This window comes from Taudactylus pleione, unplaced genomic scaffold, assembly GCF_031769625.1.
Source record: "Taudactylus pleione unplaced genomic scaffold, aTauple2 ptg000455l, whole genome shotgun sequence".
Classification (NCBI taxonomy): domain Eukaryota; kingdom Metazoa; phylum Chordata; class Amphibia; order Anura; family Myobatrachidae; genus Taudactylus; species Taudactylus pleione.
In genome coordinates, this window is record NW_028284857.1 from 1220160 (window position 1) to 1349644 (window position 129485).

Below are 129485 nucleotides of genomic sequence, written 5' to 3' on the forward strand. Positions count from 1 at the left end.
TACTTGGTGCATCAAGGAAGATACAATTACATCATCCTCACTTGTCCACGTTTCTTTCCCTCCCTATGTGTCATACATGTATGTCTGTTCATTGCATTATTATTTATTGATATACTGCATATTGTCATATTAGGATCAGTTCCACTAGACTAGTGGATTGCATAAGTTCAATTCATTTTAGGTGATTTTACCTTTATTATGTATTCACTGTAGATACTATAATTTTTATTTATATTTATTCTGTGCAGCTCAATCATTTATTTTAGTGTACATTTGGATTGCTCTGACTAAATATTTTACAATTAAAATGTCATTTTATGTTCGTGAATGATCAGTTATCTTCAATTCTTATATTTCATCTACTAATGATTTTCCACTGGCTGATGTGAGGAATTGTGACATACACATAGTCTAAGTGTGTACAGTGGCATACACATAGTCTAAGTGTGTACAGTGACATACACATAGTCTAAGTGTGTACAGTGACATACACATAGTCTAAGTGTGTACAGTGACATACACATAGTCTAAGTGTGTACAGTGACATACACATAGTCTAAGTGTGTACAGTGACATACACATAGTCTAAGTGTGTACAGTGACATACACATAGTCTAAGTGTGTACAGTGACATACACATAGTCTAAGTGTGTACAGTGACATACACATAGTCTAAGTGTGTACTGTGACATACACATAGTCTAAGTGTGTACAGTGACATACACATAGTCTAAGTGTGTACAGTGACATACACATAGTCTAAGTGTGTACAGTGGCATACACATAGTCTAAGTGTGTACAGTGGCATACACATAGTCTAAGTGTGTACAGTGACATACACATAGTCTAAGTGTGTACAGTGACATACACAGTCTAAGTGTGTACAGTGGCATACACATAGTCTAAGTGTGTACAGTGACATACACATAGTCTAAGTGTGTACAGTGACATACACATAGTCTAAGTGTGTACAGTGACATACACATAGTCTAAGTGTGTACAGTGACATACACATAGTCTAAGTGTGTACAGTGACATACACATAGTCTAACTGTGTACAGTGACATACACAGTCTAAGTGTGTACAGTGGCATACACATAGTCTAAGTGTGTACAGTGACATACACATAGTCTAAGTGTGTACAGTGACATACACAGTCTAAGTGTGTACAGTGGCATACACATAGTCTAAGTGTGTACAGTGACATACACATAGTCTAAGTGTGTACAGTGACATACACATAGTCTAAGTGTGTACAGTGACATACACATAGTCTAAGTGTGTACAGTGACATACACATAGTCTAAGTGTGTACAGTGACATACACATAGTCTAAGTGTGTACAGTGACATACACATAGTCTAAGTGTGTACAGTGACATACACATAGTCTAAGTGTGTACAGTGACATACACATAGTCTAAGTGTGTACAGTGACATACACATAGACTAAGTGTGTACAGTGACATACACAGTCTAAGTGTGTACAGTGGCATACACATAGTCTAAGTGTGTACAGTGACATACACATAGTCTAAGTGTGTACAGTGACATACACATAGTCTAAGTGTGTACAGTGACATACACATAGTCTAAGTGTGTACAGTGACATACACATAGTCTAAGTGTGTACAGTGACATACACATAGTCTAACTGTGTACAGTGACATACACATAGTCTAAGTGTGTACAGTGACATACACATAGTCTAAGTGTGTACAGTGACATACACATAGTCTAACTGTGTACAGTGACATACACATAGTCTAAGTGTGTACAGTGACATACACATAGACTAAGTGTGTACAGTGACATACACATAGTCTAAGTGTGTACAGTGACATACACATAGTCTAACTGTGTACAGTGACATACACATAGTCTAACTGTGTACAGTGACATACACATAGTCTAAGTGTGTACAGTGACATACACATAGTCTAAGTGTGTACAGTGACATACACATAGTCTAAGTGTGTACAGTGACATACACATAGTCTAAGTGTGTACAGTGACATACACATAGTCTAAGTGTGTACAGTGACATACACATAGTCTAACTGTGTACAGTGACATACACATAGTCTAACTGTGTACAGTGACATACACATAGTCTAACTGTGTACAGTGACATACACATAGTCTAACTGTGTACAGTGACATACACATAGTCTAAGTGTGTACAGTGACACACAGTGGATTATTGGTGAGCGCTTGCTGGTCTAAAGCTTTATGCTTGTTTATTTTTATACATCTATTCTCCCTGTCTGCAGGGCTTGGGGGCTGCCCGGCGTGTCCGTAAGTGCCGGGCACGCACCCAAGAGTGACGAAAAGGGGACGCGTCTTATAGACACGCCCCCTTTTCAATGACCACGCCCCCTTCTCGGGCGCGCGCACGGGCATGCCCTCTCTAGCTCTGGCGCCGTGCCTCACGCCAGAGCTAGAGGGAACACTATATAACCCACACCCCTGTATGTATAACCAACCCCCCTGAATGTATGTATAACCAGCCCCCCTGTATCTATGTATGCATGTATAACCCAGCACCCCTGTATGTATGTATAACCCACACCCCTGTATGTATGTATAACCAGCCCCCCTGTATGAATGTATGCATAACCATCACCCCTGTATGTATGTATGTATGTATGTATAACCCATCCCCCCTGTATGAATGTATGCATAACCAGCCCCCCTGTATGTATGTATAACCCATCCCCCCTGTATGAATGTATGCATAACCAGCCCCCCTGTATGTATGTATGTATAACCATCACCCCTGTATGTATAACCATCAGCCCTGTATGTATGTATGTATAACCATCACCCCTGTATGTATGTATGTCCGTCACCCCTGTATGTATGTATGTATGACCATCACCCCTGTATGTATGTATGTATATGTATAACCGTCACCCCTGTATGTATATCCATCAGCCCTGTATGTATATGTATAACCCACACCCCTGTATGTATATCCATCACCCCTGTATGTATAACCATCACCCCTGTATGTATGTATGTATAACCATCACCCCTGTATGTATGTATGTTTCTACTTCAGGGTCCATAGGGTTGACCTTGGGGTATAGGTTGGGAACCAAATCCGGGCACCACGCAGTTAAAGCTTTTAGCTCCCAGGATGCACTTGGGTCCACTCTCCCTATAACCCCACCCCCCAGCCAGAGGCACCTCAGTTTAAGTTGGTGCCCGGCCGGAGTTGGGTCACCGTTACTGCAGGGGGACTGCTTAGCAGCCCCTAAGCTTAAAAGAGTTTTATTTTATTATTTTTTACTACTCTTCAGAGCGGCAGCATCAGACTGTCCAATGGACGTCTGAGCTGCCGCTCCTACACCCCGCCGGCGCTGCGACGCCAGTACAGATCTGGGGATCGCAGCGGGACCCCAGAGTCTGTACTAGCCGGGCTCTGGAGGAATCCCTGGGCTGCTGCCGGATCGACGGGGACAGGTAAGTCGCGTGGTCACCGCTTGCGGTGATCCACGTGTGAATATGCAGCCTTATGCCTCCGGTCTCTGGGGACAGACCAGAGGCGCTAGCGGTGGCGGCGGGCTCCCCCTCCATGGAGGCATACCCCACGTGTCCACAGCCCACCAGGGATTATAGCGGCAGCGGGAGCCGGCATCCCGGGGGGTTAATTGCTAGCCAGGGGAGGAAGCCTTCCCTGTCTAGCGGCTCCTCCCCTCAGCTCAGCGCGCCTTTCAATACTACCGTCTGGCGTCGCTGAGCTGCTTCCTCCGCGGGCCACGCTTCTTCTGAGGTCTCCAGCGGCCATTTTCTCTCTGTGGTGCTGCAGAACTCTTAGGATGTCAGTGAGCCCAGTCCCCCTGCGTACCTGGCCATTTTGGGTCAGTGTACACAGCGCTGTAGCCTTCCCAGACACTGAATCTGGGCAGTTGAATGTAGCGACATTGTGCAGTATATTATATGTCATGCTTATGTATGTATATATATTTTTCTGCATTGTATGTGACTTATGCTAGTGCTGACTGTCTGCTTTTTCTCTCACCTGTCAGTGTATATCTATCCCTTTTCTTTATCTGCCCTAATACAGGTGTACCTGGGGTGGTTCTGAGACCTCACATATATATATTTGTTAATATTTGTGAGGTTTGTCACATACTGTTGCGTGCTGCACGTTGCCATATTTTAGATGGAACTGTGAGTTGCATACGCGGATAATGGGTCCCTGCAGCTAATCTTAGCGTCAGTCAGGACCGGTATGGCGCTGCTTAATATTTCCGTCAAGATAGTCAGATATATCTGACCAGGAGATTGCACACGATACTGCACCCATTATTGCTATCCTGCAAGTCATAGCCTGCAGGAATTAGTGCGGAGGATTTTAACTCAGAAAGGTTTATGTATGCGGCACCATCTGGTGCGGGGCCCCTTGCACGACCCCCTTAAAGGGCGGTTTGTTTCTCAGGATCCTCTCCTTTGAGGATCGCCGGGCGGGCCCCATTGTCGTCACTCGCTTGGAGTTACTTCACCATACTGCCCTTTTGAACTCGGGGTATCTCGCAATTTCTTGCAATTTACCCCTGTGCAACAGACTATCGCTCCCTGCCGGGGTTTTTCACAGTACATGAATTACCTCCGATACCACATCGGTCTGTCATTCCCCTTGCAGGGATTACCACAACGGCCACCCTGGTGGATGTCGTTTTATACGAAATACTAATTGGCGTGATATACGCCCTGTGGTTACTGACCAGTGGCTCTGCCGTGAACTGGACAGTGTATTCGGCTCTTTCCCTCTCACATGGGGGGAGCGGATTTCAAGTATTATTATCCCTACTTTGGGGCTGGTAGCCAGGTTCATTCTGGATATAGAGAATGTCGATCCTGCACCTGTATCATAAATCTCCCGTTTTCTGCCCAGCAGGTGGATCTCATAGCGGGAGTCTGGCTGTCGCCAGATACGAGGAGTCACAAAGGCCTCCTGTTTCCCATTCCCTGAGGGTCCTCACAAGTAATGGAAATCCCCTTCTGGGGTGGATTTGTATGTTCATCATCGGATTACAGGCATTAATACGCCTCCCATCCCAGCCTGGACGGATTTTACGGATCCGTATGTGGTAACTTTGCCTGAAATCAATGTACTCGTTTTCAGGGCCTGTTGCCCGTCCTACCATGGCCATCGCATGGTGATGCTTTTGTGACGTTTTTCCCCTCCAACACATCTGAGGTTCAAATATCTTTTGCCGCTCACATAAAATATGCAGTGGTCATATGTGGGATTACCTCATGGGATGCCGGTCTTCTAACTTTCAGGGTTTCGGCGGCGTCTGTATCTGCCTCAGTACCCTATGGCTGCGTTATGGGAAAGCAGAGGTGCACACTCCTTCCATGGGGAAGATCTTGTTTGGTCCTGACCTTGACAAGATCGTTGCATCATTGGCAGTATCACTAATGGGGAGATACCGTCTTTAGCTACTCCCACTACATTCGGACTAACTCTGTTAAGTCTTTTTGTCCTCAGGGTCAGCCTAAAGGCCTGTTTTTTCCTAGGCTGTCGGCCTCCATGGGGGCCACCATATCCAGTACCGAGCAGTCCTGGACTTCCGGACGACCCTGTTTCTACACCTGAGGATATACCCTCAGCATGACGGGACAGGTCTACATCTGGGGAATTTCCAGAGTGAGGTACTGATTCTCAACGGCCTCTCATTGCTCAGGCAGCCTCCTCACAGGCATTGTTACACGGGCCCTTCTTCAGACCTGATCAGGGCCTTACAATCCCAGAAAGCTATACAGTCTTTGTGGTAAGCAGAGCTATTTCGGCCAACCTCACTATCTCAGTGAGGGACTGGTTGTTCTACTTTCTTTCTGGGGCGGTGACCGACTGGTCCTCATTTGCCTATACTATGTCTCAAATCCCTGAATCAGATTCCAACGGTGCCTGGACTCAGGTGGAATCGTCCATGCTCCATCATCCGACGTTTGGAACCTGGGGATTTTAGGGTATATCTGAGTATTCAGGATACGTACCTACGGGTACGTACAGAGCCCTCTCATCAGCATGGGTTCAGGTTTGCTGTGCCACAGCAACACTTGTAAGTTTCGGGCTCTGCCTTTTGGGACTGTCCTCAACTCCACCGGGGTTTACCAGCCTTATGGTTTTTCTGACAGTTCACCTGTTCAGGGTATCCGAATGCTCCTTTCTCTGGCCGGTCTCCTGCTTTTAGCAGGATCACCAAGGTACTTTACCGCCAGGTCAGGATAACCGTGGCTTCTTCTCGGCACAGATAATTAGTCAACGGAGAAAAAGTCCTCCCTACATCCCTCACAGGGTTTTCTTCATCTGGGAGCACTGCTGGATTCTCAGACTCTGAGAATTTTTCTGGCGTAAGACAAGATCTCCACTCTTCAACTTGGAGTGTGAGGATATCTACGCATTCGACATATGTCATTACTCTTTGTGATGCGCGGTCTACCAGAGTGTCTACCTTTTGGTAGGGTGGAATGTGCTCAGTTCCATTCCAGGCCTTGCCATAATTGACTCCCCTCCAGATGGATCGAGTTTTTCCCATCGGATCGCTGTTCGAACGATGATACTTTCTCCGAAGGCGAGTTGGTCTCTGTCCGGGTGGCTATGGCCATCTCGTCCAGGGTGTTCTTTGCTACAGACAGTAGCCGCATTCGTTTCGGGGCAGTTGGACGTCTGTCGTTTCTGCCCTGCCACTTAACTTGTTGATACTTTAGGCTGTCTTGGACCTTCACTCTGGCCTAACCCATATGTCACGGTAAACCTGAATAGGTTCAGTCCAACAGTGTCACAACAGTGACTTCCATCTAGGCAACACTGGTAGTTGGGTGGCAATGTCAGGTATGTCATCCATTCTGACATAGTCCAAGGGTCTTCTCCTGGCCAACTCTGCAGTGTTTATTCCCGGAGCTCTCCATTGGGAAGCGGGCTTCCTCAGCCGTCACGACGTGCATCCCGGGGACTAGTCTCTTCTCCAAGAGAGGTTTCAACTCCTGGTGAGCAGAGGGGGCCTCCCTGAGGGGATTGATCCTCATGGCCTTCTGACTTGATCACACATTACCGGTGTTACAGTCCAGCTCCAGGAGTACTGAAGCTACCTTCAGTGACTCTTTCAGTGAAGTGGTCCTTCCACTTTGTGTACCTGTGTCCTCCGGTCTCCCTTCTTCCTCGAGGTCTTCGGAAGTTTAATTCGAGACAGAGGGGCTTTCCTTCTGGGGCTCCAGTTCGTCCCAGACATCACTGGTACTAAGATTTTCGGAGTCTCCTCATCGATACTCCGTTCCTACTGCTTCACTATCTGGACCTGTTGTCTCAGGGTCCTTGTTTTTCCCTGGACCTGGATCGTTTGTCTTTGACTGCGCCCCTACTGTGGTCCTAGGGCTTCCCAGGCTCTGTCTTCATTGAGATGTTTAGAGCAGATAGGCCAGACTTTGCTGGGATCTGCCACGGACTGTGGCATACATAATTCTTATGGTATCGTACCTGTCGATACGATCCTCCGGTGTCCAGGATTTTCAGATATTCTGGCATTCCTTCCGGCTGGCTTGGGTTTCACCCTTGGCCTGGCCTTCCTGACAGTGCGGATCTCTACACTGTCGGTATGGTTAAGATATGGAATTGCTCCGCTCTGGTATCCAGTTCACCCTTTGGAGTGTTTTCTGGATTATGCCTCCACTTGTCCTCCCTAGGGACTCCTGGGGAGTTAGTAGTGGTTCTTTGTTCCCTCCGGGGACAGTCAATGGAACCGCTCGTTGTGATAGCCATTACATGGTCTATTGTTTAAGCTCTCTCTCTCTCAGGGTGTTTAAATCAACCAGGAGAGTGTCTGAATTGGGAGCGTTCTCATGTGGCTCCCTCTTCTGGAGGGCTTCATGTCAGGGTGTGAGTGGCTCTCGCCCTGTATTTCTTCTTAGAGTGGTTTTTAGGTTCCATATTATTCTGGAACTTATGGTACGGCCATTCAGTCCCCAGTCTTCTCGGCTGGTGTGGCCTCCTTGACTGTGGTCCGGCCTCTTTGGCTTTATATGATCCGTTCAAGCTCCTTATGGTAATCGGACTCCTTATTGGTGGTCTGCGGTTTCTGGTTTTCACAGGAAACGATGGCCGGCCTATAATGAAATGTTGGCTGGATGGCCTCGTATGTCTTCCTCAGGGGCCTACCCATGGGTGGGCATTTCTGTCGTTGAGGCTTATTTTTTTCTCGGGCCATGTAACCCTCGTGGGCGGCTCGTTGTGGCGCCTCGACTGTTTTGCCTTACTAGGTGTCCACGTGGTCTTCTGTCCATACCTTTTTAAGGTTCTAGGCATTGGTTTCCTTTGCCTCTCAGGATGCTTCCTTTTTGGCGACGGATTCTCCTCTCAGCACAGGAGCGTCCCCACCCTTGGTTGAACTGCTTTGGGACACCCCCAAGGTCAACCCTGTGGACCCCCTATGGACCCTGAAGTAGAAAACAAGAGATATGGTAAGAACTTACCTTTGTTATCTCTGTTTCTACGAAGTCCATAGGGTCCACAGGGCGCCCACCCTGACGCACCTGGCTTCATATGGGCTGTGTTACTGGTCACCGGTTTCCCGTCTCCTTTTCTGTGAGTATGGTTCTAGAGTGTTCCAGTTTTCTCTCTCTTTTTCTCTCCTCCTCCGGCCTTTGGCTACTTACAAACTGAGGTGCCTCTGGCTGGGGGGTGGGGTTATAGGGAGAGTGGACCCAAGTGCATCCTGGGAGCTAAAAGCTTTAACTGCGTGGTGCCCGGATTTGGTTCCCTACCTATACCCCAAGATCAACCCTGTGGACTTCGTAGAAACAGAGATAACAAAGGTAAGTTCTTACCATATCTCTTGTTATGTATGTATAACCATAACCACTGTATGTATAACTATCAGCCCTGTATGTATGTATGTATAACCATCACCCCTGTATGTATGTATAACCATCACCCCTGTATGTATGTATGTATGTATATATAACCATCAGCCCTGTATGTATATGTATAACCCACACCCCTGTATGTATAACCATCACCCCTGTATGTATGTATGTATAACCATCAGCCCTGTATGTATGTATGTATAACCATCAGCCCTGTATGTATAACCATCAGCCCTGTATGTATGTATGTATAACCCATCCCCCCTGTATGAATATATGCATAACCAGCCCCCCTGTATGTATGTATAACCATCACCCATGTATGTATGTATAACCATCAGCCATGTATGTATAACCCACACCCCTGTATGTATATCCATCACCCCTGTATGTATAACCATCACCCATGTATGTATGTATGTATAACCATCACCCCTGTATGTATGCATGTATGTATAACCGTCACCCCTGTATGTATGTATGTATAACCGTCACCCCTGTATGTATGTATGTATGCATGTATAACCGTCACCCATGTATGTATGTATGTATAACCATCACCCCTGTATGTATGTATGTATAACCATCACCCCTGTATGTATGTATGTATGTATAACAGTCACCCCTGTATGTATGTATAACCATCACCCCTGTATGTATGTATGTATGTATGTATGACCATCACCCCTGTATGTATATGTATAACCGTCACCCCTGTATGTATATCCATCAGCCCTGTATGTATGTATGTATAACCATCAGCTCTCTATGTATATGTATAACCGTCACCCCTGTATGTATATCCATCCCCCCTGTATGTATGTATGTATAGCCATCAGCCCTGTATGTATAACCATGTATGTATAACCATCACCCCTGTATGTATGTATGTATAACCATCAGCCCTGTATGTATGTATGTATAACCCATCCCCCCTGTATGAATGTATGCATAACCAGCCCCCCTGTATGTATGTATGTATGTATAACCATCACCCCTGTAGGTAAGTATGTATAACCATCCACCCTGTATGTATAACCATCAGCCATGTATGTATGTATAACCGTCACCCCTGTATGTATATCCATCACCCCTGTATGTATGTATGTATGTATGTATAACCATCACTCCTATATGTATGTATGTATAACCATCAGTCCTGTATGTATAACCATCACCCCTGTATGTATGTATGTATAACCATCACCTCTGTATGTATGTATGACCATCACCCCTGTATGTATGTATAACTGTCACCCCTGTATGTATATCCATCACCCCTGTATGTATGTATGTATGTATGTATAACCATCACTCCTATATGTATGTATGTATAACCATCAGTCCTGTATGTATAACCATCACCCCTGTATGTATGTATGTATAACCATCACCTCTGTATGTATGTATAACCATCACCCCTGTATGTATGTATGTATGACCATCAGCCATGTATGTATGTATAACCGTCACCCCTGTATGTATATCCATCACCCCTGTATGTATGTATGTATGTATAACCATCACTCCTATATGTATGTATGTATAACCATCAGTCCTGTATGTATAACCATCACCCCTGTATGTATGTATAACCATCACCTCTGTATGTATGTATGACCATCACCCCTGTATGTATGTATAACCGTCACCCCTGTATGTATGTATAACCATCACCCCTGTATGTATGTATGTATGTATAACCGTCACCCCTGTATGTATGTATAACCGTCACCCCTGTATGTATGTATGTATGTATAACCGTCACCCCTGTATGTATGTATGTATAACCGTCACCCCTGTATGTATGTATAACCGTCACCCCTGTATGTATGTATGTATAACCATCACCCCTGTATGTATGTATGTATAACCATCACCCCTGTATGTATGTATAACAGTCACCCCTGTATGTATGTATAACCATCACCCCTGTATGTATGTATGTATGTATGTATGACCATCACCCCTGTATGTATATGTATAACCGTCACCCCTGTATGTATATCCATCAGCCCTGTATGTATGTATGTATAACCATCAGCTCTCTATGTATATGTATAACCGTCACCCCTGTATGTATATCCATCCCCCCTGTATGTATGTATGTATAGCCATCAGCCCTGTATGTATAACCATGTATGTATAACCATCACCCCTGTATGTATAACCATCAGCCCTGTATGTATGTATGTATAACCCATCCCCCCTGTATGAATGTATGCATAACCAGCCCCCCCTGTATGTATGTATGTATGTATAACCATCACCCCTGTAGGTAAGTATGTATAACCATCCACCCTGTATGTATAACCATCAGCCATGTATGTATGTATAACCGTCACCCCTGTATGTATATCCATCACCCCTGTATGTATGTATGTATAACCATCACTCCTATATGTATGTATGTATAACCATCAGTCCTGTATGTATAACCATCACCCCTGTATGTATGTATGTATAACCATCACCTCTGTATGTATGTATGACCATCACCCCTGTATGTATGTATAACCATCACCCCTGTATGTATGTATGTATAACCGTCACCCCTGTATGTATGTATGTATAACCGTCACCCCTGTATGTATGTATGTATAACCGTCACCCCTGTATGTATGTATGTATAACCGTCACCCCTGTATGTATGTATGTATAACCATCACCCCTGTATGTATGTATGTATGTATAACCGTCACCCCTGTATGTATGTATGTATGTATAACCGTCACCCCTGTATGTATGTATGTATAACCGTCACCCCTGTATGTATGTATGTATGTATAACCATCACCCCTGTATGTATGTATGTATAACCGTCACCCCTGTATGTATGTATGTATGACCATCACCCCTGTATGTATGTATGTATGACCATCACCCCTGTATGTATATGTATAACCGTCACCCCTGTATGTATATCCATCAGCCCTGTATGTATGTATAACCATCAGCTCTCTATGTATATGTATAACCGTCACCCCTGTATGTATATCCATCCCCCCTGTATCTATGTATAACCATGTATGTATGTATAACCATCAGCCATGTATGTATGTATGTATAACCGTCACCCCTGTATGTATATCCATCAGCCTTGTATGTATATCCATCACCCCTGTATGTATGTATAACCATCACTCCTATATGTATGTATGTATAACCATCAGTCCTATATGTATGTATGTATAACCATCACCCCTGTATGTATGTATGTATGTATGTATAACCATCACCCCTGTATGTATGTATGTATGTATAACCCATCCCCCCTGTATGAATGTATGCATAACCAGCCCCCCTGTATGTATGTATGTCCATCACCCCTGTATGTATGTATGTATGTATATCCATCAGCCCTGTATGTATAACCATCCCCCCTGTATGTATGTATGTATAACCATGACCCCTGTAGGTAAGTATGTATAACCATCCACCCTGTATGTATGTATGTATGTATGTATGTATAACCATCAGCCATGTATGTATAACCGTCACCCCTGTATGTATATCCATCAGCCTTGTATGTATATCCATCACCCCTGTATGTATGTATGTATGTATAACCATCACTCCTATATGTATGTATGTATGCATGCATAACCAGCCCCCCTGTATGCATGCATGCATAACCAGCCCCCCTGTATGCATGCATGCATAACCAGCCCCCCTGTATGCATGCATGCATAACCAGCCCCCCTGTATGCATGCATGCATAACCAGCCCCCCTGTATGCATGCATGCATAACCAGCCCCCCTGTATGCATGCATGCATAACCAGCCCCCCTGTATGCATGCATGCATAACCAGCCCCCCTGTATGCATGCATGCATAACCAGCCCCCCTGTATGCATGCATAACCAGCCCCCCTGTATGCATGCATGCATAACCAGCCCCCCTGTATGCATGCATGACCAGCCCCCCTGTATGCATGCATGCATAACCAGCCCCCCTGTATGCATGCATGCATAACCAGCCCCCCTGTATGCATGCATAACCAGCCCCCCTGCATGCATGCATGCATAACCAGCCCCCCTGTATGCATGCATGCATAACCAGCCCCCCTGTATGCATGCATGCATAACCAGCCCCCCTGTATGCATGCATGCATAACCAGCCCCCCTGTATGTATAAACTTGTAGTAAAAGAATAGAAAAACCTTTTTTTTTTACGTTTCCAAAATGTATTAAAAGTTATTATTTTGAACATATGCAGCAGTGATTATTAAGTGAAGTGTATATATATATATATATATATACACACACACACACACACATATATATACACACACATACATATATACACACACACACATACATACATACATACATACATACTAGGGGTGAGCGGGTTCGGTTCTACTCGGTTCCGTTCGTTTTTAAAAACCAAATCTTATTGGCTATCCAAAACTCGCGACAGCTGATAGCCAATAAGATTCGGTTTTTAAATCCAAACGGAACCGAGTAGAACCGAACCCGCTCACCCCTAATATACATACACACACAACACCCCCCAATATACTATACACTATATATGTACTGCAAACGAACAGAAGCATGTTTTCGGCAAACACTGGAAGAGATGATGGTCTGATGGCAGAGTCCGCACATCACACCCTAGGGCCCCTGGATGGGCTCAGGAGTCACATGTAGACGGGCCCGATGTCTGGCCAATGCCTCAATGTTCTCCATCCAGGAACACTGTCAGGGAGAGGGAAGAAGTCATGTAAGTGTTCCTCACTGAGCCACAGGTGCCGGCTCCACAGCTTGCCTCTTACCAGCACTTTGGTGACCTGGAAGACCTGGGCCTGGTACTTGGTGACGTCCTGGATGTTGTGCGCCAGTCTGTCCAGCTCCGAACGGAGCTCCTCCACAGCCTCCCCGAAGCCTAGCGGAAGGGAAGAGAACACCATGACTCATCCGCCACACACATTTCCCAGCACGCCGCACGTACAAAGGGGTATAGTCACATGAGACAAGCTCGCCAAGGGTATACGGCAGTGCTTCTCACACTCAGTCCTAACAGGCCAGGTTTTAAGGCTTTCCTTGCTTTAGCACAGGTGACTTAATTAGTACCTCAATCAGTTTGATTATACCATCTGTGCTCATGCAGGACATACTTAAAACCTGGGCTCTTGAGAACAGAGTTTGGGAAACCCTGATACACAGCATACTATAACAACCCCACCGCCAATGTATCAATCACCACCATATAACACAGCGCTGTACACATCACATAAATGGCACCCACAGTATCAGTTACCCCCACTTCCCCAGGGTCCCCCAAATCAACACACACCATCCTCCCAGAATACCCTGCACCATCCCCCCACACACACACACCATCCTCCCAGAATAACCTGCACCATCCCCCCCCCCCACACACCATCCTCCCACAATACCCTGCACCATCCCCCCCCACACACACACCATCCTCCCACAATACCCTGCACCATCCCCCCCCCACACACACACCATCCTCCCACAATACCCTGCACCATCCCCCCCCCCACACACACCATCCTCCCACAATACCCTGCACCATCCCCCCACACACACACACCATCCTCCCACAATACCCTGCACCATCCCCCCCCCCACACACACCATCCTCCCACAATACCCTGCACCATCCCCCCCCCCACACACACACACCATCCTCCCACAATACCCTGCACCATCCCCCCCCCCCACACACACACCATCCTCCCACAATACCCTGCACCATCCCCCCCCCCACACACACCATCCTCCCACAATACCCTGCACCATCCCCCCCCCACACACACACACCATCCTCCCACAATACCCTGCACCATCCCCCCCCCCCACACACACACCATCCTCCCACAATACCCTGCACCATCCCCCCCCCCACAATACCCTGCACCATCCCCCCCCCCCACACACACCATCCTCCCACAATACCCTGCACCATCCCCCCCCCCCACACACACCATCCTCCCACAATACCCTGCACCATCCCCCCCCACACACACACACCATCCTCCCACAATACCCTGCACCATCCCCCCCCCCCCACACACCATCCTCCCACAATACCCTGCACCATCCCCCCCCCCCCACACACACACACACCATCCTCCCAGAATAACCTGCACCATCCCCCCCCCCCACACACCATCCTCCCACAATACCCTGCACCATCCCCCCCCACACACACACCATCCTCCCACAATACCCTGCACCATCCCCCCCCCCCACACACACACACACACCATCCTCCCACAATACCCTGCACCATCCCCCCCCCACACACACACCATCCTCCCACAATACCCTGCACCATCCCCCCCCCCACACACACCATCCTCCCACAATACCCTGCACCATCCCCCCCCCACACACACACCATCCTCCCACAATACCCTGCACCATCCCCCCCCCCCACACACACACCATCCTCCCACAATACCCTGCACCATCCCCCCCCCACACACCATCCTCCCACAATACCCTGCACCATCCCCCCCCCCCACACACACCATCCTCCCACAATACCCTGCACCATCCCCCCCCCCACACACCATCCTCCCACAATACCCTGCACCATCCCCCCCCCCCACACACACACACCATCCTCCCACAATACCCTGCACCATCCCCCCCCCACACACACACCATCCTCCCACAATACCCTGCACCATCCCCCCCCCCACACACCATCCTCCCACAATACCTTGCACCATCCCCCCCCCCCACACACCATCCTCCCACAATACCCTGCACCATCCCCCCCCCCCCACACACACCATCCTCCCACAATACCCTGCACCATCCCCCCCCCCCCACACACACCATCCTCCCACAATACCCTGCACCATCCCCCCCCCACACACACACACCATCCTCCCACAATACCCTGCACCATCCCCCCCCACACACACCATCCTCCCACAATACCCTGCACCATCCCCCCCCCCACACACACACCATCCCCCCCCCCCACACACACACACACCATCCCCCCCCCCACACACACCATCCCCCCACAATACCCTGCACCATCCCCCCCCACACACACACCATCCTCCCACAATACCCTGCACCATCCCCCCCCCACACACACACACACACACCATCCTCCCACAATACCCTGCACCATCCCCCCCCACACACACCATCCTCCCACAATACCCTGCACCATCCCCCCCCCCCCACACACACCATCCTCCCACAATACCCTGCACCATCCCCCCCCCCCCCACACACCATCCTCCCACAATACCCTGCACCATCCCCCCCCCCCACACACCATCCTCCCACAATACCCTGCACCATCCCCCCCCACACACACACCATCCTCCCACAATACCCTGCACCATCCCCCCCCCCCACACACACACACACACACACCATCCCCCCCCCACACACACCATCCCCACACACACACCATCCTCCCAGCATCCCGGCGCCGTCCCCTCCTCTGACCTCGGAGCTGCGCTGCTCTGTGAGATTCCTCCATAGTTTTTTATCTCAGTCACACAGGAGATTTCCCGCCAACTTCAACGAACTAATCAGAGGACAGGGGGCGTATCTATAGCGTATATGGGCGTGTCTGTAGCGTGCATGGGCGTGTCTGTAGCGTGCATGGGCGTGGTTACTCGGAGATGGCGCCGACGCTGCTTCTGATGTATCCACTGTCTGTAACCGGGTTATTTATTATTGTGTGCAGGCAGCCTACCCGTGTAACCCCTTATTATATCCTACCTCAGTATTACAGCATGGGGGCCACCCTGACATCTGTGTACCTCAGTGTTACATCATAGGGGCCACCCTGACATCCCTGTACCTCAGTATTACATCATAGGGGCCACCCTGTCATCCCTGTACCTCAGTGTTACATCATAGGGGCCACCCTGACCTCCCTGTACCTCAGTGTTACATCATAGGGGCCATCCTGACCTCCCTGTACCTCAGTGTTACATCATAGGGGCCACCCTGACATCCCTGTACCTCAGTGTTACATCATAGGGGCCACCCTGACATCCCTGTACCTCAGTGTTACATCATAGGGGCCACCCTGACATCTTTGTACCTCAGTGTTACATCATAGGGGCCACCCTGACCTCCCTGTACCTCAGTGTTACATCATAGGGGCCACCCTGACATCCCTGTACCTCAGTGTTACATCATAGGGGCCACCCTGACATCCCTGTACCTCAGTGTTACATCATAGGGGCCACCCTGACATCTTTGTACCTCAGTGTTACATCATAGGGGCCACCCTGACCTCCCTGTACCTCAGTGTTACATCATAGGGGCCACCCTGACATCCCTGTACCTCAGTGTTACATCATAGGGGCCACCCTGACATCCCTGTACCTCAGTGTTACATCATAGGGGCCACCCTGACATACCTATACCTCAGTGTTACATCATAGGGGCCACCCTGACATCCCTGTACCTCAGTGTTACATCATAGGGGCCACCCTGACATACCTATACCTCAGTGTTACATCATGGTGGCCACCCTGACATCCCTGTACCTCAGTGTTACATCATAGGGGCCACCCTGTCATCCCTGTACCTCAGTGTTACATCATAGGGGCCACCCTGACATCCCTGTACCTCAGTGTTACATCATAGGGGCCACCCTGACATCCCTGTACCTCAGTGTTACATCATAGGGGCCACCCTGACATCTTTGTACCTCAGTGTTACATCATAGGGGCCACCCTGTCATCCCTGTACCTCAGTGTTACATCATAGGGGCCACCCTGACATCCCTGTACCTCAGTATTACATCTTAGGGGCCACTCTGACATCCCTGTACCTCAGTATTACATCATAGGAGCCACCCTGACATCCCTGTACCTCAGTGTTACATCATAGGGGCCACCCTGACCTCCCTGTACCTCAGTGTTACATCATAGGGGCCACCCTGACCTCCCTGTACCTCAGTGTTACATCATAGGGGCCACCCTGACCTCCCTGTACCTCAGTGTTACATCATAGGGGCCACCCTGACCTCCCTGTACCTCAGTGTTACATCATAGGGGGCCACCCTGACATCCCTGTACCTCAGTGTTATATCATAGGGGCCACCCTGACATCCCTGTACCTCAGTGTTACATCATAGGGGCCACCCTGACCTCCCTGTACCTCAGTATTACATCATGGTGGCCACCCTGACCTCCCTGTACCTCAGTATTACATCATAGGGGCCACCCTGACATCCCTGTACCTCAGTATTACATCATAGGGGCCACCCTGACATCCGTGTACCTCAGTATTACATCATAGGGGCCACCCTGACACGGATGACATCCCTGTACCTCAGTATTACATCATAGGGGCCACCCTGACATCCCTGTACCTCAGTATTACATCATAGGGGCCACCCTGACATCCCTGTACCTCAGTGTTACATCATAGGGGCCACCCTGACATCCCTGTACCTCAGTGTTACATCATAGGGGCCACCCTGACATCCCTGTACCTCAGTGTTACATCATAGGGGCCACCCTGACATACCTGTACCTCAGTGTTACATCATAGGGGCCACCCTGACATCCCTGTACCTCAGTGTTACAGCATAGGGGCCACCCTGACATCCCTGTACCTCAGTATCACATCATAGGGGCCACCCTGACATCCGTGTACCTCAGTATTACATCATAGGGGCCACTCTGACATCTGTGTACCTCAGTGTCCCATCATAGGGGCCACCCTGACATCCGTGTACCTCAGTGTCCCATCATAGGGACCACCCTGTCATCCCTGTACCTCAGTGTTACATCATAGGGGCCACCCTGACATCCCTGTACCTCAGTGTTACATCATAGGGGACACCCTGACATCCGTGTACCTCAGTGTCACATCATAGGGACCACCCTGACATCCCTGTACCTCAGTATTACATCATAGGGGCCACTCTGACATCCCTGTACCTCAGTATTACATCATAGGGGCCACCCTGACATCCCTGTACCTCAGTGTTACATCATAGGGGCCACCCTGACATCCCTGTACCTCAGTGTTACATCATAGGGGCCACCCTGACATCCCTGTACCTCAGTATTACATCATAGGGGCCACCCTGACATCCCTGTACCTCAGTGTTACATCATAGGGGCCACCCTGACATCTGTGTACCTCAGTGTTACATCATAGGGGCCACCCTGACATCCCTGTACCTCAGTGTTACATCATAGGGGCCACCCTGACATCCCTGTACCTCAGTGTTACATCTTAGGGGCCACTCTGACATCCCTGTACCTCAGTATTACATCATAGGAGCCACCCTGACATCCCTGTACCTCAGTGTTACATCATAGGGGCCACCCTGACCTCCCTGTACCTCAGTGTTACATCATAGGGGCCACCCTGACCTCCCTGTACCTCAGTGTTACATCATAGGGGCCACCCTGACATCCCTGTACCTCAGTGTTACATCATAGGGGCCACCCTGACCTCCCTGTACCTCAGTGTTACATCATAGGGGGCCACCCTGACATCCCTGTACCTCAGTGTTATATCATAGGGGCCACCCTGACCTCCCTGTACCTCAGTGTTACATCATAGGGGCCACCCTGACCTCCCTGTACCTCAGTATTACATCATGGTGGCCACCCTGACCTCCCTGTACCTCAGTATTACATCATAGGGGCCACCCTGACATCCCTGTACCTCAGTATTACATCATAGGGGCCACCCTGACATCCGTGTACCTCAGTATTACATCATAGGGGCCACCCTGACACGGATGACATCCCTGTACCTCAGTATTACATCATAGGGGCCACCCTGACATCCCTGTACCTCAGTGTTACATCATAGGTGCCACCCTGACATCCCTGTACCTCAGTGTTACATCATAGGGGCCACCCTGACATCCATGTACCTCAGTGTTACATCATAGGGGCCACTCTGACATCCATGTACCTCAGTGTTACATCATAGGGGCCACCCTGACATCCCTGTACCTCAGTGTTACATCATAGGGGCCACCCTGACATCCGTGTACCTCAGTGTTACATCATAGGGGCCACCCTGACATCCCTGTACCTCAGTGTTACATCATAGGGGCCACCCTGACATCCGTGTACCTCAGTGTTACATCATAGGGGCCACCCTGACATCTTTGTACCTCAGTGTTACATCATAGGGGCCACCCTGACATCTTTGTACCTCAGTGTTACAGCATAGGGGCCACCCTGACATCCCTGTACCTCAGTGTTACATCATAGGGGCCACCCTGACATCCCTGTACCTCAGTGTTACATCATAGGGGCCACCCTGACATCCCTGTACCTCAGTGTTACATCATAGGGGCCACCCTGACATCCCTGTACCTCAGTGTTACATCATAGGGGCCACCCTGACATCTGTGTACCTCAGTGTTACATCATAAGGGCCACCCTGACATACCTGTACCTCAGTGTTACATCATAGGGGCCACCCTGACATCCCTGTACCTCAGTATTACATCATAGGGGCCACTCTGACATCTGTGTACCTCAGTGTTACATCATAGGGGCCACTCTGACATCCCTGTACCTCAGTGTTACATCATAGGGGCCACCCTGACATCCCTGTACCTCAGTGTTACATCATAGGGGCCACTCTGACATCTGTGTACCTCAGTGTTACATCATAGGGGCCACCCTGACATCCTATACCTCAGTGTTACATCATAGGGGCCACCCTGACATCCCTGTACCTCAGTGTTACATCATAGGGGCCACCCTGACATCCCTGTACCTCAGTGTTACATCATAGGGGCCACCCTGACATCCCTGTACCTCAGTGTTACATCATAGGGGCCACCCTGACATCCCTGTACCTCAGTGTTACATCATAGGGGCCACCCTGACATCTTTGTACCTCAGTGTTACATCATAGGGGCCACCCTGACATCTTTGTACCTCAGTGTTACATCATAGGGGCCACCCTGACATCTTTGTACCTCAGTGTTACAGCATAGGGGCCACCCTGACATCCCTGTACCTCAGTGTTACATCATAGGGGCCACCCTGACATCCCTGTACCTCAGTGTTACATCATAGGGGCCACCCTGACATCCCTGTACCTCAGTGTTACATCATAGGGGCCACCCTGACATCCCTGTACCTCAGTGTTACATCATAGGGGCCACCCTGACATCTGTGTACCTCAGTGTTACATCATAGGGGCCACCCTGACATACCTGTACCTCAGTGTTACATCATAGGGGCCACCCTGACATCCCTGTACCTCAGTGTTACAGCATAGGGGCCACCCTGACATCCCTGTACCTCAGTATCACATCATAGGGGCCACCCTGACATCCGTGTACCTCAGTATTACATCATAGGGGCCACTCTGACATCTGTGTACCTCAGTGTCACATCATAGGGGCCACCCTGACATCCGTGTACCTCAGTGTCCCATCATAGGGACCACCCTGTCATCCCTGTACCTCAGTGTTACATCATAGGGGCCACCCTGACATCCCTGTACCTCAGTATCACATCATAGGGGCCACCCTGACATCCGTGTACCTCAGTATTACATCATAGGGGCCACTCTGACATCTGTGTACCTCAGTGTCACATCATAGGGGCCACCCTGACATCTGTGTACCTCAGTGTCACATCATAGGGACCACCCTGTCATCCCTGTACCTCAGTATTACATCATAGGGGCCACTCTGACATCCCTGTACCTCAGTATTACATCATAGGGGCCACTCTGACATCCCTGTACCTCAGTATTACATCATAGGGGCCACCCTGACATCCCTGTACCTCAGTGTTACATCATAGGGGCCACCCTGACATCCCTGTACATCAGTGTTACATCATAGGGGCCACCCTGACATCCCTGTACCTCAGTATTACATCATAGGGGCCACCCTGACATCCCTGTACCTCAGTGTTACATCATAGGGGCCACCCTGACATCCGTGTACCTCAGTGTTACATCATAGGGGCCACCCTGACATCCCTGTACCTCAGTATTACATCTTAGGGGCCACTCTGACATCCCTGTACCTCAGTATTACATCATAGGAGCCACCCTGACATCCCTGTACCTCAGTGTTACATCATAGGGGCCACCCTGACCTCCCTGTACCTCAGTGTTACATCATAGGGGCCACCCTGACCTCCCTGTACCTCAGTGTTACATCATAGGGGCCACCCTGATCTCCCTGTACCTCAGTGTTACATCATAGGGGCCACCCTGACCTCCCTGTACCTCAGTGTTACATCATAGGGGGCCACCCTGACATCCCTGTACCTCAGTGTTATATCATAGGGGCCACCCTGACATCCCTGTACCTCAGTGTTACATCATAGGGGCCACCCTGACCTCCCTGTACCTCAGTATTACATCATGGTGGCCACCCTGACCTCCCTGTACCTCAGTATTACATCATAGGGGCCACCCTGACATCCCTGTACCTCAGTATTACATCATAGGGGCCACCCTGACATCCGTGTACCTCAGTATTACATCATAGGGGCCACCCTGACACGGATGACATCCCTGTACCTCAGTATTACATCATAGGGGCCACCCTGACATCCCTGTACCTCAGTGTTACATCATAGGTGCCACCCTGACATCCCTGTACCTCAGTGTTACATCATAGGGGCCACCCTGACATCCATGTACCTCAGTGTTACATCATAGGGGCCACTCTGACATCCATGTACCTCAGTGTTACATCATAGGGGCCACCCTGACATCCCTGTACCTCAGTGTTACATCATAGGGGCCACCCTGACATCCCTGTACCTCAGTGTTACATCATTTGGGCCACCCTGACATCCCTGTACCTCAGTGTTACATCATAGGGGCCACCCTGACATCCCTGTACCTCAGTGTTACATCATAGGGGCCACTCTGACATCCCTGTACCTCAGTATTACATCATAGGGGCCACCCTGACATCCGTGTACCTCAGTGTTACATCATAGGGGCCACCCTGACATCCCTGTACCTCAGTATTACATCATAGGGGCCACTCTGACATCCGTGTACCTCAGTGTTACATCATAGGGGCCACCCTGACATCCCTGTACCTCAGTGTTACATCATAGGGGCCACCCTGACATCCGTGTACCTCAGTGTTACATCATAGGGGCCACCCTGACATCCCTGTACCTCAGTATTACATCATAGGGGCTACCCTGACATCCCTGTACCTCAGTGTTACATCATAGGGGCCACCCTGACATCCGTGTACCTCAGTGTTACATCATAGGGGCCACCCTGACATACCTATACCTCAGTGTTACATCATAGGGGCCACCCTGACATCCCTGTACCTCAGTATTACATCATAGGGGCCACTCTGACATCTGTGTACCTCAGTGTTACATCATCGGGGCCACCCTGACATCCCTGTACCTCAGTATTACATCATAGGGGCCACCCTGACATCCGTGTACCTCAGTGTTACATCATAGGGACCACCCTGTCATCCCTGTACCTCAGTGTTACATCATAGGGGCCACCCTGACATCCCTGTACCTCAGTATTACATCATAGGGGCTACCCTGACATCCCTGTACCTCAGTATTACATCATAGGGGCCACTCTGACATCTGTGTACCTCAGTGTTACATCATAGGGGCCACCCTGACATCCTATACCTCAGTGTTACATCATAGGGGCCACCCTGACATCCCTTTACCTCAGTGTTACATCATATGGGCCACCCTGACATCCCTGTACCTCAGTGTTACATCATAGGGACCACTCTGACATCCCTGTACCTCAGTGTTACATCATAGGGACCACCCTGTCATCCCTGTACCTCAGTGTTACATCATAGGGGCCACCCTGACATCCCTGTACCTCAGTGTTACATCATAGGGGCCACCCTGACATTTTGTACCTCAGTGTTACATCATAGGGGCCACCCTGACATCTTTGTACCTCAGTGTTACAGCATAGGGGCCACCCTGACATCCCTGTACCTCAGTGTTACAGCATAGGGGCCACCCTGACATCTTTGTACCTCAGTGTTACATCATAGGGGCCACCCTGACATCCCTGTACCTCAGTATTACATCATAGGGGACACCCTGACATCCCTGTACCTCAGTGTTACATCATAGGGGCCACCCTGACATCCCTGTACCTCAGTATTACATCATAGGGGCCACCCTGACATCCCTGTACCATAGTATTACATCATAGGGGCCACCCTGACATCCCTGTACCTCAGTGTTACATCATAGGGGCCACCCTGACATCTGTGTACCTCAGTGTTACATCATAGGGGCCACCCTGACATACCTGTACCTCAGTGTTACATCATAGGGGCCACCCTGACATCCCTGTATCTCAGTGTTACAGCATAGGGGCCACCCTGACATCCCTGTACCTCAGTATTACATCATAGGGGCCACCCTGACATCCCTGTACCTCAGTATTACATCATAGGGGCCACTCTGACATCTGTGTACCTCAGTGTTACATCATAGGGGCCACCCTGACATCCGTGTACCTCAGTGTCACATCATAGGGACCACCCTGTCATCCCTGTACCTCAGTGTTACATCATAGGGGCCACCCTGACATCCCTATACCTCAGTATTACATCATAGGGGCCACCCTGTCATCCCTGTACCTCAGTATTACATCATAGGGGACACCCTGACATCTGTGTACCTCAGTGTCACATCATAGGGACCACCCTGTCATCCCTGTACCTCAGTATTACATCATAGGGGCCACTCTGACATCCCTGTACCTCAGTATTACATCATAGGGGCCACTCTGACATCCCTGTACCTTAGTATTACATCATAGGGGCCACCCTGACATCCCTGTACCTCAGTGTTACATCATAGGGGCCACCCTGACATCCCTGTACCTCAGTGTTACATCATAGGGGCCACCCTGACATCTGTGTACCTCAGTATTACATCATAGGGGCCACCCTGACATCTGTGTACCTCAGTATTACAGCATAGGGGCCACCCTCACATCCCTGTACCTCAGTATTACATCATAGGGGCCACCCTGACATCCCTGTACCTCAGTATTACATCATAGGGGCCACCCTGACATCCCTGTACCTCAGTGTTACATCATGGTGGCCACCCTGACATCCCTGTACCTCAGTGTTACATCATAGGGGCCACCCTGTCATCCCTGTACCTCAGTATTACATCATAGGGGCCACCCTGACATCCCTGTACCTCAGTGTTACATTATGGGGACCACCCTGTCATCCCTGTACCTCAGTATTACAGCATGGGGGCCACCCTGACATCTGTGTACCTCAGTATTACAGCATGGGGGCCACCCTGACATCCCTGTACCTCAGTGTTACATCATAGGGGCCACCCTGACATCCCTGTACCTCAGTGTCACATCATAGGGGCCACACTGACATCTGTGTACCTCAGTGTTACATCATAGGGACCACCCTGACATCCCTACCTATACCTCAGTATTACAGCATAGGGGACACCCTGACATCCCTGTACCTCAGTGTTACATCATAGGGGCCACCCTGACATCTGTGTACCTCAGTGTTACATCATAGGGGCCACCCTGACATCCCTGTACCTCAGCGTTACATCATAGGTACCACCCTGACATCCCTGTACCTCAGTGTTACATCATAGGGGCCACCCTGACATCCCTGTACCTCAGTATTACATCATAGGGGCCACTCTGACATCCCTGTACCTCAGTGTTACATCATAGGTACCACCCTGACATCCCTGTACCTCAGTATTACATCATAGGGGCCACCCTGACATACCTACCTATACCTCAGTATTACATCATGGGGCCACCCTGACATCCCTGTACCTCAGTATTACATCATAGGGGCCACCCTGACATCTGTGTACCTCAGTATTACATCATAGGATCCACCCTGACATCCCTGTACCTCAGTGTTACATCATAGGTACCACCCTGACATCCCTGTACCTCAGTATTACATCATAGGGGCCACCCTGACATACCTACCTATACCTCAGTATTACATCATGGGGCCACCCTGACATCCCTGTACCTCATTATTACATCATAGGGGCCACCCTGACATCTGTGTACCTCAGTATTACATCATAGGGGGCACCTTGACATCCCTGTACCTCAGTGTTACATCATAGGGGGCACCCTGACATCCCTGTACCTCAGTGTTACAGCATAGGGGCCACCCTGACATCCCTGGACCACCCTGACATCCCTGTACCTCAGTGTTACAGCATAGGGGCCACCCTGACATCTCTGTACCTCAGTATTACATCATAGGGGCCATCCTGACATCCCTGTACCTCAGTATTACATCATAGGGGCCACCCTGACATCCCTGTACCTCAGTGTTACATCATAGGGGCCACCCTGACATCCCTGTACCTCATTATTACATCATAGGGGCCACCCTGACATCCCTGTACCTCAGTGTTACATCATAGGGGCCACCCTGACATCCCTGTACCTCAGTGTTACATCATAGGGGCCACCCTGACATCCCTGTACCTCAGTGTTACATCATAGGGGCCACCCTGACATCCCTGTACCTCAGTATTACATCATAGGGACCTCCCTGACATCCTTGTACCTCAGTATTACATCATAGGGGCCACCCTGACCTCCCTGTACCTCGGTATTACATCAAAGGGGCCACCCTGACATACCTGTACCTCAGTATTACAGCATGGGGACCACCCTGATATACCTGTACCTCAGTGTTTCATCATGGGGGCACCCTGACTTCAACGATCGCGAGTACCTATAGTAAACAGGCTAACCTGGTCGATATCCAAGGTCTCCCTGTGGACCCTATGGACTTCGTAGAAACAGAGTTAACAAAGGTAAGTTGTTACCATAACTCTCATTTTCATTATCGGATAACCCTGATTTAGATGGACAGAGGTGTTATATTATAGGATGACCCTGACATCGCTGGACAGAGGTGTTTTATTATCGGATGACCCTGACATCGCTGGACAGAGGTGCTTTATTATCGGATGACCCTGTCATCACTGGACAGAGGTGTTTTATTATCGGATGACCCTGACATCGCAGGACAGAGGGGTTTTATCATCGGATGACTCTGACATCGCTGGACAGAGGGGTTTTATCATCGGATGACCCTGACATCGCTGGACAGAGGTTTTTTATTATCGGATAACTCTGACATCGCTGTACAGAGGTGTTATATTATAGGATGACCCTGACATCGCTGGATAGAGGTGTTTTATTATCGGATGACCCTGACATCGCTGGACAGAGGTGTTATTTTATCGGCTGACCCTGACATCGCTGGACAGAGGTGTTTTATTATCGGATGACCCTGACATCACTGGACAGAGGTGTTTTATTATCGGATGACCCTGACATCGCAGGACAGAGGGGTTTTATCATCGGATGACTTTGACATCGCTGGACAGAGGGGTTTTATCATCGTATGACCCTGACATCGCTGGACAGAGGTGTTTTATTATCGGATGACCCTGACATCGCTGGACAGAGGTGTTTTATTATCGGATGACCCTGACATCGCTGGACAGGGGGGTTTTATCATCGGATGACCCTGACATCGCTGGACAGAGGTGTTTTATTATCGGATGACCCTGACATCGCTGGACAGAGGAGTTTTATTATCGGATGACCCTGACATCGCTGGACAGAGGGGTTTTGTCATCGGATGACCCTGACATCGCTGTACAGAGGTGTTTTATTATCGGATGACTCTGACATCGCTGGACAGAGGAGTTTTATTATCGGATGACCCTGACATCGCTGGACAGAGGAGTTTTATTATCGGATGACCCTGACATCGCTGGACAGAGGGGTTTTATCATCGTATGACCCTGACATCGCTGGACAGAGGTGTTTTATCATCGGATGACCCTGACATCGCTGGACAGAGGTGTTTTATTATCGGATGACCCTGACATCGCTGGACAGAGGAGTTTTATTATCGGATGACCCTGACATCGCTGGACAGAGGTGTTTTATCATCGTATGACCCTGACATCGCTGGACAGAGGTGTTTTATTATCGGATGACCCTGACATCGCTGGACAGAGGAGTTTTATTATCGGATGACCCTGACTTCGCTGGACAGAGGAGTTTTATTATCGGATGACCCTGACATCGCTGGACAGAGGTGTTTTATTATCGGATAACTCTGACATCGCTGTACAGAGGTTTTTTCATTATTGGATAACTCTGACATCGCTGTACAGAGGTGTTATATTATAGGATGACCCTGACATCGCTGGACAGAGGTGTTTTATTATCGGATGACCCTGACATCGCTGGGCAGAGGTGTTATTTTATCGGATGACCCTGACATCGCTGGACAGAGGTGTTTTATTATCGGATGACCCTGACATCACTGGACAGAGGTGTTTTATTATCGGATGACCCTGACATTGCAGGACAGAGGGGTTTTATCATCGGATGACTCTGACATCGCTGGACAGAGGGGTTTTATCATTGGATGACCCTGACATCGCTGGACAGAGGTGTTTTATTATCGGATGACCCTGACATCGCTGGACAGAGCTGTTTTATTATCGGATGACCCTGACATCGCTGGACAGAGGAGTTTTATTATCGGATGACCCTGACATCGCTGGACAGAGGTGTTTTATTATCGGATAACTGACATCGCTGGACAGAGGTGTTATATTATAGGATGACCCTGACATCGCTGGACAGAGGTGTTTTGTTATCGGATGACCCTGACATCGCTGTACAGAGCTGTTTTATTATCAGATGACCCTGACATCGCTGGACAGAGGTATTTTATTATCGGATGACCCTGACATCGCTGGATGAAGGCATTTTTCATTATCACACACCCTTGCATCGCTGAACGAGGTTATTATAATCAGGTTACATGGACATCGCTGTGCACCTATTAGGGATTGCCCCATTTCCCATTACCGTAGGGCCTAGTCTTAGTGTTGAATGTACTAAGTGGCGGCATTTGCGGACATCCGATTCTCAGCAGTTTTTACCCTAAAGATTAAAACACCAATAATATTAAATGCAAAACATGCCTGATCTTGCAAATTTCGTGGTCAAGCCCCTGAAGTCACCTATCGTGTAAATGGTGAGATTCTGGGGCCGCTGAGGGAGCTATAGGTTAAGTTGCGGCTGTTCCTCTATCCTGCCTGTCAGCACTGCCATTCAGAGAAGCAGCAGTGTCAGTGTCACCTGCCCAGACAGGTATTAATTACATTCCCCCCATTAATCTCTGTCTTACATGCCTGTGTCCTCCTCTGCTTCCTGTCATATGTCTGTGTTTTTACCCTACACCCCTCCCGTTCTTCATCTCTGCAGTTCTCTGCATTATCACTGGCTGTATCCTCATCCCTGTATCTTGTAGCATCCCTGCCTCCGTTATAATTTTCTCCCTCCTCCCTCCCAGTCATCGCTCGCCTCTCTGCACCCTCCCTCCTCCCTTTCATGAAGCCTCTTTCTGTTGTCTACCTACTATCAGTCTCCCATTCTCCTCCCTCCTCCTCCTCCTCCTCTGTCTCCTCACCTGGGTGTGTGCACAGGATCCCTCAGCTCCTGCTACAGGATGTCATGGAGATAATGAGCTTATTTGGTCCTGTTCATTTTGGAGGGCAGAGGAGGCTTGTAAAGGAAGACAGGCCAGGACCCTGCCAGCCATCAAAATATGGGTACCTGGGGAAGGACATCTGACTGAGCATCATGGAGCCTCGGAATGGGCAGTACTCCCCAGTCAACCATATGACAGCGGACGGAGAGGCTGGCATGGCCAGAGAGGAGGTGGCAGAGCTGTCAAGTGTCAAACTTAAACCGAACCAGCACATTCCTGTGTCTGGAGGCAGCCAGAAGAAGCACTCTCCTGGGGGCAGTCACTATACTCCTGTGGACGGACTCAGCCAGTGCCCACACAGTGCCGGACGTCCTGCTCCTGGACTTGCACTTCCACAGCTCTCAAGATTAGGACACACTCAGAATTTTTCTACCCCGGGGATAACTCCACCACAACGCCATGCTGTTCCAGGAGCCCTACAAATCTCTGCTCTAGAACCAAACCAGATGCCACTTCTAGGATGTAATCAACAAGCTGGTGCCTCGGTATCCATCAAGACCCCATCCATTACTGCTAATGTGACTGCTATACCTATACCCAGCAACCTTCCTGCCATGGGATCTGTGCAGCCTTCTGCCCCTGGACCCGTGCAGCCCCTTGTACCTTGTCCTATGCAGCCTTCTGCCCCTGGACCCATGCAGCCCCTTGTACCTTGTCCTATGCAGTCTTCTGCCCCTGGACCCGTGCAGCCCCTTGTACCTTGTCCTATGCAGCCTTCTGCCCCTGGACCCGTGCAGCCCCTTGTACCTTGTCCTATGCAGCCTTCTGCCCCAGGATCTGTGCAGCCTTCTGCCCCTGGACCTGTGCAGCCCGTTGTACCTTGTCCTATGCAGGCTACAGCCCCTAGATATGTGCAGCCTTCTGCCCCTGGACCTGTGCAGCCCCTGGTACCTTGTACTATGCAGGCTTCAGCCACTGGATCTTTGCAGCCTTATTCGCCTGGCTCAGCACCAACCTTTACCCCAAGATCCATGCAGCCTCCAGGAGTTGGGTACACACTTGCTACTGACTGTACCCAGCCTCCTGCCCCCGGAACCACATCATCTTTTGTCCCAAAACCCATGCAGCCTTCAGCCTTAGGAACTACACAGCCTCCTGCACAAGGTACCACTCCTCCATCATCCCTTGTTCCCATGCAGCCTCCTGTCACAGAAACAATGCAGGTACTTGCATCAGTGTCTGTGCAGGGTACTAGACAGACTGCAACCTCAAGGCCAAATCATGTTACAGGCTCTAAAAAACCTACCCAAGGTACTAATCAGCCATCTGCATTAAGACCCAATCAGCCTCTTAACCATGGACCCAACCAGCCACCTGTATTCAGACCTAAACAAACTCCTAACCGTGGACTCAACCAGCCTCCTCTGCCCACATCCATTCTGCCTCTCATAATAGGATCCAACCAGCCTCTTACCACATGTTCCCACCCCAACTGGCCTCCTGTTCCAGGCTCCAACCAGACTCCCATCCCTGTATCCAAACAACCTCCTTCCTTATTACCCAAGCAAACTGCTGAAACTGCACCTAACCAACCAGCAGCACCCATCCAATCTACTACAGGACCGAACCAAACATCTGCCCCTGCATCAAGCACACTACCTTCTACAGGGTCCAATCAAACATCTGTACCCAGCATGCAACCTTCTACAGAAACCAACCAAACGTCTGCCCCTGCACCCAGCACGCTACCTTCTACAGGGTCCAATCAAACATCTGTACCCAGCATGCAACCTTCTACAGGAACCAACCAAACGTCTGCCCCTGCACACAGCACGCTACCTTCTACAGGGTCCAATCAAACATCTGTACCCAGCATGCAACCTTCTACAGGAACCAACCAAACATCTGCCCCTGCACCCAGCACGCTACCTTCAACAGGGTCCAATCAAACATCTGCACCCAGCCCGATAGCTTCTACAGAAACCAACCAAACGTCTGCCCCTGCACCCAGCCTATCTTCTACAGGAACCAACCAAACATCTGCCCCTGCACACAGCATGCTACCTTCTACAGGAACCAACCAAACATCTGCCCCTGCACCTAGCATGCTACCTTCTACAGGAACCAACCAAACATCTGCCCCTGCATCCAGCCCACTACCTTCTACAGGAACCAACCAAACGTTTACCCCTGCACCCAGCCCACTACCTTCTACAGGGTCCAACCAACCATCTACACCCAGCATGCTACCTTCTACAGGATCCAACCAAACGTCTACCCCTGCACCCAGCATGCTACCTTCTACAGGATCCAACCAAACGTCTACCCCTGCACCCAGCCCACTACCTTCTAAGGGAACCAAACAAACGTTTACCCCTGCACCCAGCCCGCTACCTTGTACAGGAACCAACCAAACGTCTGCCCCTGCACCCAACCAAAATCCTTTATCTGAACCCAGCCAAACTTCTGCCCCTGAACTCAAGCAACCGGCAGTACCCGACCAAATTTCTGTCCCTGCACTAAGCCAACCTTCTACAGTACCCGACCAAACTTCTGCAGGACACAACCAGACCAGTGCCCCTGCACCCAGCCAACCTACAGGACCCAACCAGCCTCACACCCCAGGAGCAGTTCAGCACCCTGGCTCCTTTCAGTCTTTTGTTCCTGGAACCAGCCAGATCCCAGGTCCTGGATCTAGACAGCCTTCAGTCACAGGCCTCAGTCAGACGTCTTCTGGGCTATATCAAACTCCAGCCCTTGGACAAAGCCAGTCTCCAGACTCTGGCCAAAGTCAGTCATCAGCACCTGGGCTAGATTCCCTGCTCCCGAAAACAGAAGCTTCGGAGCAACTTGATGGAGAGCAGCCCGGCACCTTCATGCAGCGTCAGTTTGGGGCCCTCCTGCAGCCTGCTGTCAATAAGTTCTCCCTGCGGATGTTTGGGAGTCACAAGGCGGTGGAGATCGAGCAGCAAAGAGTTAAATCTGCTGGGTTTTGGATCATCCATCCATACAGTGACTTCAGGTTAGTATACAGGGACAGTCACGGATTACATAGATATGATGCATGGCTATACATACGAACGTCACCTTACTAATGCTTCTGATTTCTACCATTATTATTCACACTTTTATTTGCTTCTGTACAATTCACTTCTTAGGACCTTCTACAGCATTTATCCCCAAGGATTCCCGGGTTTCCCAGGTCTCACAGGTGTAATTGTGACTGAGGTAGTGATAAATATAAACACATGGAAACTTACTGACGTCATGTCATACACACGCTAGTTGCATGTTATACAAATACTCACTGGTGACATGTCATATGCACACTAATTACATGTTATACAAATACTCACTGGTGACATGTCATATGCACACTAATTACATGTTCTACAAATACTCTCTGGTGACATGTCATATGCACACTAATTACATGTTATACATGTACTCACTGGTGACATGTCATATGCACACTAATTACATGTTATACAAATACTCACTGGTGACATGTCATATGCACACTAATTACATGTTATACAAATACTCTCTGGTGACATGTCATATGCACACTAATTACATGTTATACAAATACTCACTGGTGACATCTCACACATACTAATTACATGTTATACAAATACTCACTGGTGACATGTCATATGCACACTAATTACATGTTATACAAATACTGGTGACATGTCATATGCACACTAATTACATGTTATACAAATACTCACTGGCGACATGTCATATGCACACTAATTACATGTTATACATGTACTCACTGGCGACATCATATGCACACTAATTACATGTTATACAAATACTCACGGGTGACATGTCATATACACACTAATTACATGTTATACAAATAATCACGGGTGACATGTCGTATGCACACGAATGACATATTATACAAATACTGGCGACATGTCATATACACACTAATTACATGTTATACAAATACTCCCTGGTGACATGTCATATGCACACTAATTACATGTTATACAAATACTCACTGGCGACATGTCATATGCACACTAATGACATGTTATACAAATACTGGCGACATGTCATATACACACTAATGACATGTTATACTTGTACTCACTGGCGACATCATATGCACACTAATTACATGTTATACAAATACTAACTGGTGACATGTCATATGCACACTAATGACATGTTATACAAATACTCACTGATGACATGTCATATGCACACTAATGACATGTTATACAAATACTGGCGACATGTCATATACACACTAATTACATGTTATACAAATACTCACTGGTGACATGTCATGCACGCTAATGACATGTTATACAAATACTAACTGGTGACATGTCATATGCACACTAATGATGTGTTATACAAATACTGGTGACATGTCATATGCACACTAATTACATGTTATACAAATACTCACTGGTGACATGTCATATGCACACTAATTACATGTTATACAAATACTCACTGGCGATATGTCATATGCACACTAATTACATGTTATACAAATACTCACTGGTGACATGTCATATGCACACTAATTACATGTTATACAAATACTCACTGACGACATGTCATATGCACACTAATTACATGTTATACAAATACTCACTGGCGACATGTCATATGCACACTAATGACATGTTATACAAATACTGGCGACATGTCATATACACACTAATTACATGTTATACAAATACTCACTGGTGACATGTCAAATGCACACTAATTACATGTTATACAAATACTCACTGGTGACATGTCATATGCACACTAACTACATGTTATACAAATACTCACTGGTGACATGTCATATGCACACTAATTACATGTTATACAAATACTGGCGACATGTCATATGCACACTAATTACATGTTATACAAATACTCACTGTTGACATGTCGTATGCACACTAATGACATGTTATACAAATACTGGCGACATGTCATATACACACTAATTACATGTTATACAAATACTCACTGGTGACATGTCATATGCACACTAATGACATGTTATACAAATACTAACTGGTGACATGTCATATGCACACTAATGATGTGTTATACAAATACTGGTGACATGTCATATGCACACTAATGATGTTATACAAATACTCACTGGCGATATGTCATATGCACACTAATAACATGTTATACATGTACTCACTGGCGACATGTCATATGCACACTAATTACATTTTATACATGTACTCACTGGCGACATGTCATATGCACACTAATAACATGTTATACATGTATTCACTGGTGACATGTCATATGCACACTAATGATGTGTTATACAAATACTGGTGACATGTCATATGCACACTAATGACGTTATACAAATACTCACTGGCGACATGTCATATGCACACTAATAACATGTTATACATGTACTCACTGGTGACATGTCATATGCACACTAATTACATCTTATACAAATACTCACTGGTGACATGTCATATGCACACTAATTACATGTTATACAAATACTGGTGACATGTCATATGCACACTAATTACATGTTATACAAATACTCACTGGCGACATGTCATATGCACACTAATTAAATGTTATACATGTACTCACTGGCGACATCATATGCACACTAATTACATGTTATACAAATACTCACGGGTGACATGTCATATGCACACTAATGACATGTTATACAAATACTGGCGACATGTCGTATACACACTAATTACATGTTATACAAATACTCTCTGGTGACATGTCGTACGCACACTAATTACATGTTATACAAATACTCACTGGTGACATGTCATATGCACACTAATGACATGTTATACAAATACTGGCGACATGTCATATACACACTAATTACATGTTATACAAATACTCACTGGTGACATGTCGTATGCACACTAATGACATCTTATACAAATACTGGCGACATGTCATATACACACTAATTACATGTTATACAAATACTCACTGGTGACATGTCATATGCACACTAATGACATGTTATACAAATACTAACTGGTGACATGTCATATGCACACTAATTACATGTTATACAAATACTCACTGATGACATGTCATATGCACACTAATGACATGTTATGCAAATACTAACTGGTGACATGTCATATGCACACTAATTACATGTTATACAAATACTCACTGGTGACATGTCATATGCACACTAATGATGTTATACAAATACTCACTGGCGACTTGTCATATGCACACTAATAACATGTTATACATGTACTCACTGGTGACATGTCATATGCACACTAATTGCATGTTATACATGTACTCACTGGCGACATGTCATATGCACACTAATAACATGTTATACATGTACTCACTGGTGACATGTCATATGCACACTAAAGATGTGTTATACAAATACTGGTGATATGTCATATGCACACTAATGACGTTATACAAATACTCACTGGCGACATGTCATATGCACACTAATAACATGTTATACATGTACTCACTGGTGACATGTCATATGCACACTAATTACATCTTATACAAATACTCACTGGCGACATGTCATATGTACACTAATTACATCTTATACATATACTAACTGGTGACATGTCATATGCACAGTAATTACATGTTATACAAATACTCACTGGTGACATGTCATATGCACAATAATTACATCTTATACAAATACTCACTGGTGACATGTCATATGCACACTAATAACATGTTATACATGTACTCACTGGCGACATGTCATATGCACACTAATTACATGTTATAAAAATACTCACTGGCGACATGTCATATGCACACTAATTACATGTTATACTTGTACTCACTGGCGACATCATATGCAAACTAATTACATGTTATACAAATACTCACTGGTGACATGTCATATGCACACTAATTACATGTTATACAAATACTCACTGGCGACATGTCATATGCACACTAATTACATGTTATACTTGTACTCACTGGCGACATCATGTGCACACTAATTACATGTTTTACAAATACTCACTGGTGACATGTCATATGCACACTAATGACATGTTATACAAATTCTAACTGGTGACATGTCATATGCACACTAATTACATGTTATACAAATACTCACTGGTGACATGTCATATGCACACTAATTACATGTTATACAAATACTCACTGGTGACATGTCGTATGCACACTAATGACATGTTATACAAATACTGGCGACATGTCATATACACACTAATGACATGTTATACTTGTACTCACTGGCGACATCATGTGCACACTAATTACATGTTATACAAATACTCACTGGCGACATGTCATATGCACACTAATTACATGTTATACTTGTACTCACTGGCGACATCATATGCACACTAATGACATGTTATACAAATACTAACTGGTGACATGTCATATGCACACTAATTACATGTTATACAAATACTAACTGGTGACATGTCATATGCACACTAATTACATGTTATACAAATACTCACTGATGACATGTCATATGCACACTAATGACATGTTATACAAATACTAACTGGTGACATGTCATATGCACACTAATTACATGTTATACAAATACTCACTGGTGACATGTCATATGCACACTAATGATGTTATACAAATACTCACTGGCGACTTGTCATATGCACACTAATAACATGTTATACATGTACTCACTGGTGACATGTCATATGCACACTACTTACATGTTATACATGTACTCACTGGCGACATGTCATATGCACACTAATAACATGTTATACATGTACTCACTGGTGACATGTCATATGCACACTAAAGATGTGTTATACAAATACTGGTGATATGTCATATGCACACTAATAACATGTTATACATGTACTCACTGGTGACATGTCATATGCACACTAAAGATGTATTATACAAATACTGGTGATATGTCATATGCACACTAATAACATGTTATACATGTACTCACTGGTGACATGTCATATGCACACTAATGACGTTATACAAATACTCACTGGCGACATGTCATATGCACACTAATAACATGTTATACATGTACTCACTGGTGACATGTCATATGTACACTAATTACATCTTATACATATACTAACTGGTGACATGTCATATGCACAGTAATTACATGTTATACAAATACTCACTGGTGACATGTCATATGCACACTAATAACATGTTATACATGTACTCACTGGTGACATGTCATATGCACACTAATTACATGTTATACAAATACTCACTGGCGACATGTCATATGCACAGTAATTACATGTTATACAAATACTCTCTGGTGACATGTCATATGCACACTAATTACATGTTATACAAATACTCACTGGTGACATGTCATATGCACACTAATTACATGTTATACAAATACTCACTGGTGACATGTCATATGCACACTAATTACATCTTATACAAATACTCACTGGTGACATGTCATATGCACACTAATAACATGTTATACATGTACTCACTGGTGACATGTCATATGCACACTAATAACATGTTATACATATACTAACTGGTGACATGTCATATGCACAGTAATTACATGTTATACAAATACTCACTGGTGACATGTCAGATGCACACTAATAACATGTTATACATGTACTCACTGGTGACATGTCATATGCACACTAATTACATGTTATACAAATACTCACTGGCGACATGTCATGTGCACACTAATTACATGTTATACAAATACTCACTGGTGACATGTCATATGCACACTAATGACATGTTATACAAATACTCACTGGTGACATGTCATATGCACACTAATTACATGTTATACATGTACTCACTGGTGACATGTCATATGCACACTAATAATATGTTATACATGTACTCACTGATGACATGTCATATGCACACTAATGACATGTTATACAAATACTCACTGGTGACATGTCATATGCACACTAATTACATGTTATACATGTACTCACTGGTGACATGTCATATGCACACTAATAACATGTTATACATGTACTCACTGATGACATGTCATATGCACACTAATTACATCTTATACAAATACTCACTGGCGACATGTCATATGCACACTAAAGATGTGTTATACAAATACTGGTGATATGTCATATGTACACTAATTACATGTTATACATGTACTCACTGGTGACATGTCATATGCACACTAATTACATCTTATACATATACTAACTGGTGACATGTCATATGCACAGTAATTACATGTTATACAAATACTCACTGGTGACATGTCATATGCACACTAATTACATGTTATACAAATACTCACTGGCGACATGTCATATGCACAGTAATTACATGTTATACAAATACTCTCTGGTGACATGTCATATGCACACTAATTACATGTTATACAAATACTCACTGGTGACATGTCATATGCACACTAATAACATGTTATACATGTACTCACTGATGACATGTCATATGCACAGTAATTACATGTTATACAAATACTCACTGGTGACATGTCATATGCACAATAATTACATCTTATACATGTACTCACTGGCGACATGTCATATGCACACTAATTACATGTTATACAAATACTCACTGGTGACATGTCATATGCACACTAATTACATGTTATACATGTACTCACTGGCGACATGTCATATGCACACTAATTACATGTTATACAAATACTAACTGGTGACATGTCATATGCACAATAATTACATGTTATACAAATACTCACTGGTGACATGTCATATGCACAATAATTACATCTTATACATGTACTCACTGGTGACATGTCATATGCACACTAATTACATGTTATACAAATACTCACTGGTGACATGTCATATGCACACTAATTACATGTTATACATGTACTCACTGGCGACATGTCATATGCACACTAATTACATGTTATACAAATACTAACTGGTGACATGTCATATGCACACTAATTACATGTTATACAAATACTCACTGATGACATGTCATATGCACACTAGTGACATGTTATACAAATACTAACTGGTGACATGTCATATGCACACTAATTACATGTTATACAAATACTAACTGGTGACATGTCATATGCACACTAATTACATGTTATATAAAAATACTAACTGGTGACATGTCATATGCACACTAATTACACGTTATACAAATACTCACTGATGACATGTCATATGCACACTAATGACATGTTATACAAATACTCACTGGTGACATGTCATATGCACACTAATAACATGTTATACAAATACTAACTGGTGACATGTCATATGCACACTAATTACATGTTATACAAATACTGGCGACATGTCATATACACACTAATTACATGTTATACAAATACTAACTGGTGACATGTCATATGCACACTAATTACATGTTATACAAATACTCACTGGTGACATGTCATATGCACACTAATTACATGTTATACAAATACTCACTGGTGACATGTCGTATGCACACTAATGACATGTTATACAAATACTGGCGACATGTCATATACACACTAATGACATGTTATACTTGTACTCACTGGCGACATCATGTGCACACTAATTACATGTTATACAAATACTCACTGGCGACATGTCATATGCACACTAATTACATGTTATACTTGTACTCACTGGCGACATCATATGCACACTAATGACATGTTATACAAATACTAACTGGTGACATGTCATATGCACACTAATTACATGTTATACAAATACTAACTGGTGACATGTCATATGCACACTAATTACATGTTATACAAATACTCACTGATGACATGTCATATGCACACTAATGACATGTTATACAAATACTAACTGGTGACATGTCATATGCACACTAATTACATGTTATACAAATACTCACTGGTGACATGTCATATGCACACTAATGATGTTATACAAATACTCACTGGCGACTTGTCATATGCACACTAATAACATGTTATACATGTACTCACTGGTGACATGTCATATGCACACTACTTACATGTTATACATGTACTCACTGGCGACATGTCATATGCACACTAATAACATGTTATACATGTACTCACTGGTGACATGTCATATGCACACTAAAGATGTGTTATACAAATACTGGTGATATGTCATATGCACACTAATAACATGTTATACATGTACTCACTGGTGACATGTCATATGCACACTAAAGATGTATTATACAAATACTGGTGATATGTCATATGCACACTAATAACATGTTATACATGTACTCACTGGTGACATGTCATATGCACACTAATGACGTTATACAAATACTCACTGGCGACATGTCATATGCACACTAATAACATGTTATACATGTACTCACTGGTGACATGTCATATGTACACTAATTACATCTTATACATATACTAACTGGTGACATGTCATATGCACAGTAATTACATGTTATACAAATACTCACTGGTGACATGTCATATGCACACTAATAACATGTTATACATGTACTCACTGGTGACATGTCATATGCACACTAATTACATGTTATACAAATACTCACTGGCGACATGTCATATGCACAGTAATTACATGTTATACAAATACTCTCTGGTGACATGTCATATGCACACTAATTACATGTTATACAAATACTCACTGGTGACATGTCATATGCACACTAATTACATGTTATACAAATACTCACTGGTGACATGTCATATGCACACTAATTACATCTTATACAAATACTCACTGGTGACATGTCATATGCACACTAATAACATGTTATACATGTACTCACTGGTGACATGTCATATGCACACTAATAACATGTTATACATATACTAACTGGTGACATGTCATATGCACAGTAATTACATGTTATACAAATACTCACTGGTGACATGTCAGATGCACACTAATAACATGTTATACATGTACTCACTGGTGACATGTCATATGCACACTAATTACATGTTATACAAATACTCACTGGCGACATGTCATGTGCACACTAATTACATGTTATACAAATACTCACTGGTGACATGTCATATGCACACTAATGACATGTTATACAAATACTCACTGGTGACATGTCATATGCACACTAATTACATGTTATACATGTACTCACTGGTGACATGTCATATGCACACTAATAATATGTTATACATGTACTCACTGATGACATGTCATATGCACACTAATGACATGTTATACAAATACTCACTGGTGACATGTCATATGCACACTAATTACATGTTATACATGTACTCACTGGTGACATGTCATATGCACACTAATAACATGTTATACATGTACTCACTGATGACATGTCATATGCACACTAATTACATCTTATACAAATACTCACTGGCGACATGTCATATGCACACTAAAGATGTGTTATACAAATACTGGTGATATGTCATATGTACACTAATTACATGTTATACATGTACTCACTGGTGACATGTCATATGCACACTAATTACATCTTATACATATACTAACTGGTGACATGTCATATGCACAGTAATTACATGTTATACAAATACTCACTGGTGACATGTCATATGCACACTAATTACATGTTATACAAATACTCACTGGCGACATGTCATATGCACAGTAATTACATGTTATACAAATACTCTCTGGTGACATGTCATATGCACACTAATTACATGTTATACAAATACTCACTGGTGACATGTCATATGCACACTAATAACATGTTATACATGTACTCACTGATGACATGTCATATGCACAGTAATTACATGTTATACAAATACTCACTGGTGACATGTCATATGCACAATAATTACATCTTATACATGTACTCACTGGCGACATGTCATATGCACACTAATTACATGTTATACAAATACTCACTGGTGACATGTCATATGCACACTAATTACATGTTATACATGTACTCACTGGCGACATGTCATATGCACACTAATTACATGTTATACAAATACTAACTGGTGACATGTCATATGCACAATAATTACATGTTATACAAATACTCACTGGTGACATGTCATATGCACAATAATTACATCTTATACATGTACTCACTGGTGACATGTCATATGCACACTAATTACATGTTATACAAATACTCACTGGTGACATGTCATATGCACACTAATTACATGTTATACATGTACTCACTGGCGACATGTCATATGCACACTAATTACATGTTATACAAATACTAACTGGTGACATGTCATATGCACACTAATTACATGTTATACAAATACTCACTGATGACATGTCATATGCACACTAGTGACATGTTATACAAATACTAACTGGTGACATGTCATATGCACACTAATTACATGTTATACAAATACTAACTGGTGACATGTCATATGCACACTAATTACATGTTATATAAAAATACTAACTGGTGACATGTCATATGCACACTAATTACACGTTATACAAATACTCACTGATGACATGTCATATGCACACTAATGACATGTTATACAAATACTCACTGGTGACATGTCATATGCACACTAATAACATGTTATACAAATACTAACTGGTGACATGTCATATGCACACTAATTACATGTTATACAAATACTGGCGACATGTCATATACACACTAATTACATGTTATACAAATACTAACTGGTGACATGTCATATGCACACTAATTACATGTTATACAAATACTCACTGGTGACATGTCATATGCACACTAATGATGTTATACAAATACTCACTGGTGACATGTCATATGCACACTAATAACATGTTATACAAATACTCACTGGTGACATGTCATATGCACACTAATTACATGTTATACAAATACTGGTGACATGTCATATGCACAATAATTACATGTTATACAAATACTCACTGGTGACATGTCATATGCACACTAATTACATGTTATACATGTACTCACTGGTGACATGTCATATGCACACTAATTACATTTTATACATGTACTCACTGGCGACATGTCATATGCACACTAATAACATGTTATACATGTACTCACTGGTGACATGTCATATGCACACTAAAGATGTGTTATACAAATACTGGTGATATGTCATATGCACACTAATAACATGTTATACATGTACTCACTGGTGACATGTCATATGCACACTAATTACATGTTATACAAATACTCACTGGCGACATGTCATATGCACACTAATTACATGTTATACAAATACTCACTGGTGACATGTCATATGCACACTAATTACATGTTATACAAATACTCACTGGTGACATGTCATATGCACACTAATTACATGTTATACAAATACTCACTGGTCACATGTCATATGCACACTAATGATGTGTTATACAAATACTGGTGACATGTCATATGCACACTAATTACATGTTATACAAATACTGGCGACATGTCATATGCACACTAATTACATGTTATACAAATACTCACTGGTGACATGTCATATGCACACTAATTACATGTTATACAAATACTGGCGACATGTCATATGCACACTAATTACATGTTATACATGTACTCACTGGCGACATGTCATATGCACACTAATAACATGTTATACATGTACTCACTGGTGACATGTCATATGCACACTAAAGATGTGTTATACAAATACTGGTGATATGTCATATGCACACTAATAACATGTTATACATGTACTCACTGGTGACATGTCATATGCACACTAATTACATGTTATACAAATACTCACTGGCGACATGTCATATGCACACTAATTACATGTTATACAAATACTCACTGGTGACATGTCATATGCACACTAATTACATGTTATACAAATACTCACTGGTGACATGTCATATGCACACTAATTACATGTTATACAAATACTGGCGACATGTCATATGCACACTAATTACATGTTATACAAATACTCACTGGTGACATGTCATATGCACACTAATGATGTGTTATACAAATACTGGTGACATGTCATATGCACACTAATTACATGTTATACAAATACTGGCGACATGTCATATGCACACTAATTACATGTTATACAAATACTCACTGGTGACATGTCATATGTACACTAATTACATGTTATACAAATACTGGCGACATGTCATATGCACACTAATTACATGTTATACAAATACTCACTGGTGACATGTCATATGCACACTAATGATGTGTTATACAAATACTGGTGACATGTCATATGCACAATAATTACATCTTATACAAATACTCACTGGTGACATGTCATATGCACACTAATTACATGTTGTACAAATACTGGCGACATGTCATATGCACAATAATTACATCTTATACAAATACTCACTGGTGACATGTCATATGCACACTAATTACATGTTATACATGTACTCACTGGCGACATGTCATATGCACACTAATTACATGTTATACAAATACTCACTGGTTACATGTCATATGCACACTAATTACATGTTATACAAATACTCACTGGCGACATGTCATATGCACAATAATTACATGTTATACATGTACTCACTGGTGACATGTCATATGCACAATAATTACATCTTATACAAATACTCACTGGTGACATGTCATATGCACACTAATGACATGTTATACAAATACTCACTGATGACATGTCATATGCACACTAATGACATGTTATACAAATACTGGCGACATGTCATATACACACTAATTACATGTTATACAAATACTCACTGGTGACATGTCATGCACGCTAATGACATGTTATACAAATACTAACTGGTGACATGTCATATGCACACTAACGATGTGTTATACAAATACTGGTGACATGTCGTATGCACACTAATTACATGTTATACAAATACTCACTGGTGACATGTCATATGCACACTAATTACATGTTATACAAATACTCACTGGCGATATGTCATATGCACACTAATTACATGTTATACAAATACTCACTGGTGACATGTCATATGCACACTAATTACATGTTATACAAATACTCACTGACGACATGTCATATGCACACTAATTACATGTTATACAAATACTCACTGGCGACATGTCATATGCACACTAATGACATGTTATACAAATACTGGCGACATGTCATATACACACTAATTACATGTTATACAAATACTCACTGGTGACATGTCAAATGCACACTAATTACATGTTATACAAATACTCACTGGTGACATGTCATATGCACACTAACTACATGTTATACAAATACTCACTGGTGACATGTCATATGCACACTTATTACATGTTATACAAATACTGGCGACATGTCATATGCACACTAATTACATGTTATACAAATACTCACTGTTGACATGTCGTATGCACACTAATGACATGTTATACAAATACTGGCGACATGTCATATACACACTAATTACATGTTATACAAATACTCACTGGTGACATGTCATATGCACACTAATGACATGTTATACAAATACTAACTGGTGACATGTCATATGCACACTAATGATGTGTTATACAAATACTGGTGACATGTCATATGCACACTAATGATGTTATACAAATACTCACTGGCGACATGTCATATGCACACTAATAACATGTTATACATGTACTCACTGGCGACATGTCATATGCACACTAATTACATTTTATACATGTACTCACTGGCGACATGTCATATGCACACTAATAACATGTTATACATGTATTCACTGGTGACATGTCATATGCACACTAATGATGTGTTATACAAATACTGGTGACATGTCATATGCACACTAATGACGTTATACAAATACTCACTGGCGACACGTCATATGCACACTAATAACATGTTATACATGTACTCACTGGTGACATGTCATATGCACACTAATTACATCTTATACAAATACTCACTGGTGACATGTCATATGCACACTAATTACATGTTATACAAATACTGGTGACATGTCATATGCACACTAATTACATGTTATACAAATACTCACTGGCGACATGTCATATGCACACTAATTAAATGTTATACATGTACTCACTGGCGACATCATATGCACACTAATTACATGTTATACAAATACTCACGGGTGACATGTCATATGCACACTAATGACATGTTATACAAATACTGGCGACATGTCGTATACACACTAATTACATGTTATACAAATACTCTATGGTGACATGTCGTACGCACACTAATTACATGTTATACAAATACTCACTGGTGACATGTCATATGCACACTAATGACATGTTATACAAATACTGGCGACATGTCATATACACACTAATTACATGTTATACAAATACTCACTGGTGACATGTCGTATGCACACTAATGACATCTTATACAAATACTGGCGACATGTCATATACACACTAATGACATGTTATACAAATACTCACTGGTGACATGTCATATGCACACTAATGACATGTTATACAAATACTAACTGGTGACATGTCATATGCACACTAATTACATGTTATACAAATACTCACTGATGACATGTCATATGCACACTAATGACATGTTATGCAAATACTAACTGGTGACATGTCATATGCACACTAATTACATGTTATACAAATACTCACTGGTGACATGTCATATGCACACTAATTATGTTATACAAATACTCACTGGCGACTTGTCATATGCACACTAATAACATGTTATACATGTACTCACTGGTGACATGTCATATGCACACTAATTACATGTTATACATGTACTCACTGGCGACATGTCATATGCACACTAATAACATGTTATACATGTACTCACTGGTGACATGTCATATGCACACTAAAGATGTGTTATACAAATACTGGTGATATGTCATATGCACACTAATGACGTTATACAAATACTCACTGGCGACATGTCATATGCACACTAATAACATGTTATACATGTACTCACTGGTGACATGTCATATGCACACTAATTACATCTTATACAAATACTCACTGGCGACATGTCATATGTACACTAATTACATCTTATACATATACTAACTGGTGACATGTCATATGCACAGTAATTACATGTTATACAAATACTCACTGGTGACATGTCATATGCACAATAATTACATCTTATACAAATACTCACTGGTGACATGTCATATGCACACTAATAACATGTTATACATGTACTCACTGGCGACATGTCATATGCACACTAATTACATGTTATAAAAATACTCACTGGCGACATGTCATATGCACACTAATTACATGTTATACTTGTACTCACTGGCGACATCATATGCAAACTAATTACATGTTATACAAATACTCACTGGTGACATGTCATATGCACACTAATTACATGTTATACAAATACTCACTGGCGACATGTCATATGCACACTAATTACATGTTATACTTGTACTCACTGGCGACATCATGTGCACACTAATTACATGTTTTACAAATACTCACTGGTGACATGTCATATGCACACTAATGACATGTTATACAAATTCTAACTGGTGACATGTCATATGCACACTAATTACATGTTATACAAATACTCACTGGTGACATGTCATATGCACACTAATTACATGTTATACAAATACTCACTGGTGACATGTCGTATGCACACTAATGACATGTTATACAAATACTTGCGACATGTCATATACACACTAATGACATGTTATACTTGTACTCACTGGCGACATCATGTGCACACTAATTACATGTTATACAAATACTCACTGGCGACATGTCATATGCACACTAATTACATGTTATACTTGTACTCACTGGCGACATCATATGCACACTAATGACATGTTATACAAATACTAACTGGTGACATGTCATATGCACACTAATTACATGTTATACAAATACTAACTGGTGACATGTCATATGCACACTAATTACATGTTATACAAATACTCACTGATGACATGTCATATGCACACTAATGACATGTTATACAAATACTAACTGGTGACATGTCATATGCACACTAATTACATGTTATACAAATACTCACTGGTGACATGTCATATGCACACTAATGATGTTATACAAATACTCACTGGCGACTTGTCATATGCACACTAATAACATGTTATACATGTACTCACTGGTGACATGTCATATGCACACTACTTACATGTTATACATGTACTCACTGGCGACATGTCATATGCACACTAATAACATGTTATACATGTACTCACTGGTGACATGTCATATGCACACTAAAGATGTGTTATACAAATACTGGTGATATGTCATATGCACACTAATAACATGTTATACATGTACTCACTGGTGACATGTCATATGCACACTAAAGATGTGTTATACAAATACTGGTGATATGTCATATGCACACTAATAACATGTTATACATGTACTCACTGGTGACATGTCATATGCACACTAATGACGTTATACAAACACTCACTGGCGACATGTCATATGCACACTAATAACATGTTATACATGTACTCACTGGTGACATGTCATATGTACACTAATTACATCTTATACATACACTAACTGGTGACATGTCATATGCACAGTAATTACATGTTATACAAATACTCACTGGTGACATGTCATATGCACACTAATAACATGTTATACATGTACTCACTGGTGACATGTCATATGCACACTAATTACATGTTATACAAATACTCACTGGCGACATGTCATATGCACAGTAATTACATGTTATACAAATACTCTCTGGTGACATGTCATATGCACACTAATTACATGTTATACAAATACTCACTGGTGACATGTCATATGCACACTAATTACATGTTATACAAATACTCACTGGTGACATGTCATATGCACACTAATTACATCTTATACAAATACTCACTGGTGACATGTCATATGCACACTAATAACATGTTATACATGTACTCACTGGTGACATGTCATATGCACACTAATAACATGTTATACATATACTAACTGGTGACATGTCATATGCACAGTAATTACATGTTATACAAATACTCACTGGTGACATGTCAGATGCACACTAATAACATGTTATACATGTACTCACTGGTGACATGTCATATGCACACTAATAACATGTTATACATGTACTCACTGATGACATGTCATATGCACACTAATTACATCTTATACAAATACTCACTGGCGACATGTCATATGCACACTAAAGATGTGTTATACAAATACTGGTGATATGTCATATGTACACTAATTACATGTTATACATGTACTCACTGGTGACATGTCATATGCACACTAATTACATCTTATACATATACTAACTGGTGACATGTCATATGCACAGTAATTACATGTTATACAAATACTCACTGGTGACATGTCATATGCACACTAATTACATGTTATACAAATACTCACTGGCGACATGTCATATGCACAGTAATTACATGTTATACAAATACTCTCTGGTGACATGTCATATGCACACTAATTACATGTTATACAAATACTCACTGGTGACATGTCATATGCACACTAATAACATGTTATACATGTACTCACTGATGACATGTCATATGCACAGTAATTACATGTTATACAAATACTCACTGGTGACATGTCATATGCACAATAATTACATCTTATACATGTACTCACTGGCGACATGTCATATGCACACTAATTACATGTTATACAAATACTCACTGGTGACATGTCATATGCACACTAATTACATGTTATACATGTACTCACTGGCGACATGTCATATGCACACTAATTACATGTTATACAAATACTAACTGGTGACATGTCATATGCACAGTAATTACATGTTATACAAATACTCACTGGTGACATGTCATATGCACAATAATTACATCTTATACATGTACTCACTGGTGACATGTCATATGCACACTAATTACATGTTATACAAATACTCACTGGTGACATGTCATATGCACACTAATTACATGTTATACATGTACTCACTGGCGACATGTCATATGCACACTAATTACATGTTATACAAATACTAACTGGTGACATGTCATATGCACACTAATTACATGTTATACAAATACTCACTGATGACATGTCATATGCACACTAATGACATGTTATACAAATACTAACTGGTGACATGTCATATGCACACTAATGACATGTTATACAAATACTAACTGGTGACATGTCATATGCACACTAATTACATGTTATATAAAAATACTAACTGGTGACATGTCATATGCACACTAATTACATGTTATACAAATACTCACTGATGACATGTCATATGCACACTAATGACATGTTATACAAATACTCACTGGTGACATGTCATATGCACACTAATAACATGTTATACAAATACTAACTGGTGACATGTCATATGCACACTAATTACATGTTATACAAATACTGGCGACATGTCATATACACACTAATTACATGTTATACAAATACTAACTGGTGACATGTCATATGCACACTAATTACATGTTATACAAATACTCACTGGTGACATGTCATATGCACACTAATGATGTTATACAAATACTCACTGGTGACATGTCATATGCACACTAATAACATGTTATACAAATACTCACTGGTGACATGTCATATGCACACTAATTACATGTTATACAAATACTGGTGACATGTCATATGCACAATAATTACATGTTATACAAATACTCACTGGTGACATGTCATATGCACACTAATTACATGTTATACATGTACTCACTGGTGACATGTCATATGCACACTAATTACATTTTATACATGTACTCACTGGCGACATGTCATATGCACACTAATAACATGTTATACATGTACTCACTGGTGACATGTCATATGCACACTAAAGATGTGTTATACAAATACTGGTGATATGTCATATGCACACTAATAACATGTTATACATGTACTCACTGGTGACATGTCATATGCACACTAATTACATGTTATACAAATACTCACTGGCGACATGTCATATGCACACTAATTACATGTTATACAAATACTCACTGGTGACATGTCATATGCACACTAATTACATGTTATACAAATACTCACTGGTGACATGTCATATGCACACTAATTACATGTTATACAAATACTGGCGACATGTCATATGCACACTAATTACATGTTATACAAATACTCACTGGTGACATGTCATATGCACACTAATGATGTGTTATACAAATACTGGTGACATGTCATATGCACACTAATTACATGTTATACAAATACTGGCGACATGTCATATGCACACTAATTACATGTTATACAAATACTCACTGGTGACATGTCATATGCACACTAATTACATGTTATACAAATACTGGCGACATGTCATATGCACACTAATTACATGTTATACAAATACTCACTGGTGACATGTCATATGCACACTAATGATGTGTTATACAAATACTGGTGACATGTCATATGCACAATAATTACATCTTATACAAATACTCACTGGTGACATGTCATATGCACACTAATTACATGTTGTACAAATACTGGCGACATGTCATATGCACAATAATTACATCTTATACAAATACTCACTGGTGACATGTCATATGCACACTAATTACATGTTATACATGTACTCACTGGCGACATGTCATATGCACACTAATTACATGTTATACAAATACTCACTGGTTACATGTCATATGCACACTAATTACATGTTATACAAATACTCACTGGCGACATGTCATATGCACAATAATTACATGTTATACATGTACTCACTGGTGACATGTCATATGCACAATAATTACATCTTATACAAATACTCACTGGTGACATGTCATATGCACACTAATTACATCTTATACAAATACTCACTGGCGACATGTCATATGCACACTAATTACATGTTATACAAATACTCACTGGCGACATGTCATATGCACACTAATTACATGTTATACATGTACTCACTGGCGACATCATATGCACACTAATTACATGTTATACAAATACTCACTGGTGACATGTCATATGCACACTAATTACATGTTATACAAATACTCACGGGTGACATGTCATATGCACACTAATTACATGTTATACAAATACTCACTGGTGACATGTCATATACACACTAATTACATGTTATACAAATACTCACGGGTGACATGTCATATGCACACTAATTACATGTTATACAAATACTCACGGGTGACATGTCATATACACACTAATTACATGTTTTACAAATACTCACTGGTGACATGTTATATGTACACTAATGACATGTTATACAAATACTGTAACATGGGCAGGCAGCACATTGGGGTACAGGCTTGTGATAGGGGTAATACTCTGCGTGAGTATAACATGGGCAGGCAGCACATTGGGGTACAGGCAGGTGACAGTGGTAATACTCTGTGTAAGTATAACATGGACAGGCAGTACATTGGGGTACAAGCAGGTGATAGGGGTAATACTCTGTGTAAGTATAACATGGGCAGGCAGCACATTGGGGTACAGGCAGGTGACAGGGGTAATACTCTGTGTGAGTATAACATGGGCAGGCAGCACATTGGGGTACAAGCAGGTGATAGGGGTAATACTCTGTGTAAGTATAACATGGGCAGGCAGCACATTGGGGTACAGGCAGGTGATAGGGGTAATGCTCTGTGTGAGTATAACATGGGCAGGCAGTACATTTGGGTACAGGCAGGTGATAAGGGTAATACTCTGTGTGACTATAACATGGGCAGGCAGTACATTGGGAAACAGGCTGGTGATAGGTGTAATACTCTGTGTAAGTATAACATGGGCAGGCAGTACATTGGGGTACAGGCTGGTGATAGGAGTAATACTCTGTGTGAGTATAACATGGGCAGGCAGCACATTGGGGTACAGGCTGGTGATAGGGGTAATACTCTGTGTGAGTATAACATGGGCAGGCAGCACATTGGGGTACAGGCAGGTGACAGGGGTAATACTCTGTGTAAGTATAACATGGGCAGGCAGTACATTGGGGTACAAGCAGGTGATAGGGGTAATACTCTGTGTGAGTATAACATGGGCAGGCAGCACATTGGGGTACAGGCAGGTGACAGGGGTAATACTCTGTGTGAGTATAACATTGGCAGGCAGCACATTGGGGTACAAGCAGGTGATAGGGGTAATACTCTGTGTATGTATAACATGGGCAGGCAGTACATTGGGGTACAGGCAGGTGTTAGGGGTAATACTCTGTGTGACTATAACATGGGCAGGCAGTACATTGGGGTACAGGCAGGTGATAGGGGTAATACTCTGTGTGACTATAACATGGGCAGGCAGTACATTGGGAAACAGACTGGTGATAGGGGTAATGCTCTGTGTGAGTATAAAATGGGCAGGCAGTACATTGGGGTACAGGCAGGTGATAGGTGTAGTACTCTGTGTGACTATAACATGGGCAGGCAGTACATTGGGAAACAGGCTGGTGATAGGGGTAATACTCTATGTGAGTATAACATGGGCAGGCAGCACATTGGGGTACAGGCATGTGATAGGGGTAATACTCTGTGTGACTATAACATGGGCAGGCAGTACATTGGGGTAGAGGCAGGTGATAGGGGTAATACTATGTGTGAGTATAACATGGGCAGGCAGCACATTGGGAAACAGGCTGGTGATAGGGGTAATACTCTATGTGACTATAACATGGGCAGGCAGCACATTGGGGTACAGGCAGGTGACAGGGGTAATACTCTGTGAGTATAACATGGGCAGGCAGCACATTAGGGTACAGGCAGGTGGCAGTGGTAATACTCTGTGTGAGTATAACATGGGCAGGCAGCACATTGGGGTACAGGCAGGTGACACGGGTAATACTCTGTGAGTATAACATGGGCAGGCAGCACATTAGGGTACAGGCAGGTGGCAGTGGTAATACTCTGTGTGAGTATAACATGGGCAGGCAGCACATTGGGGTACAGGCAGGTGACAGGGGTAATACTCTGTGGGACTATAACATGGGCAGGCAGCACATTGGGGTACAGGCAGGTGACAGGGGTAATACTCTGTGTAAGTATAACATGGGCAGGCAGCACATTGGGGTACAGGCAGGTGACAGGGGTAATACTCTGTGTGACTATAACATGGGCAGGCAGCACTTTGGGGTACAGGCAGGTGACAGGGGTAACACTCTGTGTGAGTATAACATGGGCAGGCAGCACAATGAAGTATATATACAAATGTATATATATATATATATATATATATGTATATATATATATATATATATATACACACACATATCTTTCTATTACTTTATTATTTTATATAGGTAGCATGCTATAAATGTAATAGTTTATGTTGGTGGTATGCTACAAGTTTATAAGTATATTAGTGTATATAGGTGGTATGCTGCCTTCAAGTATATTAGTGTATATAGGTGGTATGCTACAAGTATATTAGTTTATATAGGAAGCATGCTATATATATATAAATTTATTTCTGTGTCATCTCAATGTCTGTTCTCCACTAAGATCCACCTCTACCTATCGTATTATTTATCTCTGTGTGCACAATATCTATTTAATTTATTTATTACCAGTTATTTATATAGCGCACACATATTCTGCAGTATCTACAGAGAATATTTGGCCATTCACATCAGTCCCTGCCCCAGTAGAGATTACAATCTATAAATCTGATATATTTTCATGTTCTCTATCGATATCCAACCTTATGTTTTCATTTATCTATATCTATGCTTCACATTATCTCTATATCCTCTCAGTGTCTGCTATCTTCTGTCCTCCACTAAGATAAAACTCTACCTATGCTTCACATTATCTCTATATCCTCTGTGTCTGCTATCTTCTGTCCTCCACCAAGATCCAACTCTACCTATGCTTCACATTATCTCTGAATCCTCTCAGTGTCTGCTATCTTCTGTCCTCCACTAAGATAAAACTCTACCTATGCTTCACATTATCTCTATATCCTCTGTGTCTGCTATCTTCTGTCCTCCACCAAGATCCAACTCTACCTATGCTTCACATTGTCTCTGTATCCTCTCAGTGTCTGCTATCTTCTGTCCTCCACCAAGATCCAACTCTACCTATGCTTCACATTGTCTCTGTATCCTCTCAGTGTCTGCTATCTTCTGTCTTCCACTAAGATAAAACTCTACCTATGCTTCACCTTATCTCTGTATCCTCTCAGTGTCTGCTATCTTCTGTCCTCCACCAAGATCCAACTCTACCTATGCTTCACATTATCTCTATATCCTCTCAGTGTCTGCTATCTTCTGTCCTCCACCAAGATCCAACTCTATCTATGCTTCACATTATCTCTGTATCCTCTCAGTGTCTGCTATCTTCTGTCCTCCACCAAGATCCAACTCTACCTATGCTTCACATTATCTCTGTATCCTCTCAGTGTTTCCTATCTTCTGTCCTCCACCAAGATCCATCTCTACCTATGTTTCACATTATCTCTATATCCTCTCAGTGTCTGCTATCTTCTGACCTCCATCAAGATCCAACTCTACCTATGTTTCACATTATCTCTGTATCCTCTCAGTGTCTGCTGTCTTCTATCCTCCACCAAGATCCAACCCTACCTATGTTTCACATTATCTCTGTATCCTCTCAGTGTCTGCTATCTTCTGTCCTCAACATAGATACAACTCTATCTATGCTTCACATTATCTCTATATCCTCTCAGTGTCTGCTATCTTCTGTCCTCCACCAAGATCCAACTCTACCTATGCTTCACATTATCTCTATATCCTCTGTGTCTGCTATCTTCTGTCCTCCACCAAGATCCAACTCTATCTATGCTTCACATTATCTCTGTATCCTCTCAGTGTTTCCTATCTTCTGTCCTCCACCAAGATCCATCTCTACCTATGTTTCACATTATCTCTATATCCTCTCAGTGTCTGCTATCTTCTGACCTCCACCAAGATCCAACTCTACCTATGTTTCACATTATCTCTGTATCCTCTCAGTGTCTGCTGTCTTCTATTCTCCACCAAGATCCAACCCTACCTATGTTTCACATTATCTCTGTATCCTCTCAGTGTCTGCTATCTTCTGTCCTCAACATAGATCCAACTCTATCTATGCTTCACATTATCTCTATATCCTCTCAGTGTCTGCTATCTTCTGTCCGCCATCAAGATCCAACTCTACCTATGTTTTTTTTTTTTTAATTCAATAAATTTTTATTGATTTTTATAAGCAGTTACAAGCATAAAAAATATACTAACAGTGCTGAAACATTGTAAAAACAGTATATTGACAATTGTTGATTCACAATAAATTGTATTTCACAGAGAAACCTGGACGTGGCCTCAATTTGTTATAGACAAACATCAACATATAGTATATAGAAAAAGCATCTTCTGAGAGGATCTAACATAGGGGGTCATTCAGACCCACTCCCGAGCGGCAGTACGCTCGCAAGTGGGTCGATGGTCCCCACTGCGCATGCGCACGACGGAGGGAGCTCCGTCGTGCGCATGCGCGAGACCCGGCGAGCGAAGGACTTTCCATCGCTCCGGGTCCCGCACCAAAGGGGGCGTGCTGTCGATGTTGATTGACAGCACGCCCCCTTTGGTGGGCGTGCCGGGGGCGTGCCTGCCAGACGGAGGCGTTCCCATGGGAACGCCTACTGTCTGAAGCTGGCCCCACTGACATCACTAGTGATGTCAGTGGGAGTGATTTTGGCTCTGATAGAGCCAAAATCACTCCTGGGCTTGTGGTTGAGAAACCCGACCACAGGGTTTCACTCGCAAGTCCGATGGTCGCGATGGTCAAGACCATCACGACCATCTTGTTGGACGCTCGTATATGCTGTGGGTGGTGACCCACAGCTATACGAGCGTCCAGGAGGACGCTCCATTTTAATGGAGGAGGGCCCTGATTCAGAGCGATCGCTCTGGTCAGAGCGTCCGGCTCTGAATCAGGGCCATAGTCGTTTAGAGTTACTTTCGGCCAGCCAATTTGAATCACAGCTAAACATCATACAAATGTAGAGCTATTATATCAGGCATTTGATATTTATCATCAAGATTCAGTAAGCAATCATTAATCACCAACAGATCCCGAGTTGGCATGACCAGCATGTGTCGATTCATGCCACCTAGACCATATCTTAAGAAATTTCTTTTCTGACTTCCTGGCTACAAACACATATTTTTCATGTGAAGCTACTTTATTTACCAGTGATATCCATGCGTTAATGCTCGGGGCGCAAGGCGCCATCCACTCCCTCGCTATGCACACTTTAGCAAGCATGCACATATTATTTACAAATAGTTTAGAGTATTTATCAATGGACTCATCTTCAATGTTAGCTAGAACACAGGACACTGGAGTGAGAATATCTTGTGGTATACCTGTGTCTGATATAATACGACATATCTCTTGCCAGAAAGTATTTATCTTTGGACATTGCCATATAAGATGCCAAAAATCTCCCTCTGTTGAGTTACATTTGGGACATTGTGAGTTTGCCCTACCCCCAATTGCGTATAATCAACTCTACCTATGTTTCACATTATCTCTGTATCCTATGTGTCTGCTATCTTCTGTCCTCCGCCAAGATCCAACTCTATCTATGCTTCACTTTATCTCTATCCTCTCAGTGTCTGCTATCTTCTGTTCTCCACCAAGATCCAACCTCATGTTTTCATTTATCTCTGTTCTCTTAATGTCTCCTATCTCCTCCTGTTCTCCACCAAGATCCAACTCAACCTATGTTTCACATTATCGCTGTATCCTCTCAGTGTCTGCTATCTTCTGTCCTCCAGCAAGATCCAACTCTATCTATGATTCACATTATCTCTGTATCCTCTCAGTGTCTGCTATCTTCTGTCCTCCACCAAGATCCAACTCTACCTATGTTTTACATTGTCTCTGTATCCTCTCAGTGTCTGCTATCTTCTGTCCTCCACCAAGATCCAACTCTATCTATGCTTCACATTATCTCTATCCTCTCAGTGTCAGCTATCTTCTGTCCTCCAAGGTCCAACTCTATCTATGCTTCACATTATCTCTGTATCCTCTCAGTGTCTGCTATCTTCTGTCCTCCACCAAGATCCAACTCTATCTATGCTTCACTTTATCTCTATCCTCTCAGTGTCTGCTATCTTCTGTTCTCCACCAAGATCCAACCTCATGTTTTCATTTATCTCTGTTCTCTTAATGTCTCCTATCTCCTCCTGTTCTCCACCAAGATCCAACTCAACCTATGTTTCACATTATCGCTGTATCCTCTCAGTGTCTGCTATCTTCTGTCCTCCAGCAAGATCCAACTCTATCTATGCTTCACATTATCTCTGTATCCTCTCAGTGTCTGCTATCGTCTGTCCTCCACCGGATTTCCAACTCTCCCAATATTTTCCTCTACCTTTGTGTCATCTCAGTTTCTCATATCTTCTTCTGTTCTCCATATGTTTTCATTTATCTCAGTGTCATCCGAAATGTCAGATATATATCATAGTCTCCACCGAAAGTTCGCTCTACCTATCGTATCACTTATCTCGGTGTGCTCAACGTCTCATATCATCTCCTGTCCTTCACCGAGACCCAACTCTAACACATTTCTGTGTTCTATCAATGTCTGATATATTCTCTTATTCTCCACTGAGATCCAATATTTTTTTATATTACTTTTCCTCTTTAGGTCTGACATATCACCGCTATCCATTGCTCTCTTCACCTGTTCTCATCCCTAATCTAGTTCCCTGTGCTCTTTTGATGTCTCAGATATTGTCTACATTATTTTTTATAGAAAATGGAATCCCAATCTTTCTGTTTTCTTTTAATATCTCCATCTTTGTCCTCTGAATCTATGTTTGTCCATGTATCTTTCCTCAGTGACTTCACTATTGCTTCACTTTTCTTCTCTTTCCATCTCTACCTTCTCACCTTCCTTCAGGTTTTATTGGGATCTAATTATGCTTCTCCTCATGGTTGGGAACCTGATAATACTTCCAGTGGGAATCACATTCTTCAAGGATGAAAATACCCCACCCTGGATTGTGTTTAATGTTCTCTCGGACACTTTCTTCTTGGCTGACCTGGTCCTGAATTTCCGAACGGGCATCCTAGTTGAGGACAACACAGAAATAATTCTGGACCCACACACCATCAAGATGAAATATTTAAAGAGCTGGTTTCTGGTGGATTTTGTGTCTTCCATCCCAGTGGATTATATATTCCTCATTGTGGACCTGGAGACTCGTGTGGACTCTGAGGTTTACAAGACGGCCCGGGCCCTTCGAATTGTCAGGTTTACTAAAATTCTCAGTCTTCTCCGGCTGCTCCGACTTTCCCGGCTCATCCGATATATACACCAATGGGAGGAGGTGAGACAGTAATGTATGGATCATATATCCTAGACAGATGTGATCATTTATAGAGTACCTGTGTGCTGGGTGGGTTGGGTTTGATATCCCTGCGACTGAATAGCTGCTGGGTGAAATACTGACGCCGGAAGCCCGATCATGAGAGATTGCGACAGGGGCACGTAAGTATACTACCCCTCCCCCTCTCCCCCCCTAACCCTCCCTTGGTGGTGCCTAACCCTAACCTCCTTTTGGTGGTGCCTAACCCCCCTCCCCGCAGCTGAACCCTAACCCTCCCCGGGGGTGCTTAATCCTAACCTACCCCCGGGGGTGCCTAAACCTAACCCTCCCCCTAAGAGCTAACCTTTGTTCGGGAAGCTGTCTGTCGATATTCCGGCGTCTGGATCTAGAGGGCGTCGGGATTTCAACGCCTATCTTTAGTCCCGAGTCGGAATTAAGACACAGGGATTTAGACAGACGACTTCCCGGCTGTCAGGTTGAAGGTGTCTCAGCCTTCAGGTGTGCAAAAAGTGTATAGGGAAAGGTCCTAGACTGCACACCCTGAATATATATAATGTGAGGTGCTACCTGTTGAGACTATTATTGCAGGCACAGAAACAGACAAATCACAGGTGCACAACTCCAAATTACTGATTAAATAGTGTGCTTTTTTGCACACCTGAAGGCTGAGACACCTTCAGCCTGGACTAGCACCCTCCCTTATTGGTATAAAGCATGGAGTCTGGTATTGTGAATGCACACTAGTAATAGGCAAAATTTAGGCAAGTCCTACAAATTATATACTTTAGTGCAACTTTGGGTTGATTTTTGGGGCGTGGGTCCCCTGGATTGCTATGGTTGGTCTGCTTCAGGGCATCGCATTATAACACATTTTTCCTTTTTTGCACATTTTTAACACTTTTACTGTTTGTTTTTTTATTATATTTGTATTTTCACCTCTCTATCCTATATATGCAGCCACAGCTGCTCTTACCTATCTTACTTTACACTTCACCTTTCTCATTAGAGCGATGCCCTGGGGTAGCTCAGCTGAGATGGTTTGGGGGTGTCCTGCGCTCTGGATTTGAACCCAAGTATGTTAGGGACCTACCCTACAGAGGTTACCTGGATATGGTGAGTAGGCCCATAACCTTGGCCATCATTATGCTAAAAACCTCTATTTATTTATTGCAAAATTTTATTGCATAATGTATTTATATATAATCAGTAATTTGGAGTTGTGCACCTGTGATCTGTCTGTTTCCTTTCCTGTGGTACATGCAACCCTTGTCCTAGGCATGTTCCTATATAGTAAACATAGCCCTGGTACTAGACTGTGCTTAGGTTGCAAATAGATCCCCAACCCTATGCATGTACCTAAGTTGCCTGTATATTATAGACCTGGGACTAGGAATGTGCTTTAGGTTGCCTGGATATTATAGTCCTGGGACTAGGAATGTGCTTAAGTTGGCTGGATATTATAGTCCTGGGACTAGGCATGTTCTTAGGTTGCCTGGATATTATATTCCTGGGACTAGGAATGTGCTTAGGTTGCCTGGATATTATAGTCCTGGAACTAGGCATGTTCTTAGGTTGCCTGGATATTATAGTCCTGGGACTAGGAATGTGCTTAGGTTGCCTGGATATTATAGTTCTGGGACGAGGCATGTTCTTAGGTTGCCTGGATACTATAGTCCTGGGACCCCAGGTATTGGCTTAGGTTGCCTGGATATTATAGTCCTGGGACTAGGCATGTTCTTAGGTTGCCTGGATATTATAGTCCTGGGACTAGGAATGTGATTAGGTTGCCTGGATATTTAGTCCTGGGACTAGGAATGTGCTTAGGTTGCCTGGATATTATAGTCCTGGGACTAGGAATGTGCTTAGGTTGCCTGGATATTATAGTCCTGGGACTAGGAATGTGCTTAGGTTGCCTGGATATTATAGTCCTGGGACTAGGAATGTGCTTAAATTGCCTGGATATTATAGTCCTGGGACTAGGAATGTGCTTAGGTTGCCTGGATATTATAGTGCTGGGACTAGGAATGTGCTTAGGTTGCCTGGATATTATAGTTCTGGGACTAGGCATGTTCTTAGGTTGCCTGGATATTATAGTCCTGGGACTAGGCATGTTCTTAGGTTGCCTGGATATTATAGTCCTGGAACTAGGCATGTTCTTAGGTTGCCTGGATATTATAGTCCTGGGACTAGGCATGTTCTTAGGTTGCCTGGATATTATAGTCCTGGGACTAGGCATGTTCTTAGGTTGCCTGGATATTATAGTCGTGGGACTCCAGGTACGGGCTTAGGTTACCTATATAGTAATTACAGCCAGGACCCCAGGTACGGGCTTAGGTTACCTATATAGTCATTACAGCCAGGACACCAGGTATGGGCTTAGGTTACCTATATAGTCATTACAGCCAGGACCCCAGGTATGGGCTTAGGTTACCTATATAGTCATTACAGCCAGGACACCAGGTACGGGCTTAGGTTACCTATATAGTCATTACAGCCAGGACACCAGGTATGGGCTTAGGTTACCTATATAGTCATTACAGCCAGGACCTCAGGTATGGGCTTAGGTTACCTATATAGTCATTACAGCCAGGACACCAGGTACGGGCTTAGGTTACCTATATAGTCATTACAGCCAGGACACCAGGTATGGGCTTAGGTTACCTATATAGTCATTACAGCCAGGACCCCAGGTATGGGCTTAGGTTACCTATATAGTCATTACAGCCAGGACACCAGGTACGGGCTTAGGTTACCTATATAGTCATTACAGCCAGGACACCAGGTATGGGCTTAGGTTACCTATATAGTAATTACAGCCAGGACCCCAGGTATGGGCTTAGGTTACCTATATAGTCATTACAGCCAGGACACCAGGTACGGGCTTAGGTTACCTATATAGTAATAACAGCCAGGACACCAGGTACGGGCTTAGGTTACCTATATAGTAATAACAGCCAGGACACCAGGTATGGGCTTAGGTTACATATATAGTCATTACAGCCAGGACCCCAGGTATGGGCTTAGGTTACCTATATAGTCATTACAGCCAGGACACCAGGTATGGGCTTAGGTTACCTATATAGTCATTACAGCCAGGACACCAGGTACGGGCTTAGGTTACCTATATAGACATTACAGCCAGGACCCCAGGTATGGGCTTAGGTTACCTATATAGACATTACAGCCAGGACCCCAGGTATGGGCTTAGGTTACCTATATAGTAATTACAGCCAGGACCCCAGGTATGGGCTTAGGTTACATATATAGTCATTACAGCCAGGACCCCAGGTATGGGCTTAGGTTACCTATATAGTCATTACAGCCAGGACCCCAGGTATGGGCTTAGGCTACCTATATAGTCATTACAGCCAGGACCCCAGGTATGGGCTTAGGTTACATATATAGTCATTACAGCCAGGACACTAGGTACGGGCTTAGGTTACCTATATAGTAATAACAGCCAGGACACCAGGTATGGGCTTAGGTTACCTATATAGTAATTACAGCCAGGACACCAGGTATGGGCTTAGGTTACCTATATAGTAATTACAGCCAGGACCCCAGGTATGGGCTTAGGTTACCTATATAGTAATTACAGCCAGGACCCCAGGTATGGGCTTAGGTTACATATATAGTAATTACAGCCAGGACCCCAGGTATGGGCTTAGGTTACCTATATAGTCATTACAGCCAGGACCTCAGGTATGGGCTTAGGTTACCTATATAGTCATTACAGCCAGGACCTCAGGTATGGGCTTAGGTTACCTATATAGTCATTACAGCCAGGACACCAGGTATGGGCTTAGGTTACCTATATAGTAATAACAGCCAGGACCTCAGGTATGGGCTTAGGTTACCTATATAGACATTACAGCCAGGACCCCAGGTATGGGCTTAGGTTACCTATATAGACATTACAGCCAGGACCCCAGGTATGGGCTTAGGTTACCTATATAGTAATTACAGCCAGGACCCCAGGTATGGGCTTAGGTTACCTATATAGTCATTACAGCCAGGACCCCAGGTATGGGCTTAGGTTACCTATATAGTCATTACAGCCAGGACCCCAGGTATGGGCTTAGGTTACCTATATAGTCATTACAGCCAGGACCCCAGGTATGGGCTTAGGTTACATATATAGTCATTACAGCCAGGACCCCAGGTATGGGCTTAGGTTACATATATAGTCATTACAGCCAGGACCTCAGGTACGGGCTTAGGTTACCTATATAGTAATAACAGCCAGGACACCAGGTATGGGCTTAGGTTACCTATATAGTAATTACAGCCAGGACACCAGGTATGGGCTTAGGTTACCTATATAGTAATTACAGCCAGGACCCCAGGTATGGGCTTAGGTTACCTATATAGTAATTACAGCCAGGACCCCAGGTATGGGCTTAGGTTACATATATAGTAATTACAGCCAGGACCCCAGGTATGGGCTTAGGTTACCTATATAGTCATTACAGCCAGGACCTCAGGTATGGGCTTAGGTTACCTATATAGTCATTACAGCCAGACCCCAGGTATGGGCTTAGGTTACCTATATAGTAATTACAGCCAGGACACCAGGTATGGGCTTAGGTTACCTATATAGTCATTACAGCCAGGACACCAGGTATGGGCTTAGGTTACCTATATAGTCATTACAGCCAAGACCCCAGGTATGGGCTTAGGTTACCTATATAGTAATTACAGCCAGGACCTCAGGTACGGGCTTAGGTTACCTATATAGTAATTACAGCCAGGACCCCAGGTATGGGCTTAGGTTACCTATATAGTAATTACAGCCAGGACCCCAGGTACGGGCTTAGGTTACCTATATAGTAATTACAGCCAGGACACCAGGTATGGGCTTAGGTTACCTATATAGTCATTACAGCCAAGACCCCAGGTATGGGCTTAGGTTACCTATATAGTCATTACAGCCAGGACCTCAGGTATGGGCTTAGGTTACCTATATAGTCATTACAGCCAGGACACCAGGTACGGGCTTAGGTTACCTATATAGTAATAACAGCCAGGACACCAGGTACGGGCTTAGGTTACCTATATAGTAATAACAGCCAGGACACCAGGTATGGGCTTAGGTTACATATATAGTCATTACAGCCAGGACCCCAGGTATGGGCTTAGGTTACCTATATAGTCATTACAGCCAGGACACCAGGTATGGGCTTAGGTTACCTATATAGTCATTACAGCCAGGACACCAGGTACGGGCTTAGGTTACCTATATAGACATTACAGCCAGGACCCCAGATATGGGCTTAGGTTACCTATATAGACATTACAGCCAGGACCCCAGGTATGGGCTTAGGTTACCTATATAGTAATTACAGCCAGGACCCCAGGTATGGGCTTAGGTTACATATATAGTCATTACAGCCAGGACCCCAGGTATGGGCTTAGGTTACCTATATAGTCATTACAGCCAGGACCCCAGGTATGGGCTTAGGCTACCTATATAGTCATTACAGCCAGGACCCCAGGTATGGGCTTAGGTTACATATATAGTCATTACAGCCAGGACACTAGGTACGGGCTTAGGTTACCTATATAGTAATAACAGCCAGGACACCAGGTATGGGCTTAGGTTACCTATATAGTAATTACAGCCAGGACACCAGGTATGGGCTTAGGTTACCTATATAGTAATTACAGCCAGGACCCCAGGTATGGGCTTAGGTTACCTATATAGTCATTACAGCCAGGACCCCAGGTATGGGCTTAGGTTACCTATATAGTCATTACAGCCAGGACCCCAGGTATGGGCTTAGGCTACCTATATAGTCATTACAGCCAGGACCCCAGGTATGGGCTTAGGTTACATATATAGTCATTACAGCCAGGACACTAGGTACGGGCTTAGGTTACCTATATAGTAATAACAGCCAGGACACCAGGTATGGGCTTAGGTTACCTATATAGTAATTACAGCCAGGACACCAGGTATGGGCTTAGGTTACCTATATAATAATTACAGCCAGGACCCCAGGTATGGGCTTAGGTTACCTATATAGTAATTACAGCCAGGACCCCAGGTATGGGCTTAGGTTACATATATAGTAATTACAGCCAGGACCCCAGGTATGGGCTTAGGTTACCTATATAGTCATTACAGCCAGGACCTCAGGTATGGGCTTAGGTTACCTATATAGTCATTACAGCCAGGACCTCAGGTATGGGCTTAGGTTACCTATATAGTCATTACAGCCAGGACACCAGGTATGGGCTTAGGTTACCTATATAGTAATAACAGCCAGGACCTCAGGTATGGGCTTAGGTTACCTATATAGACATTACAGCCAGGACCCCAGGTATGGGCTTAGGTTACCTATATAGACATTACAGCCAGGACCCCAGGTATGGGCTTAGGTTACCTATATAGTAATTACAGCCAGGACCCCAGGTATGGGCTTAGGTTACCTATATAGTCATTACAGCCAGGACCCCAGGTATGGGCTTAGGTTACCTATATAGTCATTACAGCCAGGACCCCAGGTATGGGCTTAGGTTACCTATATAGTCATTACAGCCAGGACCCCAGGTATGGGCTTAGGTTACATATATAGTCATTACAGCCAGGACCCCAGGTATGGGCTTAGGTTACATATATAGTCATTACAGCCAGGACCTCAGGTACGGGCTTAGGTTACCTATATAGTAATAACAGCCAGGACACCAGGTATGGGCTTAGGTTACCTATATAGTAATTACAGCCAGGACACCAGGTATGGGCTTAGGTTACCTATATAGTAATTACAGCCAGGACCCCAGGTATGGGCTTAGGTTACCTATATAGTAATTACAGCCAGGACCCCAGGTATGGGCTTAGGTTACATATATAGTAATTACAGCCAGGACCCCAGGTATGGGCTTAGGTTACCTATATAGTCATTACAGCCAGGACCTCAGGTATGGGCTTAGGTTACCTATATAGTCATTACAGCCAGACCCCAGGTATGGGCTTAGGTTACCTATATAGTAATTACAGCCAGGACACCAGGTATGGGCTTAGGTTACCTATATAGTCATTACAGCCAGGACACCAGGTATGGGCTTAGGTTACCTATATAGTCATTACAGCCAAGACCCCAGGTATGGGCTTAGGTTACCTATATAGTAATTACAGCCAGGACCTCAGGTACGGGCTTAGGTTACCTATATAGTAATTACAGCCAGGACCCCAGGTATGGGCTTAGGTTACCTATATAGTAATTACAGCCAGGACCCCAGGTACGGGCTTAGGTTACCTATATAGTAATTACAGCCAGGACACCAGGTATGGGCTTAGGTTACCTATATAGTCATTACAGCCAAGACCCCAGGTATGGGCTTAGGTTACCTATATAGTAATTACAGCCAGGACCTCAGGTATGGGCTTAGGTTACCTATATAGTAATTACAGCCAGGACCCCAGGTATGGGCTTAGGTTACCTATATAGTAATTACAGCCAGGACCCCAGGTATGGGCTTAGGTTACCTATATAGTCATTACAGCCAGGACCCCAGGTATGGGCTTAGGTTACCTATATAGTAATTACAGCCAGGACCCCAGGTATGGGCTTAGGTTACCTATATAGTCATTACAGCCAGGACACCAGGTATGGGCTTAGGTTACCTATATAGTAATTACAGCCAGGACCTCAGGTACGGGCTTAGGTTACCTATATAGTCATTACAGCCAGGACCCCAGGTATGGGCTTAGGTTACCTATATAGTAATTACAGCCAGACCCCAGGTATGGGCTTAGGTTACCTATATAGTCATTACAGCCAGGACCCCAGGTATGGGCTTAGGTTACCTATATAGTCATTACAGCCAGGACCCCAGGTATGGGCTTAGGTTACCTATATAGTCATTACAGCCAGGACCCCAGGTATGGGCTTAGGTTACCTATATAGTCATTACAGCCAGGACCCCAGGTATGGGCTTAGGTTACATATATAGACATTACAGCCAAGACCCCAGGTATGGGCTTAGGTTACCTATATAGTCATTACAGCCAAGACCCCAGGTATGGGCTTAGGTTACCTATATAGTCATTACAGCCAGGACTCCAGGTATGGGCTTAGGTTACCTATATAGTCATTACAGCCAGGACCCCAGGTATGGGCTTAGGTTACATATATAGTAATTACAGCCAGGACCCCAGGTATGGGCTTAGGTTACCTATATAGTAATTACAGCCAGGACACCAGGTATGGGCTTAGGTTACCTATGTAGTAATTACAGCCAGGACCCCAGGTATGGGCTTAGGTTACCTATAGAGTCATTACAGCCAGGACCCCAGGTATGGGCTTAGGTTACCTATATAGTAATAACAGCCAGGACACTAGGTATGGGCTTAGGTTACCTATATAGTAATTACAGCCAGGACACCAGGTACGGGCTTAGGTTACCTATATAGTCATTACAGCCAGGACACCAGGTATGGGCTTAGGTTACCTATGTAGTAATTACAGCCAGGACACCAGGTATGGGCTTAGGTTACCTATATAGTAATTACAGCCAGGACACCAGGTATGGGCTTAGGTTACCTATATAGTAATTACAGCCAGGACACCAGGTACGGGCGTAGGTTACCTATGTAGTAATTACAGCCAGGACCCCAGGTATGGGCTTAGGTTACCTATAGAGTCATTACAGCCAGGACCCCAGGTACGGGCTTAGGTTACCTATATAGTAATAACAGCCAGGACACTAGGTATGGGCTTAGGTTACCTATATAGTAATTATAGCCCTGCAGGGGTGGGTACGTGGGTGTGACCCGGCAGGGGGGTGTACGTGGGTGTGACCCCGCAGGGGGTTGTACGTGGGTGTGACCCCGCAGGGGGTTGTACATGGGTGTGACTGCGCAGGGGGTTGTACATGGGTGTGACTGCGCAGGGGGGTGTACATGGGTGTGACTCCGCAGGGGGGTGTACGTGGGCATGACCCTGCAGGGGTGGGTACGTGGGTGCGACCCAGCAGGGGGGTGTACGTGGGTGTGACCCCGCAGGGGGGTGTACGTGGGTGTGACCGCGCAGGGGGGTGTACATGGGTGTGACTCCGCAGGGGGGTGTACATGGGTGTGACCATGCAGGGGTGGGTACTTGGGCATGACCCTGCAGGGGTGGGTACGTGGGTGTGACCCTGCAGGGATATGCATGATAGAAGCACCCCTGGCTCTATCAGAGTGCCTCCTGCTGGCTATATGACGTGATGCTGAGAGATACACATGAGGGTAGGACACTGTGTAACTCTGCCTGTTTCTCTTGCTGGCTATATGACATGAGGACAGGACACCGTGTAACTCTGCCTGTTTCTCTTGCTGGCTATATGACATGAGAATAGGACACTGTGTAACTCTGCCTGTTTCTCTTGCTGGCTATATGACATGAGGGTAAGACACCGTGTAACTCTGCCTGTTTCTCTTGCTGGCTATATGACATGAGGGTAGGACACTGTGTAACTCTGCCTGTTTCTCTTGCTGGCTATATGACATGAGGGTAGGACACCGTGTAACTCTGCCTGTTTCTCTTGCTGGCTATATGACATGAGGACAGGACACTGTGTAACTCTGCCTGTTTCTCTTGCTGGCTATATGACATGAGGGTAGGACACTGTGTAACTCTGCCTGTTTCTCTTGCTGGCTATATGACATGAGGGTAAGACACTGTGTAACTCTGCCTGTTTCTCTTGCTGGCTATATGACATGAGGGCAGGACACTGTGTAACTCTGCCTGTTTCTCTTGCTGGCTATATGACATGAGGGTAGGACACTGTGTAACTCTGCCTGTTTCTCTTGCTGGCTATATGACATGAGGGCAGGACTCCGTGTAACTCTGCCTGTTTCTCTTGCTGGCTATATGACATGAGGGTAGGACACTGTGTAACTCTGCCTGTTTCTCTTGCTGGCTATATGACATGAGGGCAGGACACTGTGTAACTCTGCCTGTTTCTCTTGCTGGCTATATGACATGAGGGCAGGACACCGTGTAACTCTGCCTGTTTCTCTTGCTGGCTATATGACATGAGAGTAAGACACCGTGTAACTCTGCCTGTTTCTCTTGCTGGCTATATGACATGAGGGCAGGACTCCGTGTAACTCTGCCTGTTTCTCTTGCTGGCTATATGACATGAGGGCAGGACTCCGTGTAACTCTGCCTGTTTCTCTTGCTGGCTATATGACATGAGAATAGGACACTGTGTAACTCTGCCTGTTTCTCTTGCTGGCTATATGACATGAGGACAGGACACTGTGTAACTCTGCCTGTTTCTCTTGCTGGCTATATGACATGAGGGTAGGACACCGTGTAACTCTGCCTGTTTCTCTTGTTGGCTATATGACATGAGGGTAGGACACCGTGTAACTCTGCCTGTTTCTCTTGCTGGCTATATGACATGAGGGTAGGACTCCGTGTAACTCTGCCTGTTTCTCTTGCTGGCTATATGACATGAGGACAGGACACTGTGTAACTCTGCCTGTTTCTCTTGCTGGCTATATGACATGAGAGTAAGACACCGTGTAACTCTGCCTGTTTCTCTTGCTGGCTATATGACATGAGGGCAGGACTCCGTGTAACTCTGCCTGTTTCTCTTGCTGGCTATATGACATGAGGGCAGGACACTGTGTAACTCTGCCTGTTTCTCTTGCTGGCTATATGACATGAGGGTAGGACACTGTGTAACTCTGCCTGTTTCTCTTGCTGGCTATATGACATGAGGGTAAGACACTGTGTAACTCTGCCTGTTTCTCTTGCTGGCTATATGACATGAGGGCAGGACACTGTGTAACTCTGCCTGTTTCTCTTGCTGGCTATATGACATGAGGGTAGGACACTGTGTAACTCTGCCTGTTTCTCTTGCTGGCTATATGACATGAGGGCAGGACTCCGTGTAACTCTGCCTGTTTCTCTTGCTGGCTATATGACATGAGGGCAGGACACTGTGTAACTCTGCCTGTTTCTCTTGCTGGCTATATGACATGAGGGCAGGACACCGTGTAACTCTGCCTGTTTCTCTTGCTGGCTATATGACATGAGGGCAGGACACCGTGTAACTCTGCCTGTTTCTCTTGCTGGCTATATGACATGAGGGCAGGACACTGTGTAACTCTGCCTGTTTCTCTTGCTGGCTATATGACATGAGGGCAGGACACCGTGTAACTCTGCCTGTTTCTCTTGCTGGCTATATGACATGAGGGCAGGACACCGTGTAACTCTGCCTGTTTCTCTTGTTGGCTATATGACATGAGGGTAGGACACTGTGTAACTCTGCCTGTTTCTCTTGCTGGCTATATGACATGAGAATAGGACACCGTGTAACTCTGCCTGTTTCTCTTGCTGGCTATATGACATGAGGGCAGGACACCGTGTAACTCTGCCTGTTTCTCTTGCTGGCTATATGACATGAGGGCAGGACTCCGTGTAACTCTGCCTGTTTCTCTTGCTGGCTATATGACATGAGGGCAGGACTCCGTGTAACTCTGCCTGTTTCTCTTGCTGGCTATATGACATGAGGGCAGGACACTGTGTAACTCTGCCTGTTTCTCTTGCTGGCTATATGACATGAGGGCAGGACACCGTGTAACTCTGCCTGTTTCTCTTGCTGGCTATATGACATGAGGGCAGGACACCGTGTAACTCTGCCTGTTTCTCTTGCTGGCTATATGACATGAGGGCAGGACACTGTGTAACTCTGCCTGTTTCTCTTGCTGGCTATATGACATGAGGGCAGGACACTGTGTAACTCTGCCTGTTTCTCTTGCTGGCTATATGACATGAGAATAGGACACCGTGTAACTCTGCCTGTTTCTCTTGCTGGCTATATGACATGAGGGCAGGACACTGTGTAACTCTGCCTGTTTCTCTTGCTGGCTATATGACATGAGGGTAGGACACTGTGTAACTCTGCCTGTTTCTCTTGCTGGCTATATGACATGAGGGCAGGACTCCGTGTAACTCTGCCTGTTTCTCTTGCTGGCTATATGACATGAGGGTAGGACACTGTGTAACTCTGCCTGTTTCTCTTGCTGGCTATATGACATGAGGGCAGGACACTGTGTAACTCTGCCTGTTTCTCTTGCTGGCTATATGACATGAGGGCAGGACACCGTGTAACTCTGCCTGTTTCTCTTGCTGGCTATATGACATGAGAGTAAGACACCGTGTAACTCTGCCTGTTTCTCTTGCTGGCTATATGACATGAGAATAAGACACTGTGTAACTCTGCCTGTTTCTCTTGCTGGCTATATGACATGAGGGCAGGACACCGTGTAACTCTGCCTGTTTCTCTTGCTGGCTATATGACATGAGGGCAGGACTCCGTGTAACTCTGCCTGTTTCTCTTGCTGGCTATATGACATGAGGGCAGGACTCCGTGTAACTCTGCCTGTTTCTCTTGCTGGCTATATGACATGAGAATAGGACACTGTGTAACTCTGCCTGTTTCTCTTGCTGGCTATATGACATGAGGACAGGACACTGTGTAACTCTGCCTGTTTCTCTTGCTGGCTATATGACATGAGGGTAGGACACCGTGTAACTCTGCCTGTTTCTCTTGTTGGCTATATGACATGAGGGTAGGACACCGTGTAACTCTGCCTGTTTCTCTTGCTGGCTATATGACATGAGGGTAGGACTCCGTGTAACTCTGCCTGTTTCTCTTGCTGGCTATATGACATGAGGACAGGACACTGTGTAACTCTGCCTGTTTCTCTTGCTGGCTATATGACATGAGAGTAAGACACCGTGTAACTCTGCCTGTTTCTCTTGCTGGCTATATGACATGAGGGCAGGACTCCGTGTAACTCTGCCTGTTTCTCTTGCTGGCTATATGACATGAGGGCAGGACACTGTGTAACTCTGCCTGTTTCTCTTGCTGGCTATATGACATGAGGGTAGGACACTGTGTAACTCTGCCTGTTTCTCTTGCTGGCTATATGACATGAGGGTAAGACACTGTGTAACTCTGCCTGTTTCTCTTGCTGGCTATATGACATGAGGGCAGGACACTGTGTAACTCTGCCTGTTTCTCTTGCTGGCTATATGACATGAGGGTAGGACACTGTGTAACTCTGCCTGTTTCTCTTGCTGGCTATATGACATGAGGGCAGGACTCCGTGTAACTCTGCCTGTTTCTCTTGCTGGCTATATGACATGAGGGCAGGACACTGTGTAACTCTGCCTGTTTCTCTTGCTGGCTATATGACATGAGGGCAGGACACCGTGTAACTCTGCCTGTTTCTCTTGTTGGCTATATGACATGAGGGCAGGACACTGTGTAACTCTGCCTGTTTCTCTTGCTGGCTATATGACATGAGGGCAGGACACCGTGTAACTCTGCCTGTTTCTCTTGCTGGCTATATGACATGAGGGCAGGACACTGTGTAACTCTGCCTGTTTCTCTTGCTGGCTATATGACATGAGGGCAGGACACCGTGTAACTCTGCCTGTTTCTCTTGCTGGCTATATGACATGAGGGCAGGACACTGTGTAACTCTGCCTGTTTCTCTTGCTGGCTATATGACATGAGGGCAGGACACCGTGTAACTCTGCCTGTTTCTCTTGTTGGCTATATGACATGAGGGTAGGACACTGTGTAACTCTGCCTGTTTCTCTTGCTGGCTATATGACATGAGAATAGGACACCGTGTAACTCTGCCTGTTTCTCTTGCTGGCTATATGACATGAGGGCAGGACACCGTGTAACTCTGCCTGTTTCTCTTGCTGGCTATATGACATGAGGGCAGGACTCCGTGTAACTCTGCCTGTTTCTCTTGCTGGCTATATGACATGAGGGCAGGACACCGTGTAACTCTGCCTGTTTCTCTTGCTGGCTATATGACATGAGGGCAGGACTCCGTGTAACTCTGCCTGTTTCTCTTGCTGGCTATATGACATGAGGGCAGGACACCGTGTAACTCTGCCTGTTTCTCTTGCTGGCTATATGACATGAGGACAGGACACTGTGTAACTCTGCCTGTTTCTCTTGCTGGCTATATGACATGAGGGCAGGACACCGTGTAACTCTGCCTGTTTCTCTTGCTGGCTATATGACATGAGGGTAAGACACTGTGTAACTCTGCCTGTTTCTCTTGCTGGCTATATGACATGAGAGTAAGACACCGTGTAACTCTGCCTGTTTCTCTTGCTGGCTATATGACATGAGGGTAGGACACTGTGTAACTCTGCCTGTTTCTCTTGCTGGCTATATGACATGAGGGTAGGACACCGTGTAACTCTGCCTGTTTCTCTTGCTGGCTATATGACATGAGAATAGGACACTGTGTAACTCTGCCTGTTTCTCTTGCTGGCTATATGACATGAGGACAGGACACTGTGTAACTCTGCCTGTTTCTCTTGCTGGCTATATGACATGAGGGCAGGACACTGTGTAACTCTGCCTGTTTCTCTTGCTGGCTATATGACATGAGGGCAGGACACTGTGTAACTCTGCCTGTTTCTCTTGCTGGCTATATGACATGAGGGTAAGACACTGTGTAACTCTGCCTGTTTCTCTTGCTGGCTATATGACATGAGGGTAGGACACTGTGTAACTCTGCCTGTTTCTCTTGCCGGTCAGATCTTCCACATGACCTACGACCTGGCCAGCGCAGTTGTGCGGATCTTTAATCTCATCGGGATGATGTTGTTGCTCTGTCACTGGGACGGGTGTCTGCAGTTCCTGGTGCCGATGCTGCAGGATTTCCCGGAGGATTGCTGGGTCTACATCAGCAAGATGGTGGTGAGTGATCTCCCTGCTCCTTCTTTGTAGTGTCACCCCGGGGGGAGAGGGGAGACTCACTGATCAGGGCACATGTCTCCCTCTCATTACACACAGGCTGGCGTACATCTGCCCGCTGCTATCCCCCTGTGCTGTTCTGTGTCTCACCAATCTGCCCGCTGCTATGCCCCTGTGCTGTTCTGTGTCTCACCAGTCTGCCCGCTGCTATGCCCCTGTGCTGTTCTGTGTCTCACCAGTCTGCCCGCTGCTATCCCCCTGTGCTGTTCTGTAGCTCACCAGTCTGCCCGCTGCTATCCCCCTGTGCTGTTCTGTAGCTCACCAGTCTGCCCGCTGCTATCCCCCTGTGCTGTTCTGTGTCTCACCAGTCTGCCCGCTGCTATCCCCCTGTGCTGTTCTGTGTCTCACCAGTCTGCCCGCTGCTATGCCCCTGTGCTGTTCTGTGTCTCACCAGTCTGCCCGCCGCTATCCCCCTGTGCTGTTCTGTGTCTCACCAGTCTGCCCGCCGCTATGCCCCTGTGCTGTTCTGTGTCTCATCAGTCTGCCCGCCGCTATGCCCCTGTGCTGTTCTGTGTCTCACCAGTCTCCCCGCCGCTATGCCCCTGTGCTGTTCTGTCTCACCTGTTTGCCCGCTGCTATGCCCCTGTGCTTTTCTGTGTCTCACCAGTCTGCTCGCTGCTATGCCCCTGTGCTGTTCTGTCTCACCTGTCTGCCCGCTGCTATCCCCCTGTGCTTTTCTGTGTCTCACCAGTCTGCCCGCTGCTATGCCCCTGTGCTGTTCTGTGTCTCACCAGTCTGCCCGCTGCTATGCCCCTGTGCTGTTCTGTGTCTCACCAGTCTGCCCGCTGCTATGCCCCTGTGCTGTGCTGTGTCTCACCAGTCTGCCCGCTGCTATGCCCCTGTGCTGTTCTGTGTCTCACCAGTCTGCCCGCTGCTATGCCCCTGTGCTGTTCTGTGTCTCACCAGTCTGCCCGCTGCTATGCCCCTGTTCTGTTCTGTGTCTCACCATTCTGCCCGCTGCTATGCCCCTGTGCTGTTCTGTGTCTCACCAGTCTGCCCGCTGCTATGCCCCTGTGCTGTTCTGTGTCTCACCAGTCTCCCCGCCGCTATGCCCCTGTGCTGTTCTGTCTCACCTGTCTGCCCGCTGCTATGCCCCTGTGCTTTTCTGTGTCTCACCAGTCTGCCCGCTGCTATACCCCTGTGCTTTTCTGTGTCTCACCAGTCTGCCCGCTGCTATGCCCCTGTGCTGTTCTGTGTCTCACCAGTCTGCCCGCCGCTATCCCCCTGTGCTGTTCTGTGTCTCACCAGTCTGCCCGCCGCTATGCCCCTGTGCTGTTCTGTGTCTCACCAGTCTGCCCGCCGCTATGCCCCTGTGCTGTTCTGTGTCTCACCAGTCTCCCCGCCGCTATGCCCCTGTGCTGTTCTGTCTCACCTGTCTGCCCGCTGCTATGCCCCTGTGCTTTTCTGTGTCTCACCAGTCTGCCCGCTGCTATACCCCTGTGCTTTTCTGTGTCTCACCAGTCTGCCCGCTGCTATGCCCCTGTGCTGTTCTGTGTCTCACCAGTCTGCCAGCTGCTATGCCCCTGTGCTGTTCTGTGTCTCACCAGTCTGCCCGCTGCTATGCCCCTGTGCTGTCCTGTGTCTCACCAGTCTGCCCGCTGCTATGCCCCTGTGCTGTTCTGTGTCTCACCGGGATTCTTCCCACAACGCCCCATATAGATGTCACTGTGACATGTACGGGATACAGACGTGTATTGTGGGTGCTATCATCTGTAAGTGTAATGACAGACAGGTGCACAGGTAACAAGGTGCTGTAACCCATAGCAACAAGTATGGCAGTGTCTATGGTGGGGCTGCAGGGGTTATACGGCAGGGGGCCTGTTATGTACTATGGTGTATATATACGGCAGGGGGCCTTTGATGTTCTTTGGTATATATATATACGGCAGGGGGCCTGTGATGTACTATGGTGTGTATATATACGGCAGGGGGCCTGTGATGTACTATGGTGTATATATACGGCAGGGGGCCTGTGGTACTATGGTATATATATACGGCAGGGGGCCTTTGATGTTCTACGGTATATATATATACGGCAGGGGGCCTGTGATGTACTATGGTGTATATATACGGCAGGGGGCCTGTGATGTACTATGGTATATATATACGGCAGGGGGCCTTTGATGTTCTATGGTATATATATATATATATATATATACGGCAGGGGGCCTGTGATGTACTATGGTGTATATATACGGCAGGGGGACTGTGATGTACTATGGTGTATATATACGGCAGGGGGCCTGTTATGTACTATGGTATATATATACGGCAGGGGGCCTTTGATGTTCTATGGTATATATATATACGGCAGGGAGCCTGTGATGTGCTATGGTGTATATATACGGCAGGGGGCCTGTGATGTACTATGGTGTATATATACGGCAGGGGGACTGTGATGTACTATGGTGTATATATACGGCAGGGGGCCTGTTATGTACTATGGTATATATATACGGCAGGGGGCCTTTGATGTTCTATGGTATATATATATACGGCAGGGAGCCTGTGATGTGCTATGGTGTATATATACGGCAGGGGGCCTGTGATGTACTATGGTGTATATATACGGCAGGGGGCCTGTGATGTTCTATGGTATATATATATGGCAGGGGGCCTTTGATGTACTATGGTGTATATATACGGCAGGGGGCCTGTGATGTACTATGGTGTATATATACGGCAGGGGGCCTGTGATGTACTATGGTGTATATATACGGCAGGGGGCCTGTTATGTACTATGGTATATATATACGGCAGGGGGCCTGTTATGTACTATGGTATATATATACGGCAGGGGGCCTTTGATGTACTATGGTGTATATATACGGCAGGGGGCCTGTGATGTACTATGGTGTATATATACGGCAGGGGGCCTGTGATGTACTATGGTGTATATATACGGCAGGGGGCCTGTGATGTACTATGGTGTATATATACGGCAGGAGGCCTGTGATGTACTATGGTGTATATATACGGCAGGGGGCCTGTGATGTACTATGGTGTATATATACGGCAGGGGGCCTGTGATGTACTATGGTATATATATACGGCAGGGGGCCTTTGATGTACTATGGTGTATATATATACGGCAGGGTGCCTGTGATGTACTATGGTGTATATATACGGCAGGGGGCCTGTGATGTACTATGGTGTATATATACGGCAGGGGGCCTGTGATGTACTATGGTGTATATATATACGGCAGGAGGCCTGTGATGTACTATGGTGTATATACGGCAGGAAGCCTGTGATGTACTATGGTGTATATATACGGCAGGGGGCCTGTGATGTACTATGGTATATATATACGGCAGGGGGCCTGTGATGTACTATGGTATATATACGGCAGGGGGCCTGTGATGTACTATGGTATATAATATATATACGGCAGGGGTCCCAGCAGGGTATACAGGCACCTGTCACCATTACGCCCCCGCCGGTGTCATTACCAGCAGGGTATACAGGCACCTGTCACCATTACTCCCCCGCCGGTGTCATTACCAGCAGGGTATACAGGCACCTGTCATGTGGTCACGCCTATTATTATTAAGAGAGATGAGGCGTCACGTAATCACACCTATTACACTGGATAGGAGGCATGAGGCATCACGTGATCACACCTATTATAGTGGATAGGAGGCATGAGGCGTCACGTGATCACACCTATTATAGTGGATAGGAGGCATGAGGCGTCACGTGATCCCACCTATTATAGAAGATAGGAGGCATGAGGCGTCACATGATCCCACCTATTATAGTGGATAGGAGGCATGAGGCGTCACGTGATCACGCCTATTAGGGGAGACCTGTTGCCTTGTTTCATCTTTACAATTTGTGTATGAGAATCTTTGATGTGGCCCCTCCGACCGGCAACTGGATGTCGGTGAGGCCACGTCATAGTATGTATAGCAGCACTTACACAGCAGTACTCGTTACACACACATGATTTGTATTAGACTCTCACATATGATTGCCATGCAGACAATTAACAGATGCGTTTTTCAGCTGCCATGAGGTTTTTGCCATTTCATGTCGCTGTAGGTATGGAGATCTGCAAGAGCACGCCTACTGTGTATACATGCTAGACTGTATGATGGAGCACGCCTACTGTATATACATGCTAGACTGTATGATGGAGCACGCCTACTGTGTATACATGCTAGACTGTATGATGGAGCACGCCTACTGTATATACATGCTAGACTGTATGATGGAGCACGCCTACTGTGTATACATGCTAGACTGTATGATGGAGCACGCCTACTGTATATACATGCTAGACTGTATGATGGAGCATACCTACTGTGTATACATGCTAGACTGTATGATGGAGCACGCCTACTGTTTATACATGCTATAGACTGTATGATGGAGCATGCCAGCTGTTTATACATGCTAGACTGTATGATGGAGCATGCCTGCTGTATATACATGCTAGACTGTATGATGGAGCATGCCTGCTGTATATACATGCTAGACTGTATGATGGCGCATGTCTGCGGTACATACATGCTAGACTGTATGATGGAGCACGCCTACTGTTTATACATGCTAGACTGTATGATGGAGCACGCCTACTGTATATACATGCTAGACTGTATGATGGAGCACGCCTACTGTATATACATGCTAGACTGTATGATGGAGCACGCCTACTGTTTATACATGCTAGACTGTATGATGGAGCATGCCTACTGTATATACATGCTAGACTGTATGATGGAGCACGCCTGCTGTGTATATATGCTAGACTGTATGATGGAGCACGCCTACTGTTTATACATGCTAGACTGTATGATGAAGCACGCCTACTGTTTATACATGCTAGACTGTATGATGGAGCACGTCTACTGTGTATACATGCTAGACTGTATGATGGAGCACGCCTACTGTGTATACATGCTAGACTGTATGATGGAGCACGTCTGCGGTACATACATGCTAAACTGATGGAGCATGCCTACTGTTTATACATGCTAGACTGTATGATGGAGCATGCCTTCTGTGTATACATGCTAGACTGTATGATGGAGCACGCCTACTGTATATACATGCTAGACTGTATGATGGAGCACGCCTACTGTATATACATACTAGACTGTATGATGGAGCACGCCTACTATATATACATGCTAGACTGTATGATGGAGCACGCCTACTGTGTATACATGCTAGACTGTATAATATAGCACGCCTTCTGTATAAACATGCTAGACTGTATGATGGAGCACGCCTACTGTATATACATGCTAGACTGTATGATGGAGCACGCCTACTGTGTATACATGCTAGACTGTATGATGGAGCACGCCTACTGTGTATACATGCTAGACTGTATGATGGAGCATGCCTGCTGTATATACATGCTAGACTGTATGATGGAGCACACCTACTGTGTATACATGCTAGACTGTATGATGGAGCATGCCTGCTGTATATACATGCTAGACTGTATGATGGAGCACGCCTACTGTGTATACATGCTAGACTGTATGATGGAGCACGCCTACTGTGTATACATGCTAGACTGTATGATGGAGCATGCCTGCTGTATATACATGCTAGACTGTATGATGGAGCACACCTACTGTGTATACATGCTAGACTGTATGATGGAGCACACCTACTGTGTATACATGCTATAGACTGTATGATGGAGCACGCCTACTGTGTATACATGCTAGACTGTATGATGGAGCACGCCTACAGTGTATACATGCTAGACTGTATGATGGAGCACGCCTACTGTGTATACATGCTAGACTGTATGATGGAGCATGTCTGCATTAATTGCATGTTATATGTATGTAATGAATGCATGCTTACGGCATGTAACATATGACAAGCACATGCTTACTACATAGAAAGGATAAAGCTAGGCATTATGATGGAGCACGCCTACTGTGTATACATGCTAGACTGTATGATGGAGCACGCCTACTGTGTATACATGCTAGACTGTATGATGAAGCATGCCTACTATGTATACATGTTAGACTGTATGATGGAGCACACCTACTGTGTATACATGCTAGACTGTATGATGGAGCATGCCTGCTGTATATACATGCTAGACTGTATGATGGAGCACACCTAATGTGTATACATGCTAGACTGTATGATGGAGCACACCTACTGTGTATACATGCTATAGACTGTATGATGGAGCATGCCTTCTGTGTATACATGCTATAGACTGTATGATGGAGCATGTCTGCATTAATTGCATGTTATATGTATGTAATGAATGCATGCTTACGGCATGTAACATATGACAAGCACATGCTTACTTCATAGAAGGGATAAGGCTAGGCATTTTGTGCTAATGCTGTTTGTATAAAAAAATATTTTCTAAGTCATGCTTAACATATGACAATGGTATGTTGCTGTACATGCTAATGCAAAAGGGGTATTTAAAAAAAATAAAACATGCTAATTACTGGTGATAGGTTTGTTAATCGCATGACACGTGTACAATAGCATGCAGTCAGCTCATGTCACACCAGTTATAAGCATGACTGGGATGTTACATATATAATAATATGGGATAAACATGCCCATTCTGACTCTTTGTTTGGACCTCCATTGACCATGCTCAGTGTCACCTGTAGCCCTGCGATGCTGCAGAGCTGACACTCCATCTCCGATGCTCCTGGTAGGTGCACAATGAGCTGAGATGCAGCATCCAGCATGTCTCTGTCCTGTCACTGACGCAGTGTCTATCCCTCACCAGAACGCGTCCTGGGGCAAGCAGTACTCGCACGCCATCTTTAAGGCTATGAGCCACATGCTCTGCATTGGCTATGGACAGCAGGCGCCAGAAGGAATGACCGATGTGTGGCTTACCATGCTCAGTATGATCGTAGGGGCCACATGTTATGCCATGTTTATCGGCCATGCCACGGCTCTCATCCAGTCTCTGGACTCCTCTCGCCGCCAGTACCAGGAGAAGGTGAGCAGAGCATAGACCGAACTAGAGGTGGGGAGAAGTGAGGAGAGTACTAACTGTACATTTACTCTGTGTATCCCACAGTACAAACAGGTGGAGCAGTACATGTCCTTTCACAAGCTGCCTCCAGATACACGACAAAGAATTCATGAGTATTATGAGCATCGTTACCAGGGCAAAATGTTTGATGAGGAAAACATTCTAGGAGAACTTAGTGAGCCACTTAAAGAAGTAAGTGTTTTCCTGTTGTTAGCCACTACTCTACTATTACCCAGTCACTATTTCTTTAGTGATTCCTCCATTATTACCTCCCATTACCTTCCCTAAAATGTGATTCCTCCATTATTACCTCTCATCACCATCCCTGAAGTGTAATTCCTCCATTATTACCTCCCGTCACCATCCCTGAAGTGTGATTCCTCCATTATTACCTCCTGTCACTATCCCTGAAGTGTGATTCCTCCATTACTACCTCTCATCACCATCACTGAAGTGTGATTCCTCCATTATTACCTCCCATTACCTTCCCTGCAATGTGATTCCTCCATTATTACGTCCTATTACCATCCCTGAAGTGTGATTCCTCCATTATTACCTCCTGTTACTATGCCTGAAGTGTGATTCCTCCATTATTACCTCCCATTACCTTCCCTGCAATGTGATTCCTCCATTATTACGTCCTATTACCATCCCTGAAGTGTGATTCCTCCATTATTACCTCCCGTAACTATGCCTGCAGTGTGATTCCTCCATTATTACCTCCCGTCACCGTACCTGAAGTGTGATTCCTCCATTACCTCCCGTCTCCATCCCTGAAGTGTGATTCCTCCATTATTACTTCCCGTTACTATGCCTGAAGTGTGATTCCGCCACTACCTCCCGTCACCATCCCTGAAGTGTGATTCCTCCATTACCTCCCGTCACCATCCCTGAAGTGTGATTCCTCCATTATTACCTTTCATCACCATCCCTGAAGTGTGATTCCTCCATTACCTCCCGTCTCCATCCCTGAAGTGTGATTCCTCCATTATTACCTCCTAGTACCATTCCTGAAGTGTGATTCCTCCATTATTACCTCTCATCGCCATCCCTTAAGTGTGATTCCTCCATTATTACCTCTCATCACCTTCCCTGAAGTGTGATCCATCCATTATTACCTCCTGTCACTATCCTTGAAGTGTGATTCCTCCATTATTACCTCTCATCACCTTCCCTGAAGTGTGATCCATCCATTATTACCTCCTGTCACTATCCTTGAAGTGTGATTCCTCCATTATTACCTCTCATCACCATCACTGAAGTGTGATTCCTCCATTATTACCTCCCATTACCTTCCCTGAAATGTGATTCCTCCATTATTACATCCTATTACCATCCCTGAAGTGTGATTCCTCCATTATTACCTCCCGTTACTATGCCTGAAGTGTGATTCCTCCATTATTTCCTCCTAGTACCATCCCTGAAGTGTGATTCCTCCATTATTACCTTTCATCACCATCCCTGAAGTGTGATTCCTCCATTATTACCTCCCGTTACTATGCATGAAGTGTGATTCCTCCATTATTACCTCTCATCACCATCCCTGAAGTGTGATCCATCCATTATTACCTCCTGTCACTATCCCTGAAGTGATTCCTCCATTATTACCTCTCATCACCATCCCTGAAGTGTGATTCCTCCATTATTACCTCCTAGTACCATTCCTGAAGTGTGATTCCTCCATTATTACCTCCCGTTACTATGCCTGACGTGTGATTCCTCCATTATTACCTCTCATCGCCATCCCTGAAGTCTGATTCCTCCATTATTACCTCCCATCACCATCCCTGAAGTGATTTCTCCATTATTACCTCCTATCACCATCCCTGAAGTGTGATTCCTCCATTATTACCTCCTTTCACTATCCCTGAAGTGTGATTCCTTCAGTATTACCTCCCATCACCATCCCTGAAGTGATTTCTCCATTATTACCTCCTATCACCATCCCTGATGTGTGATTCCTCCATTATTACCTCCTATCACCATACCTGAAGTGTGACTCCTCCATTATTACCTCCCATCACCTTCCCTGAAGTGTGATTCCTCCATTATTACCTCCTATCACAATCCCTGAAGTGTGATTCCTCCATTATTACCTCCCATCACCTTCCCTGAAGTGTGATTCCTCCATTATTACCTCCTAGTACCATCCCTGAAGTGATTTCTCCATTATTACCTCCCACTACCTTCCCTGAAGTGATTTCTCCATTATTACCTCCTATTACCATCCCTGAAGTGTGATTCCTCCATTATTACCTCTCATCGCCATCCCTGAAGTGTGATTCCTCCATTATTACCTCTCATCGCCATCCCTGATGTGTGATTCCTTCATTATTACCTCTCATCGCCATTTCTGAAGTGTGATTCCTCCATTATTACCTCCTATCACCATCCCTGAAGTGTGACTCCTCCATTATTACCTCCTATCACCATCCCTGAAGTGATTTCTCCATTATTACCTCCCATTACCTTCCCTGAAGTGATTTCTCCATTATTACGTCCTATTACCTTCCCTGAAATGTGATTCCTCCATTATTACGTCCTATTACCATCCCTGAAGTGTGATTCCTCCATTATTACCTCCCGTTACTATGCCTGAAGTGTGATTCCTCCATTATTACCTCCCGTCACCATGCCTGAAGTGTGATTCCTCCATTATTACCTTTCACCATCCCTAAAGTGTGATTCCTCCATTATTACCTCCCGTTACTATGCCTGAAGTGATTCCTCCATTATTACCTCCCGTCACCATGCCTGAAGTGATTCCTCCATTATTACCTCTCATCACCATCCCTGAAGTGTGATCCATCCATTATTACCTCCTGTCACTATCCCTGAAGTGTGATCCATCCATTATTACCTCCCGTCTCCATCCCTGAAGTGTGATTCCTCCATTATTACCTCCCATCACCTTCCCTGAAGTGTGATTCCTCCATTATTACCTCCCATCACCTTCCCTGAAGTGTGATTCCTCCATTATTACCTCCCATCACCATTCCTGAAGTGTGATTCCTCCATTATTACCTCTCATCGCCATCCCTGAAGTGTGATTCCTCCATTATTACCTCCCGTCACCATCCCTGAAGTGTGATTCCTCCATTATTACCTCTCATCACCATCCCTGAAGTGTGATCCATCCATTATTACCTCCTGTCACTATCCCTGAAGTGTGATTCTTCCATTATTACCTCCTGTCACTATCCCTGAAGTGTGATTCTTCCATTATTACCTCTCATCACCGTCACTGAAGTGTGATTCCTCCATTATTTCCTCCTTGTACCATCCCTGAAGTATCATTCCTCTATTATTACCTCTCAACGCCATCCCTGAAGTGTGATTCCTCCACTATAACCACCCGTCACCATCCCTGAAGTGTGAATCTTCCATTATTACATCTCGTCACTATGCCTGAAGTGGGATTCCTCCATTATTCCCTCCCGTCACCATCCCTGAAGTGTGATTCCTCCATTATTACCTCCTAGTACCATTCCTGAAGTGTGGTTCCTGCATTGTTACCTCCCGTCACCATCCCTGAAGTGTGATGCCTCCATTATTACCTCCCTTCACCATCCCTGAAGTCTGATTCCTCCATTATTACCTCCCATCACCATCCCTGAAGTGATTTATCCATTATTACCTCCTATCACCATCCCTGAAGTGTGATTCCTCCATTATTACCTCCTGTCACTATACCTGAAGTGTGATTCCTCCATTATTACCTCCCATCACCATCCCTGAAGTGATTTCTCCATTATTACCTCCTGTCACTATCCCTGAAGTGTGATTCCTTCATTATTACCTCCCATCACCATCCCTGAAGTGATTTCTCCATTATTACCTCCTATTACCATCCCTGAAGTGTGATTACACCATTATTACCTCCCGTTACTATGCCTGAAGTGTGATTTCTCCACTATTACCTCATCGTCATCCCTGAAGTGTGATTCCTCCATTATTACCTCCTGTCACTATCCCTGAAGCGTGATTCCTCCATTATTACCTCCCATCACCATCCCTAAAGTGATTTCTCCATTATTACCCCCTATCACCATCCCTGAAGTGTGATTCCTCCATTATTACCCCCTATCACCATCCCTGATGTGTGATTCTTCCATTATTACCTCCCATCACCTTCCCTGAAGTGTGATTCCTCCATTATTACCTCCTGTCACTATCCCTGAAGTGATTTCTCCATTATTACCTCCCATCACCTTCCCTGAAGTATGATTCCTCCATTATTACCTCTTAGTTCCATCCCTGAAGTGACTTCTCCATTATTACCTCCCATTACCTTCCCTGAAGTGATTTCTCCATTATTACCTCCTATTACCATCCCTGAAGTGATTCCTCCATTATTACCTCCCGTTACTATGCCTGAAGTGTGATTCCTCCATTATTACCTCCCATCACTATCCCTGAAGTGTGATTCCTCCATTATTACCTCTCATCGCCATCCCTGAAGTGTGATTCCTCCATTACCTCTCATCACCATCCCTGAAGTGTGATTCCTCCATTATTACCTCCTATTCCCATCCATGAAGTGTGATTCCTCCATTACGTCCCGTTACTATGCCTGAATTGTGATTTCTCCATTATTACCTCCTATTACCATCCCTGAAGTTGATTCCTCCATTATTACCTCCCGTTACTATGCCTCAAGTGTGATTTCTCCATTATTGCCTCTCATCGCCATCCCTGAAGTGTGATTCCTCCATTATTACCTCTCATCGCCATCCCTGAGGTGATTCCTCCATTATTATCTCCTATCACCATCCCTGAAGTGTGATTCCTCCACTATTACCTCCTATCACCATCCCTGAAGTGATTTCTCCATTATTACCTCCCATTACCTTCCCTGAAGTGATTTCTCCATTATTACCTCCCAGTACCTTCCCTGAAGTGTGATTCCTCCATTATTACCTCCCGTTACTATGCCTGAAGTGTGATTCCTCCATTATTACCTCCTAGTACCATTCCTGAAGTGTGATTCCTCCATTATTACCTCCCGTTACTATGCCTGAAATGTGATTCCTCCATTATTACCTCCCGTCACCATCCCTGAAGTGTGATTCCTCCATTATTACCTCCCTTCACCATCCCTGAAGTGTGATTCTTCCATTATTACCTCTCGTCACCATCCCTGAAGTGTGATTCCTCCATTATTACCTCCCATCACCATCCCTGAAGTGATTTCTCCATTATTACCTCCTATCACCATCCCTGAAGTGTGATTCCTCCATTATTACCTCCTATCACCATCCCTGAAGTGTGATTCCTCCATTATTACCTCCCATCACCTTCCCTGAAGTGTGATTCCTCCATTATTACCTCCTGTCACTATCCCTGAAGTGATTTCTCCGTTATTACCTCCCATCACCTTCCCTGTAGTGATTTCTCCATTATTACCTCCTATTACCATCCCAGAAGTGATTCCTCCATTATTACCTCCCGTTACTATGCCTGAAGTGTGATTCCTCCATTATTACCTCCCGTTACTATGCCTGAAGTGTGATTCCTCCATTATTACCTCCTATTCCCATCCAGGAAGTGTGAATCCTCCATTACCTCCCGTTACTATGCCTGAAGTGTGATTTCTCCATTATTACCTCCTATTACCATCCCTGAAGTTGATTCCCCCATTATTACCTCCCGTTACTATGCCTCAAGTGTGATTTCTCCATTATTGCCTCTCATCGCCATCCCTTAAGTGTGATTCCTCCATTATTACCTCCTATCACCATCCCTGAAGTGTGATTCCTCCATTATTACCTCCTATCACCATCCCTGAAGTGATTTCTCCATTATTACCTCCCATTACCTTCCCTGAAGTAATTTCTCCATTATTACCTCCCATTACCTTCCCTGAAGTGTGATTCCTCCATTATTACCTTCCGTTACTATGCCTGAAGTGTGATTCCTCCATTATTACCTCTCATCGTCATCCCTGAAGTGTGATTCCTCCATTATTACCTCCCGTTACTATGCCTGAAGTGTGATTCCTCCAATATTACCTCCTAGTACCATTCCTGAAGTGTGATTCCTCCATTATTACCTCTCATCGCCATCCCTGAAGTGTGATTCCTCCATTATTACCTCCCGTCACCATCCCTGAAGTGTGATTTTTCCATTATTACCTCTCGTCACCATCCCTGAAGTCTGATTCCTCCATTATTACCTCCCATCACCATCCCTGAAGTGATTTCTCCATTATTACCTCCCATCACCTTCCCTGAAGTGTGATTCCTCCATTATTACCTCCTATCACCATCCCTGAAGTGTGATTCCTCCATTATTACCTCCCATCACCTTCCCTGAAGTGTGATTCCTCCATTATTACCTCCTAGTACCATCCCTGAAGTGATTTCTCCATTATTACCTCCCAGTACCTTCCCTTAAGTGATTTCTCCATTATTACCTCCTATTACCATCCCTGAAGTGAGATTCCTCCATTATTACCTGTCAACACCATCCCTGAAGTGTGATTCCTCCATTATTACCTCCTATTCCCATCCATGAAGTGTGATTCCTCCATTATTACCTCCCGTTGCTATGCCTGAAGTGTGATTTCTCCATTATTACCTCCTATTACCATCCCTGAAGTTGTTTCCTCCATTATTACCTCTCATCACCATCCCTGAAGTGTGATTCCTTCATTATTACCTCTCATCGCCATCTCTGAAGTGTGATTCCTCCATTATTACCTCCCATCACCATCCCTGAAGTGATTTCTCCATTATTACCTCCCATTACCTTCCCTGAAATGATTTCTCCATTATTACCTCCTATTCCCATCCATGAAGTGTGATTCCTCCATTATTACCTCCCGTTACTATGCCTGAAGTGTGATTTCTCCATTATTACCTCCTATTACCATCCCTGAAGTTGATTTCTCCATTATTACCTCCCATCACTATCCCTGAAGTGTGATTCCTCCATTATTACCTCTCATCGCCATCCCTGAAGTGATTTCTCCATTATTACCTCCTATCACCATCCCTGAAGTGTGATTCCTCCATTATTACCTCCTATCACCATCCCTGAAGTGTGATTCCTCCATTATTACCTCCCATCACCTTCCCTGAAGTGTGATTCCTCCATTATTACCTCCTAGTACCATCCCTGAAGTGATTTCTCCATTATTACCTCCCAGTACCTTCCCTTAAGTGATTTCTCCATTATTACCTCCTATTCCCATCCATGAAGTGTGATTCCTCCATTATTACCTCCTATCACCATCCCTGAAGTGTTATTGCTCCATTATTACCTCCCATCACCATCCCTGAAGTGATTTTTCCATTATTACCTCCCATTACCTTCCCTGAAATGATTTCTCCATTATTACCTCCTATTCCCATCCATGAAGTGTGATTCCTCCATTATTACCTCCCGTTACTATGCCTGAAGTGTGATTCCTCCATTATTACCTCCCATCACCTTCCCTGAAGTGTGATTCCTCCATTATTACCTCCCATCACCTTCCCTGAAGTGTGATTCCTCCATTATTACCTCCCATCACCTTCCCTGAAGTGTGATTCCTCCATTATTACCTCCCATCACCATTCCTGAAGTGTGATTCCTCCATTATTACCTCTCATCGCCATCCCTGAAGTGTGATTCCTCCATTATTACCTCCCGTCACCATCCCTGAAGTGTGATTCCTCCATTATTACCTCCCATCACCATTCCTGAAGTGTGATTCCTCCATTATTACCTCTCATCGCTATCCCTGAAGTGTGATTCCTCCATTATTACCTCCCGTCACCATCCATGAAGTGTGATTCCTCCATTATTACCTCCCGTTACTATGCCTGAAGTGTGATCCATCCATTATTACCTCCTGTCACTATCCCTGAAGTGTGATTCCTCCATTATTACCTCTCGTCACCATCCGTGAAATGTGATTCCTCCATTATTATTTTTGTACCCCCTGTAAAATATTAGTCCTGTTTGTAATACGCAAATACTTTCCTGCTAGGTGAATCGTCACCACTCATTCCATCATTTCATTTTCCCAATAACCTTTTTCTTTTCTTACTTAAGGAGATTGTCAACTTTAATTGCCGGAACCTTGTTGCCAATATGCCACTTTTCGCCAATGCTGACCCCAATTTTGTGACTGCCATGTTGACCAAGCTTCGTTTTGAGGTCTTCCAGCCAACTGATTACATCATTCGTGAAGGCACTGTGGGTAAAAAGATGTATTTCATCCAGCATGGGATAGTAAGCATCCTGACTCGGGGCAGCAAGGAGACTAAACTTTCCGATGGGTCATACTTTGGAGGTGAGTGACCAATATTTTTGTACCTGACAAAAAGTTTACAGCAACTGAGGTCCATTTTCTATATTCTTAATGGTGTAATCCTCCTAATAAATGTCCAGCAATTCTGGTGTAGGGGCATCGCCTGTCATGTCCCTCCTGTACAGAGAGTAAAGTGCGGGTGTGGGGAGGGCATCGCCTGTCATGTCCCTCCTGCACAGAGAGTGAAGTGCGGGTGTGGGGAGGGCATCGCCTGTCATGTCCCTCCTGCACAGAGAGTGAAGTGCGGGTGTGATGGGGGCATCGCCTGTCATGTCCCTCCTGTACAGAGAGTGAAGTGCGGATGTGGGGAGGGCATTGCCTGTCATGTCCCTCCTGCACAGAGAGTGAAGTGCGGATGTGGGGAGGGCATCGCCTGTCATGTCCCTCCTGCACAGAGAGTGAAGTGCGGGTGTGGGGAGGGCATCGCCTGTCATGTCCCTCCTGCACAGAGAGTGAAGTGCGGGTGTGGGGAGGACATCGCCTGTCATGTCCCTCCTGTACAGAGAGTGAAGTGCGGGGCATCGCCTGTCATGTCCCTCCTGCCTCCTGCACAGAGATTGAAATGCATGTGTGGGGAGGGCATCGCCTGTCATGTCCCTCCTGCACAGAGAGTGAAGTGCGGGTGTGATGGGGGCATCGCCTGTCATGTCCCTCCTGTACAGAGAGTGAAGTGCGGATGTGGGGAGGGCATTGCCTGTCATGTCCCTCCTGCACAGAGAGTGAAGTGCGGGTGTGGGGAGGGCATCGCCTGTCATGTCCCTCCTGCACAGAGAGTGAAGTGCGGATGTGGGGAGGGCATCGCCTGTCATGTCCCCCCTGCACAGAGAGGTGAAGTGCGGGGCGGGTGTGGGGAGGGCATTGCCTGTCATGTCCCTCCTGTACAGAGAGTGAAGTGCGGGTGTGGGGAGGGCATCGCCTGTCATGTCCCTCCTGCACAGAGAGTGAAGTGCGGATGTGATGGGGGCATCGCCTGTCATGTCCCTCCTGCACAGAGAGTGAAGTGCGGATGTGATGGGGGCATCGCCTGTCATGTCCCTCCTGCACAGAGAGTGAAGTGCGGATGTGATGAGGGGATCGCTTGTCATGTCCCTCCTGCACAGAGAGTGAAGTGCGGGTGTGGGGAGGGCATCGCCTGTCATGTCCCTCCTGCACAGAGAGTGAAGTGCGGGTGTGGGGAGGGCATCGCCTGTCATGTACCCCTGTACAGAGAGTAAAGTGCGGATGTGATGGGGGCATCGCCTGTCATGTCCCTCCTGCACAGAGCGTGAAGTGCGGGTGTGATGGGGCATCGCCTGTCATGTCCCTCCTGCACAGAGAGTGAAGTGCGGGTGTGATGAGGGCATCGCCTGTCATGTCCCTCCTGCACAGAGAGTGAAATGCAGGTGTGATGGGGGCATTGCCTGTCATGTCCCTCCTGCACAGAGAGTGAAGTGCGGGTGTGATGGGGCATCGCCTGTCATGTCCCTCCTGCACAGAGAGTGAAGTGCGGGTGTGGGGAGGGCATCACCTGTCATGTCCCTCCTGCACAGAGAGTGAAGTGCGGGTGTGGGGAGGGCATCGCCTGTCATGTCCCTCCTGCACAGAGAGTGAAGTGCGGGTGTGATGGGGGCATCGCCTGTCATGTCCCTGCTGCACAGAGAGTGAAGTGCGGGTGTGATGGGGGCATCGCCTGTCATGTCCCTCCTGCACAGAGAGTGAAGTGCGGATGCGGGGAGGGCATCGCCTGTCATGTCCCTCCTGTACAGAGAGTGAAGTGCGGGGCATCGCCTGTCATGTCCCTCCTGCACAGAGAGTGAAGTGCGGGTGTGGGGAGGGCATCGCCTGTCATGTCCCTCCTGCACAGAGAGTGAAGTGCGGGTGTGGGGAGGGCATCTCCTGTCATGTCCCTCCTGCACAGAGAGTGAAGTGCGGGTGTGGGGAGGGCATCGCCTGTCATGTACCCCTGTACAGAGAGTGAAGTGCGGATGTGATGGGGGCATCGCCTGTCATGTACCCCTGTACAGAGAGTGAAGTGCGGGTGTGGGGAGGGCATCGCCTGTCATGTACCCCTGTACAGAGAGTGAAGTGCGGATGTGATGGGGGCATTGCCTGTCATGTCCCTCCTGCACAGAGCGTGAAGTGCGGGTGTGATGGGGCATCGCCTGTCATGTCCCTCCTGCACAGAGAGTGAAGTGCGGGTGTGATGAGGGCATCGCCTGTCATGTCCCTCCTGCACAGAGAGTGGAATGCAGGTGTGATGGGGGCATTGCCTGTCATGTCCCTCCTGCACAGAGAGTGAAGTGCGGGTGTGATGGGGCATCGCCTGTCATGTCCCTCCTGCACAGAGAGTGAAGTGCGGGTGTGGGGAGGGCATCACCTGTCATGTCCCTCCTGCACAGAGAGTGAAGTGCGGGTGTGGGGAGGGCATCGCCTGTCATGTCCCTCCTGCACAGAGAGTGAAGTGCGGGTGTGATGGGGGCATCGCCTGTCATGTCCCTGCTGCACAGAGAGTGAAGTGCGGGTGTGATGGGGGCATCGCCTGTCATGTCCCTCCTGTACAGAGAGTGAAGTGCGGGGCATCGCCTGTCATGTCCCTCCTGCACAGAGAGTGAAGTGCGGGTGTGGGGAGGGCATCTCCTGTCATGTCCCTCCTGCACAGAGAGTGAAGTGCGGGGCATCGCCTGTCATGTCCCTCCTGCACAGAGAGTGAAGTGCGGGTGTGGGGAGGGCATCGCCTGTCATGTCCCTCCTGCACAGAGAGTGAAGTGCGGGTGTGGGGAGGGTATCGCCTGTCATGTACCCCCTGTACAGAGAGTGAAGTGTGTGTTTGGGGGGGCATCGCCTGTCATGTCCCTCCTGCACAGAGAGTGAAGTTGATTGGATATCACAATAGACAATGGGGTCTGTACGATTAAAGCTTATCACACACATTTGTTTACGTCCTGTAGAGATCTGCCTACTGACCCGAGGACGCCGGACAGCCAGTGTGCGCGCTGACACCTACTGCCGCCTCTACTCTCTGTCCGTGGACAACTTTAATGAGGTCCTGGAGGAATATCCAATGATGCGTCGGGCGTTTGAGTCTGTGGCCATGGACCGACTGGACAGGATTGGTGGGTACAGAGAAACAAGCGGGTTTTAGTTAATGATTCGAGGACACAGCAATGCATAGCACACACATAATGTGTATATAACATGTACATGTACAAATACAGGGCCTGATTCAGAGCGTCTCGTAAGCAGCCGCTCGTTCGCTCCGAGCGATGTTCGCACAACTGCGCATGCGTATGGGTTGTAATACGCATGCGCAAACCAGTCATTGCGGTCGGAAATTGTGTGCTCGCAAAATAGCGAGTGCCTGATAATTTGAGTGACAGAATGAGGCGTTTGTGGGTGGTAACAGGGGAAGGTGCTTGAAAACGGGGGAATGGAGATCCGAACGCAGGCGTGCTTAAAGGTCAAAATGGGCGTTTTAAGGGTGTGCATAATTAACAAAGCAGCGTCATCGGCAACGTCACTTGGTTGTCTTTTAGCCTGAACTGCTCGCATGATTGCGGTAGGAATATCCTACCACAAGCACTGCGAGCAGTTCATATGCCTTTCGATGTACTCGATTAATCTAATAAATAGCGAAGATGACGTAGGATGCGAGCAGCCAGGGGGCGGTTTTTAAAAAATAGCGAGCACATGTTTCGTTTGCTCGTTCAGGCATAGAGGCGTCAACAGACCGCAAAGAGCGAGCCCTCTATTTAAATATCCGGCCCCTTTTTCTGAACGAGCGAGCGCAAATAGCGTCCGGCTCTGAATCAGGCCCACAGTCCCAATCCTTCCTTACATTCCTGTTGCACATTGAAGTCCTCAGAGTGTGATGACACCACAAGTCTCATTTCTAACCATATCCTACAGTTTGTGCCGAGCTGTCCCACCACGTCAGCATAATCTTCTAGAGTCCTTTCCCTACATCACCCTGCTCCCTCCTCCTCCTCCTATGTATCTTCCTCTTCCGCTGTCCATCTCCAGCAGCCTCTGATCTGTACATCACCCTGCTCCCTCCTCCTATGTATCTTCCTCTTCTGCTGTCCATCTCCAGCAGCCTCTGATCTGTACATCACCCTGCTCCCTCCTCCTCCTCCTATGTATCTTCCTCTTCCGCTGTCCATCTCCAGCAGCCTCTGATCTGTACATCACCCTGCTCCCTCCTCCTCCTCCTATATATCTTCCTCTTCCGTTGTCCATCTCCAGCAGCCTCTGATCTGTACATCACCCTGCTCCCTCCTCCTCCTATGTATCTTCCTCTTCTGCTGTCCATCTCCAGCAGCCTCTGATCTGTACATCACCCTGTTCCCTCCTCCTCCTCCTATGCATCTTCCTCTTCTGCTGTCCATCTCCAGCAGCCTCTGATCTGTACATCACCCTGCTCCCTCCTCCTCCTATGTATCTTCCTCTTCTGCTGTCCATCTCCAGCAGCCTCTGATCTGTACATCACCCTGCTCCCTCCTCCTCCTCCTATGTATCTTCCTCTTCCGCTGTCCATCTCCAGCAGCCTCTGATCTGTACATCACCCTGCTCCCTCCTCCTCCTATGTATCTTCCTCTTCTGCTGTCCATCTCCAGCAGCCTCTGATCTGTACATCACCCTGCTCCCTCCTCCTCCTATGTATCTTCCTCTTCCGCTGTCCATCTCCAGCAGCCTCTGATCTGTACATCACCCTGCTCCCTCCTCCTCCTCCTCCTATGTATCTTCCTCTTCCGCTGTCCATCTCCAGCAGCCTCTGATCTGTACATCACCCTGCTCCCTCCTCCTCCTATGTATCTTCCTCTTCCGCTGTCCATCTCCAGCAGCCTCTGATCTGTACATCACCCTGTTCCCTCCTCCTCCTATGTATCTTCCTCTTCCGCTGTCCATCTCCAGCAGCCTCTGATCTGTACATCACCCTGCTCCCTCCTCCTCCTCCTATGTATCTTCCTCTTCCGCTGTCCATCTCCAGCAGCCTCTGATCTGTACATCACCCTGCTCCCTCCTCCTCCTCCTATGTATCTTCCTCTTCCGCTGTCCATCTCCAGCAGCCTCTGATCTGTACATCACCCTGTTCCCTCCTCCTCCTATGTATCTTCCTCTTCCGCTGTCCATCTCCAGCAGCCTCTGATCTGTACATCACCCTGTTCCCTCCTCCTCCTCCTCCTATGTATCTTCCTCTTCCGCTGTCCATCTCCAGCAGCCTCTGATCTGTACATCACCTCCCATAACAAACCTCCTGCAATTACTGGATCACCCACCTCTCCCTGACCAGCCATCTCCTGTATCAGCCATATTCTATGGGGAGGATTATGAGTCGGACGCTGTCCCACCTAAATACGGCCTGGTGCATCTTTAGAGGCAGCCATTGGTCACACCATGGAAACCCCCGCCAGCCCCATGCTTGCTGCAGATTCTCCGTCTGAGTGTGAGCGATTAAGCTACTTTCTACGCACCCTCTTTCAGTGACACACCCATAAGCTACCCCCCCCCTTTCCACACCCATAAACGCCCAATACAATTCTCATACATTTCAGATGACGTGTGTCTGTTAGTACATAGGGTCGCAGTACTGACCCAATCGGGACGCATGTGCAGTAGAAAAACATTGCCCCACTGCGTGCGACATCAGCAGCCGCTACATCTCCTCTATCCCTACATTTTCTACATCACCCGTCCCCCTACCTGTTATATGACTCACCTGTCATATGCTTCTCTTTTTTATATCAGCCACCACTTGTATTCCCCAAATTTCCTAGACGACCCTAGTCCCATTTTCTGCATCAACCGTCTTTGTTGCCTCGATCTCTGCATGATACCGCCATACACCTGTCAGGGCTCTGTTACCGCCTCTGTAGCATAATTCTTCTCTATGTTCATTTCCTGTCTTGGGTGCACGTTTCCTGTAACACCCCCCCCCCCCCCCACATTTCTATATCATTCTACTCCGCCTGCCACCTTGTTCCCTGTCCTCCTCTGTATCACGCTTGTGAGCTTTGTATCAGCGGTCTCCTCGGTCATCCCCTGGCATCACATTCTTTTCCTTGTGTCTGTCTCCTCCTCAGGTAAGAAGAACTCCATCCTTCTGCGTAAGCGCGCAGAAAACAGCAGTGGTTCGGTGAACAATGAGATTATTCAGCAGATCGTGAAGCACGACCAAGACATGGCGCACAACATCCAGGATCTTCAAGCCCTGGGTACAATGAGGGATCCTGGCCACAACAAGACGCTCATCTGGGAACCCTTGGTTCATGCTCCCCTACAAACTGCTGCAGCCACCACAAATGTGGCCATTGCACTCACCCACCAGCAAAACCTTCAGGCACATGTATTCCTGCCACCGTCCTCCTTACCGGAGACTGCATATGCCAGCCGCCAAGCAAGAAGGTCCCAGCCCAATGTTGGAGTGTCCCGGCTGCCTTCTGTCAGCTCTCCATCTGGTGCCCAGTCTCACTTGCAGACACCAGTAGGCATCACTCCCACTTCTCCACGTGGCGTCCAGAAGCCAGGAGTTGCTGTACCATTTTCACAGCTTTGCCAAATGCAGCGAGTGGACCATCCTGCCCTGGCAAAATCACTTATGACTTCACAAGTGCAACTATCCCGATCTCGGGGAACCTCTGCATCAACCTCCGTCTTGCAGCAATCAACAGGACCTACCAGCTCTCAAGTAGTCTTGGGGCAACTTTCAGGGAGGACTTTGCACTATAGCCTGTCCAGAGCTACTGGCTCTCATCTCTCTCTTCTCATGCAGCAAGCAGCAAGCTCCCCCCAGTATCTTGTCAAACACCGAAGCATACAAGGACTTCCGATTGGGAGACTGTCACAGGATGTGCGTCTCCTCTCAGCATCTCAGCCTTCACTACCCAACAAAGCAGCCCAACAGCAGGACAGTGCAGTATCTCCCCATGCTGCAGACTCCCCGAGGGCTGTTACTCAGAAATCCTCTCCTTCTGTATCTGCACTGATGGTTAAACCATCTCTGCCCTTCTCTTCTCATGCACAGCAGGTGCCTTCAGGGTCTCTCGTCTTGTCCGGATCTTCAGTTAGTGGCTCAGCTACTCCACAGTCTCCTGTTTCTGCACCTCGACAGCTGGCACCGTCGCGCAAGGGATCAGTAGCTTTCAGTCCTGAGGTGGACATTAGCAAACCGAAGCTCTCACCAAATATGTGAAGAGCGGCAGAATACATTGCTGCCTCGCCCAAAAGAGAACCCAACCAGATTTGAATTCATGCAGGGACCAAACACGGAATGAACGCATAGCCGAATCCCAGATGGACAACACCACAATGGTCAGGTCCAACATTATATCTAAACATTCCCTGAGCCAAGCCAAAGCTCAACATGTGACTAAGGCGGGTCCGGTAACCTACCAGCATCTTACATACCCTGGCCCTGGCTCATGCACATGTATCCCCGAGTCAGCAACACCCACCCTTGTTGAAGGACAAGACGACATCAGAGAAGCTTGAGTGTAATTATGCCTTACGCACCATTCGTAGCTTTATAATCAAGGGATAAAGCAATTTACATATAATTCTTTTGACTGTCTTCTGGTGGAGGGATTAAACTACTACTGTATGAAGAGAAGCGGATTCCCCTTAGTTCTGCTAAGAGCTGGTTGCAGGCAGCCCCACAACTGAGGACCACTGTCAAGGAGAAAGTGGCTTACAGACCCTACCTGTGAGGTGTGTTCTGGGTTTCCCTCTTGTTTATATGTCCAATTAATTAAGGAAAGCGTAGTCCTATCAGTTCTATTGCAGTACAAATGTGTCTCTGAGAGGCTGAGGTGTGTGCCAAGATGGATGCCCATGGCCAGGAGAACAAACAAGATGGAGTAAATGTAGAATCTCCAACACATACCACCACTGTATGTTACATTTAGGCCTAGGATCCCTACGTCCCTGCATCTTGCTTCAATCCCTGATTCTCCTGTGTGTCTCCTGGCATCTCCAGTTCTAGGGTTCCCCATCTGCCCCGATCATATGACTCTGGAGTTTGCCATCCACCTCCAACTTGTAGTACTACTAATGCAGACAGTTGGCACTTTGAACATTACTTCCGCTATCTGCCTGTTTAGATAGAGAAAACCCCAGCCACCCTTCCTAGCATGGCCGCCTGCTGTAGAAGAGGACATGCTATGGATTAATGCAGGCACTCCAATCACTCACTCCTTACACACCAGGTTGGCACATTCCCCGTTTGGTCCTTCTGCCCACGGTATTGAGCCAGGCTGCACGCACGCTAGAGACAGCTACTGACCAGTCTGATGCACTTGATCTTCTATGCACCATTTTCACGCACTGGCTGTAATGGCTACAGCAGGTGCAATTATTTCACAATTGGGAAACTGTGTGTTGGCCATGTCAGTACATCTTGCTGACCTCCTTCCCTATCTCGCGCCTGAGAAGGACATCAATCAGCTCCGTTTGCCATGCTGAAATGGCAGCAAAGTGGTGGTGGGAGAGGGAGAGCTAGTCGCAAGCTGTCGGCTAGGAGCCAGTGCCTGATTCAGACCCGGACGCAAGTAAAACACCGGGTCCTCATGCAAGACACACAGCGAATGTGTTACAGTGGTCACTACCGGCGGACGCAGATTGGAACTACATGGAGATCTAGGTGTTCCTGGGTGGCGCCGGGACGTGCTCCTCTTATTCCAATGGACATTCTGAGCGCCTATAGGGTTGCTCAGAAGTCCGATGGTGCGGCCTATGTCCGCTCTATGGTGCGCCTTTCTGCGCACCACTACGGATTACAGCCGCAGCCGGTAGACGTCTCTATAGACAGCCCAACCGGCTGCAGCATTAGCATACCCTCGCAGCAGTGGCTGCATTTCAGTCCACCTCCGAATCAGGCCCTCAGAAGAAAAGCAGAGGAGCCTGGACAAAGACGGAGCAAAGCCCCGGGTCTCAGGCACGGAGGAGGTCAGCAGAATGGATCATGTATGAGCAATGTCTGGTAAAGCATTAAGCTGATTAGGCTGCAACCTAGGGCGCAAGGACTTGGAGGCACCACTAATATAGGTTACACTGAACCAGCAGCCAATGTGGTTGGGCACTGCTGACATTCTCCCCTCTTCTCCATGGCAATATATATCTATTATACATCCATTCTACTAAGTGTAGACTATTTAGCACCATCCCAATGTGCCCTCACATCGTAGACTGCTCTCATCTGGCTTGTGCAAATAATCATTACTCACTGACACATTTCCCAGGTCACCCAGTAGGTGTAGTCATTACTCACTGACACATTTCCCAGGTCACCCAGCAGGTGTACAGGTGTAATCATTACTCACTGACACATTTCCCAGGTCACCCAGCAGGTGCACAGGTGTAATCATTACTCACTGACACATTTCCCAGGTCACCCGGCAGGTGCACAGGTGTAATCATTACTCACTGACACATTTCCCAGGTCACCCAGCAGGTGCACAGGTGTAGTCATTACTCACTGACACATTTCCAGGTCACCCAGCAGGAGCACAGGTGTAGTCATTACTCACTGACACATATCCCAGGTCACCCAGCAGGTGCACAGGTGTAGTCATTACTCACTGACACATTTCCAGGTCACCCAGCAGGTGCACAGGTGTATTCATTACTCACTGACACATATCCCAGGTCACCCAGCAGGTGCACAGGTGTAATCATTACTCACTGACACATATCCCAGGTCACCCAGCAGGTGCACAGGTGTAATCATTACTCACTGACACATTTCCCAGGTCACCCAGCAGGTGCACAGGTGTAGTCATTACTCACTGACACATTTCCAGGTCACCCAGCAGGTGCACAGGTGTATTCATTACTCACTGACACATCCCAGGTCACCCAGCAGGTGCACAGGTGTAATCATTACTCACTGACACATATCCCAGGTCACCCAGCAGGTGCACAGGTGTAGTCATTACTCACTGACACATTTCCAGGACACCCAGCAGGTGCACAGGTGTAGTCATTACTCACTGACACATTTCCCAGATCACCCAGCAGGTGCACAGGTGTAATCATTACTCACTGACACATATCCCAGGTCACCCAGCAGGTGCACAGGTGTAGTCATTACTCACTGGCACATGTCCCAGGTCACCCAGCAGGTGCACAGGTGTATTCATTACTCACTAACACATTTCCCAGGTCACCCAGCAGGTGCACAGGTGTAATCATTACTCACTAACACATTTCCCAGGTCACCCAGCAGGTGCACAGGTGTAATCATTACTCACTGACACATTTCCCAGGTCACCCCGCAGGTGCACAGGTGTAATAATTACTCACTGACACATTTTAAAAGATCTACATGTGGAGATAATTATTTCACTTGTGATTCTGTGAGGAGACCTGGAAAACATGCACTGTTTGGGGTCCTGAGGACAGAGTTTGAGAACCTGTGTTCTGTTTGATCTTTCTACCGTGTCCCTTTTATTTAACACAGCGATCCTATCCCTTATGTAGCATCGTTCTCTATGCAGAGTCTTCTACCCCATAAGATCAGCTTTTCTGGCCAATCTTGTAATGCCCGACTCCACACTAGTGCGCCACCACATATTGTAATGCCATACCTAGATTTCTTCTCCACCGTACTCCATTTTATACTACATATTAAGATCTCTAATGCTGGGAACACACTAAACGATGTCGTCCGATCCCGCGGATCAGGCCGACATACCGGCACATCGTCTAGTGAGTACCCACTATGCGTGCCCCTGCTGTCCGACATCAGGGTCATTCCGTCTTCTGTGACTCAGCTGCCTATGCCGGCAAGTTCAATGGTGCCGGTGAATGACATATTGGGGCGGGGGGAGGTCACTGGATCATGCAGTGTGCGCCTCCGCAACTAGTTCTCCACAGCCAGTTCTCTTGTGTAGCAAGACCTCACCTCCGCAGCTAGTTCTCCGCAGCTACAGTAGTTCTCCGCAGCCAGACCTCTCCTCTGCCGCCAGGCTGCTCCTCCACAGCTAGTTCTCCGCAGCCAGACTGCTCCTTCGCAGCTAGTTCTCCGCAGCCAGACCGCTTCTCTGCCGCCAGGCTGCTCCTCCACAGCTAGTTCTCCGCAGCCAGACTTCTCCTCCACAGCTAGTTCTCCGCAGCCAGACTACTCCTCCGCAGCTAGTTCTCCGCAGCCAGACCGCTCCTCTGCAGCCAGACTGCTCCTCTGCAGCTAGTTCTTCTCTGCAGCTATTTCTCCACAGCCAGACCTCTCCTCCGCAGCCAGTTCTCCGCAGCCAAACCTCACCTCCGCAGCCAGACCTCTCCTCTGCAGCTTTTACTTCTCCGCAACCTGACCCCTCCTCCGCAGCCAGTTCTCTGCAGTTAGTTCTCCGTAGCCAGACCTCTCCTTCGCAGCTATTACTTCTCCACAGCCAGGCCACTTCTCCGCAGCCAGACCGCTCCTCCGCAGCCACACCTCTCCTCCGCAGCTATTACTCCTCCGAAGCCAGACTGTTCCTCCGCAGTTCTCCTCTGTAGCAAGTTCTCCGCAGCCAGTTCTCTGCAGTTAGTTCGCCGTAGCCAGACCTCTCCTCCGCAGCTATTACTCCTCCACAGCCAGACCGCTCCTCCGTAGCTATTACTCCTCCTCAGCCAGACCGCTCCTCCGCAGCCAGACCTCTCCTCCGCAGCTATTACTCCTCCGCAGCCAGACTGTTCCTCCGCAGTTAGTTCTCCTCTGTAGCAAGTTCTCCGCAGCCAGTTCTCTGCAGTTAGTTCTCCGTAGCCAGACCTCTCCTCCGCAGCTATTACTCCTCCACAGCCAGACCGCTCCTCCGCAGCTATTACTCCTCCGCAGCCAGATTGTTCCTCCGCAGTTAGTTCTCCTCTGTAGCAAGTTCTCCGCAGCCAGTTCTCCGCAGCTAGTTCTCTGCAGCTAGTTCTCCACAGCCCGACCTCTCCTCCACAGCCAGGCCTCTCCTCCGCAGCCAGGCCGCTCCTCCACAGCCAGTTCTCCGTAGGCTAGTTGTCTTTCACAACCAGTTCTCTGCAGCCAGTTCTCCGCAGCTAGTTGTCCTCAGTAGCCAGTTCTTCTGCGCAGCCAGAGCACTCCTTCACCATCAGACCTCTTTCCTTCCAGCCTCCTCATGCCTATTCCCCAACCTCTCCATCCAGCCTCCTCATGCCTATTCCCCAACCTCTCCAGCCTTCTCATACCTATTCCCCAACCTCTCCCTCCAGCCTTCTCATGCCTATTCCCCAACCTCTCCCTCCAGCCTTCTCATGCCTATTCCCCAACCTCTCCCTCCAGCTTTCTCATGCCTATTCCCCAACCTCTCCCTTTAGCCTTCACATGCCGATTCCCCAACCTCTCCCTCCAGCCTTCTCATGCCTATTCCCCAACCTCACCCTCCAGCCGTCTCATGCCTATTCCCCACCCTCTTTCTCATGCCTATTCTTCACCCTCTCCCTCTAGCCTTCTCATGCCTATTCCCCACCCTCTCCCTCTAGCCTTCTCATGCCTATTCCCCACCCTCTCCCTCCAGCCTTCTCATGCCTATTCCCCAACCTCTCCAGCCTTCTCATACCTATTCCCCAACCTCTCCCTCCAGCCTTCTCATGCCTATTCCCCAAACTCTCCCTTTAGCCTTCACATGCCGATTCCCCAACCTCTCCCTCCAGCCTTCTCATGCCTATTCCCCAACCTCACCCTCCAGCCGTCTCATGTCTATTCCCCACCCTCTTTCTCATGCCTATTCTTCACCCTCTCCCTCCAGCCTTCTCATGCCTATTCCCCACCCTCTCCCTCTAGCCTTCTCATGCCTATTCCCCACCCTCTCCCTCTAGCCTTCTCATGCCTATTCCCCACCCTCTCCCTCTAGCCTTCTCATGCCTATTCCCCACCCTCTCCCTCCAGCCTTCTCATGCCTATTCCCCACCCTCTCCCTCCAGCCTTTTCATGCCTATTCCCCACCCTCTCCCTCCAGCCTTCTCATACCTATTCCCCACCCTCTCTCCCTCCAGCTTTCTCATACCTATTCCCCAACCTCTCCCTCCAGCCTTCTAATGCTATTACCCAACCTCTCCCTCCAGCCTTCTCATGCCTATTCCCCACCCTCTTTATCATGCCTATTCCCCAACCTCTCCCTCCAGCCTCCTCATGCCTATTCCCAAACCTCTCCCTCCAGCCTTCTTATGCCTATTCCCTACCCTCTCCCTCCAGCCTTCTCATGCCTATTCCCCAACCTCTCCCTCCAGCCTTCTCATGCCTATTCCTAAACCTCTCCCTCCAGCCTTCTCAGGCCTATTCCCCACCCTCTCTCCCTCCAGCCTCCTCAGGCCTATTCCCCAACCTCTCCATCCAGCCTCCTCATGCCTATTCCCCAACCTCTCCAGCCTTCTCATACCTATTCCCCAACCTCTCCCTCCAGCCTTCTCATGCCTATTCCCCAACCTCTCCCTCCAGCCTTCTCATGCCTATTCCCCAACCTCACCATCCAGCCGTCTCATGCCTATTCCCCACCCTCTTTCTCATGCCTATTCTTCACCCTCTCCCTCTAGCCTTCTCATGCCTATTCCCCACCCTCTCCCTCTAGCCTTCTCATGCCTATTCCCCACCCTCTCCCTCCAGCCTTCTCATGCCTATTCCCCAACCTCTCCAGCCTTCTCATACCTATTCCCCAACCTCTCCCTCCAGCCTTCTCATGCCTATTCCCCAACCTCTCCCTCCAGCCTTCTCATGCCTATTCCCCAACCTCACCATCCAGCCGTCTCATGCCTATTCCCCACCCTCTTTCTCATGCCTATTCTTCACCCTCTCCCTCTAGCCTTCTCATGCCTATTCCCCACCCTCTCCCTCTAGCCTTCTCATGCCTATTCCCCACCCTCTCCCTCCAGCCTTCTCATGCCTATTCCCCAACCTCTCCAGCCTTCTCATACCTATTCCCCAACCTCTCCCTCCAGCCTTCTCATGCCTATTCCCCAATCTCTCCCTTTAGCCTTCACATGCCGATTCCCCACCCTCTCCCTCCAGCCTTCTCATGCCTATTCCCCAACCTCACCCTCCAGCCTTCTAATGCTATTACCCAACCTCTTCCTCCAGCCTTCTCATACCTATTCCCCAACCTCTCCCTCCAGCCTTCTAATGCTATTACCCAACCTCTTCCTCCAGCCTTCTCATGCCTATTCCCCACCCTCTTTCTCATGCCTATTCCCCAACCTCTCCCTACAGCCTTCTCATGCCTCCCTCCAGCCTACTCATGCCTATTCCCCAACCTCTCCCTCCAGCCTTCTCATGGCTATTCCCCAACCTCTCCCTCCAGCCTTTTCATGCCTATTCCCCAACCTCTCTCCCTCCAGCCTTCTCATGGCTATTCCCCAACCTCTCCCTCCAGACTTCTCATGGCTATTCCCCAACCTCTCCCTCCAGCCTTTTCATGCCTATTCCCCAACCTCTCTCCCTCCAGCCTTCTCATGCTTATTCCGCAACCTCTCTCCCTCCAGCCTTCTCATGCTTATTCCGCAACCTCTCTCCCTCCAGCCTTCTCATGCTAATTCCCCAACCTCTCCCTCCAGCCTTCTCATGCTAATTCCCCAACCTCTCCCTCCAGCCTTCTCATGCTAATTCCCAACCTCACCCTCCAGCCGTCTCATGTCTATTCCCCACCCTCTTTCTCATGCCTATTCTTCACCCTCTCCCTCCAGCCTTCTCATGCCTATTCCCCACCCTCTCCCTCTAGCCTTCTCATGCCTATTCCCCACCCTCTCCCACTAGCCTTCTCATGCCTATTCCCCACCCTCTCCCTCCAGCCTTCTCAGGCCTATTCCCCACCCTCTCCCTCCAGCCTTCTCATGCCTATTCCCCTACCTCTCCCTCCAGCCTTCTCATGCCTATTCCCCAACCTCTCCCTCCAGCCTTCTCATGGCTATTCCCCAACCTCTCCCTCCAGCCTTTTCATGCCTATTCCCCAACCTCTCTCCCTCCAGCCTTCTCATGGCTATTCCCCAACCTCTCCCTCCAGACTTCTCATGGCTATTCCCCAACCTCTCCCTCCAGCCTTTTCATGCCTATTCCCCAACCTCACCATCCAGCCGTCTCATGCCTATTCCCCACCCTCTTTCTCATGCCTATTCTTCACCCTCTCCCTCTAGCCTTCTCATGCCTATTCCCCACCCTCTCCCTCTAGCCTTCTCATGCCTATTCCCCACCCTCTCCCTCCAGCCTTCTCATGCCTATTCCCCAACCTCTCCAGCCTTCTCATACCTATTCCCCAACCTCTCCCTCCAGCCTTCTCATGCCTATTCCCCAATCTCTCCCTTTAGCCTTCACATGCCGATTCCCCACCCTCTCCCTCCAGCCTTCTCATGCCTATTCCCCACCCTCTCCCTCCAGCCTTCTCATGCCTATTCCCCAACCTCTCCAGCCTTCTCATACCTATTCCCCAACCTCTCCCTCCAGCCTTCTCATGCCTATTCCCCAACCTCTCCCTTTAGCCTTCACATGCCGATTCCCCAACCTCTCCCTCCAGCCTTCTCATGCCTATTCCCCAACCTCACCCTCCAGCCGTCTCATGTCTATTCCCCACCCTCTTTCTCATGCCTATTCTTCACCCTCTCCCTCCAGCCTTCTCATACCTATTCCCCACCCTCTCCCTCTAGCCTTCTCATGCCTATTCCCCACCCTCTCCCTCTAGCCTTCTCATGCCTATTCCCCACCCTCTCCCTCTAGCCTTCTCATGCCTATTCCCCACCCTCTCCCTCCAGCCTTTTCATGCCTATTCCCCACCCTCTCCCTCCAGCCTTCTCATACCTATTCCCCACCCTCTCTCCCTCCAGCTTTCTCATACCTATTCCCCAACCTCTCCCTCCAGCCTTCTAATGCTATTACCCAACCTCTCCCTCCAGCCTTCTCATGCCTATTCCCCACCCTCTTTATCATGCCTATTCCCCATCCTCTCCCTCCAGCCTCCTCATGCCTATTCCCAAACCTCTCCCTCCAGCCTTCTTATGCCTATTCCCTACCCTCTCCCTCCAGCCTTCTCATGCCTATTCCCCAACCTCTCCCTCCAGCCTTCTCATGCCTATTCCTAAACCTCTCCCTCCAGCCTTCTCAGGCCTATTCCCCACCCTCTCTCCCTCCAGCCTCCTCAGGCCTATTCCCCAACCTCTCCATCCAGCCTCCTCATGCCTATTCCCCAACCTCTCCAGCCTTCTCATACCTATTCCCCAACCTCTCCCTCCAGCCTTCTCATGCCTATTCCCCTACCTCTCCCTCCAGCCTTCTCATGCCTATTCCCCAACCTCTCCCTCCAGCCTTCTCATGCCTATTCCCCAACCTCTCCCTCCAGCCTTCTCATGCCTATTCCCCAACCTCTCCCTTTAGCCTTCACATGCCGATTCCCCAACCTCTCCCTCAAGCCTTCTCATGCCTATTCCCCAACCTCTCCATCCAGCCGTCTCATGCCTATTCCCCACCCTCTTTCTCATGCCTATTCTTCACCCTCTCCCTCTAGCCTTCTCATGCCTATTCCCCACCCTCTCCCTCTAGCCTTCTCATGCCTATTCCCCACCCTCTCCCTCTAGCCTTCTCATGCCTATTCCCCAACCTCTCCAGCCTTCTCATACCTATTCCCCAACCTCTCCCTCCAGCCTTCTCATGCCTATTCCCCAATCTCTCCCTTTAGCCTTCACATGCCGATTCCCCACCCTCTCCCTCCAGCCTTCTCATACCTATTCCCCAACCTCTCCCTCCAGCCTTCTAATGCTATTACCCAACCTCTTCCTCCAGCCTTCTCATGCCTATTCCCCACCCTCTTTCTCATGCCTATTCCCCAACCTCTCCCTACAGCCTTCTCATGCCTCCCTCCAGCCTACTCATGCCTATTCCCCGACCTCTCCCTCCAGCCTTCTCATGGCTATTCCCCAACCTCTCCCTCCAGCCTTTTCATGCCTATTCCCCAACCTCTCTCCCTCCAGCCTTCTCATGGCTATTCCCCAACCTCTCCCTCCAGACTTCTCATGGCTATTCCCCAACCTCTCCCTCCAGCCTTTTCATGCCTATTCCCCAACCTCTCTCCCTCCAGCCTTCTCATGCTTATTCCGCAACCTCTCTCCCTCCAGCCTTCTCATGCTTATTCCGCAACCTCTCTCCCTCCAGCCTTCTCATGCTAATTCCCTAACCTCTCCCTCCAGCCTTCTCATGCTAATTCCCCAACCTCTCCCTCCAGTCTTCTCATGCTAATTCCCAACCTCACCCTCCAGCCGTCTCATGTCTATTCCCCACCCTCTTTCTCATGCCTATTCTTCACCCTCTCCCTCCAGCCTTCTCATGCCTATTCCCCACCCTCTCCCTCTAGCCTTCTCATGCCTATTCCCCACCCTCTCCCACTAGCCTTCTCATGCCTATTCCCCACCCTCTCCCTCCAGCCTTCTCATGCCTATTCCCCACCCTCTCCCTCCAGCCTTCTCATGCCTATTCCCCACCCTCTCCCTCCAGCCTTCTCATGCCTATTCCCCAACCTCTCCCTCCAGCTTTCTCATGCCGATTCCCCAACCTCTCCCTCCAGCCTTCTCATGCCTATTCCCCACCCTCTCCCACTAGCCTTCTCATGCCTATTCCCCACCCTCTCCCTCCAGCCTTCTCATGCCTATTCCCCAACCTCTCCAGCCTTCTCATACCTATTCCCCAACCTCTCCCTCCAGCTTTCTCATGCCTATTCCCCAAACTCTCCCTTTAGCCTTCACATGCCGATTCCCCAACCTCTCCCTCCAGCCTTCTCATGCCTATTCCCCAACCTCACCCTCCAGCCGTCTCATGTCTATTCCCCACCCTCTCCCACTAGCCTTCTCATGCCTATTCCCCACCCTCTCCCTCCAGCCTTCTCATGCCTATTCCCCAACCTCTCCAGCCTTCTCATACCTATTCCCCAACCTCTCCCTCCAGCTTTCTCATGCCTATTCCCCAAACTCTCCCTTTAGCCTTCACATGCCGATTCCCCAACCTCTCCCTCCAGCCTTCTCATGCCTATTCCCCAACCTCACCCTCCAGCCGTCTCATGTCTATTCCCCACCCTCTCCCTCCAGCCTTCTCATGCCTATTCCCCAACCTTCTCATACCTATTCCCCAACCTCTCCCTCCAGCCTTCTCATGCCTATTCCCCACCCTCTCCCTCTAGCCTTCTCATGCCTATTCCCCACCCTCTCCCTCCAGCCTTCTCATGCCTATTCCCCAACCTTCTCATACCTATTCCCCAACCTCTCCCTCCAGCCTTCTCATGCCTATTCCCCACCCTCTCCCTCTAGCCTTCTCATGCCTATTCCCCACCCTCTCCCTCTAGCCTTCTCATGCCTATTCCCCACCCTCTCCCTCCAGCCTTCTCATACCTATTCCCCACCCTCTCTCCCTCCAGCTTTCTCATACCTATTCCCCAACCTCTCCCTCCAGCCTTCTAATGCTATTACCCAACCTCTCCCTCCAGCCTTCTCATGCCTATTCCCCACCCTCTTTATCATGCCTATTCCCCAACCTCTCCCTCCAGCCTCCTCATGCCTATTCCCAAACCTCTCCCTCCAGCCTTCTCATGCCTATTCCCCAACCTCTCCCTCCAGCCTTCTCATGCCTATTGCCTACCCTCTCCCTCCAGCCTTCTCATGCCTATTCCCCTACCTCTCCCTCCAGTCTTCTCATGCCTATTCCCAAACCTCTCCTTCCAGCCTTCTCATGCCTATTCCCCAACCTCTCCCTCCAGCCTTCTCATGCCTATTGCCTACCCTCTCCCTCCAGCCTTCTCATGCCTATTCCCCTACCTCTCCCTCCAGCCTTCTCATGCCTATTCCCAAACCTCTCCCTCCAGCCTTCTCAAGCCTATTCCCCACCCTCTCTCCCTCCAGCCTTCTAATGCTATTACCCAACCTCTTCCTCCAGCCTTCTCATACCTATTCCCCAACCTCTCCCTCCAGCCTTCTAATGCTATTACCCAACCTCTCCCTCCAGCCTTCTCATGCCTATTCCCCAACCTCTCCCTCCAGCCTTCTCATACCTATTCCCCAACCTCTCCCTCCAGCCTTCTAATGCTATTACCCAACCTCTTCCTCCAGCCTTCTCATACCTATTCCCCAACCTCTCCCTCCAGCCTTCTAATGCTATTACCCAACCTCTTCCTCCAGCCTTCTCATGCCTATTCCCCACCCTCTTTCTCATGCCTATTCCCCAACCTCTCCCTACAGCCTTCTCATGCCTCCCTCCAGCCTACTAATGCCTATTCCCCAACCTCTCCCTCCAGCCTTCTCATGGCTATTCCCCAACCTCTCCCTCCAGCCTTTTCATGCCTATTCCCCAACCTCTCTCCCTCCAGCCTTCTCATGGCTATTCCCCAACCTCTCTCCCTCCAGACTTCTCATGGCTATTCCCCAACCTCTCCCTCCAGCCTTCTCATGCTTATTCCGCAACCTCTCTCCCTCCAGCCTTCTCATGCTTATTCCGCAACCTCTCTCCCTCCAGCCTTCTCATGCTTATTCCGCAACCTCTCTCCCTCCAGCCTTCTCATGCTTATTCCCCAACCTCTCCCTCCAGCCTTCTCATGCTAATTCCCCAACCTCTCCCTCCAGCCTTCTCATGCTAATTCCCCAACCTCTCCCTCCAGCCTTCTCATCCTAATTCCCAACCTCTCCCTCCAGCCTTCTCATGCCTATTCCCCAACCTCTCTCCCTCCAGCCTTCTCATACCTATTCCCCAACCTCTCTCCCTCCAGCCTTCTCATGCCTATTCCCCAACCTCTCTCCCTCCAGCCTTCTCATGCCTATTCCCCACCCTCTCCCTCCAGCCTTCTTATGCCTATTCTATTAAACTTGATGAAGAATTAACAGAACAAACAGAAGTCATCCAAATTTTAGTCCCCAAATGTCCTTTAGCACAAAACCGAGATCCCCGTAGTGTCCTTACCCCATAGTAGTGCTCCATACGTTAATAACTGGAGGCCCACTGTAATTCCTGTGCTCGTCTCCACACCACAGGTTACACTACCTGGCTCGTCTCCTCCTTTCCCTTTATTTCTCCTTAGTCTTCACCCTGTCACCCTTTTGCACATACCCCTAGGAGTAATCACCCCGCTCTCCTGTATGAAGGAACATGTTACCAGGACATAACTGATGGCTGACTTTGGTGTAGGCAGGCACAGAACATACTTACAATGCTGTGCATTCTTATTCTTGCAGATACCTCCCTCTCTGGAGCCACAAGTCAACAGGAGAAGCCGTAAATATATAGTGCTCCCGTCCGCCCTATGCTCACCATGTAACGTTACACCTTACGTCAAAGCAGAGGTTCTACTGGCTGTGACAGACGTAGAGATGATCCTTTCTCTGCCATGTTGTGCGCCTTATTCACTTAAATAGGCAGCTGAACCCTACAAAGGAAATAGCGGAGCTCAATCACGTAAGAACAGCAAGACCGCTGTGTCCTCTGTCAGTACATAGCCCAACCACCGAAATCAGACCAGACTCGGGGGGGGGGAAGCTCCCTGCCATCACAGGAAAAGCTGCGGACATGACCATCTCCAAGGCCTCATCCTGCCATCACAGATCCGTTACACGCAGAGGGCGCCATTCTTCACGCACGGTTTTGGATCCTTTCATTGGTAAAGGTTGTGAGAAAACTATGTTGGTCATGTCTAGTAACTATAATGTATTTGACAGAAATCAGTTTACATTTGCATAAATCATTGAAAACATCAATTCTTACGCTCAATAACACCTCATAATTTACTTGTATCCTGCACATACCATCCCCTTAGCCCAGAGATTCCCAAACTCCGCTATTACAGTCCAGGTTTTAAGGATATCTATGCTTAAGTCCAGATCAGAGGTACCCAAACACAGTGCTCAAGGCTCCCCAGCAGGTCAGGTGTTAGCGATATCCATGGTAGAGCACAAGTGGTTAAATCAAATTAACTGATGTACTAATTAAGTCACCTGGGATCAAGCATGGATAGCCTTAAAACCTGGACTGTAATGGCAGCATTTGGGAACCTCTGCCTTAGCCATTCACTAGCACTTTATAAATGTGGGCAAGAATGGGATCTGGGGATAATGATTGCGAGAATGCCAGCTATCTACGAGGGCTGAATGAAAGGTAATGAGGCTGCCAGTGTTCTGTCCCATAGGTAGAGGTGGTAACGCTATGCTGGTTATTGTGCAGCTCGTACATCCATGTGTCTGACCCTGCGGTGGGACTGCTGTTGTCTTTGTTTGGTCACGATAACCAGCATAGCGCTACCACATCTACCTATGAGACAGAGACAGTCTCATTACTCTTCAGTCAGCGCTCGTAGCTATAGTAAATGCTTAGTGTAACAGTGTCTGGTGTAGAAGACCTTATGAAGCCTAAAGAATAATAATGTATTATTGTAATTAAGAGACATCTTATTACTGGAACAGGTATAATCCAAATGCTAGTTGGCTGAATTCGGCGTTGAGTAGAGATGTAGGAGACATCCGGTTACTGTGACACGGCTGGGGACGCTGCACAGATTACTGTTCATGGAGTCTGAGAAAGGGGAAACCTCCTATTAGCGAGTGTGAGGTAAGGATGTGCTACAGACAGAAATCGAGGTGGAGGCATATTGTTCCTTGGAGGGAGGTGGTATTAGGACGGAGGCATCTCATTTTGGGGCAGGAGGTGGTGTGTTCTACGGATGTATGGAAGCTGAGAATCAGTTTATTTTGTACTGTACATAGAAAAGTTTTGTGTGAAACATGTTCTGTAAATAAAAGTATAAAATACTTGGACACTTCCAACTTTCTTATCACCCCACAATGACCGCAGATTCCCACAGGAGCCGGACGTCACGAAAGCTAGAATGACATGGGTACACTAGGGGGTGGCCGCTGGCCATGCTCCTCTGTCCTTAGTGATATATCTGTATATTCCTACCACAGCTTTACAAAGAAGCTAGAAGACAAAGGTCCGAATACAAACCATTACACCCCCATCCCCAAGTGCCCTCAGACAGTCGCCATTTCTTACAGATGGCTGTTCTGTATTTTACAAGTAGAAACTACTGACCGGATTTTACATCCTACCACTTTCTTATATCAGGACCTGATCAGTAACACAATGTACGTCCAGCTGTTACTGGCTGGTTGTGTTACAGGAGAGCATTGGGAGCTGCTGATATACACACTCAGGATAAGTCAGTCTCCCCCCCCCCCCCCCATATCTTATATCATAATCTACTAAATATCCCCATCCTGTAACATGCAGTCACCAGAGGCAAGGCCACTTATTTACCATCTTACATAACCACAGGGCATAATGGGGCAGGCGGTTGCCTATGTATTGGCATAAGCAGTTAGCACCAAGGGGGCACAGTTGCTCACAGGTCACCATCTCACACCTGTACGAGGGTATATTACCAGCGTGCCCATGTACCGTTATATGGAGATATTAATGCAGACAGCTGTGGCAGATTACCCATAATCCCTGCTGCTGAGTGCCATAGTCACAGCTGTCTCTAGCTGCAGCCTGCTCTAAAAAGATTACACAGGGTCACCCTGCTCCGAATAAGGCAGTCCCCCTCCCTGCCTCTCCAGGGCATATGGTGCAGAGATTTAAGCCAATCAGGTAGCAGCTCACTGTCCCCTCCATAATATAAGTTATTGGCCATTAATCCTCCATCTGATTAATCATCCAGCCGCTGCTAAGCTGATGAGGAGGAATAGGGAGGCCTGACCCAGAACAGAACGAGACACACGAGAACATTGTTGGAATGTTTATTGAGAGGTTTCCCTCAGATTGTACATGGGCAGTGCCAGCTGGGGGATTGTCACATCATGGCCATTCCTCTACTAAACTTTCACCACCTGCATGATATTGGTATAACCAGACCCTGGTCTCCATCCAGTCAGGATAATGACTATGTCGTCCTTGTGCAGAAATCCTCGAACCTTCCCTGCAAGACAGTGAGCAGATTAATGTGGCACGGGGGGGGGGGGGGGGGGGGGGGGGGGGGGGTTTGTATATAATCTTACAGTCCTCTACAGAAACCAGGTCTGATCTACTCCATCGTCTTCTGAAGGAGGCCCAGGAAAATCCCAACTCCTCCCCTACAAACATACCTGGCGGAATCCTCCCATAAACCCGGAAGGAGGAGTGACGAGCCAACTCCTGCCCTACAGACATACCTGGCGCAATCCTCCCATACACCGGGGAAGGAGGAGTGACGAGACAACTGCTGCCCTACAGACATACCTGGCGCAATCCTCCCATACACCGGGGAAGGAGGAGTGACGAGACAACTGCTGCCCTACAGACATAGCTGGCGGAATCCTGCTATACATCGGGGAAGGAGGAGTGACGAGCCAACTCCTGCCCTACAGACATACCTGGCAGAATCCTCCCATACACCGGGAAGGAGGAGTGACGAGCCAACTCCTGCCCTACAGACATACCTGGCGGAATCCTCCCATACACCGGGGAAGGAGGAGTGACGAGACAACTGCTGCCCTACAGACATAGCTGGCGGAATCCTCCCATACACCGGGGAAGGAGGAGTGACGAGACAACTGCTGCCCTACAGACATAGCTGGCGGAATCCTCCCATACACCGGGGAAGGAGGAGTGACAAGCCAACTCCTGCCCTACAGACATAGCTGGCGGAATCCTCCCATACACCGGGGAAGGAGGAGTGACAAGCCAACTCCTGCCCTACAGACATAGCTGGCGGAATCCTGCTATACACCGGGGAAGGAGGAGTGACGAGACAACTGCTGCCCTACAGACATAGCTGGCGGAATCCTCCCATACACCGGGGAAGGAGGAGTGACAAGCCAACTCCTGCCCTACAGACATAGCTGGCGGAATCCTGCTATACACCGGGGAAGGAGGAGTGACGAGACAACTGCTGCCCTACAGACATAGCTGGCGGAATCCTCCCATACACCGGGAAGGAGGAGATTAGAGAAGATCCAGCTCCTCCCAGACAGACCATAATGAAGACCCTTCTCCACCTAAAACTCTTGGCAGGGCCCCAGCCACACCTCTCTATATTACATGCACTCAGTACTGATTATCTACTAAGGTTGGGCCAGTCTCACCAATTTCAACACCAAACTGCACTCTTCGGTCAACGTCATCAGCCCAGGCATCCTGCTGTGGCTCCCGGTATAAGACTGGAAACACGCCGCGGTTCAGGTGAGCCTGCCGTGCTACCTGCTCGTTCCGTGTGACAGCAATTATGGGAGCACGAGGACGGTACCGAGACAGAAGTTGAGCAGACCTAGGAAGGGAATGAACAATTAGGAGAGTGTAGAGTGGATAACAGGCGATCAAACAGTAAAAAAAAAAAAAAAAAAAAAATGGACAGAACAATGGTAGCGCATCCCTCCATGCAAAGAACAGGAACAGAGCAGCGGTAAAGCATCCTGCAGATGGAGCGTTCCTCTCCCGGCACTAGGGACAGAGCAGCGGTAAAGCATCCTGCAGATGGAGCGTTCCTCCCCCGGCACTAGGGACAGAGCAGCGGTAAAGCATCCTGCAGATGGAGCAAGGAGACACCTTACCTGCCGGAAGTAGTGAGAACAATGATTGCTCCAGCGCAGCACTTAAACGATGCCTCCACCGCACCGATGGCGGTCACCTCTGTTGGGTCTTGAGTCAGAGGGGTCAGTCTGCGCAGCTCTTCAAACAACTGCTGATTATAGATGGCGGCTTCAGCCTCGCGAGCAATCTAGACAAAGACGACATCTGCATCAGGGTTATGCCTAAAGCCTGCCTGCCATACATTCCTAGCACAGAGCAGGAACACACAGTATGTACTAACATTTACTTCTTCCCAGGGGGGAATAAACAACGGCATCACTATATTGTAATTATATTTCACAAACATTAGACATTTAAAATGAGCAACTTTATGAAGTGACCGTAGCGCTCGGACCCAGAGAAGCTTTATCATCATCATTCAGGAGGCGCTGTGTGAGTATTACGTGAGACACAGAACACGACACACACAGGACAGCAGAAGGGCCACCTACCCCCCCGATGCTGGTGAATGGATCCGGCACCTGTCACCCCAACAGCTGACGTGGGGACAACAGACATCTGTGCAGAGAGACTTCTGGCGTTTCTCTAACATAGAACGCCAGCATGCTAGCAGCAACATGTAATGTGCTCAGGAACACGCTACCAGTCACCTCACACTGGACAGACAGGTACCCCGGAATATAACAGGTGCTGGACATAACTTACCGCGTGTTGCATGTGAACAGACTCCACAGGATACAGGCCCTTGGCGGTTTCTCCAGATAACATGATACAGTCGGCACCGTCCAGAACCGCGTTGGCCACGTCGCTACTCTCTGCGCGGGTGGGACGAGGCTTCTTGATCATGCTCTCCAGCATCTGTAAGGTGGGAGCGTAGGGCTCAGTATACACACCATGAGAGAAGGACAAGCAGCTGGTACCACCTTACTGCGCAAGGGGCGGGAAGATCACCCCTCTAAGCCTACAGTAGTCTCACCTGCGTAGCACAGATGACTGGTTTCCCTGCCCGATTGCATCGTCCAATCATCATCTTCTGGGCAAGAAACACCTTTTCTGCTGGGATCTCAATACCAAGATCTCCACGGGCCACCATTATACCATCGCTGGCCTCCAGTATCTCATCAAACCTTCAGCGAGAAGACAGAAAACAAGAGCTCAGAAGCAGGTACTAAGTACAGAAGAGCAGAGTCTAAATGCCTAGAACACACCGGAGAACAGTCACCTTTCCACCCCCTCATGGTTCTCGATCTTACTGATGATACGGATTTTGCACCCTTTCTCCCCCAGCTCTTGGCGGATGGCTGCAACGTCCTGCGCTTTGCGAATGAAGGAGGCAAACACCATGTCTACGCCTTGCTCAATCCCGAACTTTAGATCCAAGCGATCCCTTTCAGATAATGCTGGGAGATCCACTTCAGCTCCTGGCAGGTTCACTCCCTTTCTGCTGCACAGGTTACCCCCATTCTCCACCTCTGCCAGACAGTAATCCGGACCTTGCAGGAGAGAAAGACAGGCTCACCCACCAAGCCCTTCAGAACATAACTCAGATCTGGGCTTTACAAGAGCCAGAATAAAATGCTGTGCCCATAACCAGGTGCCAACAGTGTTATTGCTGCCAGTCAGAGGCATTTTATTCAGCGTAACCTCCTGCTGCAGCAACAGACTCACCTATGATCTCCTATTCACACCCCCCTTCCTCTGACCCAGCAACTCACCCATAATCACACCACCGCAAAATGCCTTCTCCAACCCCCGTGACTCACCAATTTCTCTGACCAGCAGGGAGATAAGCCCATCATCCACAAATATCCGGCCCCCGACCTTGACCACTTTACAGATGTTCTTGTAGTCCACCCACAGGGTCTTCTCATCACACTTGTCTGAGAGCAAGTCATCTGTTACCACTTTAATGACTGAACCTTTTACCAGCTCCACCTCAGCATTCTCCCCCTGAGATAAACCACACGCAGTGTTAGTACTGGAGCCATGTTTCCAGGACAGAGCTGTAATCCTAGATCTGGTGGAAGACTACAGCCAGCATGGTGGGGCAGCTCAGATGCCATAGAACACACAATGTATGGTTTATATGGGGTGTAGAGGTGTGACCCCATGTATACTGATCAGTCAGTAGATACCCGAGCGGGCGATATGAAGACTGTTGGGCTACAGAGGGTAATTAGAAGAATTGACTGCAATTGAAGCCACAGATTGGTACAATGTTTCCTGGTCTGTATATTGTGCATGGACATAATGTACTTCGTATTGGTAGTCCTTTCTGTGATAAGAACAGATCTAACCAGAGCATAATCTCTGCTACATGTAACATTAAACCCTTTAAATAAACCATCTGCTCTCACACTCACCGTCTTGATGACCCCAGTGCGAATCTCTGGCCCCTTTGTGTCCAAGGCAATGGCCACTGGTCGGTAGAACATGGGGTTGACAGCAAAGCTTTCAGTGGCCTCTCGCACGTTCTTAATGGAGCCGGCGTGGTACTGGGGAAAGGTAGGATGTTAGGGCAAATCTCATAACATGCATCAGATGTCATCTCTGACGTAGGCCCCCACCGGCTCACCTCATGGGTCCCATGGGAAAAGTTCAATCGGGCGACATTCATTCCAGCTTTTATCATTTCCTTCAGCATTTCCACTGACCGGGAGGCCGGACCTGAGAGAGGTGAGGCCAACATTAGGTCCCTATACTGTCCAGGAGCCCAAACTCACACGGGCCCTGAGAACAAGGTAAGGCCGATACAAGGTCCCTCTACTGCCCAGGAGCCCATATCCACATGGGACAGAGCGGTGAGGCCAACATTAGGTCCCTCTACAGCCCAAACCCCCACAGGGGACTTGAGAGAAGAGTGAGGCCGGTACTAGGTCCCTCTACTGCCCGGAGCCCAAACCCACATCGGACCGATAGCGCGGTTAGTCCCTCTACTGCCCAGGAGCCCAAAACTCCACAGGGGACCTGAGAGAGCGGTGAGGCCACAACCAGGTCCCTTTACTGCCCAGGAGCCCATACCCACACGGGACCGAGAGAGTGGTGAGACCAGTACTAGGTCTCTCTTCTGCCCAGGACTCCAAACCCCCACAGGGGAGCGGAGAAAAGTGAGACCGCGACCAGCATTAGGTCCCTCTACAGCCCATGGGTGGCATTAGACAGATGTCAGCCTGGGAGATTATAAAACACCCAACAGATTCAGGGCTTTGACTAGAAGGACACAGATTGGGGGGCCCCTACGGAGAACCCTCACCTAGAAGGCAGTGTCTGTTATTAAGGTGACCGTTCTCGCTGGCTCACTGTACACATTTAGCGGCCCCAGAGTGCGCTCAGGGAGTGTGACGCTACATGAACAGCGACACTTTACCTATAGTACAGATGATGCTGGTGTTCCGGGCAGTGATGGGCTCCGAGTCTATGTCCAGCAAGCACAGATGTTCCAGGAAAGTGTCTGCCATGGAAGCGGTCAGCTGCTGCTTCTGGAAGAATGCCGTGCCGAGATCTTGAGCCAGGTGTGCCATGTTCTGAGAGAGACGTCTTGCTGGAGACAGACACACAGCATCAGGGTGAGACAGTCAGAGCATTAGAGACAGTACGGCAGAGGCCCACATGTAGTAGCACAGGATTTGCAGGCACTATTCCAGAGAGCTAACTGCTAGACTCAAAGCTGCAATTCCTTTTAAAGTCAAAACTCCCCTGTAATTGCCTGAACACTGTACACACAGCTATAACACTATCAGCTATTCTGCAAGACTCCAGCTTTTACATTTCTCAAACTCAAGAGTGTTTGGGAGAGTCAGCAAGCGCGAGACGGGGAGAGCCAGTGGCGGTGCCAGTCATACCGTCCAAAGTGGCTGATCAGAGTTACACAACTGAGCACAGTCTGGTTATACAGTGACCAGGAGCGAGCCAGAGGCAGCTGACAAGGCCTCCGGGATCATCAACACCACTACAGGCCCACTGGTGACATAACAGCCAACAAACCTTAGGAGCTAACAATTTAACCAACCTAGGGGTCAATCCAATTATACGCGATGCAGCCGCAGGTGCAAGTCAACGCGACAACGGTCGCACTTGACGGCAGCCTGAATTCGCTCAAGACAGTTGGCAGCCCCATAGGGCCATGTACAAAATTGTGCGAAATCAGCCTACAAGATGCGGTGCCGTTAGCTGCGTTTGAACACCGTGGCAGCGGCAAAACGCATCCCATTCGCACCCCTCCCGCCACCACAGACAGGGCGGCAGCCATTACTGCGACTAGAAAGAGGATGGGAGTTAGTATCGGGCACAGAGGAGGTGGGACGGGGGTTAGTATCGGGCACAGAGGAGGTGGGACGGGGGTTAGTATCGGGCACAGAGGAGGTGGGACGGGGGTTAGTATCGGGCACAGAGGAGGTGGGACGGGGGTTAGTATCGGGCACAGAGGAGGTGGGACGGGGGTTAGTATCGGGCACAGAGGAGGTGGGACGGGGGTTAGTATCGGGCACAGAGGAGGTGGGACGGGGGTTAGTATCGGGCACAGAGGAGGTGGGACGGGGGTTAGTATCGGGCACAGAGGAGGTGGGACGGGGGTTAGTATCGGGCACAGAGGAGGTGGGACGGGGGTTAGTATCGGGCACAGAGGAGGTGGGACGGGGGTTAGTATCGGGCACAGAGGAGGTGGGACGGGGGTTAGTATCGGGCACAGAGGAGGTGGGACGGGGGTTAGTATCGGGCACAGAGGAGGTGGGACGGGGGTTAGTATCGGGCACAGAGGAGGTGGGACGGGGGTTAGTATCGGGCACAGAGGAGGTGGGACGGGGGTTAGTATCGGGCACAGAGGAGGTGGGACGGGGGTTAGTATCGGGCACAGAGGAGGTGGGACGGGGGTTAGTATCGGGCACAGAGGAGGTGGGACGGGGGTTAGTATCGGGCACAGAGGAGGTGGGACGGGGGTTAGTATCGGGCACAGAGGAGGTGGGACGGGGGTTAGTATCGGGCACAGAGGAGGTGGGACGGGGGTTAGTATCGGGCACAGAGGAGGTGGGACGGGGGTTAGTATCGGGCACAGAGGAGGTGGGACGGGGGTTAGTATCGGGCACAGAGGAGGTGGGACGGGGGTTAGTATCGGGAATAGAGGAGCTGGGACGGGGGTTAGTATCGGGAATAGAGGAGCTGGGACGGGGGTATCGGGAATAGAGGAGCTGGGACGGGGGTATGGGGAATAGAGGAGCTGGGACGGGGGTATGGGGAATAGAGGAGGTGGGACGGGGGTATGGGGAATAGAGGAGGTGAGACGGGGGTATGGGGAATAGAGGAGGTGAGACGGGGGTATGGGGAATAGAGGAGGTGGGACGGGGGTATGGGGAATAGAGGAGGTGGGACGGGGGTATGGGGAATAGAGGAGGTGGGACGGGGGTATGGGGAATAGAGGAGGTGGGACGGGGGTTAGTATGGGGAATAGAGGAGGTGGGACGGGGGTTAGTATGGGGAATAGAGGAGGTGGGACGGGGGTTAGTATGGGGAATAGAGGAGGTGGGACGGGGGTTAGTATGGGGAATAGAGGAGGTGGGACGGGGGTTAGTATGGGGAATAGAGGAGGTGGGACGGGGGTTAGTATGGGGAATAGAGGAGGTGGGACGGGGGTTAGTATGGGGAATAGAGGAGGTGGGACGGGGGTTAGTATGGGGAATAGAGGAGGTGGGACGGGGGTTAGTATGGGGAATAGAGGAGGTGGGACGGGGGTTAGTATGGGGAATAGAGGAGGGGAGGCGGAAGTTAGTTTGGGGAATAGAGGAGGGGAGGCGGAAGTTAGTTTGGGGAATAGAGGAGGGGAGGCGGAAGTTAGTTTGGGGAATAGAGGAGGGGAGGCGGAAGTTAGTTTGGGGAATAGAGGAGGGGAGGCGGAAGTTAGTTTGGGGAATAGAGGAGGGGAGGCGGAAGTTAGTATGGGGAATAGAGGAGGGGAGGCGGAAGTTAGTTTGGGGAATAGAGGAGGGGAGGCGGAAGTTAGTTTGGGGAATAGAGGAGGGGAGGCGGAAGTTAGTTTGGGGAATAGAGGAGGGGAGGCGGAAGTTAGTTTGGGGAATAGAGGAGGGGAGGCGGAAGTTAGTTTGGGGAATAGAGGAGGGGAGGCGGAAGTTAGTTTGGGGAATAGAGGAGGGGAGGCGGAAGTTAGTATGGGGAATAGAGGAGGGGAGGCGGAAGTTAGTATGGGGAATAGAGGAGGGGAGGCGGAAGTTAGTTTGGGGAATAGAGGAGGGGAGGCGGAAGTTAGTATGGGGAATAGAGGAGGGGAGGCGGAAGTTAGTTTGGGGAATAGAGGAGGGGAGGCGGAAGTTAGTATGGGGAATAGAGGAGGGGAGGCGGAAGTTAGTATGGGGAATAGAGGAGGGGAGGCGGAAGTTAGTATGGGGAATAGAGGAGGGGAGGCGGAAGTTAGTATGGGGAATAGAGGAGGGGAGGCGGAAGTTAGTATGGGGAATAGAGGAGGGGAGGCGGAAGTTAGTATGGGGAATAGGGCAGGCACATAGAGCCATGTCAGGTAGTTCTAGTACTGGGAACACAGAAAGGGGGGGGGTCAGGTGCAGTTAGCACTGGGAACACAGGGAGGGGGGGGGGCGTGAGTGTCGGGGGCAGTTAGCACTGGGAACACAAGGGGGGGGGGGTGTCGGGTGCAGTTAGTACTGGGAACACAAGGGGGGGGGGTCTGGGGCAGTTAGTAATAGGGAATAGAGAGGTGGTAGATAGGGGGGCACAGTGAGCCATGCAGTTGTATAGTACATGGAATAGGGGGAGGGCGGCGGCAGGTGTTGGTACTGGGGAGGGGTGGCACGGAGCTATGCCAGGCAGTGGTAGAGCAGCACATGATGCCCTTTTCCTGTATCTGCGGTTTCGTACTTACTAACAAGCCTCCGGCTCTGACACCCGTTCCGTTATTACCTGTCACACTCGCCTAACACGTCCTTGCTAAAGACCCGGAAACACACTCACTGGGCGGGGCCTGAACTGACTTACTGCTCCTTCCTTATATAGGGCCTGCCCCTCACACTGCTACTGCCCTTACCTGCCCCCCGCCCTCCTTATATAGGGCCTGCCCCTCACACTGCTACTGCCCTTACCTGCCCCCCCGCCCTCCTTATATAGGGCCTGCCCCTCACACTGCTACTGCCCTTACCTGCCCCCCCGCCCTCCTTATATAGGGCCTGCCCCTCACACTGCTACTGCCCTTACCTGCCCCCCCGCCCTCCTTATATAGGGCCTGCCCCTCACACTGCTACTGCCCTTACCTGCCCCCCCGCCCTCCTTATATAGGGCCTGCCCCTCACACTGCTACTGCCCTTACCTGCCCCCCCGCCCTCCTTATATAGGGCCTGCCCCTCACACTGCTACTGCCCTTACCTGCCCCCCCGCCCTCCTTATATAGGGCCTGCCCCTCACACTGCTACTGCCCTTACCTGCCCCCCCGCCCTCCTTATATAGGGCCTGCCCCTCACACTGCTACTGCCCTTACCTGCCCCCCCGCCCTCCTTATATAGGGCCTGCCCCTCACACTGCTACTGCCCTTACCTGCCCCCCCGCCCTCCTTATATAGGGCCTGCCCCTCACACTGCTACTGCCCTTACCTGCCCCCCCGCCCTCCTTATATAGGGCCTGCCCCTCACACTGCTACTGCCCTTACCTGCCCCCCCGCCCTCCTTATATAGGGCCTGCCCCTCACACTGCTACTGCCCTTACCTGCCCCCCCGCCCTCCTTATATAGGGCCTGCCCCTCACACTGCTACTGCCCTTACCTGCCCCCCCGCCCTCCTTATATAGGGCCTGCCCCTCACACTGCTACTGCAGCTCTTACCTGCCCCCCCGCCCTCCTTATATAGGGCCTGCCCCTCACACTGCTACTGCAGCTCTTACCTGCCCCCCCGCCCTCCTTATATAGGGCCTGCCCCTCACACTGCTACTGCAGCTCTTACCTGCCCCCCGCCCTCCTTATATAGGGCCTGCCCCTCACACTGCTACTGCAGCTCTTACCTGCCCCCCGCCCTCCTTATATAGGGCCTGCCCCTCACACTGCTACTGCCCTTACCTGCCCCCCGCCCTCCTTATATAGGGCCTGCCCCTCACACTGCTACTGCCCTTACCTGCCCCCCCCGCCCCTCCTTATATAGGGCCTGCCCCTCACACTGCTACTGCCCTTACCTGCCCCCCGCCCTCCTTATATAGGGCCTGCCCCTCACACTGCTACTGCCCTTACCTGCCCCCCCGCCCTCCTTATATAGGGCCTGCCCCTCACACTGCTACTGCCCTTACCTGCCCCCCCGCCCTCCTTATATAGGGCCTGCCCCTCACACTGCTACTGCCCTTACCTGCCCCCCCGCCCTCCTTATATAGGGCCTGCCCCTCACACTGCTACTGCCCTTACCTGCCCCCCCGCCCTCCTTATATAGGGCCTGCCCCTCACACTGCTACTGCCCTTACCTGCCCCCCCGCCCTCCTTATATAGGGCCTGCCCCTCACACTGCTACTGCCCTTACCTGCCCCCCCGCCCTCCTTATATAGGGCCTGCCCCTCACACTGCTACTGCCCTTACCTGCCCCCCCGCCCTCCTTATATAGGGCCTGCCCCTCACACTGCTACTGCCCTTACCTGCCCCCCCGCCCTCCTTATATAGGGCCTGCCCCTCACACTGCTACTGCTGCCCTTACCTGCCCCCCCGCCCTCCTTATATAGGGCCTGCCCCTCACACTGCTACTGCAGCCCTTACCTGCCCCCCCGCCCTCCTTATATAGGGCCTGCCCCTCACACTGCTACTGCAGCCCTTACCTGCCCCCCCGCCCTCCTTATATAGGGCCTGCCCCTCACACTGCTACTGCAGCCCTTACCTGCCCCCCCGCCCTCCTTATATAGGGCCTGCCCCTCACACTGCTACTGCAGCCCTTACCTGCCCCCCGCCCTCCTTATATAGGGCCTGCCCCTCACACTGCTACTGCCCTTACCTGCCCCCCCGCCCTCCTTATATAGGGCCTGCCCCTCACACTGCTACTGCCCTTACCTGCCCCCCCGCCCTCCTTATATAGGGCCTGCCCCTCACACTGCTACTGCCCTTACCTGCCCCCCCGCCCTCCTTATATAGGGCCTGCCCCTCACACTGCTACTGCCCTTACCTGCCCCCCCGCCCTCCTTATATAGGGCCTGCCCCTCACACTGCTACTGCAGCTCTTACCTGCCCCCCCGCCCTCCTTATATAGGGCCTGCCCCTCACACTGCTACTGCAGCTCTTACCTGCCCCCCGCCCTCCTTATATAGGGCCTGCCCCTCACACTGCTACTGCAGCTCTTACCTGCCCCCCCGCCCTCCTTATATAGGGCCTGCCCCTCACACTGCTACTGCAGCTCTTACCTGCCCCCCGCCCTCCTTATATAGGGCCTGCCCCTCACACTGCTACTGCAGCTCTTACCTGCCCCCCCGCCCTCCTTATATAGGGCCTGCCCCTCACACTGCTACTGCAGCTCTTACCTGCCCCCCCGCCCTCCTTATATAGGGCCTGCCCCTCACACTGCTACTGCAGCTCTTACCTGCCCCCCGCCCTCCTTATATAGGGCCTGCCCCTCACACTGCTACTGCAGCTCTTACCTGCCCCCCGCCCTCCTTATATAGGGCCTGCCCCTCACACTGCTACTGCAGCTCTTACCTGCCCCCCGCCCTCCTTATATAGGGCCTGCCCCTCACACTGCTACTGCCCTTACCTGCCCCCCCGCCCTCCTTATATAGGGCCTGCCCCTCACACTGCTACTGCCCTTACCTGCCCCCCCGCCCTCCTTATATAGGGCCTGCCCCTCACACTGCTACTGCCCTTACCTGCCCCCCGCCCTCCTTATATAGGGCCTGCCCCTCACACTGCTACTGCAGCTCTTACCTGCCCCCCCGCCCTCCTTATATAGGGGCCTGCCCCTCACACTGCTACTGCAGCTCTTACCTGCCCCCCCGCCCTCCTTATATAGGGCCTGCCCCTCACACTGCTACTGCAGCTCTTACCTGCCCCCCGCCCTCCTTATATAGGGCCTGCCCCTCACACTGCTACTGCCCTTACCTGCCCCCCCGCCCTCCTTATATAGGGCCTGCCCCTCACACTGCTACTGCCCTTACCTGCCCCCCCGCCCTCCTTATATAGGGCCTGCCCCTCACACTGCTACTGCCCTTACCTGCCCCCCCGCCCTCCTTATATAGGGCCTGCCCCTCACACTGCTACTGCCCTTACCTGCCCCCCCGCCCTCCTTATATAGGGCCTGCCCCTCACACTGCTACTGCCCTTACCTGCCCCCCCGCCCTCCTTATATAGGGCCTGCCCCTCACACTGCTACTGCAGCTCTTACCTGCCCCCCCGCCCTCCTTATATAGGGCCTGCCCCTCACACTGCTACTGCAGCTCTTACCTGCCCCCCCGCCCTCCTTATATAGGGCCTGCCCCTCACACTGCTACTGCCCTTACCTGCCCCCCCGCCCTCCTTATATAGGGCCTGCCCCTCACACTGCTACTGCCCTTACCTGCCCCCCCGCCCTCCTTATATAGGGCCTGCCCCTCACACTGCTACTGCCCTTACCTGCCCCCCCGCCCTCCTTATATAGGGCCTGCCCCTCACACTGCTACTGCCCTTACCTGCCCCCCCGCCCTCCTTATATAGGGCCTGCCCCTCACACTGCTACTGCAGCTCTTACCTGCCCCCCCGCCCTCCTTATATAGGGCCTGCCCCTCACACTGCTACTGCAGCTCTTACCTGCCCCCCGCCCTCCTTATATAGGGCCTGCCCCTCACACTGCTACTGCCCTTACCTGCCCCCCCGCCCTCCTTATATAGGGCCTGCCCCTCACACTGCTACTGCCCTTACCTGCCCCCCCGCCCTCCTTATATAGGGCCTGCCCCTCACACTGCTACTGCCCTTACCTGCCCCCCCCGCCCTCCTTATATAGGGCCTGCCCCTCACACTGCTACTGCCCTTACCTGCCCCCCCGCCCTCCTTATATAGGGCCTGCCCCTCACACTGCTACTGCAGCTCTTACCTGCCCCCCGCCCTCCTTATATAGGGCCTGCCCCTCACACTGCTACTGCAGCTCTTACCTGCCCCCCGCCCTCCTTATATAGGGCCTGCCCCTCACACTGCTACTGCCCTTACCTGCCCCCCGCCCTCCTTATATAGGGCCTGCCCCTCACACTGCTACTGCCCTTACCTGCCCCCCCGCCCTCCTTATATAGGGCCTGCCCCTCACACTGCTACTGCCCTTACCTGCCCCCCCGCCCTCCTTATATAGGGCCTGCCCCTCACACTGCTACTGCCCTTACCTGCCCCCCCGCCCTCCTTATATAGGGCCTGCCCCTCACACTGCTACTGCCCTTACCTGCCCCCCCGCCCTCCTTATATAGGGCCTGCCCCTCACACTGCTACTGCAGCTCTTACCTGCCCCCCCGCCCTCCTTATATAGGGCCTGCCCCTCACACTGCTACTGCCCTTACCTGCCCCCCCGCCCTCCTTATATAGGGCCTGCCCCTCACACTGCTACTGCCCTTACCTGCCCCCCGCCCTCCTTATATAGGGCCTGCCCCTCACACTGCTACTGCCCTTACCTGCCCCCCGCCCTCCTTATATAGGGCCTGCCCCTCACACTGCTACTGCCCTTACCTGCCCCCCCGCCCTCCTTATATAGGGCCTGCCCCTCACACTGCTACTGCCCTTACCTGCCCCCCGCCCTCCTTATATAGGGCCTGCCCCTCACACTGCTACTGCCCTTACCTGCCCCCCCGCCCTCCTTATATAGGGCCTGCCCCTCACACTGCTACTGCCCTTACCTGCCCCCCCGCCCTCCTTATATAGGGCCTGCCCCTCACACTGCTACTGCCCTTACCTGCCCCCCCGCCCTCCTTATATAGGGCCTGCCCCTCACACTGCTACTGCAGCTCTTACCTGCCCCCCGCCCTCCTTATATAGGGCCTGCCCCTCACACTGCTACTGCAGCTCTTACCTGCCCCCCGCCCTCCTTATATAGGGCCTGCCCCTCACACTGCTACTGCAGCTCTTACCTGCCCCCCGCCCTCCTTATATAGGGCCTGCCCCTCACACTGCTACTGCAGCTCTTACCTGCCCCCCGCCCTCCTTATATAGGGCCTGCCCCTCACACTGCTACTGCCCTTACCTGCCCCCCGCCCTCCTTATATAGGGCCTGCCCCTCACACTGCTACTGCCCTTACCTGCCCCCCGCCCTCCTTATATAGGGCCTGCCCCTCACACTGCTACTGCCCTTACCTGCCCCCCGCCCCTCCTTATATAGGGCCTGCCCCTCACACTGCTACTGCCCTTACCTGCCCCCCGCCCTCCTTATATAGGGCCTGCCCCTCACACTGCTACTGCCCTTACCTGCCCCCCGCCCTCCTTATATAGGGCCTGCCCCTCACACTGCTACTGCCCTTACCTGCCCCCCGCCCTCCTTATATAGGGCCTGCCCCTCACACTGCTACTGCCCTTACCTGCCCCCCCGCCCTCCTTATATAGGGCCTGCCCCTCACACTGCTACTGCCCTTACCTGCCCCCCGCCCTCCTTATATAGGGCCTGCCCCTCACACTGCTACTGCCCTTACCTGCCCCCCGCCCTCCTTATATAGGGCCTGCCCCTCACACTGCTACTGCCCTTACCTGCCCCCCGCCCTCCTTATATAGGGCCTGCCCCTCACACTGCTACTGCCCTTACCTGCCCCCCGCCCTCCTTATATAGGGCCTGCCCCTCACACTGCTACTGCCCTTACCTGCCCCCCCGCCCTCCTTATATAGGGCCTGCCCCTCACACTGCTACTGCCCTTACCTGCCCCCCGCCCTCCTTATATAGGGCCTGCCCCTCACACTGCTACTGCCCTTACCTGCCCCCCGCCCTCCTTATATAGGGCCTGCCCCTCACACTGCTACTGCCCTTACCTGCCCCCCCGCCCTCCTTATATAGGGCCTGCCCCTCACACTGCTACTGCCCTTACCTGCCCCCCCGCCCTCCTTATATAGGGCCTGCCCCTCACACTGCTACTGCCCTTACCTGCCCCCCGCCCTCCTTATATAGGGCCTGCCCCTCACACTGCTACTCTGCCCTTACCTGCCCCCCGCCCTCCTTATATAGGGCCTGCCCCTCACACTGCTACTGCCCTTACCTGCCCCCCCGCCCTCCTTATATAGGGCCTGCCCCTCACACTGCTACTGCCCTTACCTGCCCCCCCGCCCCTCCTTATATAGGGCCTGCCCCTCACACTGCTACTGCCCTTACCTGCCCCCCCGCCCTCCTTATATAGGGCCTGCCCCTCACACTGCTACTGCCCTTACCTGCCCCCCCGCCCTCCTTATATAGGGCCTGCCCCTCACACTGCTACTGCCCTTACCTGCCCCCCCGCCCTCCTTATATAGGGCCTGCCCCTCACACTGCTACTGCCCTTACCTGCCCCCCCGCCCTCCTTATATAGGGCCTGCCCCTCACACTGCTACTGCCCTTACCTGCCCCCCCGCCCTCCTTATATAGGGCCTGCCCCTCACACTGCTACTGCCCTTACCTGCCCCCCCCGCCCTCCTTATATAGGGCCTGCCCCTCACACTGCTACTGCCCTTACCTGCCCCCCCGCCCTCCTTATATAGGGCCTGCCCCTCACACTGCTACTGCCCTTACCTGCCCCCCGCCCTCCTTATATAGGGCCTGCCCCTCACACTGCTACTGCCTACCTGCCCCCCGCCCTCCTTATATAGGGCCTGCCCCTCACACTGCTACCTGCCCCCCTTACCTGCCCCCCCCGCCCTCCTTATATAGGGCCTGCCCCTCACACTGCTACTGCCCTTACCTGCCCCCCCGCCCTCCTTATATAGGGCCTGCCCCTCACACTGCTACTGCCCTTACCTGCCCCCCCGCCCTCCTTATATAGGGCCTGCCCCTCACACTGCTACTGCCCTTACCTGCCCCCCCGCCCTCCTTATATAGGGCCTGCCCCTCACACTGCTACTGCCCTTACCTGCCCCCCCGCCCTCCTTATATAGGGCCTGCCCCTCACACTGCTACTGCCCTTACCTGCCCCCCCGCCCTCCTTATATAGGGCCTGCCCCTCACACTGCTACTGCCCTTACCTGCCCCCCCGCGCCCTCCTTATATAGGGCCTGCCCCTCACACTGCTACTGCCCTTACCTGCCCCCCCGCCCTCCTTATATAGGGCCTGCCCCTCACACTGCTACTGCCCTTACCTGCCCCCCCGCCCTCCTTATATAGGGCCTGCCCCTCACACTGCTACTGCCCTTACCTGCCCCCCCGCCCTCCTTATATAGGGCCTGCCCCTCACACTGCTACTGCCCTTACCTGCCCCCCCCGCCCTCCTTATATAGGGCCTGCCCCTCACACTGCTACTGCCCTTACCTGCCCCCCCGCCCTCCTTATATAGGGCCTGCCCCTCACACTGCTACTGCCCTTACCTGCCCCCCCCGCCCTCCTTATATAGGGCCTGCCCCTCACACTGCTACTGCCCTTACCTGCCCCCCCCGCCCTCCTTATATAGGGCCTGCCCCTCACACTGCTACTGCCCTTACCTGCCCCCCCGCCCTCCTTATATAGGGCCTGCCCCTCACACTGCTACTGCCCTTACCTGCCCCCCCGCCCTCCTTATATAGGGCCTGCCCCTCACACTGCTACTGCGCCTTACCTGCCCCCCCGCCCTCCTTATATAGGGCCTGCCCCTCACTGCTACTGCCCTTACCTGCCCCCCCGCCCTCCTTATATAGGGCCTGCCCCTCACACTGCTACTGCCCTTACCTGCCCCCCCGCCCTCCTTATATAGGGCCTGCCCCTCACACTGCTACTGCCCTTACCTGCCCCCCCGCCCTCCTTATATAGGGCCTGCCCCTCACACTGCTACTGCCCTTACCTGCCCCCCCGCCCTCCTTATATAGGGCCTGCCCCTCACACTGCTACTGCCCTTACCTGCCCCCCCGCCCTCCTTATATAGGGCCTGCCCCTCACACTGCTACTGCCCTTACCTGCCCCCCCGCCCTCCTTATATAGGGCCTGCCCCTCACACTGCTACTGCCCTTACCTGCCCCCCCGCCCTCCTTATATAGGGCCTGCCCCTCACACTGCTACTGCCCTTACCTGCCCCCCGCCCTCCTTATATAGGGCCTGCCCCTCACACTGCTACTGCCCTTACCTGCCCCCCCGCCCTCCTTATATAGGGCCTGCCCCTCACACTGCTACTGCCCTTACCTGCCCCC

The 129485-nt window shown here is 48.1% G+C and overlaps 2 protein-coding genes and 1 long non-coding RNA gene across 4 annotated transcripts; 1 reads left to right on the forward strand and 2 right to left on the reverse strand.

Annotated features, from left to right (window-relative positions):
• Positions 1 to 13331: 13331 nt before the first annotated feature.
• Positions 13332 to 16414, reverse strand: LOC148504789 (uncharacterized). The gene is made up of 3 exons (XR_015869908.1): positions 16332 to 16414; positions 13658 to 13767; positions 13332 to 13580 (listed from the first exon to the last, which is right to left on the reverse strand). It is a non-coding gene; the product is annotated as an uncharacterized LOC148504789 (long non-coding RNA).
• Positions 16415 to 29282: 12868 nt separating this feature from the next.
• Positions 29283 to 111486, forward strand: HCN3 (hyperpolarization activated cyclic nucleotide gated potassium channel 3). Its single transcript, XM_088448488.1, has 9 exons — positions 29283 to 32410; positions 59266 to 59695; positions 74270 to 74431; positions 81225 to 81443; positions 81525 to 81671; positions 89520 to 89760; positions 92706 to 92870; positions 95838 to 97461; positions 109918 to 111486. The coding sequence occupies exons 1-8, from the start codon at positions 29541 to 29543 to the stop codon at positions 96944 to 96946; spliced, it is 5343 nt and encodes a 1780-aa protein (XP_088304614.1). The 5' UTR covers positions 29283 to 29540; the 3' UTR covers positions 96947 to 97461; positions 109918 to 111486.
• A 973-nt stretch (positions 111487 to 112459) lies between these two features.
• Positions 112460 to 121256, reverse strand: PKLR (pyruvate kinase L/R). Of its 2 annotated transcripts, none has more exons than XM_088448489.1 (11): positions 121163 to 121256; positions 117609 to 117782; positions 116817 to 116908; positions 116605 to 116736; positions 116005 to 116191; positions 115464 to 115734; positions 115218 to 115368; positions 114947 to 115099; positions 114262 to 114428; positions 113797 to 113978; positions 112460 to 112652 (listed from the first exon to the last, which is right to left on the reverse strand). In XM_088448489.1, exons 2-11 carry the CDS (start codon positions 117760 to 117762, stop codon positions 112549 to 112551), a joined length of 1593 nt encoding a protein of 530 aa, XP_088304615.1. In that variant the 5' UTR covers positions 117763 to 117782; positions 121163 to 121256; the 3' UTR covers positions 112460 to 112548. The 2 variants fall into 2 exon arrangements, with proteins under 2 accessions (XP_088304615.1, XP_088304616.1); XM_088448490.1 differs by having other exon boundaries at positions 121125 to 121226.
• Positions 121257 to 129485: the final 8229 nt, after the last annotated feature.

Bases quoted from the DNA above. Each gene is read 5' to 3' on its own strand.
- HCN3 (XM_088448488.1), top strand. From the start codon at position 29,541: ATGGAGCCTCGGAATGGGCAGTACTCCCCAGTCAACCATATGACAGCG. The intron at 74,432-81,224 runs GTGAGTGATCTC...ATCCCTCACCAG, and splicing joins TCTACATCAGCAAGATGGTG to AACGCGTCCTGGGGCAAGCA. The intron at 81,444-81,524 runs GTGAGCAGAGCA...TGTATCCCACAG, and splicing joins GCCGCCAGTACCAGGAGAAG to TACAAACAGGTGGAGCAGTA.
- PKLR (XM_088448489.1), bottom strand. From the start codon at position 117,762: ATGGCACACCTGGCTCAAGATCTCGGCACGGCATTCTTCCAGAAGCAG. The intron at 116,192-116,604 runs GTGAGTGTGAGA...GGTTTATCTCAG, and splicing joins GCACTGGGGTCATCAAGACG to GGGGAGAATGCTGAGGTGGA. The intron at 115,369-115,463 runs GTGACTGTTCTC...TTCTCGCTGAAG, and splicing joins AACCATGAGGGGGTGGAAAG to GTTTGATGAGATACTGGAGG.